General features: G+C 46.9%; 5 protein-coding genes across 9 annotated transcripts; all 5 read right to left on the minus strand.

The window, feature by feature from the left end:
- Positions 1-1413: 1413 nt before the first annotated feature.
- Stk40 (serine/threonine kinase 40) lies at positions 1414-43731 on the minus strand. The gene is made up of 11 exons (XM_048350910.1): positions 43546-43731; positions 21319-21438; positions 18624-18709; positions 18174-18317; positions 15405-15632; positions 14686-14738; positions 8361-8476; positions 6296-6440; positions 6066-6185; positions 5634-5718; positions 1414-3668 (listed from the first exon to the last, which is right to left on the minus strand). Exons 2-11 carry the CDS (start codon positions 21428-21430, stop codon positions 3450-3452), a joined length of 1308 nt encoding a protein of 435 aa, XP_048206867.1. The 5' UTR covers positions 21431-21438; positions 43546-43731; the 3' UTR covers positions 1414-3449.
- Positions 41170-91742, minus strand: Oscp1 (organic solute carrier partner 1). 2 transcript variants are annotated; one of them, XM_048350913.1, is made up of 13 exons: positions 91513-91742; positions 86152-86181; positions 80973-81127; positions 78584-78751; positions 77884-77964; positions 71060-71163; positions 69357-69485; positions 68541-68610; positions 66954-67093; positions 65317-65380; positions 64446-64607; positions 45100-45109; positions 41170-41184 (listed from the first exon to the last, which is right to left on the minus strand). In XM_048350913.1, the coding sequence occupies exons 1-11, from the start codon at positions 91622-91624 to the stop codon at positions 64491-64493; spliced, it is 1170 nt and encodes a 389-aa protein (XP_048206870.1). In that variant the 5' UTR covers positions 91625-91742; the 3' UTR covers positions 41170-41184; positions 45100-45109; positions 64446-64490. The 2 variants fall into 2 exon arrangements, with proteins under 2 accessions (XP_048206870.1, XP_048206871.1); XM_048350914.1 differs by lacking the exon at positions 86152-86181 and having other exon boundaries at positions 91513-91735.
- Positions 51756-54433, minus strand: Lsm10 (LSM10, U7 small nuclear RNA associated). Of its 3 annotated transcripts, none has more exons than XM_048350917.1 (3): positions 54270-54433; positions 52582-52587; positions 51756-52237 (listed from the first exon to the last, which is right to left on the minus strand). In XM_048350917.1, exon 3 carries the CDS (start codon positions 52222-52224, stop codon positions 51853-51855), a length of 372 nt encoding a protein of 123 aa, XP_048206874.1. In that variant the 5' UTR covers positions 52225-52237; positions 52582-52587; positions 54270-54433; the 3' UTR covers positions 51756-51852. The 3 variants fall into 3 exon arrangements, with proteins under 3 accessions (XP_048206874.1, XP_048206873.1, XP_048206872.1); XM_048350916.1 differs by lacking the exon at positions 52582-52587 and adding an exon at positions 53621-53719 and having other exon boundaries at positions 51756-52248; XM_048350915.1 differs by lacking the exon at positions 52582-52587 and having other exon boundaries at positions 51756-52248.
- A 7420-nt stretch (positions 91743-99162) lies between the features above and the next one.
- On the minus strand, positions 99163-106348 carry Mrps15 (mitochondrial ribosomal protein S15). Of its 2 annotated transcripts, XM_048350911.1 has the most exons (8): positions 106117-106347; positions 105823-105867; positions 105634-105709; positions 104739-104787; positions 104182-104266; positions 101160-101218; positions 99465-99656; positions 99163-99315 (listed from the first exon to the last, which is right to left on the minus strand). In XM_048350911.1, exons 1-8 carry the CDS (start codon positions 106232-106234, stop codon positions 99205-99207), a joined length of 735 nt encoding a protein of 244 aa, XP_048206868.1. In that variant the 5' UTR covers positions 106235-106347; the 3' UTR covers positions 99163-99204. The 2 variants fall into 2 exon arrangements, with proteins under 2 accessions (XP_048206868.1, XP_048206869.1); XM_048350912.1 differs by lacking the exon at positions 105823-105867 and having other exon boundaries at positions 106117-106348.
- A 3044-nt stretch (positions 106349-109392) lies between these two features.
- On the minus strand, positions 109393-123352 carry Csf3r (colony stimulating factor 3 receptor). Its single transcript, XM_048350909.1, has 16 exons — positions 123310-123352; positions 120632-120715; positions 118198-118500; positions 116410-116533; positions 116054-116241; positions 114960-115129; positions 114711-114864; positions 114548-114630; positions 113881-114094; positions 112653-112832; positions 112191-112292; positions 111264-111410; positions 111001-111141; positions 110591-110684; positions 110310-110391; positions 109393-109941 (listed from the first exon to the last, which is right to left on the minus strand). The coding sequence occupies exons 2-16, from the start codon at positions 120693-120695 to the stop codon at positions 109465-109467; spliced, it is 2523 nt and encodes an 840-aa protein (XP_048206866.1). The 5' UTR covers positions 120696-120715; positions 123310-123352; the 3' UTR covers positions 109393-109464.
- Between the last annotated feature and the right edge of the window lie 16966 nt (positions 123353-140318).

The raw sequence follows: 140318 nt of genomic DNA on the forward strand, positions 1-140318 counted from the left end.
CAGCCAGAGCTCCAGTCAGAAGTGGTCAGATTAAAGACAGGACTGGAGATGACAGGGAAGAACACGAGAGAGGCAGACACAAGGCTGACTTGGCTTCCAGGACTCCATGTCCTCACTTCCTTTCCCAGGGACAGCTCCCTGGGGGTCCTGGAGTCTCTCCCTCAGGACACTGGAGACCAGGATGGGCCAGGGGGATGGAAGCTTCTCAGCCCTTACCTGCTGTGACAGCTCAGGAGCACAGATTGCTGTTGATCACAGTTACGAGCGCACACACCCCCTTTTCTGGTATTTTCCCTCACTTTCCTTTAATTCCAGAGTTCCCAATAAAAGCTTATGAAGGATGAGTGGTGCTGGTGCAGATCAATAATACACCAGGGAGTCCTGAGCGCCAGGCCACTTTGAAGGGAAATGGTCCCTGTCACCTGGAACGTGCCACTTGCCGCACCTGGAGGAGCCAAGGCTGGCTGGGTGGAGGCCTGATGCAGGGCAGCGGCTGGCAGGAATGGGCTGGGGAAAGGTGCCTTCTGGCAGTGTGCTCAGGGCAGACAAGGTATGTGCCAGATGTGCTGCCCAGACCACCTGGCTGCTGTGGGGCTTGGGGGTAGAAGTAGGCCCAGGGTCCAGGGCTGGGGGCCTGCAGGGAACAGGGAATTGAGGTGCTCTTCCATGGGAGGAGAGCTGCACTCTCTTTCATTTGCTTACCTGCAAAGGGACTTTTGCCAGCTTGTTTTGTTTTTACCCTCCCCACCCCCCTATTATTGGGCATGAGGGGAAGGGGAAGGGGAAGGGGCAGCTTGACAGCTAAGGAAGCACAATCTGCAGTCTAAATTTAGGTGATGGAAAGAAGGAAGGAAGGAAGGCACCCCCTCAGCTTCCCATGGAGGGGAAGGCAGTCCAGGAAATAGCCGGGCTTGGCCTCTCCTCACCCCAGGTCCTTGGCCGGCATGAGAGCAGAGCAGCCTATTGTTAGGGTCCACACTCTGGGGGGTTTGCTGGGAGAAGCACCACTCTCTGGGGCTGGGAATATGGCCTAGTGGTAGAGTGCTTGCCTCCCATACATGAAGCCCTGGGTTCAATTCCCCAGCACCACATATATAGAAAACGGCCAGAAGTGGCGCTGTGGCTCAAGTGGCAGAGTGCTAGCCTTGAGCAAAAAGAAGCCAGGGACAGTGCTCAGGCCCTGAGTTCAAGCCCCAGGACTGGTAAAAAGAAAAAACAAAGAGAAGCACCGCTCTCCAGATGCGGCAGTTGTGGGACCCTTCTGCTTGCCCTGGCCGTGCTGGGCTGACTGGATCCCGGGGTTTAGGACCTGCAGGCAGGAGGTGGGAACATCCGGTGGCTGCCGGAGCGGGGTGGGCGAGGGCGGCTGGGCTGAGGCACCTAAGCAGAGCAAGAACCGCACACGGTGGACCATTGTGGCTCCAGATCAGGAAGTTTTATTGCTGACATGCAGGAAGAGTCCTCATGTAGTACAAAAATACGTCTTTATACAAACTTTTTGTGACTTTTTCCGTTTTGTTTTGTTTCTTTACAACAGGACTTCTCTCAGTGTGTGACACCAGTGAGGGCAGACCTGACCTCCTCTCCTTGGCTTCGCCGAAGGCCGCCAGAGCCAGCGCTGGCTTGGGAGGAGCCGGGCTGCTGACAGGCTCTGCAGACCTGAGGGTATTGCTTTGAAAAGGAGGAGAAAGACCACAAGTGGAACGCAGGCCCAAGGAGCCCAGCAGGCTGTGGGCCAGGGCTCTGTCCAGGTGGCCCTGGCTAGGCCTCATAGCCTCACCAGAGGGCAGTCTCAGGGCCAGGAGCCCATGCTGACTGCACTTCTGCTCCCTTAGGAGACTTTCATCAAATAAATACAGAAGAGAGGCCTCCCCGCCCCTGGCTCTCAAGAGGCTGGACAGCTGGGCTAGAGGCAGAGCCGGTGCTTAGGGAGGAAGTGCTGGGCTCAGGAGGGCTCCCACAGACCCACTGAGGCAGAGGCACAAGGCGCCCAAGTGCCGGATTGGGGACAAGGGGACGGAGGGGCGTGGGCAGCCCTGCTACTGCTGGCAAGAGGTGGCCCCATTTTTTCCAGATGGGGAAACTGAGGCACAAGGAAGTTTGGGAACTTGCCCAAGGTCACTCACAGTGAGTCAGCTTTTGGGGAGGGGGGAGAATGAAAGGAGACAGCTCACACTCTAGAAACAGTCACCTCCTTGCCGGGAAGCAAGAATGGGCAGGAAGGGCCTTGGGCTACCTGGAGGGGACACTGGCCTCTTTGAGGGTACATGAGGAGGAGGAGGGGCCTCTGGACGTGGGTCTTTGCTTGGCACTGGGCTGGGCGGAGTCCAGTGAGGGGTGGGAAGAGGTGGTCATTCTGGTGAGAACAGCAGTTCTGGCAAGACGGGCATCCACTTCAAAATCTCGGCTCAAAAGGGCAGCAGGGCTGTTCTCGATCCAGGCAGGGCAGGCCCCCAATTGTTACAGTTGTCCCCCCAAGTCTCTGACCCCCATGGAGACCCCTGGCAAGGGTCTGCTAGAGGAGACACCACATGTGTGCTGGGGTGGGGGCGGCAGGGGACATGCCCATGGCGGGTCCTCTGAACACAGGGTGGGGAAGCAGGAGAGCAGCCAGCCCCAGAGCACTGCCGCCCAGCCCACCACCGCTCCCTTCCCAGCGTGTCTACTATGTGGGGACCACATGCACCTGGGTGCCACGGGAAGGCTGGAGAGGGAAGCAGGGCTTCCATAGGCAGCACCTCGGAGAAGCTACTGAGACAGAGAAAGGAGGAAGTCTAGAAAGGTCTCCCATCACCGGAAACAGAGGGCCGGGCAGGCTGGGCCAGCAAAGGGGCTCCTCTGTGCCTGGGGGTGAGGAGGGAGCCCACATGGACCCCTGCTATCCAGTCAGGCTGGGAATGGGGGGGAGGGGAGTTAGCCCCAGCCTGAGCCACCTAGAGATGGGAGAGAAGTTGATTTCAGTAAAAAAATAAATATATTTGGATTCGGCATAAGATGAGGTGAAGGTGTTCCAGAGCTTGGGCCAAGGGTGGCGTCAGAAGCACGGACCATGGGAGGGAGGCCTGGAGGGCGTTCACTGGGAAGCCAGCAGCGAGCTGCTCCTTGAGCTTATTTGGACTGTGGGGGACAGTGCCCCGGAGCCAGGGCCTAGGTGGGTAGGTGGGCTCCCTCCTCCTCCTGTCACTTAGTCCAGAGACAGCATGGTTAAAGAGACAGAGGTAGATTAAAATGTCATGATTAAAAGCAGATTAGTTATCTACGCTTCTCAGATTAAAAAACCAAACAATCAAGCAATCATCCCAAAAGATAGCTTTGTGGTACCTCTGCTGACTCGAGTGACCTAGGCTGTCCCTGCCCTGCCCCACGGCAGCGTGGGAGAGTCCAGCGCTCGTGGGGCCGAGCCCTGAACGCTGGGCCTGGGGCTGGGGCAGGTGCTCTGGCTGCAGCCGCTATTTCCGCAGGTAGCGCTGTGCCAGGATGGCTGTGTCCAAGGAGGTCATGGGCTGCGCGTCGTGGCCCAGCCGTCGCACCGGTGGCACGCTGCCGAACTGCCGCTTGGGCACCCAGCTCCGGGCCTCGTGTATGGAGCTCTTCTCCTCGGCCAGCAGCAGCTGCTGCCGCATGTAGTTCTCAAACTCGTACTGGGAGCACTCTTCCGTCACTTTTGCCTGTAAGGCCGAGGGTGGGGATGAAGACAACAGCAGAGGGTGAGGGAAACCTGGCTCTGAGCCTGGCCCCCTCAGTACCACACGCTGTGATCTGTGTGGCTAGGTACTGAGTGGTCCATGAAGGCTTCAACCAGCCAACAGGCCCTGGCCTTGCTGACTAAAGCACCGACCCAGGAGGAGCAGGGCCAGGGGCCTTAGTACCTGGGTAATCCCATTTCTTTATCTCAGCCCCACCCACGAGCCCCTGCTGAGCCCCGTAGCCCACAGGTAGATGGTGATAGAATCAGTAGTGGTAGGTCTCTATACTAAAGAGTCAGGGCTCAGTTCTACTTCTGAGCTGTGCACCTTTGGGTAAATCATTTTGCCTCTCTGAACCTTCAGTTCCTCATTTATAAACTGGGGAAAAGGATGTAGGCCTCATGGAAATGGTTTTAAGAAGTGGGGACTGGGGGGGGCTGGGGATATGGCCTAGTGGCAAGAGTGCTTGCCTCGTATACATGAGGCCCTAGGTTCGATTCCCCAGCACCATATATACAGAAAATGGCCAGAAGTGGCGCTGTGGCTAAAGTGGCAGAGTGCTAGCCTTGAGCAAGAAGCAGCCAGGGACAGTGCTCAGGCCCTGAGTCCAAGCCCCAGGACTGGTCAAAAAAAAAGGAAGTGGGGACTGGGTTAGAAGAGAGTGATAAAAGGGGGATCAGGATAGAGTTGATCGGAATACATTGTAGATAAGTGTGGGATGTCCCAATAATCGCTCCCCCCCACATCCAACTAATGTATGCTAATTTAAAAAAAAGATACATAGCTGGGCATTGGTGGTTCACACATATAATCCTAGCTATTCAAGAGGCAGAGATCTGAGGATCATGGGTTTGAAGCCAGCCTCGGCAGAAAGTTTGAGAGACGCTTATCTCCAATAAACCACCAAAAAGCCAGAAGTGGAGCTATGGCTGAAGTGGTATAGTGACAGCCTTGCATGAAAATATTCAAAGTTCAGGGGCTAGGGATATAGCCTAGTGGCAAGAGTGCTTGCCTCGTATACATGAGGCCCTGGGTTTGATTCCTCAGCACCACATATACAGAAAATGGCCAGAAGTGGCGCTGTGGCTCAAGTGGTAGAGTGCTAGCCTTGAGCAAGAAGAAGCCAGGGACAGTGCTCAGGCCCTGAGTCCAAGCCCCAGGACTGGCAAAAAAAAAAAAAAGAAAATATTCAAAGTTCAAAGACAGTGTCCAGGCCCTGAATTCAAGCCCCAGGACTAGTGCGCGTGTGCACGCACGCACGCATGCACACACACACACACACACACACACAGAGAATGAACGTAGGTCATATAAGCCGTAGGGAGGACTGAGGCTCTGTCTACAAGTGCCACCAATGACTATTTTAGCAGCTCGGCAGCCTGGCGACGGTGGAAGTTGGGGTGGAACTGGAGCTCTTTCTTTTCAAGGGTGGGAGGCTCTGCTATGGTCCCACATACTGCTGCTCCTTCTAACTACTGTTTGCCTAAAGCTCCAAGAGTGAGAGTCCTTTCACATCAGGCCTGGTGGCCTTCCCAGGAGCCTTCCCTCCAGGGGGCGCCCTGGAACCACCTGCCAACTCAGGTTTCTGTCCACCCAGGCCCAGCACTTTCTCCAGTGCAGTGATTGGAGGGAAAACAGGGATAAATGAATCATACAAAAAATGAAAAAGCAGGAGGAGTGAGAGGACCTAGTGAGTCAGAGGGGCAGAGAAAAGTGACTTTGGCAGGAAGAAGAAGCTGAGAGAGCCATACAAAGCCTCTGCAGCAGAGGGCCTCAAAGGAACTGGCCCCTGCCTCAGCCGCCCATCACAGGCTGTAGGGCCTCTGGCCGGGCTGCACACAGGCAGGATGCAGGCGGCTTCCACTCCTCCTCAGGGCTGAGGAAGAAGGCCCGGGAGGCCCAGTGCCACCAGGGGGCTGGCAGCCTGTTCCCCCCTCCCCGCCTTACCTCCTGGGAGCTGTCTGCATTGCTCATTTGGTCGTCGATGTCAGGAACCACTTGCAAAGGCCCACTTAGAGACGACAGGGACTGCCTGCAGGGTAGGTAGACAGGTCAGCCCCAAAGAGGCCAGCCCCCCCACCCAACTCCAGACTAAGCTGCCCAGGGAAGCCCCTGGTTTTGGGTCCAGCCAGCTATCTTTTGCCTAACATGACTGACTCCTACAGGTCTCTGAATTATCCAGTGTAGGGAGAAATTCTTTTTGTTGGGGACTTTGTGGAGAACCGGGTGAGGCAGTCCTACCTGCAGCTAGCAGGGAGGGGCATGGGGGACACAGCCTGCACTGGGCCTGCCCCCTCTCAGCCCTGCCCTGGGAAACCTGGACACCTGCCTCTGCTCTTCTGGCCTAGGTGAGTTCATGGCCCTGTGCTCACCACTTACCACGAGGCAATGATGGCACTGAGGGCCTCCAGGACATCAGCAGCAGCCAGGCGTTGCTGGGGATCGAGAACCAGTAGTTTCCGGATGAGACACACGGTGTTCTCAGAGACCCGCCCATCCCTGGCCAGGGAGAAGAAGAGGTAGAAGGCTCAGCAAGGGCCTGAGGCTAGCCTCCCCAGGACTCTGGGACCTCTTTGTGCTGTCCCCTCACCCAGAATTTAGAGACTCACTCAGGGATGGTGTACTCAGCAGCCTTGATCTTACGGAAGAGCTCCTGCGGGATGCTGTCGTAGAAGGGGAACTGGCCATAGAGCATGGTGAAGAGTACCACACCCAGAGCCCACATGTCACTTGGCTTGCCCCTGTATGGCCGGCCTAGGGACAGAGGATGCACATACTCAATGGAAGGACTTGCTCTCGGATGCTCCTGCTGTGGGCCTACTGCTTCAGTTAGGCAGCTCCATCATGGGCCTGTCCACCCAACACCTCACCCAGATCCCCTTGGCTCCCCCTTCCTTGGTATCCTTCTCTCCTTCCCAGGAGATCCAGCTCCCTGGGATGGCTCACTAGGATGTACAGTGACTGGCTGTGCATAGCCTGTCTACCAGCCCTGCTCTGTACATTGGCCAGTGTGCCTCTCCAAACTGCAAGACCTGGAGAGGGGAGGAGCCTGGGTCTGCAGTTCTCGCTCCCAGCAGGCCAGCTTACAGAACAGGGGTCCAGTTACATTTGTGAAACTGGCTGTGGAGAAGGCAGTCACTCCCATCCCCATCCCTTTCCCTGTCTTCCCTGGTTCCTTCACAACACAGATTACCACCAGCTAGGGCCGCCTTTCCTCTGCTGCTCCCTAGAAGCCCTGCTAGAAGGCAAGTTCTCCGCCTGCAGAGCCTCAGGGCCCGTGGTGAACTCAGAAATTCAGGCATTTGTCGCTAGCTTCTCTGTGCTACAGTTTCTTTATCTGTGCTATACTATGAATGTTCCTACCAAAGCTCACTAAAATTTCACTCCCTTGAGACTAGGTCAGTAAGCTCCCGGGTTACAAAACCTGTGTCTGTTACAAACTTGTCGGGCTCTGGCTTTGTCCCTGTATGACCCCTCTTGCCATGTGATGTGGCGTGTGACCTCAGGGAGTTTCCAACAGCAAGGACTGAGGAAGGCCTTACCAGATGTGGTCCCTTGACCAGAGATCAGCCTCTAGAAGTGTGAGCTGAATAAACCTTTATTCTTCCTTCTGTCCTACAGTGCTTCAGTCCATTTTCTGTTGTTGTAACTGAATGCTAGAGACTAGGTGTTTTGCAAAGAACAAAGGCTTAAGCCAAGTGCCAGTGGCTCACGCCTGTAATCCTGGCTATTCAGGAGTCTGAGGTCTAAGGATCATGGTTTGAAGCCAGCCCAAGCAGGAAAGTCCTTGATACTCTTTTTTTTTTTGGCCAGTCCTAGGCCGTGAACTCAGGGCCTGAGCACTGTCCCTGGCTTCTTTTTGCTCAAGGCTAGCACTCTGCCACTTGAGCCACAGCGCCGCTTCTGGCCATTTTCTGCATATGTGGTGCTGAGGAATCGAACCCAGGGCCTCATGTATACGAGGCAAGCACTCTTGCCACTAGGCCATATTCCCAGCCCCCTTGATACTCTTATCTCCAATTAACCAGAAAAAAAAAGAAAAAAGAAAAAAGCCAGAAGAAGAGCTGTGGCTCAAGTGGTAGAAGTGGTAGAGTGTTAACCCTGAGCAAAAAAGCTCAGGGATAGGGCCCAGGCCCTCAGTTCAAGGCCAACGACCAGCACAATAAAACCCACAACACATCCACAAAAACTGAACCTTATATATTTTTATATTTTACATAATTCCTAGTTCTTTTTTTTTTTTTTTTTTTTGCCAGTCCTTGGGCTTCAACTCCTTGCCTGAGTACTATCCCTGAGCTGACTTTCTTTTGCTCAAGGCTAGCACTCTACCACTTGAGCTACAGCACCACTTCCGGCTTTTTCTGTTTATGTGGTACTGAGGAATCGAACCCAGGATTTCACGCATGTTAGGCAAGCACTCTACAGCTAAGCCACATTCCCAGCCCCATAATTCTTAGTTCTTAAGAATGTAGATCAAACGCTATTTCCTGGGAAAATCCTACATGGATTTTCTATGCCTTCTTGGAAATCCTTCCTTTCCTGTACTAGCTCTAACTTCATGCATTATTTTACCAAGGTATCTTGCTTCTCTACTAAACCAAAGCCTTTGCCCAAGGAGGTATTGGTTGGGCCATTGTGAAGTCCTAGCACCCTAACCAGGGCGTCCACACATACCACTGAGCACATCGGGGCTAATGTAGGCTGGGCTCCCCCTCTGGTCCTTTAGCAGGTCCCCCTCGCTCACAAGGTGCTTTCCAAGGCAGAAGTTGGTGATGGTTATCCGATGGGTCCTAGGAAGGGAGGCAGAGTGTAAACTGACCTAACAGTCCACAGCTGGGAACGCCAGGTGAGAGCCAGGCACCCTGCTGGGCCAGCCCCCCATCTTGAACAAACACAGCTGGGCAGGCTTATCCCCACACATGGGTCCAGGAATGTGACCCATATCCCCTTTGGCTGCCTGCTGAGCACCCAACAGAGCATCTAGCTCCTTTCAATCCAGTTGGGCCTGTAGGGGCTTCCCCTGAACCTGTTGCTCTGGCTGAGTCTCAGGTGTAGCTCGGGCCCAGAACATGATATTCTAGATTGGGAGTGATGGAGAAATGTAGCCTGACTCCCCCATTCACACGTGTTGGAGAAGTCCAGCAGAAGTGAAGGATCTTAGCCTTCTTCCTGCTGTAAGGCCTCCCTGCAGAGTGAACCTGCTATACCTCCTTCTCACCCAGTCCCACAGCTGTGCAGAGGAGGAAACTGAGTGCAGCCACTCGTCTCTGGTGGAGTATGGAAGCTAGTCCCATACTTTATTCTCCACTACTGATTGCACTGCCCATCCATTGTGGGCTCCAAGGTCTCTCCAAGGGGCCCAGGCCCTGGCATCCAATTAGCTCTGCACAGAGCTGAGAACAAGAAGCCTGCGTCATCCCAGCTAGCAGGAGTTATCACAGTGCACCCTAGAGCAATAGTACACCCTAACACAATCTCTCTAAAACCTCAGTACGAGGGAGGTCCTGGCATGGGAAAGATGGGGGGATTTTTCTGGGCAACTTTTTGGATAGTGCTCTCTATGTTAGAAGGAAGAAGAACATTTGCAAACAGGAGCAAACCAAATCTTGGCCTTCTTCCCACTTCTTGGCAGGGAATGTGAGGATAGATGCAGGGCAGCTGGGCAGCAATGAACTCAACTGCTGGGGGACAGAGCACCAATGGCCCCCTCTTCAGAGCGATGGTTCCCAGGTCCCCAGGAATTGTACAGCTAGAGATGGGGCTACTGAGAAGGGAAGTTCACTCCAGGGAAGAAATCAACATGAGCTGGTGAGGTCATATGGATGGCAAGGTTGGATTAACAGGGATTTAAAGTCAGCCTTTCCTCTTTTCAGAAAGTGCTGGGTTTGGCCTGGGGCCTCATGCACAGAACGCATCTCTCTGCAGAGGGAGTACACCTGCTTTGTCAGGAGGACATACACGGTGGGTGAAGCCTGGCCACACAGGTACTGTTTGGAGTATGGCAGGCTGGGGCCACGCTGCCCTCCAGCACCTTCACCTGGAGGCCACCCCACCGAGTCCCAGGAATGAATTAGACCATGTGCTCAGCAACGCTGCTGTATTCCTAATTTCTGGGATTTTCTGTGATGATTTGTTTTTTGTTTTTGTTTTTTGGTGCTAGGAACGAACCCTGGCAAGCGCTTATCCACCGCAGTTCATTCCCTATTCCATTCCCAACAATATTTGCCCCCGATAGGATGGCCAGATACTGTGTGGCCTCTTGGGATTCCTCATCTGAAGCAGCAGGGCCTGGCTGGGAGCTGCTTAACGTGGAGCCAGGAGAGGAATGTGATCATCACAGGCAGAAGGGGCGAGCACAGAAGATCATTCAGTCAAGCTGGGCCCAGACTCCAGGGGGCCCTTGGCACAGCAGGGGTACTCCTAAACGCTTTGGGAGAACTGAATTCATACAAACACAGAGCTAGCTTGAGTACTCATCGTACTTCTTTCCTCTTTTGCCAATTCTCCTTTTCATGACCAGTTCAGCTCATAGCAAGAGGGAGTCGACTGTTTCCATTCACCCCTCCTAACAGCCTTTGAGGGGAGATTTTTCTCACTGCCCCATTCAGAAGGTACAACTAAGGCACAGAAGTCACATGGCTAGTGAGCGATGGAATAGGATTCAAGCCCAGGTCAGGTCCAGCCCCTTTTGGACCTCAGAGCTGACAATGCCAGCCCCAACTCTTTCCTTTCATTCCATCCAGGCTGATTCATGCCGTGTCCTGTGCTTCATTTTCTGTCCTGACCTAGAAAACCAGATTCCCCCTCCCCAAGAGGCTGTGGGGCAGGCAGTAGTGGGCTCAGCCTTTCCAAGAAGTCTCCAGAGAGGGCCCTTACACCACAGCTGGAGGTAGGGGTTGTGCCATTCAGGGGACTTCTTAGCTGGCCGTGCTGGCCCGTGCCAGCCAGCAGGACATGGCGGCTGGGGGGAGGGAAGCGACACAGATCTCAGGGCATGTCTTTCTAAAGTGAAGTCTCAGGTGGGGAAAGGATCTGCTCAGAGGCGCAGGGTGTGGGGCTAAGGGTGGATTTCCCCAGCAGCTGCGTCTGAGGGGCTGAGAGCCCTTCAGCGATCAAGGGGAATTCTGCTGGCAAAGGGCTTGGTGCAAAACAAAGGTCAGGCGGTCTTCTGTGTTCTCAACAGAAAAGTGTGCTGCGGGAGTCCCACGGGTGCCCTATACAAAGCTGCCCCGTGGCCTGTGGGGCAGTTAAGAGCCAGAGTCAGGCAAAAGGTCTCAGCAAGGGTCACACGGGTCACGCGCACAGGGAAGCAGGCTGCTCTAGTCCCCACACCCCATGTCACTGTGCTGGACGCTGGCCTGCTCAGGCGTCTGGTCCGGACAGGTCCTAAGGAGCACAAACGCAGTCTCCAATGCTCACAAAACCGGAAGGTGGACAGTCCAGGGGAGGGGACTCATTCCTAGGGCCTAGTCCTGGGTTTTCTACATTCTTGCCTTATGAATCTTGGTAAAGTTCAGTTTCTTCATCTGTGAGACAGGCAAAGTACCAGTGCCTGACTCTCAGGATGGGGCTGGTTCTGCCAAGGTAACAAGATGGCCCAGGGAGGGCACTCAGCCTGCCGCTCACACAAAGCAAGCTGCCAGTGCCCTCTCCTCTTCTACTGGCACACCCAGCAGAGGTTTCCAGTGAGGAGCCCAGGAGAAACGTGGCGGCTGGGAGCACCGGTGCTGGGGAGGTGGGCTTCAACTCAACCCTGCCAGCAGGACTTCCAACCCTCTGTGCAGCAGCTGCTCAGCCCTGGGGCTGCCTAGTCTTCCGTGGGAAGCAACAGGGTCAGAGCCGAGACCTCCTGAAGCTTGGCAGAGCTCCTCTTCCCTGCCACTGCCGCCCACACCAGCTGGGTGGCACACAGCTCCCCGGGAGTTCCAGACCCCCCGGCTGGTTCTGAGGGGAGAGTGAGGGCAGTGAGGGCGGAGGGGCCTGTGCGTCAGCAGGGGCAGCTCCGAGTGAGTCACACTCCAGCTATGGCCTCTGGGCTACCACAGTGTTCTCCTTTTCTAGGAACTGGTATGCAACAAGCCTGCCTAAAAGGAAGGAGGAAAGAGGAGGAGCCCACAGCCAGCTTCACTTAACCCCAAAAGAGGACTTCAGATTTCAGCCCTGGCTGCCTCACAGACACTCCTCCTTGTCCCCCTTCTTAGGGGCGCACAGCCCAGCTAGTCTGCCTGCCTCTGGCTGGCTCCATCATCTCCGGCAGGGTGGGTAGGAAAGAGCTGGAGATCTTCCAGGTCAGCCCCTGACTATAGGAGGGGGAAGGTAAGGCTTTAGAGGGAGACATGAGGGGTGGAAGTGTGGCTCAACTGGCAGAGTGAAAGTATCAGGTAATGAGTTTAAGTCTTGGTCTCAGACAAAAAAAAGGAGACATATGATGATGACACCCTTGGCACATGGCGGCGGCGGCGGCGGGGCTCCTGGTTCCATATTCTCATGCCCCCTACTGAGATCCTGCCTTCATTTTCCTTTTGTTGTGAGACTGGCACTCAAACTCTGTACCTAACGCTTTGCTCATTGGCTGGCGCTCTACCAACTGAGCTATGCCTTAAACCTGAGCACCTGCCTTCAAATGGAAGGTTTCAGAACCTCTGTCTGCTCTGAGACCCAGAGAAGTCCGTCTTCACATGAAGGAAAAGTCTGAGAGAGGTACTGATGCTCTGTAGTCGGAGCAGTGTGGCTTCAGCTACACTGGTGGCTCTGAGGCACAACCTTCTGACTGCACCCCAACCAGCATCAAAAACAGCTAGTGGGCAGACGCCCTGACTGCATGCGTCCCTGACAACGCTTGGGATGCTCATGTAGAGCCCAAAAGAGGCTGCTATGGAGGGCTTGGGCTCTCTAGCCCAACTGGAGAAAATATAGATGCTGCAGTCGGATGCACTTAGTTGCTCAAAAAAAAAAAAAAATTACTTTGTCTCTCTTGGTTCCCCCCCCCCTTTCTCCCTACCCCTCCTTTCTTCTTCCTTCCCTCCTCCCCCTTCTCTTCCCTCTTCTTTGCTTTTGTCTTTTCAGGCAGGGGTGTCTCAATCTGTAGTCCAGGCTGACTTGGAACTTGCTATACAGCCCGGGCTGATCTCAATCTCCCAGAATTTCTGCCTTAGCCTCCCTAGTGCTGGGACCACAGATGTGCACTAACACTCTCAGCTGCTCTAAGACAATATGCTCTCCACAGCTGAGGGCTGAAGTAGCAAGTACTAACAGCTACTTTCCCTTTGAATTCAGAGGAAGGGCTGGGGGAGCCCCTGGGCCCTCACCAGCAACAGGCCTCATTTCCTGAGGGCAGCGAACACTAGGTCCTCCTGTCTCCTGTCTCTCAGCTCATCTCAGCACAAGAGGTGTTCTTAGGATGGGCTGACTCCTGCGAGGCACTTTTGCATCGACTTATCCGAGTCTCAGGCCCATTTTTTCAGGTAGGGTCATCTCTTCCTCCACAGATGAGCATTGTGCAAAGAAGTGCTGGTGCCACAGTCGATAAATTCACAGTGAGTGAATTTAGTGAGTTCAGTAAGTGAACTCTCATCATCTCTAGGACAAGAGGCACTGCTGGGATGTGAGCCAAGTCTGACCCCCACATCCTGCTCTTTCCTCTTCTCTAACTCACTCAGCCAGATGGGGTTCAAGCAGCTCTGGAATTTCCTGTTTCCTTCCCTCCTCCCTGCAGAGCATGAAAGGGTAAGGATCTCATCTCTTTACTGTTTCAGGCTGGCACATCTTTACTTGTTTATCCTTTGTAGATTTGACTCAGCTGGCAGAGTCTGCTCTGAATGCTGTCCTCAATGGGATACCTGTATTCTTGTCAGTTCTGTCATATGGCAAGCCCCATGGGGCAGGGGCTGTAGCCTAGAGAAGGGTTTATAGCCCCAGAACTAGGGGAAGGTGATGGGAAAGTGAGGCCAGCTTGGTCACTGAATACACAGCACGCTCTAACAGTGTTTTGGACTCAAGCCCTCAGTACTCCCCCACCTTCCCCCAGCTTCCTTTCTTGGACCACTGAGGCTTCTGATACTTTACAGGGATAGCGGGCTCAGGACACTCTCCTGGGCTAGTCTCTTCACATCACGGAACAAATCACTACTAGGCCACTTCTGTTGTGAACCTGTGCTGCCTGCCATCTGTAAGCCTTCCAGATTACCTGGAGGTAAGGGGTAAGGGAAGAGGCTTAGAAGGGCAGGGGAAGGAACCCTGTGTTTCTAAGACTGTGATGACCCATAGAACAGTACTTCTTCCTATTACTCCTGAGCCCCTGAACGGCTGGTCTTCCTCTACTCCTGTCCCAGATTACTCCCAAGAGCCTGTGCCCTATATGTCAGGATGAGTGATGGCGAGCTCCTTGAGGATGCTGGAGAGTGGCATATAGATCCTCTCCAAGCTCCAGAAATGCTCTCCCTGACACTTCAAATGCTGGCTGCTGACTACTCACAGGTAAGTCCTAAGTCCCTTTCTAGGAAGCCTATGTGGCCAAAAGTAGCTGTCTAGCCCAAGGCCATGTCCACTGAAGGATTCCGGCTCCCATGATTTCTCACCAAGGCCCTGCCATGTCATCCTTGTAGTTCAGCTTCTCTCTCAGCCAAGTTGCCTCCTTCTCCACAGCCCTGCCCACTCAGCACCCCCAGCTCACAGCCCATGATCTGTTCTCTGAGGAGCCCAACCTGCAGCAAGGCCCAATCTTGCTCTCTTTAATCCATTTGTCCATTGTTATAGTCATTTGATGAGCACCCACTATAGCCAGGGAGCCTACTCAAATTCCTTTCCACAGCCGCTTTTATGGCTCTAAACTCCCAGTCTCAGAAAGCACCATATTCCTATGCAGCAACAGACGAATGCCAGCATCTGCCCCGAGCTCTGGATTTTGGAAGGCGGGGCTGCTTTGAGTCAGAATCTGCAAGGGGATTCAATCTCCTCCAACCCCCAAGGACACAGCACAGAAGAAGAAACAGAATCTTACCTTTTATTGAGCACCATGTTCCCAAGTTTCAGGTCTCTGTGCACAATGTTTTTCTGAAAACCAATGGGCAGATGGTTTGCACCACAAGAGTGAGGTAAGGCAAAAAAGACAGCAATACCCTGCGACACAACTCTTAGGCCTCACTAAATGGGTGTCTGGAGGGATAAGGTGTGCCCCCTCCTGGGCTCTTTCCTCCACTCCTTCTCACCTCAGGGCAGCAGCTAATGGGGAGCCTCTTCTCCCTTTCCTCTCCCTCTTCTCTCTCCATGGACTATCCCTTAGAAAGGAACCAACTGTCATCCTGGGACTATAGGTCAGAGATAAAATGCTGTTTCCTGTCACTAAGAAACCAGGCTCAGGCTTTCCTGTGCCTGACCTTGGGGATGTGACACCTTCATTCTACAAGGCTACAGCTACTGGGTAGGCACCTTGTAGCTATCCTGGAGCTGGGGACTGATGAGGAATTACTTGGTGGGGCTCTGCTGGACTGCCCCGAGGGCCCTCTCCAGAACCACCTCAGGGGCCTGAAGCACTGTGCCCACCTGGAGCACCTGCTGTTCACCAGCTTTCCACTGGACAGAGCTGCCTTATGTAAGCAGCAGCAGGAAAGGTGGCTTTCTGTGGCATGTGCGGCCCTCCTGGCTTCCCAGGCAGAGTACAAAGGAGCCACAGTGCTAGGAAGACCGGGGGAGGGGGGGGGAGAGGGGGCAGGGCCTCACCTGGTGCAGGGCCTCCACCACCCGGACTACATCATAGAAGATGACCACGGTCTCCCGCTCGCTGAGCCTCTTCTCCTTGATGACATAGTGCTGCAGGTTGATCAGGTCGGCAGTCTTATCACTGAAGTCGTGCGCACAGAGGCAGTCTAAGACAAGGCAGATGCGTTTCTTCATCTTTTTAACCATTCGACTGGATTCTGTGTCCTCAACAACTTCACAAGTGCGGTCCTGGGAGACAAGGAGAACCAAGGCTTGGTTGTGGACCTAGTAGGCCAAAGCCAAGGGTGTGAGACTCTCCTCTGGAAGTGGTTACTCAAACCAATGAGAGCCTAAAGCAAGCCTGGAGGCCTGGGTCGCTCACGGAGCTCAGTACTGCTCAGCTGCCACATGCCAAGTGCATCTCAGGTGAAGGTCTATGCCTTGATCATACTGCAAAGGACTTGGGCCAGGCTGGGGATTTAAAGCCAACTGGCCCTTTTAGCCCACTTTGCTTCAGAAGCAGCAAAACCAGGGCTCAGGGGCAATTTCTCTCCACAGAACTCTTAGATTCCAGCTATTACCAATGTCTTTCCTGTCTAATGTCAATGGTGGAAGTTACAAAGAGGTCAATTCTAGAAGATCACACAGTATTCTTTGTGTGTAAGACAGCAGCTTTCCTCTTGGAAAGCTAAGGGTATGGTTGTGGCCTTAAATGACTGGGTTTGTTTAGTTCCACCACATCTCAACTGTGGGTGATGTGGCAGTTTGCATACCCTTTCCAAGACTCTGGCTCTATAATTTTATGTTGTTGTTGGTCATGGGGCTTGAATCTGGGCCTAGGCACTGTTCCTGAGCTCTTTCACTCAAGGCTACTGCTCTACCACTTTGAGCCATAGCTCCACTTCCAGCTTTTTGGTGATTAACTGTAGATAAGAGGGTCATGTACTACTGCCTGGGCTGGCTTCCAACCATGAGCCTCAGATCTCAATCCTCTAAGTAACTAGGATTACAGGCATGAGCCACCAGTACCTGGCTCCCGGTTCTTAATCTATAAGAGAGAGCTAGAGCTGGTGCTGGTTTGAACCCAGGGCTTCATGCTTGTAGGCAGGTGCTGTAGTATGGAGCCACACCTCCAGCCCTTTTTTGCACTATTTATTATTTTTCCTGTGGTACTAGAGTTTTAAGTCAGGATTTCATGCTTGGTAAGCAGGGACTCTACCATTTGGAGCCACTTTGCCGGTCTGTACTGTTCCTGTCTGAGTACATGCCTGGATGAGATTCACCTATTTTAGGCTTCCTGTTATAGCTGGGAAAATTCTGCCTGTGCTGACTTGAACTTCAATTCTCTTTATCTCAATTTCTATGATCTAGTTGGGATGACAGGTATAAAACACCACAGCAGCTATTAGATGAGAAGGGGTCTTGAAATATGCCTCTGCTGGTGCTGGCCTCAAATCACAGTCTTCCTGATCTCAGCTTCCCAAGTAGCTAGAAATACAGGGATACAGGTGTGAGCTACTGGTGCCTGTGGCTTTTTTTTTTCTTCCCCTTTTCTGGTGCTGATCCTGGGGCTTGAACTCAGAGCCTGAGAACAGTCCCTGAGCTTTTTTACTCGAGGCTAGTGATCTATCACTTGAGCCACAGTTCCACTTCTAGCTTTTTTTTTTGGGGGGGGGGTAGTTAATTGGAGATAAGATCCTCACAGAATTTCCTGTCTAGGCTAGCTTCAAACTGTAATCCTCAGATCTCAGCATCCTGAGTAGCTAGGATCATGGGTGTGAGCCATCAGCACCCGGCTAGAAACACTTTTTTTTTTTTTGCCAGTCCTGGGGCTTAAACTCGGGGCCCTGAGCACTGTCCCTGGCTTCTTTTTGCTCAAGGTTAGCACTCTACCCTTGAGCCACAGCGCCATTTCCAACTTTTTCTATATATATGGTGCTGAGGAATCAAACCCAGGGCTTTATGCATGCTAGGCAAACACTACACTAGGCCACATTCCCAGCCCCTTGACTTCCTTCTTGTTTAAGGGAAACATTTAAATTTTTGGAGTTGCTGCTAATTGAAAACTAAGAATAAGACCTTGAGAGGGTGTGAATGTGCGCACGGGAGGCATTTTCCATTTATTTCATGGCAGGAAATCCAGCTAATAGGAGTTCTTATTGCTTGGAACAGTGATGAGTGTGTATCACACTGTGTGGTGCTTTCCACGCTCACTCATCTTGCAAACTGCCCAAGAGGCAGGCGCTGCTCTCATTACCCCATTATACACATTTCAGATTGATGACCTGAAATGACTTATTTGAAGCCATACAACAGCAGCTCAAGGACATCTGAGGTACAAACTGAAATGCCTAGGCAGGCAAAAGGACTTCAGGACCAAAAACAACAGTGGTGATTGATCTAAAGGTGGTCCAATTCTTCCTCATTGCCCTCTTCTCCCCTCCAGCCTAGTCAATTCCTGACAAGAAACTCTTTAAATAACTTCCTGCTTTCCTTCTTTTTCCCTGAAAACAAAACAAACAACAAAACCCCCAGCACTTCAAAGAAAGCCTGGCCACAGTTAAGATGTCAGCCATGTGGGATGTGGGTTCCTGCTAGGCCAAGATCATCACCACAGGGGCACTGCAGCAGCTAAACATGGCCCCAGTCTGAACTCTAATGGATCTTGCCCAGGGTCTTCAGCCAGATGGGCAGTGACGCCAGGCCTCACATGCCAAGAACTGTTCCGAATGGATATGGCCCCCAAATGGGTCAGCTGGGGTTGGAAGGAGAGGAGGACAGGCTACTCACCTGGAAAAGCCCGTGGTGGTGGACCACGCCATCTTGTGTGTGCAGCAGGGAGAGCAGAGAGTACTCGGTGTGCAGGAGCATCTTGCCCTGCCTCTCCTCTTGGCTCTCTATGCCTTGCTCGCCTCTCTCCTCAAGGGTAAGGATCTTTAGGGAAGCACAAAGAGAAAAGAAAAGGGGAAACCCCTTCTACATGACAGAACAGTTGGAGCAAGGGAAGTATGTTCACTTCTTACCACGAGACAGTGAAACACTTTTCATGATGCAATCACATTTCTATTTAGGCACAGATAAAGCAGGATTTGTTCTGCATGAGATTGTAAACTTGATAGCTTTGCAGGAAGAAGACACATTCACTCACAGTGATGCAGGTATAAAGGCAGAGAGTGGGGAGGAGCAGCTGCCAGGAGAGGCCTTGGGTCCCAAGGGATCCCTACCCCATCCCTTGCTTACCTTCAGCTGATAGAAGTCATCTGTGCCATCTTTCCTGGCCAAACACTGCACAATGCTCGGCACTGGTGAGTTGCCCAGACGGGGACCTAAAGCAGAGAGGGCCGCTGGCTTACTTTTCAGGAGCCCTGGCTGTCACAGCCCTATGTTACCACATGGTCTTCTGACTACGTCTTCTCTTTAAGAGGGTACTAGAGTTCATGCCCACTGGACTTCACCAACCAAGTTTCTTGGTGGAGTATTCTCACAGCCTCACTTCCCAAAAATGGTAGATCTGCCTGAGATGCACCTGGCTTTAGTTGGTCCATTCCTCAAAAGGAGGTTTGTGAGTGTGTGCATCAGTCCTGGGACTTAAACTCAGAGCCTAGCCACTGTCCCTGACCTTTTTTGCTCAAGGTTAGTACTCAGCCATTTCCTGCCCTGGCTAGCTTTTATCTGAAATCCTTAGATCTCAGCCTCCCTAGTAGCTAGGATTATAGGCGTGAGCCATCAGCACCCAGCAAATAAGGAGGTGTTTTTTGTTTTTATTTTTTGCCAGTCCTAGGGCTTGAACTCAGGGCCTGAGCACTGTCCCTGAGCTTTTGTGCCCAAGGCTAGCACTCTACCACTTGAACCACAGAGCCACTTCCAGCTTTTTGTTTTTGCTTTTCTTTTTGGGTGGGGGCAGTCCTGGGGCTTTAACTCAGGGCCTGAGCACTGTCCCTGGCTTCTTTTTGCTCAAGGCCAGCACTCTACCTCTTGAGCCACACAGCACCACTTCTGGCTTTTTCTATGTATATGAGGCACTCTACCACTAGGCCATATTCCTAGCCCCATTTCCAGCTTTTTCTGTTTATGTGGTGCTGAGGAATCAAACCTAGACAAGCACTCCACCATTAAACCACATTCCCAGGCCAAGGAGTTGCTTTTGACTCTGGGTGCTGCTGGACCTTCTGGAGCCCATCTGTGAGATAAGAGATCCCAGGGTGACACTGTCCCTCTGACTCAGCCACTCTGGCACCCCTAGGGATCAATGCAGAACACTACAGCTTTAATAGGCTTTCCTGGAGATTCTGACAGCACTGCCTGGCTTCAGCTCTTGGACCACAGTGCTCACTGTCCTGTGACAGCACCCGCCTATGCTCTTGGAGCACAGGTCAGATGGCGTCACAGCACTGCTGCTGTGAGAAAAGCTCAGCAGTTCTCCACTGCTCTCCACATACAACCCAAACTCTATCGGGATTTGGCCTCCAAGGCCTTGCATGGTTTCTTCCTGCCTGCCCTGCTCTGTCCTTTCTCCTGCCATGCTCTAGGAGGCTCCTCCTGCTTTCCCTCCCCTTCTATGCACTTGCTGTTCCTCCTGCCTTTCACATGGCTGCTCCTTCTCAAGCTTGGTATCTGCCAATGTTACTTCTTCACACGGGCCTTTCTTGGCTGCCCTTCTCTATCTATAGGCCCTTCGCACCCAGTAGCACCAGTACTGATCTTCCCTCACGCTCTCCCTTTCTCTCTCTGCTTCTGTCTCTCTTTTTCCTTTTGGTGGTGGTAGAGTTCGTATTTAGGGTTTTGTACTTGCTATGACTTGGTTTAGTTAATTTTCAGATGGGGTCTTAGGTTTTCTTTTTCTTTTTTTTTGGCCAGTCCTGGGGCTTAGACTCAGGGCCTGAGCACTGTCCCTGGCTTCTTTTTTGCTCAAGGCTAGCACTCTGCCACTTGAGCCTCAGCGCCACTTCTGGCCATTTTCTGTATATGTGGTGCTGGGGACTCGAACCCAGGGCCTCATGTGTATGAGGCAGGCACTCTTGCCACTAGGCCATATCCCCAGCCCAGGTTTTCTTTTTCTTATCTGGGCTAGCCTAGATTGAATCCTCCTACTTATACCTCCCATACAACTGTAATTGCAGGGGTGAACCATTATGCCAGGCTTTTTTTTTAAATTAAGATGGGGTCTTACTAACTTTTTGCCTGGGCTGGTTGTCTCTACCTCCTGAATAGAAGAAAATCCAGGTGTGAGTCATTGACCTAGCTCAGTGATTGTCTTCTATTTACTCTTTCTTTTCCCAACAGAAAAATACGTTAAGTTCCATGAGGGCAGAGACTTAACTATTTTTATCACTTGCTGCATCACTGGCAACAGCCCCGGCCTGGTGAATAGTAGGCACCATTATTAGCTATTTGTTGAGTGCCTGATGCTGAAACAATCTTACAAAGCTGAAGTCACACCCAGTCTTTGATGCAGATCTGGGGTGCACCCCGATTTGCAACCCTGGCCATAAGCAGCCTGTGAAATCCTGTAGAAAGCCCAGTGTTGCAGGAGTTCTGTGCCTATTTTGTAAAAAGTTTGGGGGCTGCAACATAAAAAAGCCCTGTGAAGTTAACTATGCTATATGGGATGGTCAGATAGCGCCTTAGATGAAGGGTCTTGGGTTCTAACGCAACTTGTGTTTCCTGTGGGCACAAGGCCATTCTTGGGGCTCACATGTGAACCTCTGAGGGAAGAGACAGTTGATTCTCTGCTGAGACTCATGTAAGGATCTTCTACTGTACACTCCACTTTCAAGTGAAAGTGAAGCATGGGAAGCATGGGTCTGGGGTTGGTCAGGAACCCAAAAACTGCAGGTGGGCACCCCACAATGATGTTTTCAGGTCAGATCATGGAAAGCCCTCCTGCTGGCCCTTGCCCCCAGCACACCCACTCCCCTGCCAGCGAGAGGCTTACCAAGGATGAACGGTCCGGCCCTCTTTGCATTGCTTCCAGAAATCCCGCTCCCGAGAGCCTTCGCCCTGGCAGACGTTTCCCCAGCTCCTCTGTCTGATGCTCTCCGCTTCATTCTCAGCTCTAGACAAGACAGAAGAGATCCCCTCTGAGTAGGTCAGTGACTCCTCGGCACTAGCCAAGTCTTCAAGTCTCTGACGTGTGGATGCACCACGTAACTGCTGTTGTTCCCACTGATGCCACCCCATCTTTCCCACTCTGAGGAGCACCCAAGGTTCCCAGTGACAAAGAACAGCCAGCTAGGGAACAATAAAACAGAGGGGAGGAAACTGGGCTTTGTGTAGATGCTAAAGCCAAGCCTCTGCAGAGACAGAGAAGGCAGCCTGTCCTCGGCCTGAAGCAGCTGTTCCCAAAGTGAGGCCTTCCCACTCCAATCATCCATAGCCAAAGGGCCACGGCTCCCTGGGAAAAACTTGCGTTACTCCTGGGGCTCAGGCATTTTGCTGTGAAGTGTGAGGACACCACCCTGAGAAATCCTCCTTTAGGGTCAAAGAGAGATTTACTCTTTCTCCTTTTCTCACTAAAAGTTTTTATTTTATTTTTTTATTTTTTGTCTGTCGTGGGGCTTGAACTCAGGGCCTGGGAACTGTCCATGAGCCCTTTTTGCTCAAGGCTGGTGTTGTACCAGCCACAGGGTCCCTTCCAGTTTCCTGGGGGTTAATTGGAGGTAAGAATCTCATGGACTTTCCTGCCCAGGCTGGCTTCGAACAGCAATCCTCAGATGTTAGACTCCTAGCTAGCATTACAGATGTGAGCCACCAGAGCCTAGTGAGATCCTGTCTTTTAAAACAAATTACCCCCCCCACCCCAATCTACCACTGGAGATAGCCGGGCACTAATTTTCCTAACAATCCTTATCTCTTCTAGGGTCCCAATGAATGGCAGACACAGGAGTCAGATTCTGAAGTCCTCTCTCTCTCTCTCTCATCTTAAGACTTGAACTCAGGGCCTGGATGCTGTCCCTGAACTTTTGTGCTTAAGGCTAGCTCATTACTGCTTGAGCCACAGCTCCATTTCCAGCTTTTTGGTGGTTAGTTGGAGATAAAGAGTTTCATGGACATTTCCTGCCCAGGCTGGCTGTGTGTTTATATGCTTAATGCCTATCACCACCACCATTAGAAAAACTCCCTTTTATATAGTGCATTCCTTTTTTTTTGGGGGGGGCAGTCCTGGGGCTTGGACTCAGGGCCTGAGCACTGTCCCTGGCTTCTTTTTGCTCAAGGTTAGCACTCTGCCACTTGAGCCACAGTGCCACTTCTGGCCGTTTTCTGTATATGTGGTACTGAGGAATCAAACCCAGGGCTTCATGTATAGGAGGCAAGCACTCTTGCCACTACACCATATCCCCAGCCCTAGTGCATTCCTTACTATGTACATGCATATATAGATATATGAGCCACTGCATTTTTGTTCCTGGCCTAGCAGATATTCTATGAATAGAACGAATAGATGTCATCATTCCAGTTGGTGATGATTTTTGTGTGTGTGTGTGTGTGTGTGTGTGTATGCTGGTACTGGGGCTTGAACTCAGGGTTTGAGTGCTATCCCTGAGCTCAAAGCTAGCACTCTACCCTTTGAGCATTTGAGCCACAGGTCTACTTCCAGCTTTTTTAGAGTCTCATGGACTTCCCTGCTCTGCCTGGGCTGGTTTTGAATTTTGATTTTCAGATCTCAGCCTTTTGAGTAGCTAGGTGCACAACTTGTGATGGTTCTTATCAGGGCTGGGAGCCCAGAGCTGCATGCGGCCCAGTGGGGACTTCTGACCTTGCTTTCCATTTTCCCTGGGGCCTGGGCCTCCTCTTTGTCTCCTATTCCCTAGAGAGCACTTGGAGGTACGTCACATCTGTGTATACACTGCCTATGTGCCTACACACAGTCTAGACGACAGTTTGCAGGGAGCAGCTGCAGCCCAGACAATGAGTGGGCTCAGCCTGACCCTACCTACCCCACTCAGGATTTGACTCAAGCGCATGGTGTGGGAACTGCTCCAAGACGTAGGCAGACAGAAGGATGGGAACAGATGGCCAGGGAGAGAAAAGGACGCTGGCAGGGAAGAGCAAGCTAGTCTATCTCGCTTCTTGAACATCCGCTCATGCTACCCAGAGTTGACTGCAGCAAAGAAAGCAGTGGGGAAGAGGCCTGGCTGCCTGGAAGGTGTGGTGGCAGGGCTCAATGAGGAGAGAGAGTGAAGCTCCAAGGTTCAGACCTCCCGGCCCTGACCACAACTGTCCTGTGTCCCCCTTCGGAGACATATCTGCAAGTAGTCCACAAATGCTCTCACAGGAGAGGGTCCTGGCTTCACAGAGAAACCTACGATGATGCAGCTGTGGTTCCTCTGGCCTCAGGAGGACGTGGGGCCCAGATTCCTCCTTAGGCTGGGTGAAAGGGTCTTCACCCAGCCTGGCTCAGGTACGGCTATATTGCCTGGTGTTTCCTGAGCCAAATGCTCACCTTCCCAGGAATTCAAGCTTAGCGCCTCGAAATGATGAACAGTTCTGTGTTCTCTCCTCACAAGTCAGCATAGTTCCCTTAGAATCTCAACAGGAAGTTCGGTGAAGCAACAATGGGGGTGGGGTGTCTAGGAAGGAGGCACTGAGAAAGATTGTAGCCCGACAGCTGCACATGAAGGCTGCAGCTGTGCTGGCAATTCTGAAAGTAGGAGATTCTGTGGGCTTTGCCTAGCCTGAGGAGAGTCATGGGCCTCAACATGAGAGGGCCTCAGCTCTGGGACAGTTACCCTAGCAAGTCTGGACAGGGGTATCTGAACCTACACTGTCAATTTGGGGCTTCAAGTCACCTCTGCCAGGAGAAGCACAGGGTTCTAAGGCTCAAGATGCCTGGAATCCACCGAGACATAGTACAGGAGAGTTGGGTAGATAGAGTCAGGTTGGACACTAATGGCAAGGCAAGGTTCAGCTTTGTGGACATATCTCCAGAAAGAGGAAGGCTGCAAGAACAGGCAATATTGAGCTAAGGAACAGCTCAGTCTGTCTACCAAGTACAAGCCAAGCGAAGCCTGGCAAGGTGTGGAGGGGTCCTGCTACTCGCAACCAGAACCCAGGATCCTGAGCCCACAGAGCCAGCACAAGAAAGAGGCTATGGCAAGGGCTGTAGCTGGACAGAGGCTTTGCATTCAACTTCAGCCTTTTTTTAGTTTTGTTTTGTTTTAAGGCAAGGACTCCCTATGTAGCCCAGGCCTTGAACTCTCAATCATCCTGCTTCTTGCAGCAACCTTTGAGTTTCTGGAGAGATGGGTAACAAAAAGTACAGGGATAGGCTGGGAATGTGGCTTAGTGTAGAATGTTTGCTTAGCATGCATGAAGCCCTAGGTTCGATTCCAAAGTACGACAAAAACAGAAAAAGCTGGAAATGCTGCTGTGGTGGTAGAGTGCTAGCCTTGAGCAAAAGAAGCTCAGTGCCCAGGCCCTGAGTTCAACTGCAAGATTAGCAAAAAATAAAAGTACAGGGACAGTCCTTTGCATCCCCCATCTCCCAAGGCAGGGGAAGAAACTGTGGTCCTGGTCCTGTGAAGTACTTGCTGGGTCAGCCTGTGTTTGTGTGCATGTGTGTAGACAGCAGCTGGGAGCCATGTTTTGTCAGTGGTTGCCAATGACCACTAGGAGCCAAAGGGCTATGTCTGCTCTGCAGGTTCAGGCTGAGGCAACAGCGTCACTGTTCAACTTGTCCCTGCCAGCATTGTACTCCCAACTTCCACATTCCTGAATGTCAAGAAAAAAATCTGTAAGGGAGGGGTGACATTGTCCAAAAAGAAGTGTATTCATGACCTGACTTGTGAAATGGTAATCCTTCTTTACACCACCCTTAAAATAACAATAAAAAATGAAATTTGTTAAGAATCAATAAGTTGTTTGAGGGGCTGGGGATATGGCCTAGTGGCAAGAGTGTTTGCCTCCTATACATGAAGCCCTGTGTTCAATTCCTCAACACCACATATATAGAAAACGGCCAGAAGTGGCGCTGTGGCTCAAGTGGCAGAGTACTAGCCTTGAGCAAAAAGAAGCCAGGGACAGTGCTCAAGCCCTGAGTTCAAGCCCCACAACTGGCCAAAAAAATAAAATAAAATAAAATAATAAAAAATAAAAAAATAGTTAAAGGACCGTGGTTTGAAGCTAGCCCAGGCAGAAAAGTACACAAGATTCTGTCTCCAAAACAGCAAGGAAAATGCTAGACTGGAGGTATGGCTCAAGTGGTAGAATGCCATGTATACGAAAGCCAAGTGGGAGTACAAAGCCCTGAGTTCAAGCCACAATACCCACACGGTAAATAAATAAATAGCAAATTGAGTTCTATGGCCCTTCATTTTTCTTTCTGCCTTCTGGCATCAGCTACTGAAGGCAGAGACTCCCCACCTCTAGCTATCCTTAGCACCTGGGAGCGAGCACAGAACTCCCATCCATCCCTGGCCTCAATCTTATTTTCCATGTACTGGTGAGGGGTCTGGGTGTCCAGACCTACTCCAGGTCCTCTGAGTGAGGAACAAGTCTCTGCTTCAAGGCACTGAGAGTACCATGGTTACAACCATGTCTCAGTCTCTTTCACCCCACAACAGAGAGGACACCTCCATGTGCCATTCAGAATGAAATGGTCTGAGGCTCCATGTCTCATGACTGGTCCGGTCGCCCTGAGGCTTCAAGAAGCACCCTTGTGGCTATATAATCCTTTCTGGTTAGGAGACAAGGGTTTTAGATTAAGCTAAGCCTGGATTCACAGCCCACTGAGGCACCATCACCTGGCAGTGACAAGCTCTTGGGTAAGGTCTTTATATTTACAGAGAATAACCTACTTCCTACTTTTGAGGTTGTTGTAAAGATTAAGTGAGCTAACTCACACAAAAGGTTTAGCAGAGAACCTGTTTAGTAAAAGCATTTGATAAGCTATGCTATTGTTACCTTAAATTCAGTAGCTTTGACTTTCTCTAGTTCCAGGAGGTATGAGGTGGGGGAGCTGGTGAGAGCAGAAGGGTAACTATACTGAAGGCTCGAGGGCCTTGGACCTGGCTGTCTGCTGCCTGAGTGAGACAAACCCGAGTGGCCTAATGGCTAGCTTAACAGCCACGCTCCATCCAGTGAGGGAAGAGCGAGTGCATGCAAGCTGAGCTGCTGAGGAGCTGGAGGAGTGCTGGGCAGAGCACTGCCCATGCAGAGGGCTGACTGAGTATATCGGTGTGTGGATCAGCAGGCATACTTTCTCTGCAGAGTAGAGGGAGCAGAGGCCCTCTAACTGTGTAAGCCAAAGCTGGCATACCAGCTGGTTACTCTCTACTTGGGCACCATAAGAGGCAGTGCAGGATGATGGTGAGTCCATCCTGAGTAGCTCCACTGTTGGGGTAAAATGTGGAGTTTATGGAAGAATCTGGAATTCAGACGTGGTACCTCTGGTTCATGACATCTTGGAACAGGATTGGGGGAAGAGGGCAAAGCACGTGTACTGTAAAATTTTTGCTACAGAAGGATATAAATTCTGGGTCTGTGCATTTGCTAAAACTATTGAACAGCACAGTTAAAACATCTGTGATGTATACCTCTACTGAAAAAAAAAAAGCAGGGCTGGGAATATGGCCCAGTGGTAGTGCGCTTGCCTCGTATACATGAAACCCTGGGTTCAATTCCTCAGCACCACATATATAGAAAAGCCAGAAGTGGCGCTTTGGCTCAAGTGGTGGAGTGCTAGCCTTGAGCAAAAAGAAGCCAGAGACAGTGCTCAGGACCTGAGTTCAAGCCCCCAGGACTGGCCAATTAAAAAAAAAAAAAAAGCAAGCTGCAACCTGAACCATGTGATGAGAGTTAATATCACATCCTGCACGTCCTGGTGTGGTGCTCTTAACAAAGATACATGCCCCCCATTCTCCATTCCACGCCCCCCACCCCGGCCCTGGGAACAATATACAAACGGAACTTGATTATATGACTTTAGATCCTTTAAACAAAATGAGCCCATATACTTTAAAAACATCAAAGAGAGTTAAAGAAGAGCTGAAGGACTGTTCTAGATTGAGGCAGTCTGAGGACACATGCCAAGTAAACGCAAGGAATATCCTAGAGAAAAAAAAGTTTGAATGTTCTTGTTCCTAGGTGATATATGTTCAAATCAAATTTAGAGGTGAAAGGTTATGATGCCTATCATTTACTCTCAGGTCCTTAAAGGCAGAGGGGAAAGTCCAATTGCCAGAATAACACCCAAGACTTGATTCATAGGTTCAAAAGTGCTTGTGCTAGTCAGGTGTCAGTGGCTTACACCTGTAATCCTCATTATTCAGGGGACTGAGATCTGAGGATTGTGGTTCAAAGCCAACCAAGGCAGAAAAGTCTGTGAGAATCCTATTTCCAATTAACCACCAAAAAGCTGAAAATGGAGCTGTGGCTCAATGTGGTAGAGCACTAGCCTTGAGCACGAAAGCTCAGGGATAACACCCAGGCCCTGAGCTCAAGGACTAAACACAAGCACAAAACACAAACAAATGAAGCAAACAAAGTGCTTGCCTTTGGGTGCAAGGTGGCAGAACCTGACTGAATACTCCTCAGGCATAGTCATGACAAGAGTTTAGTCTTAAACTAAACAGCCAAGGAATGGGGAAAGAGGCCTCCATGCAGTCTTTGGGTCTGCCACCTGGTGGCGCCCTTCTGCAGTGCAACCTCAAAGGGTTTTTCTGCATCAGGAGAAGGGCACTGGGGCACTACTATACTCTAGGCTGCTACCTGGGTAATAAATGGTCTTGACAGATACCAGCCAACTGAAGCATTTCTGTCTGCCATGGAGGTCCTCTAAGGCTCCTAGTTTTCAAGAAGAAACCCAAGCTCCTTGGTGAGCCTGCCAAAGCCAGGCTATCTTGGCCACCTCTGTGTCCTCATATGAACACTAAGTGTAGCCACACCAAATGATTCATGAGACCTTGATTGTGCCATAAATGCTCCTTCCTTGCCTTGCTCTGAGTTTTGCTGGCTGGTGTTTCTCTCAATCTTCACCCAAGTGTCACTGTGAGTGACAGGTCTTCAAGGAAGACGACTTGACAGAGCTAGCTGTTCCTCCTCTAGCTTCTAGAGCATCCAAGCATACTTTTCTCCCTTCCCACTGGGTTGTGACCATTGGTTTATCTGTCTGAATCTCCCTTCCCAGGATGTGGCCTGTGAGAGCAAGTGCAATTCATCTCCACTAGCCTGCACCCACCCACGGTTTGGGACCGTTAATCATCTAGAAGGCTTCTAGATGTTGGGTAAGGAAGAGAAAGTTATGGACAAAGAGGCACAAAACGGGCTGGGGATATAGCCTAGTGGCAAGAGTGCCTGCCTCGGATACACGAGGCCCTAGGTTCGATTCCCCAGCACCACATATACAGAAAACGGCCAGAAGCGGCGCTGTGGCTCAAGTGGCAGAGTGCTAGCCTTGAGCCGGAAGAAGCCAGGGACAGTGCTCAGGCCCTGAGTCCAAGGCCCAGGACTGGCCAAAAAAAAAAAAAAAAGAGGCACAAAACATGGTTTGCAGACAAATTCTGCCTAACTGGAGGCCATGGGGAGTTATGGTGCCAGTAGGAAGCCCAGCTGGTCAGAGTAGGTTCTAGCTCAAGACAAAACATAGTCTGTCATAGCTGCAAGCAGGGGCTATCCTGATGTTAAGTGATTTGGTCAGGAAAAATCCTATGTCAAGCTAGGTGCAGCAAACTATGTCTGCGACCTCAATACTTAGGAGACTGAGAAAGGAGGATCACAAATCCAAGATGAGCCTGCTCTACCTAGAAAGTCTGAGGCCAGCCTATACCAGTGAGATCTTGTCTCAAAACTCCAAAGTCCTGTATTAGAAAAGTATGGAGCAGGACCACATCTAAGGTAGCTGAGGGCTTAGGGCTGTGCTTAGTCAATGATCGTTGCTGGACAGTCTGAGGAACCAAACCCATTCACAGCATGTGGTGCCTTGGCAGAAACCCTCTCTGTGGAAAGGACAGACCAACCCTTGATGCACCCAGCACAAAGATCCGCCTTCTTGATGCAGGTGACAGCCTAGCCTACTTTTCACACCAGCAGTTCCTCCAGGCCACTGTAGCTCTGTGGTAGGAAGGTCTTTCTGCTGGCAGAAAAATTCCCACCGGCCTCACTTTTCACTTCTCTGGAATACAGATCCCACTCTGCATTTAGCTGACTCCTAGAATGATAGGATGAGACTTGAAGTAAGCAAGGTGAATCTGAATGTGTGAGACAACTAAGAGAACCTGTATAGATCACTCTCTTAAAAGTCGACTGCCAGATTCCTGGGTGGCTCCCTGCATGCCTCTCTGGATGGGAATTTCAGACAGAATCCACGTGGGAAGCCCACATTCTCAAGTTAACTATCACAATTTTTGTACATGGCTTTATAAAGCACGTGCTTTACATACATAACTATACCTCTCCCCAACACATACATAAAAACAACACTTGCTAGAAAAAAAAGCTAATGAGATTCAGAGATACAGAAGCCTGCTTAAATACCTAAGTAGCTGTTACAAGGATGTGAACACAGGTTTTCCAGTGCTGAATCTATATGTTCACAGTGCTTCCTTAACCATCCTGGTTCCACGTGAGGTCTTCATGGTTACTTAGGAACACTGAACACAGAAAGGGCAGCACCCTCTAGACTTTCTACAATCAATCATCTTCCTGGGACTTGGGAGCTGCCAAGCCAGAGAACTGCAAGTGAGCAGGAAGTGAGACCTCTGGAGAAAAGAGCTGAGTTAGAGGAATGGTTACCATGATTTCCTCTCCACCTGCCAGCAGCAAGCACCTTTCCACTCTAGAAGCTACCTCCACAATAACTCACTATTCACATGTAGGGCCACTAACTTACCTATTCTCCATCCACAGTCACCTCGGAAAACCAAGAAAAATGTGTAGCCCACAAAACCAAGGGTTTCAAACCATGGACCATTACTCAGTGACAGTTGGGAGAGCAAGACCAACATGCAACGATGTAAACCTGGATTTAAGTTTTAGCTTCTGCCACTCACTTGCTTTGTGACCCTAGACATCTACCCTTCATGGCCCTGATTTCATCATCTATAAGACAAGGATGGTAACACTCCCTCCTTCAGGGAAGGGTTGAAGGATCAGATGTGATCCTGTGGCTTGATGTCTTGAAGTCGGCAGACAAAAGGTGAATGTCCCCTGGCATGTGCCATGATCTCCACAGTGGTGACTCTCCCCAAGCACATTCCTTTTTAGGTTTCATTTGATGGGTATGTACCTCCTACTTGCTAGAGACCATTCTTGGGGTTTCCTAGATTCTCTCTTTAATCTGCACAACTGTCCTTTCATCTCATTGTGTTGCTAAGAAACCAAAGCCTGGAGAGCAGGGGTTCCCTGTTCTCTTCCACTCCTGCTAGGCTGGCTACAGTGAGGCCAGTTTCAGGGCTTTTTCAATGACGTTGAATAAGGCTGAATGAAGAGCGATTTTCCTTGTGCTCAGGATGGATGCTAGGGGGTGGGGAGGCAGGCGGATGAAGAGGAGGATTAGTAATCCTTTGACTTCATCCAGGGCTCCTGATGACAAAGACTCATGCCTGTGCAGTCATCTGTTCCCAGAGTGATGGTTTTGTTCATTTTTTAAGTGCAGGATATATCAGAAATACCTAACATCTCATCATTCCCTAAATGTTCTGTTCTGTTGCCCGGGGGCGGGGTAACTAGTAAGCAGCCTGCTTTTACCAGAGTCCTCTCAGCACACAGAGTAAGCCCCACCCAGTGAAGCAGCACTGCTCAGGGGCCTGTGGGAGAATACCTGCAGCAGCCAGAGAGGAAATGACTCAGCCAGTGGAAGTAGGAGGGGAGCTCAGAGAATGCCTGCAACCTCCCACCCCCGCCCCAGTGTATCCACATCTGATCATCCTTTGTGGCTGCCTTTCCTCAGAGGACCAGGGAGCCCTCATTGCCCCTGCAGTCGGGGGATCTAGCTATGGAGGCAAAGCTTACTTACAGATTATCCCCACACAAGGAAACTGTGTAATCCCTTATATCCCTCTTCACCGCATTGTCCTGAGAAAGTCTCCATTGAAAACCTGGAAGAGTGCTGGGAAATATGGCCTAGTGGCAAGAGTGCTTGCCTCCTATACATGAAGCCCTGGGTTTGATTCCCCAGCACCACATATACAGAAAATGGCCAGAAGTGGCACTGTGGCTCAAGTGGCAGAGTGTTAGCCTTGAGCAAAAAGAAGCCAGGAACAGTGCTCAGGCCCTGAGTCCAAGGCCCGGGACTGGCAAAAAAAAAAAAAAAAGCCTGGAAGATAAAGATCCCTGACCAAGAGAATGTGTCTAAGGCAATTTTGGAAGAAAAGCCTTAGACAGGACTCTCATAAATAGCCTGAGAGCCAGCCCCTGCGGATACTGAAGCAAGTTGGCTGCTCCTGGGGGCGGAGGGCTTCACCAGCAATCACTCTGAGAGCCACCAGAACAGGATACTGGGTAATGTTGCTAACCCTGCCACCAGGCTCACCCTTCCTCCCTGCCTCCGGAAGCAGCTGATGTGACAACAAATAATCTGTCACTATGTGTGGGTGTCAGAGGAGGAAGGGCCAGATTTAATAGCTCTTTCTCAGACTGCTAGTCTGGTATCCCCCATTCACAGAAGCAATTTGGGGAAGTAGCCAAGCACACTGGCTTGGGAGACTTGGCTTTGCAGAGAGGGCCCTCTGCTACGTACATGGATCCTGGAGCAAGTCATTGACAGCTTTTCTCTGCCATGTCAACCTGCTCTGGCTCACAAGGGCTGGAAGAGAAGCCTGCAGCAAAGGAGATCTGGCATGAGCTTATGACTCAGGGGCTCCTCAGCTCAAAACATCAGTTGTTGCTTTGTGTGATGACTCAGCCCAGAACAAGGCCTGACATGGGGTCCCATGTGGAGTTCATCTTGCCGCCTACCATAGCCTCAATCAGACCAGGAGAAAGCAGCAGGAGACCAAAGAAGAAAGGGAGGGTTAAGCCTGAGAGCACTGCTTGGTCTACTGCACGCCTTGGACAGCTCTCTGCTCAGTCTCCTCTTCTGCTCTTCTGACCACTGAAGGAAGCCAGCATGTAGTAGGCACTAAGCATTCTCTGAGCCCAGGTTTCCCAAGTGACATAGGAAAGCCCAGGCTGGGCGCAGGTGCATGCAATCCTCTCTTTAAACTGTTTTCAACAGCAAAGATCACTATGATCAACCTGAAGGAAAGGCAATTTGGACGCTCAGGTGCATACAATCCTCTCTTTAAACTGTTTTCAACAGCAAAGATCACTATGATCAACCTGAAAGGCAATTTGGACTAGGGCCAACAAGCTGCCTTTCTTTAACTGAAAACTAAATTAAGTTTCCAAAGTTTGTAAACAATAGAGTTCACTGTTTGAAGTTTATAAAGTGTTGATGGCTGAGGCTACTGAGAGGCCAAAGGCTTCTTGGTTTGAAGACAGAGGCAGGTGGGCAGACTCTGCCCTTAGAGTAGTCCTCCACCAGCCATTAAGGTGGGTAGGCCCAGGAGAGGACCTCATCTACCTCGAGTCACAGAGAGGCCAAGTGGGCTGATCTCAAGCACATTCATCATGTTTGCCTGAATTTCAGGCACAGGTTTGGAGCCATGCAGAAAACATGCACAAAGCCACAGCCCAAATGAAAATGTAAATTTCTCAGGCCGTAAAATTCCATAGTACTGGGGGCTTACTAACCACATATATGCCAAAAAGTACACAAAGTGTCTCAGTGGGAACACATGTAGCAGCAAAAGGCAAAACCACAAAAATCAGAATACCTGTATGCCCTAGACAGGAAATAATTGAAATGTCCACCAGGAAAGAACTGTGCCATCTAGACAATCGATCACTAGACATTCTTTACAGCTAAGCCCATACTTGCTGAGGAAGATGTCATCTATGATACATTATCCCTCTCAAGAAGGGGGAAGGCGGGCTGGGAATATGGCCTAGTGGCAAGAGTGCTTGCCTCCTACACATGGAAGCTCTCGGTTCGATTCCCCAGCACCACATATATGGAAAACGGCCAGAAGGGGCGCTGTGGCTCAGGTGGCAGAGTGCTAGCCTTGAGCGGGAAGAAGCCAGGGAAGGTGCTCAGGCCCTGAGTCCAAGGCCCAGGACTGGCTAAAAAAAAAAAAAAGGGGGAAGGCCTGGGAATGTGGCTCAGTGGTAGACTGCTTGCCTAGCATGCATGAAGCCCTGGGTTCAATTCCTCAGTACTACATAAACAGAAAAGGCTGGAAGTGGCGCTGTAGCTCAAATAGTAGAATGCTACCCTTGAGCAAAAGAAGCTCAGGGACAGCGCCCAGGCCTTGAGTCCCAAACTCCAGGACTGGCTTAAAAAAAAAAAAAAAAAGACATTTTCTCTGAATCCATTACAATCGTTAAGCAGTAATAGAATAGAATCTGGGAGGGTATGGCATGGTCACAGATGTGAGCTAAGTGCCCCAGATGTTTAAAACTCTGTGCTAACACAAGAGTGTACCAAAAGGCTGAGGGTGAAAGGGTCAAGGTCAGCACTCCTGGTAAGCTTCAGCTCTCCCAGGCAGCTTATGAACATACCTGTAGAGAATTTCCTATATGCTACTTGGAATCCTAGGAACAGAAAGCTGTCTTAGGATGCTGCTTTGGGGCTATTCACAGAGTGCTAAGCAAAGACATCACCTGAACCTCATCAGAGCTGGGCCCAGGCCCTGACTATGTGCCAGGCACTAGGCTAAACATGCTATAGACAATAATATTTCACGTTTAAATCCTCCTTTCTACCTTAGGCACAGGAATGTTTATGCTCATTTTGCAGAGCAGAAAACTGAGGCTAGAATGACTTGTTCAAGACCACTCAGCCAGTAACAGAGCTGGGCTCTGAAGCCAGGTCTGATTTGAGCTGAGATGCTTAACTGCTGGGAAACATAGTTATAAGCCCTTACCTACTATTCACAGGGCAAGATGGGGAGGAACTTGTCTGCAGGCAGGAGAGACTGGGTTAGCCTTGTGAACCTTTTTACATATAATTCCAGGAGCCTAAGAATCTATGTGGATTTGGATTCCCTAGGCCGGAGTTGGCTAGGCCTGGGAAGGGAATGGGATAGACCCTGTCTTAACTGGCTCAGTCTCAGTGGGCAAGATACTGAAGTCCTCTGAGCCTGGCTGTGCTGCTTTGTAAAATAGAAATGAGCCCTATTTTCTTGGAGTCAACAACTCAGCAAAGGACCTGACACCAGTGGGGATCTGTCAGGTGTTTTTTTTTGTTTGTTTGTTTGTTTTGCTATTTTCTTTCCTTTTTGTTTGTGAGAAAGCACCTACAGAAGTCAAGAGACAGCACACTAAGAAACCCAGTCCAAATCTGGTAATGCAGGGAGCATAAAACTTACTACTAAACTAGTAGTAAGATTCTTCTACACACAGACATACACACCAACACACAAGACTTACTGACACACACATACATGGGTGAATGAAATGAATATGGTCAAAGTAGTTTTACATGCATGTATGAAAATAAAACAAAGCTATTCAGGAGGGTAAGATCTGAGGATTGTGGTTTGAAGCCAACCTGAGCAGAAAAGCCCACAAAATTCTTTTTTTTTTTTTTTTTGCCAGTCCTGGGCTTGGACTCAGGGCCTGAGCACTGTCCCTGGCTTCCTTTTGCTCAAGGCTAGCACTCTGCCACTTGAGCCACAGCGCCACTTCTGGTCGTTTTCTGTATATGTGGTGCTGGGGAATCGAACCCAGGGCCTCATGTATACGAGGCAAGCTCTCTTGCCACTAGGCCATATCCCCAGCCCCCCACAAAATTCTTATCTCCAATTAACTAGGGAAAAAAAGCCAGAAGAGGAGGTGTGGCTCAAGTGGTAGAGCACCACCTGCCTTGAGAAAAAAAAAAAAAGTCAAGTGAGTATGTGAGGCCTTGAGTTCAAGCCATAGTATAGGCATATGTGCTGTCCCCCAACACAAACACGTCAGAAGGAAAGAAAGAAGGAAAGGAAAGGAAAGGAAAGGAAAGGAAAGGAAAGGAAAGGAAAGGAAAGGAAAGGAAAGGAAAGAAGGAAGGAAGGAAGGAAAGAAGGAAGGATTGATTCAGAAATTCTTTTGGTGTGCATGTTGTGTATATGTGTTGTTAGGTGGTTCTGAGCTCCCCCAGAGTGTTGGCTTGCTAGGCAGGGACCCTAAGACTGAGCCACTTAACGCTTTTTTGCTCTGATTATTATTATTCTTAATCAGTCCTGGGACTTGAACTTAGGATCTAGGCACTGTCCCTGAGCTTTTTCACTCAAGGATAGCATTCTACCTCTATGAGCCACAGCCCCACTTCCTGTTTTTTTGTGTGGTTAAATTGGAGTTAAGAGTCTCATGAACTTTCTTGCCTGGACTGGCTTTTAACCTCAATCTTCAGATCCCAGCCTCTTAAGCAGCTAGGATTACAGGTGTGAGCCACCAGTGCCCAGCTTAATTATTATTATTTTGTGTGTGCCAGTACTGGGGCTTGAACTCAGGGCCTGGACACTATCCCTGAGCTTTTTGTACCACTGGATCCATGGCTCCACTTCCAGCAGTTTTGGTAGTTAATTGGAAATAAGAGTCTCACAGGCTTTCCTGTCTGGGCTGGCTTCAAACCACAATCTTCACAGATCTCAGCCTCCTGAGTAGCTTGGATTACAGATGTGAGCCACTGGTGGCCTGGCTCACTGATTATTTTTGAGATAGGGTCTTGCTTCTTGAGTCCAGGGCATGCACCTGGACTATGATCTGCCTGTTTCACACTTCCAGTTATAGTTGAGATGACAGATGACACATATGCCACACCTAGTTTCTTCTGTTGTGATAAGAGCACCATGGACTCTTCTGCCGGGACTGTCCTAGAATTGCAGTCCTCTGCATCTCAGGCTTCCAAGTAACTAGAATTACAGAGTGAGCCACTGGCAATCAGGCAGAGATTTTTTTTAAAAAGAGACTCTTCAGGAATGGGAATGTGGCCTAGTGGTAGAGTGCTTGCCTCGCATACATGAAGCCCTGGATCAAATTCCTCAGCACCACATATATAGAAAAAGCCAGAAGTGGCACTGCGGCTCAAGTGGCAGAGTGCTAGCCTTGAGCAAAAAGTAAGCCAGAGACAAGTGCTCAGGCCCTGAATCCAAGCCCCAGCACTGGCAAAAAGAAAAGGAAAGAAAAGTCTCTTCAATGCAGCAAAGAGTCTTCTAGGAATATATCCTACAGATACCTAAGGCAGTATATGAATTCAGCTTTGGGGAACAAAAAGACAGAAAATAACCTATGTTTAGCATCAGCAGAGAGCTTGTTCAGTTACATTCAAGATGCAGGCAAAAATAACCCAGACAAACGTGCATATGCCACAGAAGAACCAGCTCTAAATTTAAAAAAGTAAGTATGTCAAACAAGTTAAGTATGTCAAAGCAAGCATTAACTTTGCCATTCTTGGCTCTGGATTACAGAACCTGGGAAGATATTGGGGGAGGCGGGGGGGGGGGGGCTGTGGGCCAAAGGCCAACTTCTAGACAGACTCACCTGAGCAGGTGGAGGAGAAAAATGCTCCTGTTTCAGGTAATTTTCCTGTACTCTTTCTTTACATCACAAAAAAGCAGGCGATGGGAGTATCTCTCAAATTCCAAATGGCCTGTCTGAAGCACTGTCCATAGCCCACTCCTTTCCACAGCCCAGTGTGACTGAGGGACAGCTCTCGGATCCCTCAGAACTCAGGGGGAGAAGGGGACCAGGGTTGCTGCTTCTTTCTTCTTTCAGCTCTGAGAGCTAGGTGGCCTCCAGTAGACACTGCTCCTTCCTGAGAAGTAGGGCTACATTTGCTGACCTGGCATCAAGCAATAAATCCAATCTTAAAGCCTCTTTCTATGTAGGAGCTCCAGGGAAAGCTATCTTCCTGGGGGCGGGGAGTGGGAGCTGCTATTCAGGACCCTATTCAGGCTATAGCTTGGGGGAATATCAGGGATGCTATGGGCACATGGAGGGGCTGCACTAGTTTCTAGAACTTAAGTTCATTTCCCTCCTCCAACTGGACAGAGGAAAGGAAGCTGCTCTTTTCCCTCCCTGGTGCTGATATAGGCAAAACCAGAGGGGGACCTGTACCAAAGCTGGAGAGGGTTCCTTAAATCTTGGCACTCTATCCTCTCCCTTGTGGGTGAGTTCAGGAATTACTGAATGGAGCTGGAAGATTCTATGAACTGTTATCTACTCCCTGAGCCACTTTATGTCTGTGCTGTCATTCTGTCATCCAAACCAAGAACCACAGGGCCACCTGACATGTCCTCCCTCGACCATCACTTCTAAACACTTCCAGAGTCTAGTTGATTTCCCTCGTCTCTGACTGCTGCCCTTCTGCCCCATCTTCACTGTTTCTGCCCTGATCTAAAACACTACAGTTTTTGCTGTGATTACTGGACAGACTCACTTTCCCCACTCCATCCTCCACCCACAAGAAAGAAGGCTCTGCAGAAGGTGCAGGTCAAACTGTTCCTTCCACACCAGACATCCATCACTAACAGATGCAAAATGCTTTTTTTTTTTTTTTGCGGGGGGGGGAGGGGGGAAGCACAGTCCTGAGGCTTGAACTCAAGGCCTGGGCACAGTTTTTAGCTCTTTTTGCCCAGGGCTAGTGTTCTACTACTTGAACCACAGCTCTACTAGCTTTCTTTTAATTGGAGATAAGTCTCATAGACTTTCTTGCCTGGGTTGGCTTTGAACCATGATCCTTAGAGCTCAGCCTTCTGGTTAGCTAGGATTATAGGCAAGAGCCACCAGCACCTGGCAGGATGCAAAGTTTAAGTATCTTGCATGATACATGCCTACCTCTCCAATGTGTCCTGCAGCCAGGTCCCTTTACTCTCTATGCTGGAACCCCTGTGACACACACCTGCACTTGTGCTACACTGTTCCCACCTGTACCTCCAGAAGACACTCATGCCTCCAGGTCCAATTCAAATTCAAAGGGCTCCCCAAAGTTCTCCTCAGTCTCCTCCTCCTCATCATCCCTAGGTGAGTCACTCCTACTCATACAATCCCCGCTACATGCTGCCCAGACTTCAGGGAGACACTCATCAAGCTCTGTGCAAGAGTCTATGGATTAGGTGCCTGCCTCCTGGCTGGACCACAACCAGCTCCTGGGCAGGGTCTTAGTTCCATCTTTTTCCTCCCATCCCAGTACCCAACACATGCCAGCAATACATGGGAGTTCATGTGTGCTCTTAGGGTTCTAGATTGAGACACCACAAACATAAATTATGTGATGCTTCCTGAAGACAACAAAACCAGGCTAGGGTCCCTGGTAGGAAACTCAAACATAAGAAACTCTATGAGGGGGCTGGGGATATGGCCTAGTGGCAAGAGTGCCTGCCTCATATACATGAGGCCCTGGGTTCGATTCCCCAGCACCACATATACAGAAAATGGCCAGAAGTGGCGCTGTGGCTCAAGTGGCAGAGTGCTAGCCTTGAGCAAAAAGAAGCCAGGGACAGTGCTCAGGCCCTGAGTCCAAGCCCCAGGACTGGCCAAAAAAAAAAAAAAAGAAACTCTATGAGGCAAGCACTTTTGCCACTAGGCCATATTCCCAACTCCGCATAAGAAACTCTAAATAACACTTTCTCCTGTGTATATTTTAAAATTATATATATATATATATATGGAGAGAAAGAGATAGAGAGAGAGAGAGAGAGTTATTTTTGCCGATCATGAGGCTTGAACTCAGGGCCTAGGCGCTGTCCCTGAGCCTCTTTGTGCTCAAGGCTAGCACATTAACACTTAAGCTACAGAGCCACTTTTGGCTTTTTTTGTGTTGTTTATTGAAGATTAAGAGTCTCATCAACTTTCCTGCCCTGGCTGACTTCAAACTGTAATCCTGAGGTCTTAGCCCCCTGAGTAGCTAGGATTACAGGTGTGAGCCACTGGCACCCAGATTGATATTCTTTTTCTCTGTAGCCCTAATTCTATTTTTTTAATGGTCCTTTTAGAAAGGGGACTGAAATAATGAAAAAAGAAATCAGAGGGCTGGGACTATGGCCTAGTGGCAAGAGTGCTTGACTCGTACACATGAAGCCCTGGGTTCGATTCCTCAGCACCACATATATAGAAAATGGCCAGAAGTGGCGCTGTGGCTCAAGTGGCAGAGTGCTAGCCTTGAGCAAAAAGAAGCCGGGGGGGGGGGGGGGGGGGCTGGGGATATAGCCTAGTGGCAAGAGTGCCTGCCTCGGTATACCCGAGGCCCTAGGTTCGATTCCCCAGCACCACATATACAGAAAACGGCCAGAAGCGGCGCTGTGGCTCAAGTGGCAGAGTGCTAGCCTTGAGCGGGAAGAAGCCAGGGACAGTGCTCAGGCCCTGAGTCCAAGGCCCAGAACTGGCCAAAAAAAAAGAAGAAGAAGAAGCCAGCCCCGAGTCCAAGCCCCAGGAGTGGCAAAAAAAAAAAAGAAATCAAAGCAAATGAGAGACATGTTCTCTTCCTGGCAGTGTGATGCAATCCTATCTGCTCAGAGCTAGAATGAACTCTAGCACAGGTGATGTAGGATACTTTGCCTACATTGGAGCAAATTACAAAGCTTCAAGTCACTGTGGAAGACAAGAATAAAAGGAACACCAGTATTTGGGTGGAGTAAATGTCCTATCACAGCAAAGGAAGACTACATTGCAATTGAAGAATCACACAGTGTGTGTTATGGATAGCCAAGAATAGAGCAGCTATGTGGCCAGGTTGAAGAACAGGAAGCTTTGACCACCTCAAGTCAACATGAGACATCATCAGTACTCCTTAAACCATCACTTGGGTTCTAATGATATTGTTGACAGGTGACAGAAAAAAAGAACCATTGTTTTATTCCTGTTACTACAACTCTGTTCTCTTTCCACACTCCCAGATTGGTGTTGTCAAAGAAAACGGCATAAATATCAAGTCATGGAAATGGGTTCAAAAAATCAACTACAGAACCAGGAGAAAAAAAAAAAAGGTCCTTTTATCCAGGTGCCAGTAGCTCCTACCTAATCAGGAGGCTGAGACCTGAGGACTGAGGTTTGAAGCCAGACCATGCAGACAAATCTGACTTGCTCTTATCTCTAATTAACCAACAAAAAGCCAGAAGTAAAGGTATGGCGAGTGCTAGAGTGCCAGTCTTGGGCAAAAAAGCTAAGAAACGGGCTGGGGATAAGGCCTAGTGGCAAGAGTGCTTGCCTCGTATACATGAGGCCCTGGGTTCAATTCCCCAGCACCACATATACAGAAAATGGCCAGAAGTGGCGCTGTGGCTCAAGTGGCAGAGTGCTAGCTAGCCTTGAGCGGGAAGAAGCCAGGGACAGTGCTCAGGCCCTGAGCCCAAGGACCAGGACTGGCCAAAAAATAAAAAAAAAATTAAAAAAATTTAAAAAAAAGAAAGCTAAGAAACAATGCCAAAGTTTAAGCCCCAGTAATGCACATAGACACACACACACACAGACACACACACACACACACACACACACACACACACACACACTCTAGCTGAATTATTGGCATTGCTCCTATATAGATTGGGTAAACTCCTTATAGATTTCCTTTCCAGAAACAAAACAAAAGAAATTCTGGGCTCTTGTGTTTTTGTTTTTTGTGGGTGGGGGTAGGGCTTGAACTCAGAGCCTGTGTACTGTCCCTGTGCTTTCTCTCTTACGGCTAGCACTCTACCACTTTGACCCATAGTGCCACTTTTTCTGGTGGTAAACTGGAGATAAGAGTCTCATGAACTTTCCTACTCCAGCTGATTTCAGTGATCCTCAGATCTCAGCTTCCTTAGTAGCCAGGATTATAGATGTGAACCACTGGTGCCTAGCTGCTCTTATGATCTTATAAGACAATTCTAACAGCTCAATGAATGTTCTAGTTCCCATGACCTGCTTCCACTAATTTGCATGACTTCTTTCCAATAATCTATAATAAAAACTAACACTTCTCAAGCATTTACTGTTTGAGTCTCCATTTATATTCAGTGAATACTAATTACTTACTCAGCAAGTTCTCAATGAATCCCCATAACTGCTCTACTAGAGAAGTACTCCTATTGCCTCCATTTTATAATCGAGAAAGCTAAGTATGGAGAATAAGTAGCCCCTAGTGACTAGCACAGCTGGGATTAGAACTCAGATCTGTCTGAGAGCTAAGCCAAATAAGCTCTTAGCTTCTACAGCTTACTGCCTCTCCCAAAGGTCAAATTAAAGGCACAGTATGACACTCCTTATCACTAGCTGGCTTTCTGAGAGGGCAGCCCCACCTCCCTGGCTGCTTAGGTGACCTGCAATCCCAAGAAGAGAAAGGAAAGGCTCACATGCCAGGCCCATGTGCACTGGTTACACCTGTCATTTCTCAGCAGAGATCTATTACCCGGATACCAACTCTCCTTTCAGAAACCTGCAGTTGTCTACAAATTCTCCAGCCATTTATCCTTCCTCCCTCTTCCTTTACTAGGACTCCAGGGACCTCAATCTAAAACAGGGACCCAATTATGCCACATCTTGGCTTAAAAGGTGAAAAGCTTCTCATTGTCCTGGGCATAAAGTCCCAGATCCATTAATGTGCTATTCTCTAGTCAACTATTGCTTCACCTTGCACCACACCAGTACACTGAACAATCTGAGGTTCCTAGAATAAAAAACATGCTTCTCTCTCTCTTACTCTCTCTTCCTTTCATTGTCATCTAACCCAGTCTCTCCTTCTACAAGTACCACATCCTATAACCCAAGTTGAGCTAGCAGTGACTGAGCTATGGCTTCCTCTGCTGGGCTTTCTGATGCCACCAGCTTTTTGAGATCACATTTCAACTATTTGTTTACAGGCCAGTCTCTTCTTAACTAGACCATGAGCTCCTTGAAATAGGAATAGCTAATGTTCTCCTTTGTGCAATTAGTATATGCTAATAAAAATAAAGTAATTGAACTGTTAAGTGGAGGACATGATTCTATGTGTTTTGCATGTGTTTGTTAACTTTTCAACCTCAACCCCATAGTAATTTTGTATCACCCCCCTATTTTGCAGATGAGGACACCAAGGCTCAGACAGCTTCATAACTAGAAAGATGTCCAGCCAGAATTTGAACTTGAGAAGTCTGGCTCCAAAGCACACTCTTAATGTCTATACCATAATGACAATATTATATACACAACTTGATTTTTCCAGGCAAGGACCTGTTGTTACGTGGGGAATGAATGAATCAATCAATCAATGGGGACTACCTAGAGTCTAGTCTAATCCACACACACTTGCATAGCAGGGCCACTAAGGAAAGCTGTTTACAAGTACGATTTCTCTGGGTCCTACAATTACTTATTCTGCTCTTCCTTATCTCATGCAAAACTACTCAGCAAAGAGGGACAGGCTCCAGCCCAGCATGACTGCCTTCTTCCCCTCTGGTTCTCAAAGCCAAGCAAAGCCAACCGGTTTCCTCCAGTGACTTAAAACAGAGCAAAGTCTACCCTGCCACAGAAGGTGGCTGTCACCTCTTCCTTCCGCCAACCAAAAGACAACAAACTTGGGGAGTAGTGGGAGGGGGGAGTGTGGACGGGAGGGGTGGACAACGCCATCGGGCATCCAAAGCACCTATCTCCGGGCCGAAGGTGGGCCCAAGTGGCGTGGGAATGGGCGGGCCTGACCGGCAGGCAGGTGAAACACTGACCACAGCAAGCTTTCGCTTTGGAGAAGACCGGCCAAACACGGATCTGGCAAGCAGGTAGCTCTGACTCGTACCTGAACGCCGCCCAGGATGTGAAAAGTCTCCAGCAGCGGTGGTACCGGTGCCAACGGGTGAGGACTACAGGAGGAAGGAGCCCGGCTTGGCCCTCCCTGGGGACGCGTCCTAACTTTCAAGTCTCTCTCGGGATCGGAGGGGTGGGTGGCAGGGAGAGGTGGAGAGCGCCGAAAACCTGACTGGGTTCAAACGCCTGGGTGGGTTGACTTAGCGCCTGAGTGGATCCGAGCAAAGCTGGCAGTGCCCAGCCTTCCCGGGGCTGCGACGGGGACCGAGGCTGCCGCCCCCGGCCCCGGGGAAGGCAGACCCCGACAGAGAAGGGAGCATCGGCTGTGGCCATTTCTCTCACGCCCAGATGGCTCCGGTCAATTAGTCAGGTCCCACCGCCACGGCCACCCAGGCCCAACCCCCCAACACGCAGCCACTACCCGGCACCCCGCTCCGGGACCCCCCTGCCTCACCTTCCCCGGGTGGTCAGCGCTGCTCGCCCATAGTCCGCAGCCCGGAGCCGGGGGGCTGCTCGGCGCTCCGTCCCGGGGGCCGGGGCCGGGCCGGGGGCGTGGGAGCCGCTCACCGCCGTCTCCCAGTGTCGCCGCCCGAGCCGCCGCCGCCGCCGCCGCCGCCTCCCTCCATGGCTGCGGCGCCGCCACCTGACAACGGAAGTGACGTACGGTCCCGTCCCGCCCAGACCACGCCCCCTCCCGGGCTCGCCCCCTAGCTTGAGTCAATGGAACTCGGGTTGGGACGCCATCTCGACCACGGGCGGAAGGCTTCAGGGAGGAGACCAAGACCAGATTGAGGATTGGTTCAGGGTGGACTCTGGGTCGCTTCTGGTGAAGTGATTGGAGAATGAGACTCTAGGGGGCGGTATCTACCGCTAACCTATGTCAGCGGTGAGGCTGGAACAGAGGCACCGCCTCGCCCGGACTCCGCAGAGCCCCGTGGGCCCTACGCTTGCCCTGACAGGGTTGGCCAGGATGCTAGATCGGTTTATCAGAAAAGCAATCCTTACTTGACCCTCATGCATCAGCTTTCTGGAACTCAATGCGGAAAGCACTGCAGTTGGGCCCTGTAAAAGACAAGGATTCCTGTCGCAACGCTCACAGTTCATTTTCCTTGAGGCCCCTTAGTGTCAACCTGAAGGTCCTGGAGTCTGGGACCAGGAAGGTTGACAGTGATGAGTTCTCACGAACGATGCCAGCCATCTAACTTCACCCCGTCCCTCCCGGTACAGTTTCAGTCTCATTCTCCTCCTCCTCCGGCAACCACGCCCTCCATGAATCAGCTTCTTGCTCCAGCCGATGAGCCCTTTAAAGGGATTGCATCAGGCTGGTGACTCACTGGGGCTTTGAGAGTTTGACTTCCCTCCCCTGGCAAGCAGAAACAGCCTGAAAGACTCAGTGGCAGCAGCACTGGCAGCCATGGCCCCCACTCCTTTGTCTCAGAGAAGTGAGCAGGGGTGCTTCTGCTTGTGACTTTAATTTAGATCTTTCCAGCTGTCCCCTGGGTCACTCTATGTGTAGGCTCACGTGTCAAAGCCTGTGTGTACTGCTGAGGTTCCCTAAATGTGTGTGGCCAGCCATTTAACCAGTAGGTGTATTTGCCTTGTTCACACAGGAAGTACTGGACATGAGGGCTGGTCTGAATACGGTCTGGCTGGCCAGCCTGTGTCCAGTTCTTTGTCTCTGTGAATGCCTGGTACCCACTGAGCTGCTGAGAGGGCTGAAAAACAACACTAATCAGAGCACCTCCCACTCGTGTACCACCTACTGAGTTAAGCTCTTTAGAGATATAAGCATTTGGCCTCTGTTTTACATGAGAGGTAGCTAGAGCTCTGAGAAAGGAGGTAACCTGTCCAAAGATACACATCCAATAATGGCAGGGCTGAGATTTGAGCTAAATCTGGTGGATTCCAAAAGACTAGAATTTGAATCCCTGCAAATTCCCTAATCCTCCTAGCTATCCAAATAGAGATAACACTTGGTAAGGTCTCTGTGAGGGCTCAGTGAGTTTTGCAAACAGCTTCTAACTGGACCCAGCAAGTGATCTATCTCACTCATGTCAGTGGCAGAGCCTCAGTGAAGTATATGCTCAAAACAGGCCTAGTGAAGTCAGGCCCCAGCCCACCATGCTCCTTTCTCTGACAAGGGAAAAGCCTAGGGATTCCGGAAACCCTGACTCTTGCAAGAGTGAGTTTTGGGTTTTCCAGAGCTCTAATTATCAGCTAGATGACTCACTCAGTGCTGACACCACCATTCCCATCCCCTGGAGACTCTTGGCTGATTCAAAATATAGAATTGTAACAAAGGGGAGGAGAAGGAAAAGAACTGAGGAGAGAGGTAATGAATAGAAACTAAAAGTGCCAGCCAGAAGAGAAGAAAATCTGTCACCAAGACACCAACATGAAGGATCGCTGGGACACATATACACTGTGACATTCTCCTGCTGGCTCTCCAACTCTGGCTCTCCAATTCAGGCTCACTGGCAGATGGTGCTGACATAGCAAAGTGACACCTGTCACAACAGTGGGACATGGTGGCTTGAAGAGGTATATAGTCACATTTCTACCTAACACAGAAGGAGGGAGGAGGCCTCACCCCCAGGGGCTTCTTGATGCTTTGAACTTATCCTCCTTAATGGCTGATTTTTGGCCTAGATATGGCATTTTTTGAGTGTGGCTAGGTATGATCACTGCAGAGGCAACTGACACCTTACTCATCATCAGTAATGACATCAAGAGCCCTGGGAAACAGAATTGTATCACAGGGCTGGGATGTAGCTCAGTGGCAAAGCACTTGCCTAGCAAGTGCAACATCCTGGGTTTGATCCTCAGTACCAAAAAAGAAAAGACACACACACACACACACACACACACACACACACACACACACACACGAATTGTATCACAGTTAAGATCATAGAAAGCCAGGTGGTAGTGGCTTATTCTTATAACCCTAGCTATTAAGGAGGCTGAGATATGAGGATAGAGGTTTGAAGTTAGCCCAAGCAGAAAAGCCTGTGAGACTCTTATCTCTAATCAATCAACAAAAGACTAGAAGTGGAGGTGACCTTGAGTGAGAAAGCCAAGCTAGTGACGAGCCTGCGCTGATGGCTCATGCTTGTAATCCTAACTACTCAGGAGGCTAAGATCTGAGGATCATGGCTCAAAGCCAGCCTATCTTATCTCCAATTAGCCATCAGAAAACCAGAGCCCCAGCAAAAACAGATCATGGAGTTTGGAGCTAGGCAGACCTAAGTTCAAATCTACACTCTGTTGTTCACATTTAGCTTCTGTGAGCTTGCTTGAACTCCTGTAAAATGGAGCTGTTAGCTTACGGGGTTGTTATCATGATGCAGGAAGATTACTTTCATCCCACGAAGACTGATGGAGTGTTATGATAGCATTTCTAGTATCATAGCTGTGCCCTGTGGTGTATAAAGAAATCCTGGCACAGGGCATGGAACAGATAGAAACCATTTGTAGTGACCATTATATGTTGCTCATCTCAGCTCTTTGCCTCTAAATAACCATGAAAGCTAAGGAGAGTCCTCTTTCCTCAAGAAACAGTAAAATGATGGAGTTGGACTGGGTCAGTGGGCTTAAAACCTCCCACCTTAAAGTCTTTTTCAGTATTTTCCTCCACATAGGCCTTGTAATTGGGAAATTGTATCTGTATATAGCACATCACTCATCATAGCCATTATAGCTTATGATCAGGAACAGCAGACTGGGTGACCACCCAGAGCATAATTTCACCCCAGAGCAGACTAAACCAGTTTCGTCATACTTCAGCTATGTGCTGTTTCTCTGGGCCCTTCTACAACATTCAAAGAACTGCTATTGCCCCTGTAGACCCTCAGGCCAGGTATGCCAGAGCAGAACTCACAGAAATGGCTTAAGTCCATCCAATGCAGCATGCTGAGAGCAGGGCATGCTATCTCCATGGGGGGAGTTGACCTGTAAGCTGCATGTCCACTGGGCTTTCTCCAGTGCTTCCCTGGCAGTCTCTTCCCCCATGCAAGCAAGAGACTCTTGAACTATTATTTCCAGGAAGAGACAGCATTACTCTCAAAACTCCTTGGGTTCTGTCATTAGCTGGGCTGCACATCAGCTGAAGCTGCAGAAAGGGTAGATGTGGGCTTAAGCCAAGGCCATGGTAATCCAGACATGGGTGGTACAATAATATCTGAAACTATGACTTCCATCTTCTCCTTGGTGTTCCTGGGTCCCTCCCTTATGCACTTAGGTTACTGTGCATTTGTTGCTCCAGGAAATGAAGGGTACAACAGAATGAAACAGAATGAATGCAGAATCCATTTTTAGGTTCTGGATTCCAAAAGCCCAGCCTGCATGGAGGAATGGAAAGCATTTCTGTGTAGAAACAAATTTAGAAAACTGTGGACTGGGGGGATGTGGGAACCTAACGCTGGAATGGAAAGAGGGTCCCCTTCCTGAAGCTTCTCCAGGGCTGGGGAGGTTAGCTGGTTCTCAGGGGTTGCTAAGGGACAAATGCTGGCTTTTCCCCAGGTGCGGCATCAGGGAGGTAACAAAATCCGCTTGAGAAATGCAGTTGAGAAGCTGTGGGCTGCATTTGGCCAAATTGGGCCTAACCCAACAACTTTTTGGGTCTAACAGTCTGAAGAGAACAGGAAAGCAGGAACCTAATTAACTTGGCTTCTGCCATGGGCCACAGTGACATATAAAGGGGCCTTTTACTCAGGGGTTAAGTAAGCAACTTTCTAGGGCTGATGCCCAAAGAACAGACAAAATGAGAACCTGTTAGTGGATGCCAGAGTGACGGGATGACCACCAGCCCCTCATTGGCTTTGGCACTTAGAAATAAGATTCCCCAGAATCCAGATATCTTCTGAGGAAAATGATGAGAACTCTGAAGCATCTGCAATTAAGTTCTGCCACTATGGCTGGGTTGGGAAAACAGGAAGTAAAGTAACTAAAAGAAAATCCAAGGGCTGGGAATATGGCCTAGTGGTAAAGTGCTCGCCTCATATACATGAAGCCCTGGGTTCGATTCCTCAGCACCACATATGTAGAAAATGGCCAGAAGTGGCGCTGTGGCTCAAGTGGTAGAGTGCTAGCCTTGAGCAAAAAGAAGCCAGGGACAGCGCTCAGGCCCTGAGTTCAAGCTCCAGGATTGGCAGAAAAAAACAAAACACAAACAACACAAAACAAGAAAATCCAAGCTGGGCATCGGTGCCTCAGGCCTGTAATCCTAGCTAATCAGGAGGTTGAGATCTGAGGACTGCAGTTTGAAGCCTGCCAGAATAGAAACATCCCTGTGAAACTCTTTATCTCCATTTAACCACTCAAAAACTGGAAGTGGTGCTGTGGTTCTAAGTGGTAGGGCACAGGCCCCAGGTTCAATTTCCAGCATACCTCCTCTCCCTAAGAAGATAGAGAAGACAGGGAAAGAGAAAGATGAACTAATATTACTAAAAATATATTGCACCTATGGGGAGAGGGAGAAAGAAAGAGAGTGACAGACACTGGTGATTCATGCCTGTAATTGTAGCTACTCAAGAGGCTGAGATCTGAGGATCTTTGTTCAAAGACAGCCAGGGCAGGAAGTTCTATGAGACTTATCTCCAATTAATCACCAAAAAGCTGAAGGTGGAGCTGTGGTGAGAGAGAGACTGTAACCAGTTATACTGACCAAAGGCCTGTAATCATGTGGCCCATCACCCATTTCTCCACCTCACCTGGCTCTCAGTAGACAACAGTGTTTTATCCACTCCCAGCCTAGCTTTGCCACTTAGTGCTATGCACTAACACTTCCTTCTGCTTTCCCTTGGCCCTTTAAGTGGCAGGCATCTTCTCAGTTAATTTCACTTCCTCAGACTACTTTCCAAAATAAAATTAGCTCCATTACTGTTTATTTCCTTCACAGTTTCAGTACATATTTTTCTTTCTTGGTTTATTATATCTTCCTCAGTAGAATATTGGGGGAAGGGGCGAGATTCTTCTTTTGGGACAGGGGTTGGTCTTGGGGCTTGAACTCTGGGCCTGAGTGCTGTCCCTGGACTCTTCAGCTCAAGGCTAGCATTCTACCACTTGAGCCACAGTGCCACTTCTGGTATTCTGGTGATTAATTGGAGATAAGAGTCTCACAGACTTCCCTGCCTGGGCTGACTTTGAACTGCAATCTTTGGATCTCAGCCTCCTAAGTAGCTAGGATTACAAGCGTGAGCCACCAGTGCCCAGGTTGGGGGGGGCAAGATTCTTATCACGATATTCCTTTAGTTGGTACCATTGTGTCTTACCATGCATAGTGGGTGCTAAACTTCCTGTGGGAAGGAGGTCATAGGCTGGTAAACCCTGGGCTTTCTCAGCCTTTACCTGGGCCCCGATAGCATTTTGCAGCAATCCTGGACCAGGCCACAAGAGACCCACTTTCTTGGGGTTTGCAGGCATTGCTGTGCTCTCCTCTTGGGGCTTGGCTTGAGTCATAGCAGAGCTTGACTCCTTTCCTTCCCAGAATTCTGCTCAGAAAGGACAGAAGGCCCAGCAGGGAAGGTAGATGACACTGAGGAAACACATCCTGAGCCTTTGTCCTCTGCAAACCACACAAGCCTGATGCTTCTTACACTGGTCCTACTGAGGCTGTAGAAATCCCTGGCACACACACTAAATAAAGCCTCTTCTATTCCTACCCTGCTCCCTATCCCTAGCATGAGTTCCCCTCAAGCTTGGAAGCTCCTCTAAACTAATGTTCTCCCATGAAGTGATGCTCACATTTGGAAGGTGAGCATATCACCAGGAAGGCTGCTGTGGTTAACTCCCCACCAGCTCATCTCTCCTCCTGCTTTCTGAGGGTCTGTTGACATTTCCACAGCAAGGATTTCTCTACTGGGACTGCCCTTAGTTTCTCTTATACAGTGGTTAGCGTGTGGTGTTTGTTGGTCCCTTGAAATCTAGCTTTCGGAAGGGCTGCTCATGGAAACTCATGGGATGTGGTTTTCTTCTAGCTGGGACCCTCTGTTCTCCCTGAACTGAAGGGCAATTATTATACAGTGTGTAGAAGAATCATAGCAGGCAGGTGGCTTATAATGCAGATACCTGGGTGACAGATTCTGGTTCAAGTCTGAGATCAGGAGCCAGGAAGGAGCATTCCTTGTATACATTCTGTTTCAATGATCCATGAACAACACTTTGACAAACACTGGGCTAACACAGGAAGGCAGTGACCTTGGCCTGCTGGTGTCAAATGGATAATCCTCTCTCAAATCTCATGAAATGCAAGAGCTTTAGGTTCAGTAGGCTGGCCAATTCAAAATGCAGGCATGGCTCTTCTCAAACTGGATTTTATCTTAGTTTTTTCTGGACCCTCTAGACTAGGAGCTCCTTGTAGGCAAGTTCAAATCTTATTTGGCGTGTGTGCAACAGAAAGCCCAGGGCTGTTATTCTGTGACTGTTTTGAACATAAACTCTGAGTCCAAAAGGCAGTTACTTTTACTGAGGTGGTTGTCTGCCTGTGGCAGGTTTAGAATAGAGGGCAACTTCAATCAAGACTTGGTTTCTAACTCTAAAGACCCAACCATTCTGAGAACTGAGGACTGATTTCCTGCTATTTTTGTTGTTGTTGGTTGTGGGCTCGAACTCAGGGTCTGAGTGCTGTTCTTGAGCTCTTTTGCTCTAGGCTAGCTCTCTACTACTTTGATCACTTTAAGCTACAGTGCCACTTCCAGTTTTCTAGTGGTTAATTGGGGATAGAGTCTCACAGACTTTCCTGGGCTGGCTTTGAACTGTGATCCTTGGATCTCAGCCTCTTGAGTAGTGAGGATTATAGGAGTGACAACCAGGAGGATTATAGGAGTGACAACCAGCGCTCTGCTTAATTTCTTGCTATTAACTGAACTCACACACCTGAGGGGAGGGCCTGGGATACTCCACCCTCTCTGCTTCCAGAAACAGCAATGAGATTTATAGCCTCTTCACCAGCATGTGAAGAAAAAGGCCCTTTTCCATCTGACCACACTGAAATAGTACTAGGACAGGTCTCATTTTCTTATGTGTTTCCCAGAATCATCAGGAAAACTTAAAAGTTCTAGTGTCTGGGCTGTACTCCACATCAACTGAATCTGACCCTGAGGGTAGACAGAACAGGTGATTGCATTGTGCAGCCAGGTTTGAGCCTACTAATCAGGACTGACTGGAAGCCCAGCACACATTAGGGACAACACTGAGGCATGGATTTGTTAGCATCCAAATTTGGTTTTATGAGATGAACACAATTCCAAAAGTTAAAAAACCACTTGACACAGGTCCTAATTCAGTAAATCACAGATTCCAATGCAAATGATCAAAAAAGGGGGATTGTCAACTACCCCAAGGCCATAGGCAGACAGATAGGATTCTGAGTCCCAGGTGAGCCTGGGAGGTGGAACCCTATGAAAGGCAGCTGTGAAAGATGGCATCTGTTAGACACCAGGCTCCAGGTAGAGAGGGATGGCAGGGATCTGGCTCAGAATACAGGTGGACCCTGAGTTGGTGGTGGAGCTTGCTAGGGGGATAGCCTCACTTACGTGTTATTTTTTGTTTTTCAGCTATGGAGCTTGAACTCTGGACCTGGGCGCTGTCCCTGAGCTCTTTTGCTCAAGGCTAGTACTCTACTACTTGAGCCACAGAGCCACTTCCAGTTTTTAAGTGGTTATTTGGAGATAAGAGCCTTACAGGGACTTTTCTGCTTGGGCTGGCTTCAAACCGCAATCCTCAGATCTCAGCCTCCTGAGTAGCCAACCGGCAACCAGCTTCACTTAAGTTTTTTTGAGGGAAATTCTTGCCGGCCTTGGCCTTTGCCACCAAAGTTGCGCACACGATGGATGATCTGTAGCTGATGCTCAATGGTCGCGGTGATGTTGACGTCATCTGGGATATGAACGTACCGCACATTGCGGCCTGTCACAAAAAGGTCATCCAGCTCAACCTGATGTCCCCAACGGTCTGTGTAGGTGACCCTGGCCAGTCGGATGTTCATAAAAGCATCAACATTATCAATGCGTCCACGGGCCACACTCTCATCCCGCAGGTCCACAGTGGTTACTTGGCCCTGCAGGCCCTGCAGCAGGATGATCAGGCTGTTTTCTGAGATGGTCCGCTCTTTCAATGAGTGGCTCAGCGCCATTCTGCCACACGGACTGGATGCTTGCTATGGATAGGAACACACAGACGGGAATTGTTGCAGGCTCTGGAGTACATTGCCAGCTCACCTCCACCAGGTACTCAGAAATACCCAGTACAGGCACCCCAAACATGACCGTCTCCCCAGTTTTTTTTCTCTTTTTTTATTTCCTTTTTTTTCCCCTTTCCAGTGCTAGGAATTGAAGCCAGGACTTTACATGTTAGGCCAGTGCTCCACCACTCAGCTATATCACCATTCCTTTACATGATCTTGCTAAGTTCATTAGGATGGCCTCAAATTTGCTTAACCTCTTGCTCTAGTCTCCCAAGTAGCTGGGATTATAGGCCTGCACCATCATACCAGTCACTTCCCCACTTTTTTTTTTTTGCCAGTCCTGAGGCTTGAACTCAGGCTCCGGGCATTGTCCCTGGCTTCTTTTTGCTCAAGGCTAGCACCCTGACACTTCTGGCCATTTTCTATATATGTGGTGCTGAGGAATTGAACCCAGGGCTTCATGTATACAAGGCAAGCACTCTTGCCACTAGGCCATATTCCCAGCCTTACTTCCCCACTTTTTGCATCTTTGGACACATGTCTACACTGTTCTTTTTTTAAAATCGTAGCTACTGAGGAGGCTGAGACTTGAAGGATCATGGATTGAATTCAGCCCAAGCAGAAAAATCTGTGAGACTGTCTCCAACTGACCAGCTGTGCTGGATTGGAGGCGTGGCTCAAGTGGTAGAGCATCAACTGTAAGAAAGCTGAGTGAGAGCTTGAGGACCTGAATTCAAGGACAAGAGGTTAGAGGAGGGCAGGCCAGGGGAGAGATGAGAGAGGCATAGATGAGAGAGAAAGAAAGCGAGTGTAAGTGAAAGAGAGCTTGCTTACCATGCTCAAGGTCCAGGGATTTTATCCTCAGCACCAAATAAATAAGTATTAAATACCTCTTTGGGAAATTTAATGAGACACTATTTCTCAAATGCTACTGTGCATCATAATCACCTGGAGGGCTTGTTAAATCACAGACTGCTAAGCCCTAGTCCCAATTCCTGACTCAATGAGTCTGAGTTGGGGGCCTAAGAACGTACATATCTAGTAAGTTCCCTCAAGAGGGTGATGGCCAGAGGCCCATCTTCAGAGATATCGCCTGAAGTTGTCATGTATGTAGAAATTTGGGTAACTGAAAAAAAAAAAAGGAAGCATATAAAGTGCATAGGCTTTGAAGGTGGAGAAAATGAAACCTAGGTTAGAATCCCTACTCCCTCCTATTTCTGTAAATGTGTTTCCACATTTATTCAAATATAGACTCAATAAGGCCACCGGAATCTCATTACATTGCAGATTTGTTTTTAACATATTAATACTGAATTAATAAAACCTTTTCTTGCCCATCACTTACTTTCAGAGACGGTAGAGCTTCCCTTCCGTAGTTCAACAAACATCTCCACCAAGGCTGCTTTAGTGACTACTACTAATGAGGGAGGTTGGGAGCTGGGGCCTTGTGAGGATCTAAAGACTCCTACACAACCTTCAGCCTGAGAATGCAATCAAGCAAGAGCTGGGTTTGCCACTGTGAATGCAAAGCACAGTCCCTGGGAGCTGGTTATGGTGGCACACACCTGTAACCACAACACTTGGGAGGCAGAAGTAGGAGGATGGAAACTGCGACCAACTTGGGCTGCATGGCGAGATGCTGTCTCAAAACGAAAGAGTACGAGCGGAGAGGCCGAGAGAGACAAGAGAAACTGAGAGAGAAAAAGCAAGGCAAAGCAGACTCTGGACCTGGAGTCAGGCCTGGGCACCAGGGCGGGATCTGCCACTGTCCTAGAGGGAGGACTGGGGCCAACAAGTAGGGATCCGGCTGATTACAATATGGGTAAACTGAGGATGCTGAGGCCGCCTAACGCGCAGAGAAACGAGTTGAAAGACAAACTACTCAGGGCATAGGGGTGGGTAAAAGTCACCACCCGTGCGCCCCCATCCCGGGCTCCCCTCCCGCCTCCTCTCCCCGGCCGGGGCTCCCCGCACTCCGCCCGCCCGCGACCCACCGCGCAGAATTCCTTCCGCCTTCCGGTCCGGGGTGGCCGCCGAAACCCGCCAACGCCTAGCAGGATGGCTTCTCGCCGCCCCCGCGCGGAGAAGCCATGGCAACCGCGGCCCGCGTGCGTCTTTAATACCAAGTGCGAGAGAGCGCAGCCCGCGTCGCAGCGGAACTGGCTGTAGACTACAATCCCAGGAGGCCCCGCGCCGCGGGCTCGCCGTCCAGACTACAACTCCCAGGAGTCCCCGCGCCGCCAGATTCCCGCCGCACCTCCGTTGTAGTCGTTGGAACTAAGGGGGATGATGGTTAGCGTCCTCGCTGAGGGGGTCGCCCGGGGTCAGCTACTTTCCCAGGCCCTAGTTGTACACCTCTAATGGCTCCCTGAGCTGATGTCGCCGCGGGGGAGAGAGAAAATAACTCGAAAAGTTTTAGAATTAACCTTGTTCATCTAAGATGCCGCGAGGGGATAGCCAGGGTTGGCCTGAGAAGGGGACGCTTCCAGCCTGGCGGGAGCTGGGCCGGGAACATGGCTATCAGAGGGAACAGATTGTGCCAAGGGCCTGGTGGGAATGACCTTGACAGTTTGGGGGAACGGAAAGGCCAGTGAGAGCGGGGAGAAGGAGTCAAGAGGTCAGAGAAAGCGGGTGCCACAGCAATGTAGGGCTTTGCAAGCCAAGGTAAGGATTTCATGGTTAGGAGAGTAGGCTTGGTTACCAGTGTTATACGTTCACGCTTGCCATTTGCTGTGTAACTTTAGGCGAGCGAATTGTCCTCTCCAGGTCTGTCTTTCCTCATCCAGAATTGCAGATGATAGGCTTCTAGAGAGAACAATGTACATAGCGTTGGAGAAGCTGTATATGTCCTCTTAGCTTCAATTTACTTGCTAGGAAAACAAAAGATGTTTGTCTCAGAAAATTGTTGAGTTTTGAGTGGCCTGGTAACACAGAAGTGGCTTTTGGAGGGGAGGGCCGGGGAGCGCCTTGTTATTGTAGCCCAGGCTGGCCTTAAACTTGAGGTTTTCTTACTTCAGCCTTCCTAGTGCTGGGATCACATGTTCTGCTCACAGGAGCAGCTTAACGATCTGAGTCATAGACTTTTCCATCTTACCCAGGACCCTTGCCATTCTTCCAGTGACCACAGCTGGTCCCAGCCCAAAAATAAAATTGTCTTTCTCTTCTGCACCAATTAATATTCTCTTCCCTTCCTCTCAAGGGAAGCTTTCCCTAGTGTGATCTCTGTTCCAACTAGTTTCTGTGTGAGACTGAATTTCCTTCATTTCAGCCAAAACAACCAGAAATTGGGGTGGTGATGCGCAACTAACCCCAGGAGAAAGATGTAGGAGGATATCCATTTCCAGGCCAACCTGGTCTACATAGCCTATCTCAAAACAAAGCAAAACAAAAACCTCTCTCAAACATTTAGAAGCAGGTAGGAAAATCCAGTTGTCTTCTGTTATGATTGACATTAACAGGTCTTGCAATATAAAACAAGTGTTTTGTTTTGGAATTGTGTGTGTATGAATGTATGTATGCATGCACACACGTGTGTGCACGTTAGTCCTGGAGTTTGAAGTCAATGCCTGGGTACTATCTCTGAGCTTTTTTTGTCCACTTGAGTCACAGCTCCTCTACTGGCTTTTTGGTGGTCCATTGGAGATAAGAGTCTCACAGACTTTCCTGCCCCAGCTGGCTTTGAATCACAGTCCTCAGCTCCCAGCCTCCTGAGTAGCTAGGATTATAGGTGTGAGCCACTGGCTCCTGGCACTTCTCTGATAGGTTTGAGGAGACCAATACCACAAGATCACCACTGGTAAGAGGAACCAGAGGCAGGTCCACAAAGGGAAGTCCTCCATGTGGAAATGTCCTCAGGCCCTCAGCAAGTAGAGGGAGGTGTAATGGGGTCCCTCCAAGGAAGGGGACCACAATGTAATGGGGTCCAAGGGTGGGGGGACTCCCCCATGCCTCCAAGAGTCCACCACTCAGAGACAGTCTCAAGTAAAAAGACAGATTTATTGGGGAAATAAAAAGTATACTGAACGGCAAGGGTCACCTTCCAGATTCAGGAGCCAGGACTGCGCCCTGGGCCATGCTCGGGGTTGGGTTATAAAGGCAAACACCACATAGTCAAGCCTGCCACACACAGGTGGCCAATGAGGTTACAACACTTACACAGCCTGCCAGGACACACGCAGGTGGCCAATGGAGTTACAGTCTGCCTCATGGCAACTGTTTGAAGTAACCTATCATTTTAGTTAGCCTTGGTGCACAGATTTGGCAGGGCTCACATGATGCACTCAGATGGTCAAGCAGTTTACACAATCTTATCACAGCCAAGGGGAACTTCTCTGGATAGGGTGGGGGAGATCTTAGTGAAGATGGAGTCCACTTCTGCTCTCTTTAACTAATCTGAGATGGAGTCAGTCTGACATCCCTCAACAGCTAATGATAGCGCTGGCCAGATCTGACCTCCATATTACAGGAGGGATGATGTTAGTGGTCAGTTTCCACAGCAGCCTCCCTTGCGACCTTTCCCATGTGGTCTCCCAGATTTTTCCTAACTTAAGGAGGGCTCAAGCTGGGGAGGCGGCCTAGAGGTAGAGGAAAGGGCTAGTTTTGAGGCTGCAATAATTTTCCAGGACTTACTTCCACTCCCTTAGGCCTGTGAAGGAACCATCAGGCTTATGTGGGTTGCTGAGGAAAAAGGCTCTTTAAGCATGTGGGGAAACCTGACATTCTGTGAATTTTAATGTAAGGTGAGGCTCTAGATGATTTAAGTCCAGATATTATCTTTGATCTTTGTCAGCTGTCATTTGTGTTTATGACCTGAACTTAAGCATTGTCAAACTTTAAATCTGAAGCAAGTGACACAACCCAGCAGGTCTGTTTGGGCTCTTTCCCAGTATCTGTGTCACCTTGAACTAGTGTCACCCTGGTGCTGATGTGCTTTGTCACTGCCCACTCTTCCTGGGTTCCTTCTTGGTTGTTTTCTGATGATTCTTCAATTTTTAAAAATTTTTTTTTTGCCAGTCCTGGGCCTTGGACTCAGGGCCTGAGCACCATCCCTGGCTTCTTCCCACTCAAGGCTAGCACTCTGCCACCTGAGCCACAGCGCCCCTTCTGGCCGTTTTCCATATATGTGGTGCTGGGGAATCGAACCGAGAGCTTCATGTGTAGGAGGCAAGCACTCTTGCCACTAGGCCATATTCCCAGCCCTGATTCTTCAATTTTTATGACAACTCATTGAGTTGCCTTATGTCTTCTCAAGAAATTTTGTGAGCATTGATTTCATGTTAGTCCACACTTTGACTAGTATGAGATCCACTTATACTGAATTCATTTCAAGCGTCTTGGGTCTTTCTGCTTCCTTCTAGATGAGCTCTAGTTGCTAGAGGATTGCCACAGAATCCTAAGAGGGTAGCTTCTCCAGGTCACCTGTTTTAATTTACCTCTGCTCAAGTCTCCACTACAACATCCTATCAGTGCTCCTGCCCTCTGTCTGAAGGACTCCAGTGACTCTGCAGCTCATTTCTATGCCAGCTGAGCTACTTCATGGTAAGGAAGTTTTGGGAAACAACCTATTGCTTCTAGTTCATGGTGTGTGTGTATGTGTTCTGGTGTGTGGCTTGAACTCAAGGCTCCATGCTCTTTCTCAGCATTACAGGTGGTGCTCTACCACGTGAGCCACATTTCCAGTCTAGCTTTTTTGCTGATTAAATTGGAATGGGCTTTTCTACCAGGGCTAGCTTCAAGAATCTGTCTTCCAAGTCTCAGCCTCCTGAATAGTTAAGATTACAGGCATGATTCACCAGCACGCAGCTGCTTCTAGTTTTTTTCTATGGAAATCTGTTCCATTTTTTTTAAATCTTGACTTTAAAAAATTTCTTCACACCCTGTTATTCTTTTGAGACAAGGTCTTGCTTTGTAACCCAGGCTGGTCTCAAAAAAAAATCCAAATCTGCCTGACTTATCCTTAGAGCACTAGGTATGTGCCACCATACCCAGCCATTTTGACATTTTTATAAAAAAAATTTCATCAATTGCTGGGAATATGGCCTAGTGGCAAGAGTGCTTGCCTCGTATACATGAAGCCCTGCGTTCGATTCCCCAGCACCACATATATAGAAAATGGCCAGAAGTGGCGCTGTGGCTCAAGTGGCAGAGTGCTAGCCTTGAGCAAAAAGAAGCCAGGGACAGTGCTCAGGCCCTGAGTCCAAGCCCCAGGACTGGCAAAAAAAAGAAAAGAAAAGAAAAGAAAAATTTCATCAATTTTTTGGTATTGAGATAGAAGCCAGGGTCTCATGCTGGCTTTAACATGTGTTGTACCATTGAGCCCCACCCCCAACCCCCTTTTTTGCAAGTCTTGAAGCTTGAACTCAGGGCCTGGGCACTCTCCCTAAGCTTTTTGTGCTTAAGGCTAGTGCTCTACTACTTGAGCCACAGCTCCACTTCTGGCAGTTGATTGGAAGTAAGATTCTAACACACTTTCCTGCCTGGGCTGGCTTTAAACCAGGATTCTTTCTCAGCCTCCTGAGTAGCTAGGATTACAGGTGTGAGTCAATGGTGCCCTGCTCCAATCCCCTTTTAGACACCCCTTTTTTTTTTTTTTGCCAGTCCTAGGTCTTGAACTCAGAGCCTCAGCACTGTCCCTGACTTCTTTTTGCTCAAGGCTAGCACTCTACCTCATGAGCCACAGGACCACTTTCGGCTTTTTCTGTTTATGCAGTGCTGAGGAATTGAACCCAGAGTTTCATGCATGCTAGGCAAGCACTCTACTGCTAAGTCACATTCTCAGCCCCTAGACACTTTTTTTTTTCCCAGTCCTGGGGCTTGAACTCAGGGTCTGAGCACTGTCCCTGGCTTCTGAGTGGTAGAATGCTTGCCTAACATGCATGAAGCCCTGGGTTCAATTCCTCAGCACTACATAAACAGAAAAAGCCAGAAGTGGCACTGTGGCTCAAGTGGTAGAGTGCTAGCCTTGAGAAAAAAAGAGGCTTAGGGACAGTGCCCAGGCCCTGAGTTCAGGCGCCAGGACTGGAAAAAATAAAAGCCTATCCAGAATTCTACCATATAGAGTAAGTAGTCCTTCACTAGAAGGCACTGAAGGGGAGCATGGTCAGAAAGTCAAATGCTTAGAGCCAAGAGAGCCAGTGGTTGAGAATTTTTGGAAGAGGAAAGTGTTGAACAGAGCCCAAAACTTTAGAAAGCCAGTGGAATATGGAGTATGTTTGATCAGTGGTGAAAACTGAGAGGTGAGAGAAGGCAGGCAGGTATGGGACAGGTTAGCTGGGTACTGATGAGGAGCAGGTGAGCAGTCAGAGCAGTTAAGATGGAAAGAACTGCCCTGGAAAAACAGAGGCTGAAAGGCAGTAGAGTGGTTTGTAAAGAAAGAGACCCTCTCAGTATATAGTAACAACTATTCTACACACATCTTTGGTAGAAAGTGCTACAGGGCTGAGGTGGAGAGGAGAGGGAGGGAGGACACACAAGTATTATCTGTTTTCTCTTTGTAATCTCAGCTGAGTGGTCTTTAGGATATCTAGAGAATGTGGGTCAAGTGTCCTTCACTGTTACCATACTTTCCCAGAAAGCATGCAGGCTGGAGCCTACTGCATGGAGGGAAGGGCACAGTGATCTGAGTTGGCTGTGCACGTGTGGGCTCCGTTCACATCCTCCCCATCAGTTTCATGCTGCTCTGGGAAACTAACAGAGAAGGTAATGTTATTTGTGTCAGCAGAAGCACCACTGGCCAGAGATAAAATGAATCAGAATGTATGTGAGCATGGTTGTGGCATGGGGAGGGGAGAAGGTGGGAGAAAAATGGAGGGGGTAACAAGTTTGACAAGAAATGTGCTCTCTACCTTATGTATGTACCTTAACAATAAAATTAAATAAAAAGGATGTGGCACTGTGGCTCAAGTGGTAGAGTGCTGGCCTTGAACTGAAGAGTTAGTTCAGGGACAGCACCCAGGCCAAGTTCATGCCTCATGGCTGACAAACAACAACAACAAAAAATTAAATTAAAAAAAAAAAGAATTCACAATTTCTGTTGGCCCTGGGAATGCAGCTTGGCAGTCTCAACTGAAAAGGGATGAATTACCATCAGGAAATTTGGTCACATAGAATCTCAAGCTAGTCCCTTCCTGTAACTTCCTCTACTGTTAGTGCTTAGGGATTTAGCTGTTGATAAGTTATCTAGGGCACAGCCGGGAACCAGTGGTTCACACTTGCAATCTTTTTTACTCAAGAGGCTGAGATCTGAGGAACGCAGTTTTCGAAGCCAGTTCAAGCAGGAAAGTCCATGAGACTCTAATTAACCACCAAAAAAACTGGTCAAGGACAGTGTCTGGGCCCTGAGTTTAAGCCCCAAGGCCGGTAAAAAAAAGAAAACAACAAACAACAACAAAAACAAAACAACAAAAAGCTGGAAGTAGAACTGTGAGTCAAATGGTAGAGTGCCAGCCTTGAGTGAAAAAGCTAAAGAACAGCACATAGACCTTGAATTCAAAGCCCCAGTACTGGAACACACACAAACAAACACACACACACACACACACACACACACACACACACACACGTAAGAGCTAGGTAAAGATTGTGGGGCTGGGGATATGGCCTAGTGGCGAGAGAGAGCCTGCCTCGTATACATGAGGCCCTGGGTTCGATCCCCCAGCACCACATATACAGAAAACGGCCAGAAGTGGCGCTGTGGCTCAAGTGGCAGAGTAACTGTTAGCCTTGAGCAAAAAGGAAGCCAGGGACAGTGCTCAGGCCCTGAGTCCAAGGCCCAGGACTGGCTAAAAAAAAAAAAAAAAGATTGTGTTAGTGTGATGATCACACATATATTCTAAACTTTGCATTTCTGTGTGTTTTTTTTAATCATCTCTGATGGCTTGAACACTGTTGTCAACCAGAATGACAACACAGATGGCTACAAAGTAGACTTGTATATGATTGGCATGATCGGCACACAGCTGGGTGTCTGGTTGTCATGCAGAAGTCTGTTTCTTTCCTCCTGGGATTTACATCTAAGATAAAAGTGAGTGTTATCCCCATTAAAAAAAGTTAAAATATTACCATGTAGCTCAAGATGGCCTTGAACTAACAATTCTCCTGTCTCCTTTTTTTTTTGGTCATAGGGCTGGAACTCAGGGCTTGGACACTGTTCCTGAGCTCTTTTTGCTCAGGGATAATGCTGTACCACTTTGAGCCACAGCTCCACTTCCAGTTTTCTGGTGGTTAATTGGAGATAAGAGTCTCATGGACTTTCTTGCCCTGGCTGGCTTTGAACTGTGATTCTCAAATCTCAGCCTCCTGAGTGGCTAGGATTACAGGTGTGAACCACTAGTGTGCTGTGTGTCTCCACTTCTTGAGTGCAGAGATTACAGGTGTGGCTATCACACCTAACTGGAGTTATACCTTTAAAACTGATTACGGGGCTGGGAATATGGCCTAGTGGCAAAGTACTTGCCTTGTATACATGCAGCCTTGGGTTCGATTCCTCAGCACCACATCTATAGAAAAAGCCAGAAGTGGCACTGTGGCTCAAGTGGTAGAGTGCTAGCCTTGAGCAAAAAGAAGCCAGGGACAGTGCAAGCCCTGAGTTCAAGCCCCAGGACTGGCAAAAGACAAAACAAAACAAAAGTGATTACTTCTGTGGACCACATGGAATGGCTTTCCCTTTAGAATTGTTGCCTCTCTTTTTCTTCCTCTTTCACTCTTTTTTTTTTTTTTTATGACTGCTTTCTCCTGGGAGCCAGGAGACTCTCCTTGGTTTTTCCATAGTTGCCTCACATGCCCTCTAGGGCCTCTAAGAATAAGAGTGTGTGAGAACTGTGTGCAACTTAGTTGGGAAGAGGTTATGGGAAGCTAGAAGAGAGTGGACATACCCTAAGTAGACAAGGTGGGGGGTTTGGGAGCAGGAATGGAACCAGAGCATAGTGTCTTCACCTTCCCCTGAAGTATTGTATGAGATCTTTGTACCTTGGGCCTGATTATAAATGAATATGTGCAAGTTGTTAGCACTTAGTCCACATTTTAGACAGAACTGTCCTTCCTTCCTTCCCTCCTTCCTCCCTTCCTCTCCCTCCTTCCTTGTCTTTCTCTCTTCCGCCCTCCCTCCCTCTCTTCCTTTTCTTTCTGTGCTGCAGACTAAACTCAGGACTCATACATGCTTGGCAGGTACTCTACCACTGATCCACATAACCAGTCCCCATTATTTTTTTTCACTGCCTCCTCCCAGCTCCACTGCCATTTCTGAATGCTTTTCACCACCATGCAAATAAACTTGTTTTTCTTAATATTTGTCCAAGTCTAGAGACATGAAATTCAGATTGCCTCATCACAGAGCTGCCTCACCAGAGATCTGTATCTTGTTTATTTACCAAGAGGGCAACATTCTGGGATAGGAGGGAGGAGTATGCTGCTTCTAGGCAACTTGTGGCCCACCTCCAATGCCCTAGGACCTACTGTGAGCCACAGTGAACTTTGTGTTTGTGACAATGTGGAGAGAGCCAGACTCAGGACAGAACCTTCCCCTTCACTTGTCACCCAGTTGGGCTCCCAGCTGGTGGCCAGATTGCCTCTGAGACTAAATAGAAGGCAAACTTCTCCCATGAGGACTGTTTTAGTTGAGAGGAGTGTCTTCATAGATAAGACAGTGTAACTTTAATATTTTGTGCGGACCCTGGGTCTTGAACTCAAAGCCTGGGCCTCTTTTGCTCAAGGCTAGCACTCTGTCACTTGAGCCACAGCTCCGCTTGTGGCTTCTTTGGTGATTAATTGGAGATAAACACTCTCCTACTTTCCTGCCTGGGCTGGCTTCAAACTGAGATCCTTGGATCTCAGCCTCCTGAGTAGCTAGGATTACAGGTGTGAGTCATCAGTGCCTAGCAAGTGTAACTTTATTGGCTGGGAAGCCATTTTAGTTTAGCTGGTGACTTACCAAACTATATATCCTGGGGCGGCTTAGGAGCAGCTTCTCTGCTCTCACATCCTAGAATTGTCACATCCTCTACTATCCTTGATCTTCTATGTAGTTCTTCTGAAGAACTGAGTGGACCCTCCCCTCTGGGATGGTGGCTGGCCTCAATCCTCCTGGGAGGTGCCCTTTGGTTGTGGGCTGCTACTCTTTCCTGAGATACTGGAGACTGCTCTGGGCCTGGGACACTATTTCACATGGAACTGAACTGATACATTGAAGGGAAAGAAAGTGGAATACCACATGCACCTCCTGTGTACTCAAAGTAAGGCCAAGCTTGGTGACTGAGGGGAAAGCTAAGCAGACAGATATCAGGCATATCAGGCTAGTGTCTTTAGAAGGCAAGCTCAGTAAGTGGCAGAGGCAGACTCTGGAAGTAAGGAGACTATACGATGCTGGAAAGCAAATATCCTCTTGGCACATATCTTCAAATGGGATAAATGTTTATATATGGATGGTTGGAGAGAAGTTTGGAGAAGTACAGACCTCTATTTGTCCTACTAGCTAAAGGTGTTTTGTCATGTCCTGGCTTTATTCTGCCAGGAAGAGTAATATTCTGAAGACTTTTTTTTTTTTTTTTGCCAGTCCTAGGCTTGGACTCAGGGACTGAGCACTGTTCCTGGCTTCTTTTTGCTCAAGGCTAGCACTCTGCCACTTGAGCCACAGCACCACTTCTGGCCATTTTCTATATATGTGGTGCTGGGGAATCGAACCCAGGGCTTCATGTATACGAGGCAAGCACTCTTGCCACTAGGCCATATCCCCAGCTCCTAAAAAATTCTTGACTTCATTTTTTTAAAATAGAGACTCACTGTATAGTCCACACTGGCCTCGAAATCAAGCTTGAGCCTCCTGAGTGCTAGGATTATGATGTGTTCCATAATGCCTACCTATATTTGATATTCTGTTATGGCTCATAGGCATTCTGTGAGATGTAGGTCTTTAGGGGAAAGCTGATGTGGTAAACATGAAATGATTGTAGCAGTAGCCTCTTACTGACTCAGGCTCAGTGTCTGGTCAAGGATGTTTTACAGTTACCACATAATTAGGAATAAATAGGAAAGGTCTGGTTTAACAGCCAGGATATATTTTGCTGAAAATCCATATACGTGTGTGTCTTCAGGAGAGGGTGTTTTCTGAGTCAGCCTTGCAGTTTGTCATGACATCATCAGGGACTTAGAGGTACCAGCCTCAATCAGTGGGAGACTCTGGGCCTTCTGGGGAGGTGGGAGGCTGTGTCTGATCAGTGCAACTATAACTCGTCCATCATAGCGAGCAGGTCATCTCCTTTGTTGGTTCTCTGCTTTGGCTGCTCTGGGATCTCAAACTCTCCCATAATCCGTGCCAGCTCTTCCTTCTGTTGCTGGTCCTTTTAGAGAAGCAAGAGAGAAGAGGATATATTAACAGGTTGCTTTTGGGGGCAGTAGGTATTTAATGTGCATGTGCGTGTGTGCGTGCGTGTGTGTGTGTGTGTGTGTGTGTGTGTGTGTTGACATTGATGCTCTCTTTGCTTTTTTGCTTACAAATCATGCTCTATCTACCACTTGGGCCATATCTCCAGACCAGATTTTCTTTTTTGCTTGTAAACTAGAGATAAGAGACTTGGGGCTGGAAATATGACTTAGCGGTAGAGTGCTTGCCTTGCATGCATGAAGCCCTGGGTTTGATTCCTCAGCACCCATAAACAGAAAAAGCTGGAAGTGGCACTGTGGCTCAAGAGGTAGAGTGCTAGCCTTGAGCAAAAAGAAGCCATGGACAGTGCTCAGGCCCTGAGTCTAAGCCCCAGGACTTAAAAAAAAAAAAAAAGACTCTCAGACTTTTCTGCCTGGGCTGGCTTTGAAACACGAGCCTCAATCTTAGCCTCCTGAATGGTTTGGATGAAAGGCATAAGCCACTGGTGCCTGGCTGGTATTTAATTTTTGTCTTACCACTGGTATGCATTTCAGTTGCTAACCCTTTTGTCAGATAATAGAGTATAGTAATAATCCATTAGAAAAGGAGAAGGTCTTTGCAGGCCAAGGTTACTGCTATAAGATGAGGGAAATAGGATTGGATCCTTTGAAATCCCCTGTACATACCTGTGTAGCTTGTATGTTGATGACTTCATAGGTTAACTCTTCCGGTCTAGATAGTGCTGCATGTCTAGATGAGAAATGGGCCCAGGTTAGGGTTTTTTCCTGGCTAGCATTGCCAACTACCTTTTGGTAACTTGGCAACAATATTCCCTGTCCCATCTTCTTTTCCCTTCACCTTTCCTCCCCATCTCCACTGAATATTTTGTGGATTCTGAAGACAGGTGTTAGGTCTTAGAGTACTTTTTTGTTTCCCCAGCATTAAACATAGCTCCTGCCACAAACAAATAAATGAGAGAAGTTACTTCAATGAAGGCTGCCTCCACCTCAAATATTTGGTTGGTAGGGGGATTATTGATGTTGGGTGAGGCTGTCTAATCCTAAAGAAATCAAGTCCCACTTTTCCTCTGCTTTTTCTTTTCTGTTATTTGTGTTGTTGTTGGTTATGGGGCTTGAATTCAGGGCATGGGCTCTGTCCATAATATTTTCTTTGCTAAAGGCTAGCACTCCACCACTTCAAGCCACATCTTCACTTCTGATTTTCAGATGGTTAATTGGAGGTAAGAGTATCATGGGCTTTCATGCTTGGGCTAGCTTCAAACTGTGATCCTCAGATCTCAGCCTCCTGAGAAGCTAGGATTACAGGCATGAGCCACTATTGCCGGGATATTTATTTATTTATTTAGTGGTGCTGGAGATTAGACCCAGGGTCTTGCACATGGTAGCTAAGAGCTCTGCTACTGAGATACATTCCCAGATCTCTGTTATTTTAGCAAACAGATAAGTCTATGTGCATGACCATTTTGGATTCTAATATTTTTTGTTCAGGCTGTGTTGTGCTAAGTAGAATATTAGAACTCTTTCTGAATAACTCCAGGAGAGTCATACCATTTTGTAGCATTTGAAGGTCATTGAATTTGTTGGTATTTCATTTGTAATCTTTATATATGTATGTATAGACATTAGTTTGGTGTGTGTGTGTGTGTGTGTGTGTGTGTGTGTGTGTGGTACTAGGGCTTGAACTTGGGGTCTTTTACTCACTCAGCTTTTTTGCTCACAGCGGGTGCACTACCTCTTGAGCTACACTTTCAGCTCTGGCTTTTTGCTGGTTAATTGAAGATAAGTATATCTCAGATTTGTCTGCTCCAAACCAGGATCCTCAGATCTCAACCTCCTGATTAGTGAGGGCCTCATCTCTGGGTCAAGCTTTTTTGTTATCACTGGCACTCTACCACTTGAGCCACTCTAGCTATGCACTGGTTTGTGGTATTGTTTTGTTTGTTTCTTATCATACTTAGGGGTGTGTGTGTGTGTGTATGTGTGTGTGCGTGCGCGCGTGTGTGTATTTGAACTGGGGCTTGAACTCAGGGTCTAGGCACTGTCTCTGCATTTTTTTTTTTTTTTTTTGCTCAAAGCTAGTGTTCTACTACTTGAGCCATAGCTCTACATCCAGCTTTTTTTCTGGTTAATTAGAGATAAGTGTCTTATGAACTTTACTGTCTAGGCTAGCTTCAAACCATAATCCTCAGATCTCAGAATCCCGAGTAGTCAGGGTTATAGGCATTAGCTGTTGGTGCTTAGCTCCATACACTTAGGTTTTCTTTAAGAAAAATCTATTTTTAAAGAACAGGCTTAAAACATACTCCTCCTCTTCATCAGTAGTAAAGAGATTCAACCGGAATCCTGGTTCAGGGCCACTGGCTTTCTTAATTTCCATTCCTCCTAATAGCCTGGCCAAGAAGTTTAGTTCTTCTTTAGCAAGAGGGTTTGGAGCAATGCTTTCCTGTAGAAACAATTGCATAATTTGTAGCCACACGAAGGTGATCACATTTCCCGCTTAGGCCCTGGAGACCCAGAGAGGTATCATAAAATAATTCAAACAACAACTTGTTTAAATTATTTTTGGGTCCAACCAAAGTGTAGAAAGCAGGCTTAACCAAAAGTAAAATAACCCATGTTAGCAACAGAGGAGATCTAGAAGGAGGAAAACCAGAGATTTTTATACTTTCAAGATGAGTGGAGAGCTCTAGGGACCCACACTTCTGGGAGTACCTTCCCCCTCTGAGGAGTGAAGAACTCTGCTTCTTCAATCCAGTTTTCTCACCACTGGAAGCTTTTGGAGGAGCTCCCACATTGCCTTCTTGTGGCAACATACAGGAATGCACCCTTCAGACCATTCTCTCCTTTCACTGTCCTACACTTCAGCCTTTGCCTTTCCTTCCCACTTGGCGCCCAACTCTCACTAATCCATCGCTGTCACTTATCTATAATGCAGATATTTTTTTCCTTCTTCCTTGCTCGAAGTAAGCCCTTATGCACCTTGTATAAAGAACAAACTCAAGTTGTTTAGGGACTTTCCCTAATGGGCTCCAATGCTACTTGCCAGTTACGTCTAGCTATATGGAGACATGCTGCCCCCTGCTTCCCCCAGAGACAGTGCTCTTTTGCCCCCTGTGCCTTCACTCATCCTGTCACCTTGTCTACCTGCCCATTTCCCCTGTAGAGCCCCACTTCCATGTCACCTCCTCTGAGAAGACTTTTTGGTTCTTCTTGACCCCTGCCTCCACTCCATTGGACAGAACATACATTGTTCTGGTACAGAACACCCAGTGAACTTATCTTCCACTTCACCACCACAACTTATTTCCAACTTTGTCTATCCTAGGGTGCTACAAGTACTTTCAGGATAGAACCACATCTATGCCAGCTTTGTGTCCTTGGGTCCAAGCTTACTAAAGCAGTTTGAGAAATGTTTGCTTAATAACTGGCTATTCCTTGATTCATCTTATAGCTCACGTGTACCTACTGAAAATTTAAAGATGAACAAAATTCCATTTCAAATTTAGCTACCACATTGTGCTATATTTGGAAGTATTGACAATGCACATTTTAACTATCAGCACACACTCAAGTGCTAGATTCAATAACTCTGGACCTAATGGCATTGGTGTAATGCTATTTCCCATGTCCTGGTATGTGGTTCCTGTTTAATTAATGGTGGTGAACCAGGCCTAAAATTACCTAATTAGTCAGATCACTGGAAGGCTCCATGAAAAGCTATAATTAAAAACCTGTGTACTTGTAAAGCTGAATGGAGACTGGAGAAGATTGCAAACAATGAGGACAATGTAGGCTAGCTTTGAGATCTACAGAGTTCCCTCCTCTTCCCCATGCAGATGTTTGTACCTAGGGAGAAGTAGGGAGGGTAAAGGAGGGCAGCAGAAGCTCACTTGTGTCTGTGAGTTTAAGTTCTTTGATGCTCCAGACATATGGGTTTCCACAGGCCGATTCATGCTGTACCTAGTGTTGACAGAAAATGGTGACATTATCCAGCTCCTTTTCACTGACTTCTAACTTGCAAATATAGTTCATAAGTTTATTTTGAGACAATTAATGGCATCTAGAAAGGTACTGTGAGGACAAACTACAACTGAATGTCAGCCATTCATTTAATTCACTGAAAGGACATGAAGGCTGCAAGTTTCTAGAAACTCCCATTGAACAGAGGCTTTGGCTACTTCTCATCCATGGGTACTTACAATGAATATGTATTCAGTCTCTTGAGTTGTCCTATGTTTGGAGTTCTTGAGTACCCTTTGGAAATGTCAGGGCTGTGCATGAATTTTATCTGGCAGACCTAACTCCTGTCAGCCGGGACTTTCAAAGCAGAAGTCTCTCGGGCTGGGGATATAGCCTAGTGGCAAGAGTGGCCAAAAAAAAAAAAAAAAAGCAGAAGTCTCTCTCTCTCTCTCTCTCTCTCTCTCTCTCTCCCTCTCTCTCTCTCTGCCAGTCTTGGGGCTTGGACTCAGGGCCTCAGCACTGTCCCTGGCTTCTTTTTACTCAAGGCTAGCACTCTACCACTTGAGCCATAGCACCACTTCTGTTTTTTTCTGTTTATGTGGTGCTGTGGAATCGAACCCAGGGCTTCGTGCATGCTAGGCAAGCACTCTACCACTAAGCCACATTCCCAGCCTCACAAGTCTCATTTTTAAATGAAACGATCTCCCTTGCACTTGAGTTCATTCAGTCAGGGAGAATTTGCTTACATGTTAGTTCCAAGTTTCAAGACTCGGTCTCCATGAAGTTCAAAAGAGCCTTCTTTGGATGCAGGAACATAGTTTCCACCATGCTTGAATTCTATCTTCTTGACTTCTTCACCTTTGTTGTTGAACATTCTATAGTATAAAGACATACATGGGGCTGGGAATATGGCCTAATGGCAAGAGTGCTTGACTCATATACATGAAGCCCTGGGTTTGATTCCTCAGCACCACATATATAGAAAAGGCCAGAAGAGGTACTGTGGCTCAAGTGGCAGAGTGCTAGCCTTGAGCAGAGAAGCCAGGGACAGTGCTCAGGCCCTGAGTCCAAGGCCCACGACTAGCAAAAAAAAGAAGAAGACATACATGATGGATTGTTTGCTAAGTGTCCTAATTCTTTGTACATGATAGAACAAAAAGGGTATGCATGGGCTGGGGATATAGCCTAGTGGCAAGAGTGCCTGCCTCGGATACACGAGGCCCTAGGTTCGATTCCCCAGCACCACATATACAGAAAACGGCCAGAAGCGGCGCTGTGGCTCAAGTGGCAGAGTGGTAGCCTTGAGCGGGAAGAAGCCAGGGACAGTGCTCAGGCCCTGAGTCCAAGGCCCAGGACTGGCAAAAAAAAAAAAAAAAAAAAAAGGGTATGCATGTACTCTTTAAAGAAAAAGTTGCTGTGGCTGGGAATATGGCCTAGTGGCAAGAGTGCTTGCCTCATATACATGAAGCCCTGGGTTCTATTCCTCTGCACCACATATATAGAAAAAGCCAGAAGTGGCTCTGTGGCTCAAGTGGTAGAGTGCTAGCCTTGAGCAAAAAGAAGCCAGGGACAGTGCTCAGGCCCTGAGTTCAAGCCTCAGGGCTGGCAAAAAAAAAAAAAGAAAGAAAAAGTTGCTGATTATGGTAACACTACAGAAATAGTAATGGTCATTGAATATCTATATGAATATGCTGTGTATGTGTGTTTGTGTATATATGTTTATTTATTGCAGGTATTGGCCTGGGAGCTGTTCTTTTTTTTTTTTTTTTGGCCAGTCCTGGGCTTGGACTCAGGGCCTGAGCACTGTCCCTGGCTTCTTTTTGCTCAAGGCTAGCACTCTACCACTTGAGCCACAGCGCCACTTCTGGCCGTTTTCTGTATATGTGGTGCTGGGGAATCGAACCCAGGGCTTCATGTATACAAGGCAAGCACTCTTGCCACTAGGCCATATTCCCAGCCCTGGGAGCTGTTCTGTAACCATTTTGCTCAAGGCTAGCATTCCACCACTTGAACAACAGCTCCACTTTTGGCTTTTTGGTAGTTAGTTGGAGATAAGAGTCTCACACGTTTTCCTGACTGGGCTGGCTTCAATCCGCAATCCTCAGATCTCAGGTTCATGAGTAGGATTACAGGTGTGAGCCACTGGTGCCCGGACTGTGCAAGCATTTTGGAGCACTTATTTGTCTTGTTTATCCTCACAAAATCATTTAACAGATGAGGAAATTAATCCTGGAGAACTGAGTTCAGGCTTGCTTCAAATTCCTCTGCTAAGTGGCAAAGCTGGGATCAGATCCTAACCTCCACAGCTGAGCTTTCCTGATCAAAGGATAAGCGAGCAGAACCTAAGTGGCTCCATGGTGCTGTGTAGTTCTCCATGTTCTATGTAGTGGCCCTAAGTCTGTCTTCCTAGACCCTCAGCACTGATGGGAAATTATTGTGGAAAACTCACCTGATGAGTCCAGGAACTTGAGTTCCCCAGGGAACAGGCCCGGACACTGGCAACACAAAACGCCCATTAGAATTCTGAACCTTGTCCTTTAAAAATGTGGATACCTGGAAGGAATATGCTTAGTATCATTTTTTCTGGGTATATTCTGAGGATGAAAAGCATGTCGTGGCTTTGGAATGCTGCTCAGTTTGTAACACTAAGAAAGAAGAACACATCAAAACCAATATGTAGTCATGGTGGTTTTTACAAACAAGATTACATCTGAGCTTCAGAAGCAAACTTTTAAGGCAAGTAGTATATCCCCATTTAAAGATGAGGTAGTTGAGGTTACGATAAAGTGAATTTCCCAACAGGAAAAACAAGAGGCAGGGCTAGAATTCAAAACCAAGACAGACCTACTCTTTGGTCCCTGTTAACTTTCCATGCAGCTATGACCTGTGCTAGAAGAACCATATTGCCATTTTATTGATGAAGAATCAGTGGCTCAGAGAGAAGTTGAAAGGCACTCATAATGGGCATAGCTCAAGACTCACTCTTATGTTTCTGGCTCTGGATCTTGAGCTGTTAATTCCATGCTGGCCTGGTGAGAAGTGTGGGGCTAGAGCAGGTGGCTCCAGAGAGCATTAGTCTCTTACATGATTAAAAAGACATTAAGCCCATTGCCACCCAGTGGCTTCTGCATTTGATACTAAGCTTTTGGCCATTCACAGTGTAAATCCAAATAGAAATTATAGCACTCAGCCAGGAGCTGGTGGCTCACGCCTGTAATCCTAGCTACCTAGGAGGTATGATCCGAGGATCGAGGTTGAAAGCCAGCCTGGGCAGGAAAGTGCATGAGATCCTTGTCTCCAATTTATCACCAAGAAGCTGGAAGTGGAGCTGTGGCTCAAGTGACAGGGCGCTAGTTTTGAGCAAAAAAGCTCAGGATGCAAACATCCAGGTTGAGTTCAAGCCCTAGGACTGTCGCACGTGCTCACACAGACAAACAGACACAAAGAAACTGTAGCACTTAAGTAATCTTAGTCTTAACTTCCTCATCTGTAAAATACAGAGAAACTCTAAAAATTCTTCCAATTTCTGCAAAAAATTCTTGATATTAGTAATATCAAGAATAAATGTATGTTACTTGATCAAAGTATTATATACATATGTAAATATCACAATGAAATCCCTTTATGCTAATAAAAAAGAACAGAAAGAAAAAAATAGAAAAAAAAGAATAAGCAGTGAAAATACCAAGAGGTAGGAGTTTGTTAGTTGGCCATTGGGCACTGATGTCAGACTGGGCTCCTTGGCTCTGGTTTTTTTTCCTTTTTGGGGGTTGAACTCAGGCCTGCATATGCTAAGCATGTGCTGTATACCACTGAACTATACCCCTCAACCCTGGCTCTAGTTTTTACAATTTTCTTTTATTTCCCTTTTTTTGTCAGTCATGAAGCTTGAACTCAGGATGTGGGCATTGTCCCTGAGCCACCAGCATCCAGCTTGCATCGATTTTCCTTTTGGTAAATTTGGTAATAATAATGCCTACTGTAAAAAAAACAAAAAAAAACCCCACAAAAAATGCCTACTGTATGAGTTAGTATGACAATTAAATCAGATAATGTATAAAATCAGGACCTAGGAATGTAGCTCGGAATGTTCACCTAGAATGCATGTAGCCCTGGGTTTGATCTCTAGCATCAAGAAAAAAGAAAAACTAGAGTGGGCATGTAATAAAATGCTCAATAAATGGTAGTTGATGCTTTTATCATAGTCTGCTTGAAGGGCTGGGATTTAGCTCAGTGGCGACATGCTTGTTTAGTATGTATGAGGTCCTGAGTTCAATCCCCAACAACATACACCCCTCCCCCCACAGTCTACTTGGATACTTGAACCAGACAGGACATGAAAAAGCTGGATATGTTACATAACACCTACCTATGAGTTCACTGATGAGCTTGAGTGCAGGCTGGGGGACATTTTGTGATCAAAGGGATGCTAGTTTAGTAAAATGGACAAAGAAGTCTTGGAAGGAAAGTGAGTATATATGCGTTTGACCCTTTGTTTGCCTAACTCTAATAAGATAGAGTATGGGAACTCTGAAATGTACAGACTTAGGTCATGTGTTTGACCTGAGATTCTGCCTTATATCTGGACAGGACAATGTGGTCAGTCTTCTGCTGGAATCAGTCATCGGTCTGACTTTCCAGTGCCTTTTCCTCTCTCAAGCCTTTCATTTCCCAGGTAACCTCATCTATTCCCACCTCCGGTGCTCACCTTGTGCTAATGGCTCACACATCTCAAGCTACACTTAGTCTCTTTCCATGGGTGTCTGCCCCATCTTTCCTACTGCCCTTTAGACATGTCCATCTGTTGGAGCCACAGTACACAGAGAATTTGTCCAGGAAAAGGCTCATCTTTGTCTTCTTCACCCAGCTCCTGCTCTGAGGACCCCAGTCTCAGTGGATATTACTACTAGGCAATCAAGTCTGCACTTTGAGCTCCCTATGTCTTCACTTGCCAAGACCTGTCAATCTAGTGAGCATTCTTTGTCCCTACCTCTTACTCTTTCTCCCAATTCCTGCAGCCTATTGCACATTTCATCATCTCTGCTAGAACTGATCTCTGCCTGCCTTCTCATCTGCTTTTAGTTCACTCTCCATTTTATTGTGTAAGACCCTTTTGAGTTCTCATCTAACCATGTCCTGTTTCAAATCTTTCACAGCTCCCTGCTGCCTGCCAGATCATGTCTCTGCAGCCGCTTTCCTGCATCCTGTGTTCCCCATACTCAGATATCTTCTCTCCCCAGACAGTCCTCCCCTTGGGTTCTCAGGGGTCTGGTGAATTTTTATTTTTTGTGCTGGTTCTGGGGCATCAATTTAGGGCTTCCTGCTTACTTAGCTTTTTTTTTTTTTCTCTCAAGACTGGTGCTCTACCACTTGAGCCACACCTCAACTTCCAGCCTTTTGATGCTTAATTGGTAATAAGAATTTCTCAGTCTCCTGAGTAGGTAGAATTGCAGGCAGGAGCCAATGGTGTTGTCTTGGGTACAACTGACCATACTCTACTTTATGCCCTCTCTTTATATTCTCCTATCTCAGAATAAACACCAATGAGCCTCTATTGCATTTACCCTGTTGTCTAATGATTTTCTGTGGTGGGAGGAAATGAAGGTTTCTGTGTGGGGGGCTGCCTTGCTGGATGGGACATCTTCATGAGTCATCTTTCTCAGGGTGATGGCAGGACACTGGTAGCCATGGAGAGAGTGGTCAGGGATTTAGATACTCAGTAAACACTGGTGCACAATGAACATCAACATGGATTTTTTTTTTTTTTCCGTCCTGGGGCTTGGACTCAGGGCTTGAGCACTGTCTCTGGCTGGCTTTTTGCTCAAGGCTAGCACTCTACCACTTGAGCCACAGTGCCACTTCCGGCTTTTTCTATATATGTAGTGCTGAGGAATAGAACCCAGGGCTTCATGTATGCTAGGCAAGCACTCTACCTGCTAGGCCATATTCCCAGCCCTTCAACATGGATTCTGACAGTGTCATGATTGATGGTTGACCTTGCAGGAGGAGGGGTGAGGTTCTGAGGGTGTGAGAAGACTGACCTGAAAGTGAGGGGAAGCTGACTGAATGCTCACCATGCTTCTTACAGCCTGCCTGTAGTATAGTCTCACTCTAGGTCCTGGTATACAAGTCAGGGAGGATGACCAGCCTTCTCCAAACAAAGGTCAGCAGACCTCTGCTCTATGCTGATGATTCCCATTGAATCTCTGAGCTCCAGGTTTGCCTATTTAGCTATCTCTCTCTCTCTCTCTCTTTTTTTTTTTTTTGCCAGTCCTGGGCCTTGAACTCAGGGCCTGAGCACTGTCCCTGGCTTCTCTTTGCTCAAGGTTGGCACTCTGCCACTTGAGCCACAACGCCACTTCTGGCCATTTTCTATATATGTGGTGCTGGGGAATCGAACCCAGGGCTTCATGTATATGAGTCAAGCACTCTTGCCACTAGGCCATATTCCCGGCCTCCTATTTAGCTATCTCTTTGACACTGTCATTTGGATGGCTTATAAGTAAATCAAGTTAAATCTGTTAATTTTTGTATCTTAAGTATATGTCCTATCAGTCTTTCCTGAACTCAATAAACGGTGTTATTAGTTGTTGAGGTAAAAAACATAGTAGTTGCTTTTAATTTTTCATTTTTGTATTCCCCATATTCAATTTCCTAATACGTCTTTGGCATCACCTTGAAGGGGGAATATCCTGAATGTGAGTACTTCTCTCTAACTCCCCTGCCAACCCTGAAGCCAAGCTCTCCGGCTTTTGATGTAGATTTCTGTAGCAGTTTTCTAATTGCTATCCTCTTTCTAACTTTTGCTCCATATAGTTCATGTCCAAAATGTAAATCAAGGTCTGTTACCACTTACCTTCGAAGACTCTATCTTTTTGCTCTTAGAATAAGCTCCTTTCTTGGGCTGACAGCTAAGTAGTCAAGTAAATATCAGTTTATTTTTGATTGACCTCTGTTCTGATTGGTTAGTATCCATGTTATACAGATGTTACCTTTATTCTGAGTATAATTTCTGGTGTAGGCAATATGCTCCACTCACATGGGCCTTTTCTTTAACCAAGGAACACATCATACTTTTTCCTACCTATGGAGTCTGACCTTGCTGTAACTTCAACTTAGATGTACTTCCCTGAGATTTTTGTTAGTCATGCTCTCAGAAGGGCTGTCCTTGATTGTATCATTTGAAGATGTCCTGTCCAAAGCACAAATGAATAAATATTTAAAACTCAATTTCTTGGCCATATCAAGTGCTCAATGTCAGGTGCTGGGGGCTCATGTCTATCATCCTAGCTACCCAGGAGGCTGAGATCTGAGGATCATGGTTTGTAGCCAGCATAGGCAGACTCTTATCTCTAGTTAATCAGCAAAAAGCCAGAACAAGTTATTGTCTGGACACGTGATTTCTATTTCTTGTGACAAACATTTGGATGTTTTATTGCCTGTTCACTTAGAAATTAAAGATAAATGCATCTTGTGGCTTAAAACATTTAATGATTTTGATACAGAATTGTTATTAGTCCAGTCTTCATTAAAATACATTTTATCTTGTCAAAATGAGAAATCAATATGGTTCTTTGTATTACTATAACCCATAAAAAATGCCCACTACTTTTGGAATTTCCAGTATTTAACACTGATTTTTAAATTTGTTGCAAACTTAATCTTATGTACTTTTGAAAATTTTATTCCATGACTACTAGAGAGCTTAACTTATATTGATGTTATTGCTCCATCCATAGCAAATACAGGCAAATTTATGAGCATTAAAAAAAATGGGTATTATAATTGAAATCTTTTTGTGTTCTTGAGCCCGTGGAAGGGAAATAAAATCAGGCACTATATTTTTCTTCTTCTTCTGTTAGGTGACTGTGTTATTTATGCACAGGTTCACAAGTGGGTATAATGACAAGTCTCTCTAACTACTATGACCAGTTTCTTTCATGTCTTTCCCAAAGCACCCTATACCATATGCATGAATGTTGTATATGCTACTCCATTTAATCCTCCCAACAAAGTAAATTAAATATTGTAATTTCTATTTTTTCAGGTAACAAAATAAGGCTCAATAGAAGTAATTTGCCCAAAGTCACAGCCATATGTTTGGCTTTAGACACAATGACTGTCTAACTGCCTTGGTTATTTTGCAGAATCCTACCATTTTTCCCATGCCAGTTTGTTAAATTATTGGATAGAATCAGAGTCCTGTCCAAGATAAGCAAGCCTGAATTTAGACGCTCTGAAATGTGTTTTTAATAAGGTGTTGAATTGCCTAGTCATGGTAGGAGAAAAGAGAGTAATTTGGAGGCATAATGAGCAAGAAGTATGTGAAGCTAGGCTGGGGCTGTTGCCCAGTGATGGAGGGCTTTGCATAGCCTAAGCCCTAGCAAATGAATGAATGAATGAATAAGCAAGCCATGTGCTGGTGGCTCATAGACCCTAGCTTCTCAGGAGGCTGAGATCTGAAGGATCATGGTTCAAAGCCAGCTCAGACAAAAAAGTATGAGACTCAATCTCTAAAATAACCAGCAAAAAGCCAGGCTTGAATCATGGCTTAAGTGGGAGAATCCTAGCAGAGCAATTAAGCCTAGTAAATGGGAGGCCTTGAGTTCAAACTCTGGTACCACAAGAAAATAAAAAGAACGGAAAAGACAAAGGAGAGAGAAGTATTTGAACCCTAGCTAGGCTAGAGGCAGCAGGAATGGAGGGGGAGGGTGTGGCTGTGGAAGGAGGCTCTACATGCCTTGGATGAAGATCAGGGAAGGGGAATAAAAAAATGGCACTGGTTCTGAGCACTTAAGTGAGTGAGGGGAAGGCGGTGCCCTCAGAAGAAACAAGAAAATGAGGCAGCACTTCAACTGTGGGGATTAGAGTACACAGCCATGGAGGTGGAGGCCCTGGTGGGCATCTTGCTGGGATTTCAGCAAGTAGGTGGAGCTGTGTCTCTGGGGGTGGGAGGAGCCAGGGAGGCAAGGGCAGAGTAGAGGTTAGTCAGATGTCACAGGCATAGAAGTTGGTAGCCAAAGCAGGGAGGAAAGAGATTCCTCAAGAGCAGAGGATAGGTGGAGGCAGAGACATAACTGTATTTCAAAGAAACCCATAATGTAACTGCAAAGGATTGGCGCCATCATTGTCTCCTGAGTGCTTATTATCATGGATTCAAACCATGTCAGACATTACCAAGTAGGCAAACCAAGTTGCCTGCCCTGATGACCCCTGTGTCCCCAGGTCAGCAATTGCTGGGGGCAGAGGGGACTTGGTTGCTTGCTCACTTACCCGAATATGCAGGTCTTGGAAGAAGATGAGGAGTGTCTGTCGGATCAGCTGGAACTCCCCAGCCGAGAGAGCCCCGTATGTCTGCCAAAGGCAAGCCAGAAAGAAACACTTAACTTTCTCAGGGAGAGAGCAGTATGAACACGCAGGGTCAGGATGCTCAGGGATGGAAGCCAGACCAGCAAGGAGGAGTGGAAATGGGATTGTCAACACACATCCTCCCCATTAGAGGGAGAAATGTTATGGGGTTTGAGTGAGGGGATTCTGCATCCCTCCAAGAGCCCACCACTCAGAGACAGTCTCAAGCAAAAAGATGGATTTATTGGGGAAGCAAAAAGCAAACTGACTGGCCAGGGATGCAGCACAGGCTCGGGAGCTGCGCTGTGGAGTGTTGGGTGCACTTTGAATTTCCTATTCTCCACAGACAGAGAAGCTATTCTCTAAGATTAAGCAGATACCTACTACCAGTTCCCTTTCAGAAGTCAGGAGGAAAAGAACATGGCTTTATATCTCTGCATTGTAGTTATGAAGGTAGAAGCTGAGGGCCTGAGAATGCCTGTAGTTGGCTTTTAGAATTTTCTGGGAGAGTGGCAGCCTTTGCCACTGCTCACTCTTTTCTCCCTGTCCTAGAACCTACCTGCTCTAACAGTGCAATGAGAATAAGTGTTGGGGCTGAGAGGCAGTAAACTGGTGATGCTCTTACATCTATCAGCTGCCGTAAAGTCTCATCCACTTGATGCAGGATAGCTGGGGAGTCTTGGATGAATCCTTTGATGGCATCTAAATGATTGAAAGTGACCAGCAGCACATCCTTGGGACGGGAGCACAGCAATACTTGGTATTTGAAAGCCATGGTCATCAGGTCGTAGAGCTGTCAATCCATATACAAAGTTAGTGGGATCATAAGAGTAGATGTCAGAACTGCAAGCAACGACTCAGCAAGCATTTACTGATAATCACCTCTGGACCCATCCGGTGACCTGAGAGGAAGGGCATGTTGTTAGTAAAAAAGCTAGAATAGGAGAAAACCAGGATTTCTGGTCATCTCATAGGGTGTACTGCTGAAACCATATATAACATTGGCAGCTGGGCATATTCTGTGGGCACGGGATTTGGAGGAGGAATACCTGAATTCAAGGATTCCATTACTGGTGACTTTCTATACGGCCCTGGCTCACACTTGTAATCCTAGCTACTCAGGAGGCTGAGATCTGAGGATCATAGTTCAAAGCCAGCCCGTGCAAGAAAGTCTGTGAGATTCTTTCTTCCAATTAACAACCAGAAAACTGGAAGTGGCACTGTGGCTCAAGTGGTAGAGTGCTAGCCTTGAGCTGAAGAGAGCTCAGGGACTGCACCCGGGCCCAGAGTTCAAGCTCCATGACCAACAAAACAAACAAAATACCCCCCAAACAACAAAAAACATACTGATGCATAGGAAAAAAATGGAACACCTTGAAAAGGAATAATAATTATTTTTTAAGTTAACCAAAGTATATATGCTTGATTAGGATTTCATTAGTTTCCTCTTATTTGTGCTCTAGACACTATCCAGGACATCACATCACATTTAATCCTTGTGTTTTCTGAGTCTCTTCTTGGCTGTGAGGTTTTCTCTGACTTGCCTTAATTTTGGTGACTTTGACAGTTTTGAATATGGATCAGATATTTGGTAGTGTGACAATACCTTTGGTGTTTTTCTCATGCTTAGATAGGTAATAGGTTTGGGAGAGGAGTGAATCTGTTTCCTCCTCCTTCCCATGCTATCTTTGGAAGGAAGTCAAACAATGACTTAACAAATGAGAGTTAACAAGTGGAGCTTCACTTTTCTTTTCCTGGTGATAGAGTATCTACATAAATTATTCTGAATCTTTCTGAATAGATTTGTCTATTCTCTGCTTTTCATTTGTGTGGAATTAGTATTTAAAAACCAGATTGTCCTAGCCTGGCACTGGTGGCTTATGCCTCTAATCCTAGCTACTCAGGAGGATGAGTGAGATCTGAGGATCATGTTTCAAAGCCAGCCAGTCAGGAAAGTCTGTGAGAATCTTTATCTCCAGTAAACTACTCAGAAAAAGCTGGAAGTAGCCCTGTGGCTCAAGTGATAGAGCACTAGCCTTGAGCAAAAGAAGCTTAGGGACAGTGCCCAGGCCCTGAGTCTAAGCCCCAGGACCAGTGTGCACACCCACACCTCCCCTCCTCCCACCAATCAGACTGCCCTAATTATTAATTTCCTAAAGAAATAGGCATGTTCACATTATAAGTCAAGATCGAGCATTTCAGAATTTGCTTAAAAAAAAAAAAGCCTAGTTTCCTCACTGCAGAGCTGAGATTTATGGCAAATAAGTTAGATTTAAAGTTGTTTTTATTTATTTATTTAGTAAGTTGTGGGGCTTGAACTCCGGGCCTAGGCGCTGTCTTTGAGCTTCTTTATGTTCAAGGCTAGTGCTCTATCACTTGAGCCACAGTGCCACTTCCAGTTTTTGAGTAGTTAATTGGAGACAGGAGTCTCATGGAGACTTTTCTACCCCAGCTGGCTTTAAACTGTGATCCTCAGATCTCAGCCTCCTAAGTAGCTAGGATTACAGGTGTGAGCAACCAGTGCCTGGCAATTTTTTTTAACGATTAAGATTTTTAATGCATATTCATTGTGTATATTAATAGGTTTCACAGTGACATTTCCGTACATGTAAAAATCAGGCTTGGATTATATCCACCCTCCCCAACTACCTTTTCTTCCCCCAACTACCCTTTCTTCCCCTCTCCCTTCCTCTTCCCCCTCAAATTGAAGTTTTAGGGACTAGTCAGCCCCCTACTTAGTCTTGTATTGGGTGGTATTTGTTCCCTGGCTCATAAATGCTGGCATGAAAAGCAGGATTCTCTTTGGGCAGGTGGGATGGCATAAGGTATAATAGAGGGGTCGATGAAGATGACTTCCAAGCTTCTTCCCAATTCAAAAACTCAACTGCTGCTAAGATTTAGAAGTATTTATTTCTTGCAATGTATCATTGCTTAGGTCATCTTATCTGATCCCAGTCTAGGTTCATCCAGAAAGGTACAAGAAATACAGCTAAGATGACCTTATCCATGCTTACCTTATCCATGCTGGCCTGGTTCAGTCTCATAATGGAAGCATGAGCCAGACGGTCATAAATAGTCCTCAGGGCCTTCTTGGAGTAAAGCTCTTGGGGTTTGAACAATTCCTCCATAAACTTTCTATTGAACATGGTTGAAATGATGTCATTCAGAACTGTAGAGACAAGAGAGAGTCTAGCTGAGTGAGGAAGGTGCAGGAGGAGGAAGCCTTATTTAGAAGTGTTCTCTGGGTATGAATTAGGGAGCTGGGCATGGACAGAGTTGGGGTGCTATGTGTCTGGTGAGATTGGCTCCCTGGGGACAAAGCAGAAGTGTCCCTTTAGGAAGCAGGATTGCTTTGTGACACCATTTCAGGAAAATATCCATGTTGACAATGTTCAAGAAGGCTGTGCTTCAGAGGTGACAGACCACTTCCACAGCATTATCTCCCTTAACTCATTCCTTCCCTCATTTTTTCTTAAGATTCTTACAAGAATTTTAGATTATGGCATTGCCTTAAAATAAGAAACAGCACACACTTGTTTTAAAAAAAGAAAACCTACACATTTTTACTTAATACTCAATTTCATAAAAGTGGGACAAGTGATAATTGACTGGAGAAACATTTTATGAAAATAGAAACTGGTTAGAGATTAAAGCATTTTTAATGTTTCTATGAGATGTGTTTCAGATAGCACTATTTTAGGATGTCTGAATTTCTACATCTGATCTATAGTATTGATTTTACACTGTAGTAATATTGCTGTTTAATGAAAATTTATACCTGGTGTGAATAAATTAGTATAAAAACCAACATGCATATAATTTTAGGTCTTCATTTAGGTATTTTGTACTACTCAATTATCACTAGTAAAGGGCCAGTAAAACCCGTGGATATGAGAAATAGGAACAGGTATGCTTGGCTTTAAATGATTCTTGTGGGGGCTGGGGATATGGCCTAGTGGCAAGAGTGCCTGCCTCATATACATGAGGCCCTGGGTTCGATTCCCCAGCACCACATATACAGAAAATGGCCAGAAGTGGCGCTGTGGCTCAAGTGGCAGAGTGCTAGCCTTGAGCAAAAAGAAGCCAGGGACAGTGCTCAGGCCCTGAGTTCACAGCCTAGGACTGACCAAAAAAAAAAAAAAAAAAAAAAAAATGATTCTTGTGTATGTCTATATACTGGTACTAGGGCTTGAACTTAGGGCCTCACACTCCTGTTTAGTTCAAGGCTGGTACTCTATCACTTGAGCCACAGCTTCACTTGAGGCATTTTGCTGGTTAACTGGAGATGAAAGTTTCAAGGATTTGTGTGCTCAAACTAGCGTTGAACCATAATCTTCAGATCAGTCTCCTGAGTAGCTAGGATTACAGGTGTGAGCCATCAGTGCCTGGTTAGATTATTCTTTTTTTTTTTTTTGGCCAGTCCTGGGGCTTGGACTCAGGGCCTGAGCACTGTCCCTGGCTTCTTCCCGCTCAAGGCTAGCACTCTTCCACTTGAGCCACAGCGCCACTTCTGGCCATTTTCTGTATATGTGGTGCTGGGGAATCGAACCCAGGGCCTCATGTATAGGAGGCAAGCACTCTTGCCACTAGGCCACATCCCCAGCCCCTAGATTATTCTTAATCTAGGTGTTTTGGCTTAAAGGTGACATATACTAATTAAAATCTGAAAGAAAAGTAGTATTTAAAATAATTTTATATAAAATCAGCTAGTAAATATGAGTGATTATTCCTGAAAGACCTAAACTCCTCCTTTTGCTGAACTCAGGACATACCAAGTGATTGGCTGTAGCCATGTATCTTTAGGGAGTTAAGGCAATATAGAGTAGGAAGTCACTCTCTACCTATAAGTAATCAACAAAGTGCTGAAGGCTCAGCAACAGCCTTATTATTTTTTTTTCTTAGTGGCACCAGAATTTGAACTCAGGGCCTTACTTGCTTGGGTTGCTTGCTTTGTTGGAACTCTACCACTTAAGCCATGTTCTAGTCCAACTTGCATATGTGTGTGTGTGTGTGTGTGTGTGTGTGTGTGTGTGTGCTGGTACTGGGGCCTGAACCCGGAGAGGGGTCAAATTCTCACTCACCTTTTTCACTCATGGCTGGCATCCTACCACTTAAGTCCAGTTCTAGCTGGGGAATAGGGAAGCTGAGGACTGGTTATACTTAAATCTTAAAAGATACTGCTTTACATTAAAAAAAAGGAAATATTGTTAACCACATAAGAAAATCTCTGTGCAGAAATTGACTAATGTAACCCAAACATTTGTTGTTTCAATATGATCTCCCAAAATAAATAAAATAAATATGAAATAAATGAAATAAGAAGATATTAGCTGGGCGCCAGTGGCTCACACCTGTAATCCTAGCTACTCAGGAGGCTGAGATCTGAGGATCATGGTTCAAAGCCAGCCTGGGCAGGAAAGTCTGTGAGACTCTTATCTCCAATAAACCACTCAGAAAACCAGAAGTGGTGCTGTGGCTCAAGTGGTAGAGCACTAGCCTTGAGCTGAAGAGCTCAGGTACAGAGCCCAGGCCCAGAGTTAAAGCCCCATGACTGATCCAAACAACAACAACAACAACAAAGATTGCTTTTAGAGAGAGGGAAGAAGATACATCCTCCTCCTCCTAACCCAAAGAACTGAATGTGACTCCTTACAGAAGTGCTGAACTTGTCCTTGACCTTTGGAGTTTCCTCTAGACTCCATCCTGTTCCTCTATATTTCATCCCATTTGAGATTCAGTGAGGAAGAACTAGATCCATTGCTAACATGAGCCTCTTCACATCTGACCATTTCTACCCACCACACTCACCTTTACAGTGCACTAACACTCTCCCCATGAGGACAGTGTAGACACACAGACCCCTTCTGGGTCCGCCTCAAGCCTGGCCTTTATCCTTGATCAACAAGCAATGACCTATAATAGACTGGGTGTTCTTTTTATCCTTCATTCTTTCTTTTTCTTTTAAAGCCATAGCCTACATATAAAATGTGGAATTTGCAAAGAAACAGGCACAACTGAAAAGCCACACAATTCCTCAAAGGAGGGCATGGGAGGAGTTTTCCACAGACCAAGAGCTGAGTCATTTCGCTAGGGTCTTTGAGCCCTTGCCAGGTTAGGAACACAGCTTAACCCCATATAAATTGGTTCGAAAAGGAAGAAAACCCAAAGGTGATTGTTAGCTCCACAGCAAAGCAAAAAGCAAATGAAGCCTTTCTCCTGGGACATGAAGAAACTATCACCATGGTTCCCATAACAGACCTGCAGAAGGCTCACCTGCTGGGAGCAGAAGATGGCAGGTCTACCTCTGGGGGCAGAGCAGTGTGCACATACACCACCAAAGAGAAAACACAAGTTTTACAGTTGGGTTGTGGAACCCAGGAATCCTACCTCACATTGAATTTTTCAGACTCATGTTAACACATTTTCTTCTCACCACTGGTTCACCTAGGCAAACCTGCTATGTGTACTAGATACTGAGGTAAACACCATAGGCACACAGAGAAAGGAGATGATACATCTTTGCTTCAGAGAGAGCCTATGTCAGTCACATTTACACCTGAGCAGTTTAAGGATCTTAGTTAGATTCTTAGTCTGCCCCATAGTTAGTTTTTGGCACTTAAAGGAGCTTCACATCCTTTTCCTGAGCCAAATTTCATCAGGAAGAGGCTAAGGTTGAGGAGGGAAGGGATTTTTCATAAGTAGCTAAGAAAGACTGCTACTACTGGGCTCTCAAACTCCAGTGATTCAATTGTGTATATGAAATGTTCAAGAGTCACACTTCACACCTGAAATTCTGCCACCTGAAATTTCAGGATGGGCCAAAAATTGCTCAAGAGAGGTGTCAAAAGATGGTTGTGAAATATAATACAAGTATCAAGCACTGTAGTTGGGCTTCTCTTTGAGCTAATCTGATGAAATAATTATCCTGATGAAAGCAATCCAATTTTTATCAATTACCTCTGCTCTAAATCACTTGTTTATTGGAACATGCAATGTGGAGCCAAGGTTAAGACAGAGAAGCTAGGGAACCCTACTGGATAGTCAACCATATTTCAAATCTTGCCTATGTTCCAGGTTATAGGTTCAGAACTTTACACACACCATCTTTTTTTTTTTTTTTTTTTGGCCACTCCTGGGGCTTGGACTTAGGGCCTGAGCACTGTCTCTGGCTTACTTTTTGCTCAAGGCTAGCACTCTACCACTTGAGCCACAGCGCCACCTCTGGCCCTTTCTATATATGTGGTGCTGAGGAATCAAACCCAGGGCTTCATGTATATAAGGCAAGCACTCTTGCCACTAGGCCATATTCCCAGCCCCTACACACACCATCTTACTTAAACTCCAAGTTGAAATTGTTACTGTCATTCTATCAAGGAAGAAAATGGACTCTTAAGAGAGTTTTAAATCCCAGGTCACTCAGATGGTAGATCTGAAATTCATTTTGATGTCTGTGCTGCTAAGTGTTATATATGTCACCTCCCCAGCATATTTGGTGTGATGAGAGTCTTTAAAATATGGAGGACAGTTGATAGGTGCAAGCCACACCCAAATGTCAAATGATGGAAGGTGAATGTGACATATAAAGACTGAGAAAAGCAAAGGTGTTTTTTTTTTTCCTCCTGGGAAGTCAAGAACCTTTTCAAGTTTGTTGCTATTTGTAGGTAAGAGGTAAACTTAACACTTACCAAGATGAGGCCATCCTGCATGCATGATCTCATGCTTTCTGCCCACAATCCTGCAGCCATGCAGCCACATGCTTCCATTATTCTCCACTGCTCAACAGGTGTCTCTGTGCTAAGGTGAAGGGCTTGTGTATGTGTAAAGGTCACTCACGTTGAAGCAGTTCTTTGGCAAATACAATTCTTTGGTAGTTTTAGGACTCCCAGATAGGACAACCTGCCTAGGAGTGGAGCTACTGCCTTTGTTGTTCCTGTAAAGCTTGGAACTAGAAAGAAAGGTTCCTTAGATGCAATTGGCCCTTTTGTTAAAGTGAGTTTTATCTTACATAATGGGTTTGCCTCTTTGAAGTCAAAGATCCTAATGTTCTCCTAATGTCTCAACTAAAGAAAAACTCATGCCTGTGTTCCTACTTAGAAATACTTAGAGTGGTTCTACTTTAAGCCCCACTGATAGTGGACTAGGTGAACTATTTGTGGATGCAGACTGAATACATGCAGTCTAGAGATAGCATACCTCGTTTTCTGTCCACCTCTGTCCATTCATCTACATGAAGCACATAAAAAGAAAACATCAGTTCATGAAGCAAGAATACATTATTTTCATGGAGGCTTTACAAATACTAATTCTAATTATCTGGCTTATGAAACTTTATTTTTTCACGCATGTGTCTCAGGTGAATACTTTACATTTGAAACTTTATAGAAGTTTGTTTTAAAAACTGGATAAATAGCAAGTTCCAAAAAAGACTATGTCTTTGGGAGGGACTGGCGAGAATGCTGCAAGGGTGACATCACTAAGATGCATTGTATTCATAAACATCACTAAGATGCATCGTATTCATAAACAGTGTTGTTAAGTGGAAACACTTTGTACAATTATTTAAAGATGGAAAAAAAGACTAGGTCTCATTAGAGTAGCCTAGCTAACTTGGGGATCATCATGGAAGGTTCCAGAAGTCATGCTTCCCAACACTACAAGAACACTCTTCATGCCAGGATCCAATGGCTTATGATTTTAATCCTAAGCTACTCAGGAAGCTGAAATCTAAGAATCACGGTTCAAAGCCAGCCCAGGAAGGAAAGCCTATGAGACTCTTATCTCCATTTAACCAACAAAAAAGCTGGAAGTAGAGGTTGGCTCAAATGGCAGAGTACTACCCTTGAGCACACAAGCTCAAGGACAGCACTCAGCTCAAGTTCAAGCCCCAGGACCAGCAACACACACACACACACACACACACACACACACACACACACACATCATTCAAAGGCTTTTAACACTACACTTCCAAGGAAGAATATTTCCCATGTTTTAATTTGAAAATTTTGTTAATGTATGCTTTTCCTTGCTAGAATATAATTGGAAATGTTCAAATCAGAAAACTTGAAATGTGAATCAAGGGAAAATTATGCCACTATTTGTTTCCATTAAAAATATGGCCTTATGTTCTCATTTGCGTTTTCATTCTTTTTTTTTTTTTTTTGCCAGTCCTGGGGCTTGGACTCAGGGCCTGAGCACTGTCCCTGGCTTCTTTTTGCTCAAGGCTAGCACTCTACCACTTGAGCCACAGCTCTACTTCTGACCTTTTCTGTTTATGTGGTGCTGAGGAATCGAACCCAGGGCTTCATGGATGCTAGGCAAGCACTTCTACCTCTAAGCCATATTACCAGCTCCCATGTCTTTAATCTTTGTTGCATTTATAACCAGGGTGGTCTAGTGTGATAGGCTTGGGACTGTTTGATGAAGGGTCTTTGATTATTTTGAAGGTGTGTTTGGTAACAGTGATGCAGAAAGGGGTTCATCCCCCCTCCCCTCTCTCTCTTGCCAGTCCTGGGGCTTGAACTCAGGGCTTGAGCACTGTCCCTGGCTTCCTTTTGCTCAAGGCTAGAACTCTATTTTTTGAGCCACAGTGCCACTTCCAGCTTTTTCTGTATATGTGGTGCTGAGATCGAACCAAGGGCTCCATGCATGCTAGGCAAGCACTCTACCACTGGCCCGCATTCCCAGCCCCTCATCTTCTCTTGGACAGTGACTTTACTGTGCACTGAATGGAACTTGCAAGTTTAAGTGGGGAGTACCAGGTACTCCAAATGTCAAGGAGTCTCCCTACCAGCAGAGGCCACTGGAGTGCTGCAGGCACCCACCGCTTTCTTCCTAAAGAGTCAGGCAGTCACCACACTGGTTTTTATTAATTCTCCAGATGACTTTGTGACAATTCCTCTTTATATTTTAAGTGGGAGGCAGGCACAAGGGTATCCAGAGTAAAATGCCATTTTTTTTTTTGCTCACTGTGACACTGTAATGTGCATGTCTCAAAAAATCACTTCATGGCCCCAGGCCCATTTCCTTTTCTATAAAATGATGAATATAATAAGCAAAAGGTAACAGGATCTAACTGTGAGTGCTTTTAAGAGGACAGGAGTGAGGCAAAGGTAGCTTTTGTTGTCTTTCTGTTGCTTAAATTGTGGGACAACATTCAATATGCAATGCTCACAAAAGTTACCCCATAAAGAGTGCACTTCCCTTCTGTTACATGTTAAACTGAAGCTGCATGCAGGGGGTGGGGTGGGGGGAGGGCAGGGCAGGGACTGCAACATCTGTGTGGCCTTGTGGGAACAGGGATGGCCTCTTGGGAGACCAATTAATCATGTAAGAGAATGAAAACATCTAGAAGATATACTGTGTTCATCCAAAGCTTCTATAAGGACTAGTTTACCATGTCTGATGTTCTGTCACAGTAGTTCTGGCTCCCTCTCCTGCAGCCATACTAACTTAGAAACAGTGGAACAGTCAAGGCTTTCCCAGCTTTTGTAATCCTATGTGTTCTATCTTGCTTTATCTTCAACTCCCTATCAGCTAACTACTTTCTGCTTATTTGTCATAAAATCAGTGGGTATATTAGATCTTGTTTCCCCACCCCCAAGACCTCCCTCTTGCCCTGATCTTAAAAAGCCCCACAAAAATCTGATACATTCTCCCCACTCCCAGGATGAGAATGTGCCCCAGCATACTGGTTAGGAGCATGGCCTGATGCCCAAGGTCTTTCAAATCCTCTCCTTTTCCTCTCACTAGCTCTGTAACCCTGGGCAAAGCAGCTTTTGTCCTTCCATCTGAAAAATGGGGATAGATAATATTACCTATGTGATACAACAGTGTGGGGATCAAAGTGTCTATGATACATGGTAAGTGTTTCATTTTAAAGTTGTTTATTATTGTTATTAGGAAGATAGGTCCTAGTTTTAGAATCCATTACTGGACTAGGGTGATTAGTAGAGCTCTACTGCTAGTGAGTGCACAGAGAGCTGGATCAGCTTCTTAACACGGTGTGACATCAGCCAATAACTGTGGAATGAATGTGTGAATGTGAGTAACTAAATATGTCAGAAGCTCTCTAAAACAATACAGTAAAACCAGAAAGGCTGTAGCTTTTCTTAGGTTTGTTTAAAAAGTTTGTTTTTGCAGGTCCTGGGGCTTGAACTCAGGGCCTGGGTGCTGTCCCTGTGCCTCTTAGTGCTCAAGGCTAGGGCTCAAACCACAGTGCCTCTTCCAGCTTTTTCTGAGTAGTTTATTGGAGATCTCAGCCTCTTGAGTGGCTAGGGTTACAGGCATGATCCACTGGCACTTGGCATAAAAAATATTTTGCATGTAACTTTATTAGTGGACCAGTGTATATCAATTATACAAAAATAAAGGGTTTCATTGAAGATAACTATAATAATGAAAAACTATAATAAAGAAACTATAACTATAATAAAGAAAAATTATAACGATGGTTTCTTAAAGTTTCCCTAATATTCAAAGAGTCTTCTGTAGACTTATTTTTGCTGGTCCTGTGGCTTGAACTCAAGGCCTGGGTACTGTCCTAAGCCTCTTTGTGTTCAAGGCTAGCTGTACCACTTGAGCCACAGCATCACTTCTGGCTTTTTCTGAGTAGTTTAGTGGAGATAGAATCTCATGAACTTTCATGCCTTGGCTGGCTTCAAACAGCGATCCTCAAATCTCAGCCTCCTGAATAGCTGTGATTATGGGTGTGAGCCACCAGAACCTGGCCCTAGACCTCTTCTTGAATGCCAAACACCTGCCACTCATTGTGTTAAGCATGTTAAATGCACTGCTCATTCAAACTTTACAACTTTGCTTTTAGGTATACATGTTATTACCATTCTTTGGCGAAACAGACAAACAGACATTACATCCTAAGGTCATACAAACAGTTAAATGGCACAACTTGGATGGGACACAGATCTTATGACTCTAGAGAGTATACTCTTAATTACTAGTTTACACCTGTGTCTCCCAAGATATAGAGAACCCTAGCCTGTCACACTGCCATTAGCCTGAACGAAATCAGATCATATAAGCGCCAAGGAAAACAGAACTCTCTGAAGGAAGAAGTAACAACACCACACAAATCTGCCAATTTAGATGCTCAGTTCAAAAATTTATGGAATTCTGGTTTATCTTGTATTCCAGTGAAAACGAGGTGCTAGGGCATGAAGATGAATAAAGTAATAAAGTGAGGGGATTGTTTCAGTACCACATGGCCAAGTGATAAGGTAAAGAGAAGCATAGAAAGCTTCAGGAGTACAGGTGCTATAAGATACAGGCAGGTACTATACTCAGGGGGAGACCTCTTGAGCTGAATATGCAAGTGGAAGGGGAAGAATGGAGGAATGGCTCTTACAAGGGAGGAAACATAAAGGACATGATTTAGAGCTCTGCAAACAGTTTGGTATTATTAGGATAGCAAAGTGGGAGACAGGTACTGGTAAGAGATAATTCTGAGAAAGGCCTGAAAATGACCTGCACAAGGACATGGCCCACATCTGGACAAACACAGGAGACTAACCAAGTGTCTTAGCAAGGGATGTATGGACAGGTCACCTTAGACGGCCTGCTGGCAGCAATGGTTAGAATGAATGGCCCAGTCTTTCTGTTTCGTAGGAAATTCTCATTTATGTATGAACTTGGACACAATCACACATGTACAATAGTTAATAATGTATATGCTTAACATCAATTGCACATACAGAGAAGGTTGGAGGGAACAAATCAGTGGCTATGCCAATTGCCTTTATATCAACTTTTCCTCCTCTATCTTGGAAATACAGTATGTCCTTCATACTTAGACCCAGGTAATTTGGCAAAAGCAGTTATTTGCTGAGAAGGAAGGAAAAGAGTGGTGGTGTTTCGAGTGGTCATTTTGTGGGAATTACATATGCTGTGTGTGCAAGGGAACCAGATTTTGCAATTTAGAAGCGCTCCTATGATATTTTCACAATTCCCTTCTAATTCTTGCAAAAGGAAAGTTTAAAAAAAAACACAAAAAACTCTCCAGCTGTGTAGGAGGATATTCGGTACAGGAATGGAGAATCAGAAGCTGTTCCACGTGGGTAAAGGATGCTTGGAGTAGCAAAGGGTATGTTGCTAAGTGGTACGCAGCTGGGATCCCACTTTTGGAAGGAACTGGTTTTCAAAAGAGATTGGGAAATAATTTCTCCCATTTGAAGAGATGGGGAAATTGGGCGATCAGATTCTCTAGCTATAGCCAGTAGGGTGCTAAGTGCTTCTGCTGGGAAAGGACCTTGTGGGGAAAATTTGACTCTAGAGGCGCTTCAACTAAACTGCACGGGAACTGCCTCATGCGAGGAAGGCCCCCCTCCCCCCACCCCCCAGCTCTGAGTGAAATGCAGAGGTGGTGTTGGTGTGGCTGTTGGGTGTTCGGCCGGGCAGCAGTGAGGGGGCCGGGCGGGGTAAGGGTTGGAGCGGGGGTGGGGGGACGCTGTGAGGGAGAGGGTCTGGCTATAGGTATGAGGGCGGCGAGGGCGGGGCTGAAGGGTGCAGATCTGGCTGTGAGGGCCAAAGTCCTCTCACCTTTGCGGGCCTTGTCTCCGGGGATGTTCTGGGCCCGCAGCCGCTGGTCCAGGACGTAAAGCATCTCCCCGCCGAGGTTCAAGAAGAGCAGCGGTAACGTCCTCACCGACATGGTGCTGGGAGCCAGCCGGGCAAGTAAAGCGCCCTCCCTATAGGAAGCCTGCGGCCGGGAGTCCCCACCGCGTCCCCCTAGCCGGTTGCTAGGGCAACGCCGCAATGGTAAAGGCGAGCCAATCAGGGAGACGTTTGGTAGGAGGTGCCTTGAGGGCCCGATGCTCATTGGGCTAGTCGGAAGAGCCAGTCTCAGGGGGTTGGTCCGCGGCCGTCTGGGAGGGGTTTTGAGTCGCGCCGCTTTGCCGTTCCGCGGGAGGCTGGAGAAGCCACCCGGGTAGGGTCTGCTGCGGGATTCACAACCAGCCCCGAGCTCTGGCTCCGGCACCGAAGCCTTTCATCCGCCTGGCCCTCTAGTTCGTGAGCCAGGCAGCCCCGGCAAAGCCGGGGAGCCAACTCAGGTCAGACGGACCTTGATAGGACTCCCTCCCTAATCCTCCCCGTTCCCGGGCTGTGATCTTGGGCAGGTTTGTGAACCTGGGCCACTTCTCTGTGAAATGGACGCCACGTTCACCTTACTGGGTTGCTCTGATTAATCAGATCGAGAAAGCATTTGGTAAATAACAAGCAACCATTCAGTTAAATAGGGGATGGAAGGGGTGCCCTTTAATCTTTGGCATCTTAAAGCAGAGATGGGATTTTTTTTTTTTTTCTGCCAAGGGTCTTTTCGATATAAAACATCATTCCTGGGCCATGTAAAATTAGTCACCTAAAAATTGGCCTGCTATATTTGGTCAAATATTAACCAATCCCCTGTATGATGGCTTAGAACTACTTTTTTTTGGTGAGGCATGTGTTTGATGTTGATACACTCAACTGCTTGTCTAGTTTTCCGTTGGTCATTCTGGACTCTTTATGATAGTTTTGAAAAGAACTGCTTGCAGCAGTAAGTTGTTTGGGGGCACAGATGCATATTTTCCTTCATGTCTCCTCAAAGTGAGAATTTAATCATTGCTTATGTAACGTTTTCAGAGTAATAGCACTAGGAAGTTGTACCTAGCTTTCAGCTCATAATAGCCCTCCCTGCAGCTGAATGATTTCAGGTTGTAGGTTATCAGGCACTTTTGCCTGGCTTGTTGTGATAACATACTTTGCTAAAGAACATTGATTTTTATCGAGTTACATTTGGCCTTTCAATTCCCTGAGTTTAGTATGTTTTGAGTTCTAGTGATACTCCAGATTACCTTTTTTTTTCTTCCCATTGCTGCTAACACATGGCCACAAATGAGGCACACAGGTTTGACTTGAACATCAACCCCCCCCCAAAAAAAAAAATCACTTGTCCATTTCTCTTGAAAAGCTGACATTCAGCATCTGCGTCAACTTTTCTTTGAGGTTGATCATGTGTAGAATATTGTAACACTTAAGTTTTAATACATATTCAATATGTGTGTCACCAGTGACATGATCATTTTGCTTTGAAGTTCTAATCCTGCATCTTGGAATTGGAACATATTTTGTTTGTGTCATTGGCTCTTGAGGTCTTTTTCTATGTACTGTAATTTCCTTAATTTTCATTCAGTGAATGTGTGGCCAAAGGTTGGATTAGAGTTATTGTCTGTGTTGACAGGTTGATGCATTGCTGTCAGTATTCAGTGGCAAGGTCATCAACCTTGTGAAGAATTCATTCATTGGATCTTGTCTTATCATCACCAGTTGTTAATACTTTTGAAACTTGTACACTACTAGCCTGCCTTGCACTGACTGTCCTCTGAGTCACCACAATGCAGGCAGATAGGCTATGGGCAACCAAAGGGAAGCATATGAATGATTCACTTAATTTTTGTGTGTGTGTGCTAGTCCTGGAGCTTGAAATCAGGGCCCTGAGCACTGTCCATGAGCTTTTTTGCTCAAGGCTAGAGCTCTACCACTTGAGTCACAGCTTCACTTCCAGCTTTTTTGGTGATTAATTGGAGATAAGAGTTTCACAGAATTTCTTTTTGGACTGGCTGGCTCCCAACTGTGATCCTCAGATCTCAGCCTCCTAAGTAGCTAGGGTTACAGGTGTGGGCCACTGATGCCTGGCATACACTAAATGTAAATTTATGTTGCTCCTAGACTATTGAATTTCTAGTCTCACCTGAGATTGCCTTGTAGGGCCAGGCCAACTGGTTTCATGGCTTTATATGGCCCATGGGCTAGATATTCCCCACAAGTAAAGTGTACTTGAAACAATATCTTCAACAGACTCCATTACACAAAGCTGGCTTAATCCTGATCATCAGGACTTGGAAAGCCCTCCTATGCTCTTAAGCAGGCCTCCTATCATTTCTTTCCTTTGTTGGCAGTGAACCCTTTCTTTCTTCACCTCCATCATGAGTTCCTGCATCACCTTTTGGCCATCTTTGCATAATTTATTTGCATTTTGACTTCGATGAACAAATATTCTTGTAGATTTTAATACATTTTTTTTTCATTCTGGTCCTAGGCTTCAGTTCAGAGCCTGAGTGCTGTCCCTGAACTTTTTTGCTCAAGGCTATGCTCTACCACTTGAGCCACAGCTCCAGTTCCAGCTTTTTGCTGGTTACTTGGAGGTAAGTCTGAAGGCTTGAATCTTGGCTCCTGAATCACCCTGGACCTGTTAAGTATCAGTCACCCAATTCTCACAGTTCACTTTTATCACAGTTATCCTATAGTTTTCTTTTCTTTTTGTTATGTTCCTCTACTCTGCTGCACTGACCACTAGGCAAAATTTCTGAAGATACTACTTTTAATATGTCACATCCCTTTAGTGACTTCCTGCTTTCTGACAGACCACAATCTAGATGTCTTAGCACGTACTTGAAACTCTATCTAATATTAGCCTTTCTAAAGTATTCTTATAGATCACCCTTAATCCCCCCTCCAGCTGCCCACTTTGTGGGCAATGTTCCCACATCCTCTCCTTAACAACCATGCCACTGGAAAGTCTCATCTTGACACATGCCAAGCTCAAGTTCTTCAGGCATTAACATCCTTCATCCACATTTCTCCATGGTTTGCTTTTCTTTCTCTTACTAGCCAAACTCTTTGAAATCTTTTACACCAATATTCTTGAGTTTCTTTAGCATCCTTATTCCCATCTTACTGCACTTGTGGTTAAGTTCCCTCCACCCCACTAAAACAGCTTCACCATGATATTTTTTTTCCTGTAGGTTGTGGGGCTTGAACTCAGGTCATGGGTGCTGTCCTTGGACTTTATCACTATGAATACTTTTTTAATCCTTAATACATCTCAGCATTAGAAGTATATATTTACTGAGAGCTGCCAGGGGTTTTAGATCTGCTTATTTTGCCTGGTTTGTGCACTGTGATAAAGGACAGGAAGGTAATAAGTAGTACCATTTCCTTGTGCCAGGCCTTCAGACATTTATATAACCTGCTGCTCCTAAAGCATTTGAGTTTGGAGTGATATAGACTCCTCCCTTAGCATCTTAGACACTTTGGTCCCTTGGAAGTGTAATGAGCACTTTGGAGTCAAGAGAACTGGCTTTTCAAAAGTGTAATTAGCACTTTGGAGTCAAGCGAACTGACTGATACTAACAGGTCCAGGGAGATTCAGAAGCCAAGATTCAAGCCTTCAGTCTATCTTAGCTGGAGGAAAAGATGACTGGTAGGTTTTAGAAGTATTGGAATCTACTGGGCACTAGTGGCTTGTGCCAGTAATCCTAGCTACTAAGAGGCTGAGATCTGAGGATTGCAGTTCAAGGCCAACCTGGGCAGTTAAAGTCCATGAGACACTTACCTCCAATTAACCAGCAAAAAGCTGGAACTGGAGCTGAGACTCAAGTGGTAGAGCATAGCCTTGAGCAAAAAAGTTCAGGGACAGCACCCAGGCTCTGAACTGAAGCCTAGGACCAGAATGAAAAGGTCTGTCTAATCAGATATGTGAATTTGGGCAAATTATCTAACCTCTCTGAGTTTTTCAGTCCTCTCATGGTCAACTGAGGATAGTCAGCGAATGTGGAGAATGAAGGTGGCTTTAACTATTGGGTAAGATAATGTGCCTAAGGCAGTACTTAGATGGTGCGTTTCTTGCAAGGTACGGTCTAACCCACTAATATGTTTCTAGTCCCAGGGTTGGTGCCTAGCCCTGTAGCACAAGACCTGGAAGTTTGATGCCTATTTTTTTTTTTTTTGCCAGTCCTGGGCCTTGGACTCAGGGCCTGAGCACTGTCCCCGGCTTCCTTTTGCTCAAGGCTAGCACTCTGCCACTTGAGCCACAGCGCCACTTCTAGCCCTTTTCTGTATATGTGGTGCTGGGGAATCGAACCCAGGGCCTCATGTATATGAGGCAAGCTCTCTTGCCACTAGGCTATATCCCCAGCCCCAAGTTTGATGCCTAGTGAGGGCGTCTTCCTTATAAGGATCTTCCCTACTATTCCTGTAAGTGATATCTGCTGGTTCATCTTCTCTGGGCCTCTGTCTCACTTCTGATTCTGCAGAGCCCTAGGCTCCATTCTATCCTCACACCTAAACTCAGCTTCACGTTTATGGAACATCCCCTTTCCCTGGCAGTTTCACTCACACCTATGGCATCAATCATACGACTCCCAAGGCCCTCTGGGCCAAAGCTCCTTACTGAGGTTCATATCTAAACTTCTGTGAACAATACAAATTTTTCTTTCTGGCTTTCTCCCATGGTTTTGCTTTCTATATTCAAAGTGTCCCTAATGCTCCAATGTATAGTGGACTGAACATGCCCCAACCACCCATTCATATGCTGGAGCCCTGACTCCAGTGGGGCTATCTTCTTTTGTTCTTTCATTATTATTTTATTGTTATTATAAAGGTGATGTGCAGAGGAGTTTCCATTTTATTTATTTATTTTTGCCAGTCCTGGGCCTTGGACTCAGGGCCTGTGCACGGTCCCTGGCTTCTTTTTGCTCAAGGATAGCACTCTGCCACTTGAGCCACAGCACCACTTCTGGCCACTTTCTATATACATAGGGCTTCAGGTATAAGAGGCAAGCACTCTTGCCACTAGGCCATATTCCGAGCGTGGAGTTTCCATCTTATAAGCCAGGTAATGAGTACATTTCTTTTTGGATAATGTTATCCTTTAGTCCCTCTCATTTTTTTTCCTCCCGTCCCCACCCACAAGTTTTATAGTGTCTACCAAATTCTGCTGCTGTATTTGTTCATCCTTTGTCCTATTTCTGTGCCTCTTTACTCCTCTTCCCCCAAGACAGATCAACAAGACAAAAAGAAAAAACTTCATTTCCACTTCCTGGAGTTTATTTTGACAAATAGTATATGGCACAAAGGCATTGTACCTTTGTGTTTTTCCCTTAGGAGTTTCCTCCTTTGGTTTCACTGGGTGAATGCCTAGAGTCCTATATAATTTATCATGTCTCCGTGTATTTTAAACCTAGCTTCGGCATGAGAGAAAACATATTCTGTTGTCTCTCTGAACTTTGCTTACCTCACTTAATATGATTTGTTCTATGTCCATCTATTTCCTTGCAAATTACATAATACTATTCTTTCTAATGGCTGTATAAAATTCTACTGTGTATGGGTACCACATTGTTTGGAGATCTACTCACCTATTGTAGGGCATCTAGGCTGTTTTCACAACTTTGGCTATTGTGAAAGTGCAGCAATAAATGTGGATGTGTAAAAATCTTTACAGTATTCTGGCTTATGATGTTCTGGGTAGATGTCCAGGAATGTTATGGCTGGGTTGTAGGGAAGATCTATGTTTAGTTCTTTTGAGAAACCTCCAGACCGCTGTCTAGAGTGGTTGTACTAGTTTACATTCCCACCAACAGTGCAGTAGGGTTCCTTTCTGCCACATCCCCAGGAGCATTTGTTGCTAAGTGGGGCTGTCTTGATGGCATTAGTGGACTTTGGTGAGTTTTACCTCTTTCCCTCCAAGTGCAGACACCAAGGAGAAGCCATGTGAAAGACATATAAGATGGTCTCTGCAAGGGAGGAAGAGAGCTCTCTCCAGAAACAGAATCAGCCAGCACCTAGATGTTCATTTTGGACATTACAGCCTCTAGAATGGAGTTAAAAAAAATTTCTCTTTAGTGCTGAGGGTGGAACCCAGAGCCTTACACATGCTGAGCTAGTGCTCTGAGTCATGCCCCAAGCTCAGTTCAGTTGGTTCCTGCTGTAGCCTAAGCAGTATACACCTTAGATGACTCTGTATCACCAGGCGACTGCCTACCTTTCTGACCTTATCTCTTCTGCTCTTTATTTTGCTTGCTTAGTTTTAGATAGGTGTCTTCTGTGGATTCTTCAGACATACCTAGTATGCTTAGGTGGATTTTATATGGGAATATCTGTAACACCTGGAACTTATAAGCAGTTCTTATATATTTTCACAGGGATAGGACTTGGACTTTGTTTGAACTTAGGGTTTGGCTCAACTTTTGCTCATGGCTGATGCCATAAGCCATGCCTCCACTTCTTCCTTTTTGCTGGTTTATTGGAGGTAAGTCTCAGATTTCAATCTGTTTGTCTGGGCTGGCTTCAGATCCATGAATCTCAGATCTAAGCCACCTGAGTAGCTTAGTAAGGCCACAGGCACCTGCTACTTATTTGAAAATAGATTCTCAATGTGAACACCAAACACTCTTATCTCCAAAAACGTTATTACTAATTTTTGCTGGTCCTGGGGCTCGAACTCCAGGCCTGAACACTGTCCCTGGCTTCCTTTTGTTCAAGGCTAGCACTCTGCCACTTCCGGCTTTTTCTGTTTATTTGGTGCTGAGGAATCAAACCCAGGGCTTCATGCATGCTAGGCAAGTACTTTGCTGCTAAGTCACATTCCCAGCCCCCCAGAAATGGTTATTCTGATCACTGTTCCCAGTTCCCTTCCACATAGCTTCTGCCTAACCACCTAAATAGACAAACTTTTATCACTACTCCTGGGTGTTAAAACTTTTAACTGGGTTGGGAATATGGCTTAGTGGTAGAGTGCTTGCCTAGCATGCATGAGCTGGGTTCGATCCTCAGTACCACATAACCAGAAAAAGCCAGAAGTGGTGCTGTGGCTCAAGTGGCAGAGTGCTAGCTCTCACACCAAAAAGCAACATCAACAACAACAACAACAACAAAAAACTTTTAACTGCCTCTCCTTCCCCTAGAGATCAGTGTGCAAGCTCTTCCGCCTAGCACATAATGTATTACACATCTACTGCAGCTTCCAGGTTCAGACTTTTACTTCTCCCTGAATATGGCATGTGCCTCTAGACTTCTTTGCCTTTGTACTTGCAATTCCTTCTGCCTGGATGCTATCCCTCCCTTTGCCCAGTGAATTTCTATTCATCCTTTAAAACTCTGTTCAGAAGGCAGCTCGTACAGCTGGTCTTTCTACCAAGCCAGCAACTCTTCCACCATGCTGCAGTGCTCAGCCTTGCCTCCACTGGAACACATGCCATCCTGATGACAGGTGGTGGGGTGGATGACTGACTGTTCAGTGGGGTAAGGGCAGACTTTGTGTTCCAGAAAATTCTGAAATCCCAAGGCTGAACAAATCAATTCCTCCCTTTCTTTCAATCCAAAAAGAACACCATTGTTTCTCTTATCACTCTGCAAGGCAGACAAAAGTAATTGGAACAGACTTTATTGGTTTTCGCTGAGTGTCTCTGGTCAGATTTTGGAAGGGCTCACTGGGATCCCCTGGTTTTGTTTTGCGGCTGCTGCTGCTGCAGCTTTTAAGGCCTTTTGTTGCTTCTTCAGCTTTTGCTTCTCCTGGAAAACCTGGAGTTTGAAAGGGAACACCTTATTAGAGCAGGCTGGTGGAAACCTGTCTCCCCCCAGCCCTTTTCCCAGAGGTCAGTGGCCTGTGATCCTCCCTAGTGTTATTGATGCTCCTTCCAACCATTCCCTCCACCCATGTGGTCTCATACCCGAATGCACAGAGCCTTTTTGGTCAGGAGGCGGCGATGGGCTTTACGGAGGTACAGAGGGGTAAGGGTGTATTCAATCCCCAGCTCCTTGCATGTCTTCTCAAAGACATCATAGTTGGTCTTACGGAGGTTTGTGAGCAACTTTTTCCTCTTGTTAGTGCTCATCTGAAGATAGCGCTTTTGGGCTTTGTCCTGTATTTTAATAGAGTGTGTATTTCAATATTCCTTGTCCTGCATTTTAATAGTCTGTATTTTACTGATGCTGTTTACAGTAAAAAGGATGTTTATTTTTTTCATTTCATTAAAACCTTATGAAAATTGTAGTGTAATTCTAAGGGTGGTATTGTCATTCTTCACATTTTACAGATGGGAAAATAAAGCTTCAAAGACATTATCTGAGTCACAAAAACTCCTTAAAACTGTGGGTGCTGAGATGGAGCTTGAAACTGGGTCTCACGTCTGACTCCTAGTCTAATGATCTTTTCTTATCCCACCCACAGCTTAGCAAACTTGTCAGCTGGGGCTGAGAGGAGGGGGAGGGGGCCTGGGGGGTCTGTGCTGGATGCTGCTCTATGAGGGACCGCTGCATTGAGGCTGTGGTTCCATATTTAAGTGAACCAAACTGTGATCTCCAAGATACATGATCAACCATTTTAGGGGAACTCTGAGGTGCCAGGCATGATATGGGATCAGTGTATATTCATTACCATGTATTTATTAAACATAACCACAAGTACTTAATTATAGTAGTTCTGTGCCAAATGTTCTGGAGATGTGACATAATGGTTAAGAATATGGGTATGTAGCTGTGTGCCAATGGCTCACGCCTGTAATCCTAACTACTCAGGAGGCCGAGATCTGAGGATCACAGTTCAAAGCCAACCTGTGAGGGAAAAGTCTGTGAGACTCTTATCTCCAGATAACCCCCAGAAAACTGGAAGTGGCGCTTTGGCTAAAGTGGTAGAGTGCTAGCCTTGAGCTGAAGTACTCAGGGACAGTGCCTAGGCCCAGAGTTCAAGCCCTATATACACATGAGTATTATGGGGCTGGGTGTAGAAAAGAAAAAGGCCCTGGGTCTAATCCCAGGACCGAAAAAGGAAACAGAATATGGGTCTTGTGCCAAGATTGCCTCATTTCAAATCTTAGCAATCACTTCTAGCAATATGTTGAGAAGTAACTTCACTGCACAACTAGATTGGTCCTCTCAAAGCTGGGTAAGAAACAGGTGTTACATGAGATGGTGCATGTAAAGCACTTAGCATGGGTCTATAGACTGTCTATGCAATGGGCTTTTATTATTTCATGTAATCCTTGCAATTCTGTGGGCAGGTTCTCTTACAATTCCTACCTTACAGTCTGAAGAACTAAGACTAAAGCCTATAACTTCCCCAAAGTCACACAGGTTGTTAAATTGAAGTAGCAGAGCTGGGTTTTGAACAGGGCAATCTGACTCCATTTATGCAGTCAATAAATATTTGTTAAGCACCCAATATGTATCAGTGACTGTGCTCTGAAGTTTGTGTTCTTAGCCACTGATGTCAGCTAGCAGAGCCCTGGCAGACCTATGGCTCCTGTAGAGGTGGGAGGGCATTGTTTTTCTCCACTGCAGTTGAAGAGCAGGCACTCAGAGACCTATTTCTAACTCATCTGCCTTAGACTGCTACTGTTTAGCTGTGAGTGATACCCAGGGTTTACCTGTCGGTGTTTCTGCATGTGTTCTTCCAAACTGTGAATCCTGACCGTCAAGGAGACAACTGAAACCAAAAACCACAGAGGATGAGAGCTGGGCCCAGAGGAAGAAAGGGCCCAGGCCTGCATTATGTTTTAAAGAATTTAAAGAAAACACAATCACCGTTACTCTTACATAGCTCTGTATAAATCACAAAGCACCTTGTATTTTAAGATCTCAAAAGACTGGATTATCTTCCTTTGGAAATCAAAGTCTAAGGGATATTTCTTGATGTTAAATAATATCTAAAACAAATAGCATTTTTAAAAAAATGCCAGTTGCAGGGCTTGAACTCAGGCCCTGGGTACTGTTCTTGAGCTTTTTTACTTAAGGCGCTCTACCACTTGAGCCACAGCTCCATGTCTGGCCTTTTGGGTGCTTAATTAAAGATTAAGAGTTGGGGCTGGGAATATAGCCTAGTGGCAAGAGTGCTTGCCTCATATACATGAAGCCCTGGGTTCTATTCCTCAGTACCACATATACAGAAAATGGCCAGAAGTGGTGCTGTGGCTCAAGTGGCAGAGTTGCTAGCCTTGAGCAAAATAAGAAGCGGTGCTGTAGCTCAAGTGGCAGAGTTGCTAGCCTTGAGCAAAATAAGAAGCCACCAGGGACAGTGCTCAGGCCCTGAGTTCAAGGCCCAGGACTGGCAAAAAAAAAAAAAAAAAAGATTAAATAAGGGTGTTTTCTTTTTTGTTGTTGTTTGTTTTTGCCAGTCCTGGGCCTTGGACTCAGGGCCTGAGGACTGTCCCTGGCTTCTTTTTGCTCAAGGCTAGCACTCTGCCACTTGAGTCACAGCGCCACTTCTGGCCATTTTCTGTATATGTGGTGCTGGGGAATCGAACCCAGGGCTTCAAGTATACAAGGCAAGCGCTCTTGCCACTAGGTCATATCCCCAGCCCAAAATAAGAGTCTTATGGGTGGTTGGGAATATGGGCCTAGTGGCAAGAGTGCTTGCCTCGTATACATGAAGCCCTGGGTTCGATTCCCCAGCACCACGTATATAGAAAACGGCCATATAGAAAACGGTATATAGAAAAGTGGCACTGTGGCTCAAGTAGTAGAGTGCTAGCCTTGAGCAAAAAGAAGCCAGGGACAATGCTCAGGCCCTGAATCCAAGCCCCAGGACTTGCAAAACAAACAAACAAAATGAAACAAACAAAAAGAGTCTTATGGACTTTCCTGCCTGGGCTGCCTTGTAACTGTGATCCTGGGCCTCTTGAGTAGCTAGGATTACAGAAGTGAGCCACCAGTGCCTGGTACAAATACCTTTTATTTTGGTCAGTAGTGGGGCTTGAACTCTGGGCCTGGGCACTATCCCTGAGCTCTTCAGCTCAAGGCTAGCACTCTACCACATGAGCCACAGTGCCACTTCTGGTGGTTAATTGGAGATAGGAGTCTCTGGTCTGGCTTTGAACTGTGATCCTCAGATCTCAGCCTACTGAATAGCTAGGATTACAGGTGTGAGCCACTGGTGCCTGGCCAAATACCATTCTTAATGGTAACACTTAACTCTTCCATGCATTCTTATTACATTGAGGAATTAGACTACCATACTAATTATTATGGTTAATGATTCAATACTGTACTAGAGGCCCTAGCCAATGCAGTAAGATAAGATCCCAAATTTGTTAAGGGTCTACACCTTTCCCTCTCCTCTGCTAGCTGCTTTCACTAATAAGTTTTCAGAATTCTCAGCTCCCACTGTCTTCTATAGCCTTGGGAGCATTTGTCCTTCATGTTTCCATTTATTTGATTCCTACCTGTGTTGCTGAGATTGGTCAAAGCAACAATTGGCCCCAAGAGGGCACGGCCCCAGTAGGCCCTTGGCAGCACACAGTTCTGGAAGCACTGCAGTAAGAGTAGTGGGAGTCATGGCTCCTGCACACCCCCTGCTGCAAAGTGGAGAGACTGATATGGGCTTCAGTTCCTGGGGCTACTATAGAGCAGGCAGTATGACAGAAGGAACTGGCCTTCAGGAATCGGGGTGAGGGGCAGCACCAAACTTGTGGTTAAAGAGAACATAAACTGTCACCTTGCCACTGTCTTGGCAAATATCCTGGGACAAATCAATAGTGATAAGCAGAAATAGGTGAGGTGAGATACATAGCCCTTCTGTGGTTAAGATGGTCCCAACCTGGCTAGAGTTTAAGCCAGGCTGCAGGGAGCTGAAACTCATCTTTTCAGAAAGGACTAGGAAAATCAATAGAGAGCCTGGTGAGGTGGTAGACACCAATAAGCTCAGCACCTGGGAGGCTAAGGCGGAAGGATCTTAAGTTTGAAGCCAGCCTGGACTATAGAATGAGCTGCTGCTTCAAAAAAGAAAAGAAGCATGGCCTTTCCAATGGAGTCAGTAGTTACTAAGAACTCTGCCAGAGGGGAGAAATAAAACAGGAAGCAAGAGGAGGCAGAGACTGTAATGGAGGCTGATGGCAGGGGGAAGAAACATGCAGGCCCACCTAGGTGCATCATGCTTTCAGCTCATGGTTCATGTGATAGCTACTTCATTGCTCTTGGAGTCAGTGAAGATAAACTGCACCCAAAGCAAGGGGCAGGTGGTGGGGTTTCCACTAATATTTAGTAAAGACTATTTCCAGTTCCAGCTTGAAACCAAAGTAAGAACTTATGCCTTTGGGAATGTTACACATATCTGTATGCCCAGATGTTTCTCTAGATGTTAACAGTCTTACTGTTATTATCATAGACCACGATTTTTAGTTTCCAAGGTATGTTTACATCCTCAAGCTTCTCACTATCTGCCATGAAGTCATAGTACCTCTGTCATGCCTCTGATCTCTCATTTGCAGATTAGACAGCAGATGCTCCAGAGAGGATGGGTGACAGTATCACAGGGTCTAGGATCTGGAGTTCAGGTCCTTGATGTCTCTCCCTTTCCTTTACTACAGTTAAGTGTACTTGCAGACTAGGCAAGAACTCTTGTACCACTGAACAGATGTTTCCCCACATCCCCCCAAGGAACTCCTGACCAACCTTGAGCCTCCAGGGATCTGGTGTTCTCAAGGTTTGCCTCAATCTTCTCCATCAACTGTTCTTGCTTGACTTTTAGCTTCTCTTTCTGTTGAAGAGAAAGATCAAGAATATCTGTATGATCTGCCACCCCCTAAGAACGTTCCTGGTCAAAAGGCCATGGGTGCATTTACTGCATACACGTTCATAAGGTTCAGGGCTGGGACTTTACTGTGCTTACCATGGTTTTGGCCAGCCACATGGCTACTCATCTCTAGGTGAGCCTAAGACAGAGGCCACCAATAAGAGATGCTTATTGGATGAATGTCTCCAAAGTTTACTCATTCATGCACACTTCTTTATTGAGCACCACCTAATACTTGTCAGATGTTTAAGTACAATCAAGAAGCAAAACTCTCTCTGCTCTTATGGGCTAAGTCTAGGGGTACTGACACAAGTGGACACAAAATAACAGTGGGGGTAAGCATATTAGAGAAGCATGGGATGTAGGGTGCTCACCACAGTGGGAGTAAGTCCCAGGAGAGAGGGCTGAGTGAGGTCTTGACATAGGTATCACTCACCTTGTTGGCCATTTCCAAAGACAAGACTCTCCTCACAACATCATCAACCCTGTTGAACAACCACAGCAATAACAGGTAAGTATGAAAGAAGATGGGAAAAGGGAAGAAATGCAATTTTCATTTTAGTTTAAAAAGCAAGTGCGGGGCCCTGATGGCTCACGCCTGTAATCCTAGCTACTCAGGAGGCTGAGCTCTGAGGATCACAGTTCAAAACCAGACCAGTCAGGGAAGTCCATGAGACTCTTTATCTCCAATTACCCACCAGAAAACCAGAAGTAGCACTGTGTCTCAAAGTGGTAGAGCATGTTCCTTGAGCAGAAGAGCTCAGGAGCAGCACCCAGGCCGCGAGTTCAAGTCCCACAACAGACATAAAGGATTCCCCTTTTTAGCTGGAATATGGTTTTGTCTGTCTTGAGATACTTCAAGCCAAACTTAACAGTGGCCAAAATTGGGGGGGCAGCCCTGCAGAACAAGGGCTGAGCAGGGAGATCTTGGCTTTGGTGTCTGTCAGCCCATGATTTAAACCCCAGCTCTGCCCCTTAGGAAATGCAGGACATGGGGCAGCTTAATAATAATCTATTAAATAGGGGCACTATTCTTTCGTGGAAGAAACACATGAAAGGTTTCTACACAGAACAATGAGGCATCTTAACTCCTGGGTATCTGGTGGTACAAAGTCTTCATTCAGAGTACAAATGCAAGCAAGAAATACAGCTCAGTGAGTGCCATATGCCCTTGATGCCCACCATGATACCCACACTCTAGTCCCTGTAGCTCCCTGCCTCATCTATAATCGAGCTTCAAATACAGCGGGTATCCTCTCAAAGCTACTCCTTCTCCACTTGTCTAGCATCCCCCAGGTACCCCTGCCCTGAAGTCATTTCTCCCGGCTTACTTGTCAATTCCAGGGACGTTCTGGTAGTCTTTGAGCAGCGTGGAAAGAGGTGGGTCACCATCCTGGTTGGGCTGGACTGTGAAACAAGTACGGATGAGGGGCACCCAGGGTGAACTCTCCCTGTTAGTTCTCCCACACGGTCCGGCCACCGCCACCGCCACCCCCGTGGCCACCCCCAAGGCCTCTTACTTGGCTTCTGGACGGCGTGTCCGCGGGTAGCCTGCAGGAGATGGCCTGGGCAGGCCGGGGGGGGGGGGCGACATCCATTTCCTTAAGTCCTAGGGCTGGGATTGCCCCGAGCCTTCCTCCATCGCCTGGCACTCAGGTCCTGTCCCCCTCCCCACCTCTCTCCCACCTCTCTCCCACCTCTCCCCCACCCCAGGTCACTACCTCGGGTCCTTCCCAGGGCCTGCACCCCCCCCCGCCATCTCCGCCCGTCCCCTTCCCTTCACCTCCTTCGAACCCCACGTCCCAGCTCCTCACTTGGAGGCTGCAGGCCCCACTGGGCTGAGGGGAGCCTGGCGCTCGCCTTGCCTGGCAGCCCGAAGCCCGAGGCATGGGTTCGAACCGAACTCAGAGCCCTCCACGCCGCCCTGAGCATGGCGCCTTCCTGATCCCCACGGGAGCCCGCGCCACGGGCCACCGATCCCGTCACGGTAGGGACCGGGTCACACGGGCGCCGCCATGACGGCTCAGGCTCGACCAATCGAGGCCGCTGTGCAACCAGGGCAGCCGAGGACCGAGCGGAGGGATTGGTGGGCGGGACTCGAAGGTCGCAAGGAATCGTGGGGTTGAGAGGTTGGGCTCGCGATCGCGATCGGCCGGGTCGGCGGCAGTAGTGCGGTGCGTTGGTGCTGTGCGTTGCTAGGTGAACTGAAAAAAAAAAAAAAATGCTTTTTTTCCTTTTCTCCTGGGCGTACTCAGCGCCCTCCTGTTTTCCTAACCTTAGGCCTTAGTTGTTTAGGGGCTTCCGTAGGCCTGGCCCCTTGGTCTCCACAAACTAGCCAGTATTCTCTCTTTGGCCTCCTAAAATCGCGCCGCCGGCATCCCAATCTAGTTCTCATCTCCAGAAAATTAACGGAGCCACACGTCTGCGCGGCGAAAGAGTAAGCCTTCAGTCACTCAAGGCTGTGATCGTTGTGGGACGAGGGACACCGTGTCAAGAAAAAAAAAATGCAAATAAGAAGTAGGAAACACGGTCTGGGAATGTGGTTTAGCGGGTAGCGTGCTTGCCTGGCATGCACGATTCCTCAGCACCACATACACGGAAGAAGCCGGAAGTGGCGCCGTGGCTCAGGAGGTAGGGTAGCTACCCTTGAGCAAAAAGAAGCCAGGGACAGTGCTCAGGCCCTGAGTCAAAGCCCCGGGATTGGCGAGAGAGAGAAAAAAAGAAATAGGAAACACATTTTGTTTAATATCTGCTGCAAAGACCCTTCTCCTTCTGGCTTTTCTTAGAGCATTTACTTTAGAAAACTTGTAATTGGGAATCCTTTCTCTTTCAAGATGTGTGGAAATCTCCATACAAGCCAAGTTAAACCTTTTGACAGTTTCATAACCCAGGTATATTTTTCCTCAAGGACTTGAGAGAATCATCTTTTTGAAATGTAATGGTTATATTCACTGTGGGTGGCATGGTATTTGTACCTGTACATTGTGTACAGCCTGTTGTTACTCCTGACAGTCATTATCTTTATCCTCTGTGAAGATTTTCTTCTGTGGCTTGTGGGAGACTTAACGGCCCTATACTTTATGGACTTGTATGGCCTCCTCAGAGCATTGAGCATTCAGCTCAGCTGTTTACAAGTGTCCAGTCTATCTACCCCACTGAAAGTTTTGTGAGGTCAAAGCCTGTAGCTCTCTTCAATATATTCCTACCTGAGGAACTAGTATGTAATGGCGTCTCAATATTTGTCAAGTACAAAATATTCTAGAAATAAACTTTTCTGAATATTAAAAAAAAAGAAATGTAATGGTTAGAGATTGTGATGTCACAACTTTCTGTTTAGTTAGAGGGACCTCCAACTTAAAATGATGCCTAGCTCTAAGTTGCAGACCTTTCTATGATAAATAGATGAGAAGTTAATTTTCACTTTGGATAAAGGCTGTTTTCAAGTGCAGATGGCTGCCCCATTTATCAGGTGAGTTAAGGGTAGAGTTACATATGACAAAATGGTACTGTCAAATCCTCTTCATTGAACCTGGTTACTTTTTTTGTTTGTTTTGTTTTTGTTGCCAGTCCTGGGGCGTGGACCTGAGCACTGTCCCTGGCTTCTTTTTGCTCAAGGCTAGCACTCTACCTCTTGAGCCACAGCGCCACTTCTGGCTTTTTTCTACATATGTGGTGCTGAGGAATCGAACTCAGGGCTGCATGTATATGAGGCGAGCACTTTGCCACTAGGCCATATTTCCAGCCCTGAACCTAGTTACTTTTTATCTTGAGAAAATATGAACTGTACTACTTGGCTATGTAAAAGAGTCGAATTTCTTTCCTCTCTGAATTTTTTTTTTCTGGGCCTGGCGCTTGAACTCAGGGCCTGGTTGCTGTCCTTGAGCCTCTTTGTGCTCAAGGCTAGCTCTCTACCACTTGAGCCATAGCACCACTTCTGGCTTTTTCAGGTTATGTGGTGCTGAGGAACCAAACCCAGGGCTTTGTGCATGCTTTTCTCAGTGGTTTATTGGAGGTAAGAGTCTCACAGGACTTTTCTGCCCCAGCTGGCTTTGAATCCCTATCCTCAGATCTCACCCATGTGAGTAGCTAAGATTACAGGTGTGAGCCATTAGCACCCAGCAGCAATCTCTTTAGTAGATCTCTTGCTATGCATATCACATTTTGAGTTAATGCTTATTGAACAGTAAAACTTTTTCTTATGCTTTTACAGGGTTTTTGGGCTAGCAGAGATATTTCACTCTGGTACCGGGTCTCAAAACCAGGATCTCACAAATACTAGGCAAACATTCAGTCACTGAGCTATATCCCCAGTCCTGAGATATTATTTTTTATTGTATTTCCCAGTAAGGAGTCTTTTTTTTGGGGGGGGGGGCAGGTCTCACTTTGTAGCCCAAGCCAGTCTTGAACTTCAGATTCTCCTGATTGCTGGAATTACAGGCATGTATGACCACACCAGACAGGGTTCTTTCAGAGGGCTGTTGACCATGTTCCATAGCTCTCTATGACTCCTTGTATGTTAGCCCAGTAGGGCCCTGACAGTGTTTGGTCTCCACCAGAATGGGAACTGTCTTTGAGAGTTGGCTGAGCATGTCCTTTTTGAATCCTACAGGGCCTAGATGCTAGGTGAAAGCTGGATGAAGGAGGAAAGGATTCTGAGAAGTAGCTCCCTGACTGCTGGAAGCCAAAAAGAAGGACCTATTATCAGGCATACTCAAGACTTTTCTCTTCTCTCTTTCCCTCCTTCATCCCTCCCTCCTTCTCTGCAGACCAAGTTAGTCTGAAACTCAAGGTCCTCCTGCCTCAGCCTCCTGTGTTGGCATTACAGGGGTGCACCATTATACCCAGAAAGAGTTTCTACAAATAACAACAAAAACTCAAAAGTCAAGAAACAATTTAAGAATCTGAAAAACAGGGGAAAAAAACCCCCACAAAAGGCAAGAAGATGGGCTGGATGGAACATTATCTGGCTCTTGAAGTAGAGGGTAGCTTGTGAGGCCCAGCAAATGGAGTTAAGGTGAAGGAGAGATGCGGAAGGCCAGGAATAGGGAGAGACTGGGATCCTTTTTGCTTTTCCTCGGGGGGCTGGTAAGTTTTTTTTTTAAGTGATGGGTTTACTTTCCTTTAGATGGAGGCAGGCCCAGGTGAAGAGACCCCAGAAAACCCTAGAAGGCTCCCAGTCCCTCCACACCATAGACCCGAAGCCCCTGCAAGAGAGGAAAGTCAAGCAATGGCCCAAAGACACAGTCATCATCCTGGCTTGAGAGTGTGGCCATGGGGGTCTCCAGGGGACTGTTCTGAAACCAGACATTCTCATAGGACTTAGGACTGGGGGTGAGGCCCCCCAAAAGGGGCTGAGTAGAGTCACAGCGGATGTAGTGCCCTGGTCGTGGGCTGGTTGGGCTGCCTAGCACCTGCCCATAAAAGACCTGGTCATTGGTGCCAGACTCGGGCTGCTGTGGGGTAGATGTTGCTCTTGGGCCCCCCTGGAGTATGTAGGCCTGGACCGTGGTGGGGAGGCCACAGGTTTCTGAGCTGTCACTGGACTCCCAGGACCCCAGCTTCTTCTCCTCCTCCAGCACAGTAATCTTGGTGATGGGTGGCATTCCTGAGTCCCAAAGGCTGGGCAGTGGGACGGTCTCCTGGACACAAGGACAGGAAATGAAGGCATGATTCATTTCAGATATCTAACTCAGACGCTATACTTTCTTACTCAAGGTAATTATGGGGATGTTCCTGTACTGTGTGGTAGAATATAAAGAGTTGCCCCTGCAAAATACTCAATCTTCCCAGACCCACATGGTGACCCCTTCCCACCACATAGTGAAGTGACTGAGGCTTTGAGATGGTTGAGTTGCTGTTTAAACTGAATCCAGGTCTGCACCACTCCTACAGGGGGCGAGTCTTGCTCATAGTGATCCAAAGCCCTTCTTCTTCCAAAGAGTGTCCCTTCACTTTGAGCCTGAAGCCAACAGCCCCAGCCACATTCCCTCTCCCTCCATGTGCTTACCTCTGCCATGGCTTTGGGTATCCAGGAGCCCAGGCTGCTATGGGCTGGGTCTGGCACACTTGGCCAGAGCAGATTCTTCCTGCTGGAGAAAGGAGAAGGTAAAAGCTGGGTCAGGTATATCCTTCCAGCCTTCCTTTATCTCCAGCAGCTGAAGAGAGGATGAAGTGGGGGATGTGGAGGGAGCAGGGGGAGGCTGGAAGGGACTCAGATTTCCACCCCTCCTCTACTCACCAGCTGGCAGTGCCCTGTGGGTGAGAGCCAGTTCTCTCAAAAGGACTTACCTGTGGCTGCACCGTAACCAGGCAGCCACACAGAGGCAGATGAACAAAGCCAGGAAGCCAAACAGGCCCAGCAAGATGTACAGCTCTAATTCCCCTAGGGTGATGGAAAAGAAAGCCAGAAGAGTTCAGTGTGCATGTGGAAGAGATGAGCTGTTCTGCAAATTAGGATCTGTGGGTGTGTTTGGGTCTTCTCCTTCAGGCTGGAATCCATGGGTGAGGCTGAATCTCTTCCCCAGACTGAGATCCAGGGGTGGGGCTGGCCTAGGTTGGGGGATCCATGAGTAGGGCAGGTGCCCGCCCTCTGATGAGGGGATCCATGGGCATGTTCCCATCGTCTCTCAAAATCAAAATCCCCATAGCCATTGAAAGGACAATCCCCATAGCCATCCCCACTAGAGCTCTTCCCTTACCTGAGGCCAAGGTCATCAGAGTATGGCTTGTACTGTTTTTGGCTCCAGCCTGGCTGCTGGCCATGAGATGGATGCGATACTGACTGGCAGGCTCCAGGCCATGCAGGACAAAACTGTTGGAGGAGGTGTTCAGGGTGGTGTCTGGCGGGGAGGGTAGGGGGATATGCGGTCAACTTAGGCTGGGGTGCTGAGCCCCTTAGAGGGCTACTAAGCACACTGCTCCCAAATCTCCTGTAGCTGTGAGGAGCTGAGGATAGACTCACGGGAGGACTGGTTCTTAGTGTTGGTCCAGAAGATGGTATAATTGGTAAGGGGGCTTTTCCCTGGCTCAGGGGGCATGGGCACCCACTCCAGCTTGGCCCAGGTCTTGCCAATATTCTTTATATTCAGCTCCGGGGCATAGGAAGGGCCTGTGGAAAGAGAAAAGTGGAAGGACTGGAAAAAACAGGACAGAGCAAAGCAGAGAGCCTTGTGGGTTCAAGAGTTCAAGGCAAGATCTGTCCAAGACATCTTTCCAAAGGTTTCCTTTTAGTTGTTTGTTTGAGACTTATCCTAGTCTAGGCTTGGGATCATGGGTTAATGTGATTACAAATATGTACCATGCCTGCCTTTCTAGTTTTTTTTTCAAAATTTTTTTTTTCTTTTGCCAGTCCTGGGCCTTGGATTCAGGGCCTGAGCACTGTCCCTGGCTTCTTTTTGCTCAAGGCTAGCACTCTGCCACTTGAGCCACAGCGCCACTTCTGGCCATTTTCTATATATGTGGTGCTGGGGAATTGAACCCAGGGCCTCATGTATAGGGGGCAAGCACTCTTGCCACTAGGCCATATCCCCAGCCCTTCAGCTGTAATTTCTACCAGGCTTGACTTTTGTTTGATTTATTATCTGATTCCTGCTGTTCACTCTCTGAACTTAGGCCAGGGCTTCTGTCCAATGTCTTTCAGATGTGGCACCTGATTATTGTTGAGGCCACCAATTGAATTTTACAAGACATGCTCCCTAAATTCCCTCAGACTCATTGCCCCAATTTCTGTTCAGCTGCAGGGGTCATTGTAAACCAGAGGTACTCTTAGGGTTGGGAGCCAGAAGTAGGTGAGAAAGGGAAATGTTCCCCCATATTCCTGACTCTTCAGGCCCTGGCAGGCCCTGTTAGAGGGGGGAGGACTCTGGAAATGGTCTGGTGGCTGACAAACCTGTCTCTTTGGAATAGGCATAGACATTCTGGGGGGGTCCCACGGTGCCTGGATAAAGAGGAGACACAGTGATCTTGTAGAGCTGAAAGGGCCTGATGTTCTCTGTAGAGAGAAGAGAGGATAGGCGCTCTGATTGAGGGGAACCTTTGCTGATGATCAGGGCAAAGCTCAGATCTCTGGTCAGAGCTAATTGCTGCAATCTATTCTTTAGATCATTTGATGGGAGTTAGGAAGGAAGTGAAGAGAGAGTTAGAGGGTGACAGGGTTAGGACTGAAGAGAGAATCAGAGTAGACTGCAAGAAGATCTTCCCTGTTGTGAGGTTGTTAGATGAGAAGGAGTTTAAAGAAAGATTGGGGATTCTGTCTCCAGGGAAGCTCAGGCTTCATCTTGCTACAAGCATGGCCTCTTCAGTTTCCCCTCCCATGCCTGGCCCCTTGCCCTGCCTTCCAGCTCTGGCTCACCCTGCAGCAGTATCTCTGTGATGCTCCCATTGTGTTCCATCTTCCAAGTCTTATTGCTGCCATTGGGGCCCAAGCCCCACTCAATCACATAGCCCTGAGGCTGAGGGCTGGGGTGCTCCCAGCCCACTGAGAGGCTATAAGGGTCTAGGGGTATGACATGGAGTCCAGTCAGGGGTGGGCCTGGAGACAGAATGGGAAACAAGGGAATAAAGGTGAAAATAATGCAGACCCCCAAGCCAGAAGCCAAGGTACCAATCTTGGCTTTGAGCCAACATTTGAATCTGTTTCCACATCTGTAAAGGAAAAGTTCCAAGTATGTGGGGTCTTGGTGCAAAGAAACTGAGATGGACATGGAATAAGCCTAACATTGCATCCACCACAGTGGGACACTTGATCATCCTGGGAACAAACTTTAGACACTTCCTGGTATGTTCTAGGCAGAGTCCTTGATATGTGTCAATTCCCCAGGTCACTAACATGGAGGTATGCCATCTTTGTCTCCATGGTATTGAGCACAATGAGAGACACGTAGATGTTTAGTAGTTTAGCAAAGTTTTAGAGCTTGTAAGTGTGAATCTTAGGAATTACTGTGTGTTCATGCTTGCACATGTATGTACAGATACCACCAGCAGCTTTACCTGGCTCTGGCTAATGATAGTAATAGTTGGTGCTGAAGGATATGGTGCTTTGTGTTTATGGCACTTTAAGTTGCATTGTAATTGTTTGCCTTTACTGGAGAGAGAGAGAGAGAGAGAGAGAGAGAGAGAGAGAGAGAGAGAGAGAGAGAGAGAGAGAGAGACTGTGTGTGTGTGTGTGTGTGTGTGTGTGTGTGTGTGTGTGTGTCTCAATGCTGGGGTTTGAACTGAGTACCTGGCACTGTACTTTAGCTTTTTGGTTCCAGACTGGTGCTCTACCAATTGAGCCACAGCTCCACTTCCAGCTCTTTTTGGCAGTTAACTAGAGACACACGTCTCATGGACTTTTCTCCTCTGGTTGGCTTCTAACTGTGATCCTCAGATCTCAACCACCTAAGTAGGTGATATTCCAGACATGAGCTACTGGCACCCAGCCCTTTACTAGATCTTGAGTAGACAGAAGTGGGGGAGGGAAGTCCCTTGCCCAGATTATTCTGTTAGTATGTGATTGGACTCCACTTTAACCCAGGTGGTCTAGCCTTGGAATTTACCTGTTAACCCCTCTTCTCTTCTGGCTACCAGTCTTCTTTTACCTTTGCTCTCCACGAAGACCACTGGGGTAGGTTGAGAGGTCCCCACTGCGTTGTAGGCCACAAGGGTCACCTCTTGGGCTCCGGAGGGCAAGGAAAAGGTACAGCTGAGCTCTGTGGTGTTGCAGAGGGACAGGACTAGTTCTGGCTGGCCTGAGGGGCTCAAGGAGAGTAGGTACCCTTGGATCCGCCCACAGTCTTCCTTCAGGGGTGTTGGCTGTGGCAGGTAAGAAGGAAAATGGTAAGAGGTTGGTCTAGCTCCTTGTAAGTAGAGGGAGTGCTGGTCTTAGGAATGGAGTTCCTGATCCAGAGCCAGATATCTCCCCTCCCTCATCCCTTCCCTCCTTCCCTACCTCCCTTTTTCCCTTCCTCCCTTTCTCCTTTCCTCCTTCTGGCCCTTTTCTACTTTCTTTGTTCCCTATTGCCAGCTTTGAGGAAGGAAAGAAAGAGGAACCCAGTCCATGCACACAGCATTGAACAGATCCTTGGAGCACAAGTGAGTCCTGCATTGCAGCCTCTTTAGGTCACCACTCAGTTTCCTAGACACATGTAAATCACATGTAAATACGCCCAAGCCCCTCCCCCTGGCTTATGGGAATCCTGAGCCCCAGCTATGGGGAGGTATAGGGGAGGAAGTATCTGGTAAAAGCATAGCCTTTGATGAAATCACCTTCCAGAAGAGCTGTCCACCCACTGCTGTAGGGTCCATCTGTCTCTGCCACCGCCACCATGTGTCCAGTCTGACAGCTGGAGCTGTGGATAGAGTGATGGAGTATGAGAAGTCTTGTTTTGGAGGGTGCTAGGGACTGGACTGGCTCTTGTCACCTACTCACCACATTCTGTGGTTCTCAGCTCCAGAATGGGGCTCCAGCTGCTCCAGTAGCCAGGCAGAGGTGAGCGGATGCAGCGCATTTGCAAGGCATAGGCCGTGGCTGGAAGGAGCCCACAGAGCTCATACTGGTGGGTCCTGGAGGGCAGGGGAGCCACCTGACCAGGAGTGGGGGCATAAGTCTGAGCCCGGATCTCTGGGTCCTTTCAGGGTTGGCTCACACTCAACCTCCTCCTTGATCCCCTTGCCTCACCTGTGCCCAGCTGGCTCCGCCCTGCTGTGGCCGATGGCGAAGCTCACACTTCTGGTCCATGTATATGCTTGGTTTCCATGGCTCCCACCCCAACCAGAGGCAGTATGGCTGGAGTGCAGTCGCCTGAGGACTGGGGTCCAGGGCCCACAGTGTGGGGGGCTCCATTTTCACTGCCAGGAGTAGGATTGTCAAACCTCTCCCCACCCCACCCCAGAAGGCTCTGCCTCAGTGCTTACTTTCCTCCCTGTGTGTGAATCCATTTCCCTTCCCAGGTCTCCATCTGTGCTTTCTGTCTTGTCTCTTCATCTTTGTTCATGTGCCCACATTCTGTCTCTGTGTTTGTGTCTGTTTTTCTCTAAGTCTCTGTTTCATGCTCCTTACCCAGGACCTTGGCACTTGTTGTTATCTCTTCTTACAACACTTTTTTTCCTCAGGCATCCAGTGACTTACTCCCTTAGTTCCTCCAAAGATCTACTTGATTGTCACCTTTTTAGTTGCCTGACATTCTATTTTATTTATTTTCCCTGCCAGACATAACATTCTAAGCTAGGACTTTTTGACATTTTTCTTTCCCACATTCACCTTCAGGATTTCAAGTAGAGCCTCATGCACAGTGAACACTTTAAGAAATTAGCTAAGGGGGCTAGGCATATGGCCTAGTGGTAGAGTGTTTGCTTCCTATACATGAAGCCCTGGGTTTTATTCCTCAGCACCACATATATAGAAAAAGCCAGGAGTGGTGCTGTGGCTCAAGTGGTAGAGTGCTAGCCTTGAGCAAAAAGAAGCTCAGGGACAGTGCTCAGGTCGTGAGTTCAAACCCCAGGACTGGCAGACACACACACACACACACACACACACACACACACACACACACACAGCTGAAAGAATAAATGAGCTTGTTTTCCCAGCCTCTGTGTCCCCGTCCTTGTCTTCAGCAGTACCCTCTCTGTCTCTGTCTCTCTTCCCTGCTTCTCTTCTAGGACTTCCAGTGTCTCCTTGTTTATTGCTGGGAATGTATCTCCTCTGTGTCTCTCTGCATCTACCCACATTGGGGATCATTCCCCTTCCCTCCCCCTGCACCCAGTGTCACCTACCAACATCCATAGGATCAAGGCACAGCTGTGGGGACTCGCGGACCCCCAATGCATTCTCTGCCCGCACCCAGATGACCATATTCTGGTACAAGAGCAGCTGTTTTCGGGGGATGGAGCAGTAGCTGTGTCCTTTCTCAGGCACGCAATCTAAGATGGAGTTCTCCTGCGTCTGACAGTCGCCCCGGCTCCTGCCAAAAGGCCAGTCTTGGGTGCCAAGCAGAGGAAGAAATCGAGACTCTCTTCTCCTCTCTTTTCTCTCTCCATCTTTGTCTCTGGCTCCACACCTCTACATTCCTCCTTATGCCCCACCCCAGGACCCAAAGGAAGGGGTCTAGGGGTCAGGGTCCTTAACTCACTTGAAGCTCTTTAGGATGAAGGTGGTAGGCAGGTAGGTGTTGGGTCCTGGCTCCCACTGGCAGGTGAGGCTGTTGGTGGTGAGATTCATGAGGCAGGACAGATTGGAGGGTATGGCTGGAGGGTCTATATGTGGAGGGGGAAAAATGTGAGACACTCAGAAAGCTCCCACCTGCACAAATGGCTTTACTTGCAGGTTCTGGGCTGGTGCCTCTTGGGTCACCTTGTCGGTCTTCATGCAGTGTGACCCTGGAGGGGCAGCCTCGGAAGAAGCCAGGTTACAGGAGGAACAGAGCAAGCATCATAGACCCCCATCTACCTCTGTCCTCCCACTCCTGTCCCTTTTGCCTGAATGGGTCCTCTAGGTTTTCATTCTGGTTCTGCCATTCATTAGCCACATCATCTTGAAGTTGCTCAGTTGCTCTGTGCCTCAGTTTCCTCTCTATAGAGTGGAGGTAATGGCAACACCTCTGTCTCCTAAGTTATTGTAAGGACCGTATAACCTCTTATACATAACAATGTCCTGACAATGCTGGCAGGCAGCAGGTGTTATCTGCTACCATTACTGATCTTTTCTTTTCTTTTTCCCAACACTAGGGGTTGAACTCAGGGCCTAGAGAGCTTGGTTAGGGAAGTACTCTACAACGTAAGCCATGCTTCCAGTCTGGATTATTTTTCAGGTAGGTTTCTTTGGTTTGGTTTGGTTTTTTGCCAGTCCTGGGGCTTGAACTCAGGGCCTGAGCACTGTCTCTGGCTTCTTTTTGCTCAAGGCTAGCACTCTGCCACTTGAGCCACAGTGCCACTTCTGGCCTTTTCTGTATATGTGGTGCTGAGGAATTGAACCCAGGGCTTTATGTATATGAGGCGAGCACTTTACCACTAGGCCATATTCCCAGCACCTCAGGTAGGTTTCTTTTGCCCAGGTTGCCCTTGGGCTTGAATCCTCCTACTTCTGCCTTCCACATAACTGAGATTACAGGTGTGTGTCACCATACTAAGCCTATTACTTTGTGTGCATGCATGTGTGTATATATATGTTTGTGTATGTATGTGTGAGTGGTCTTGAGATTTTGAAATCAGGGACTCATGCTTGCTAGGCAGGTACTCTACCGCTGAGCCCTATCTCCAGACTTTTTTTTAAATTTTGCACTGGTTATTTTGAGATAGGGTCTCACTTTTTGCCATGCCCAAGTCTGAATTACAATCTACCTTTTATGCTTCTTGTTATAGTGGGTCCATCATGCCCAGCTTCTTCCCTAAGATGGTATCTTGTATACTTTTTTTGCTTGGACTGCCTAGCACCTCAATCCTCCCAATCTCAGCCTCCCTAGTAGCTCACATTATAGGTGTGGACCACCAGTGCCCAGCATTATTAATGATTCTTAGACAAGAACTTCGGTCTTTGCTTTTTCCTTATGTGTCAGCTTGGCGCAAACTGCATCTTGCTCAGTTTGCAAGGAAAGCTGAGACTGAGGTGGGAGGAGCTGGGGGCCAGTCCAGCTGGTAGGAGCTGGCCTCCAGGGAGGAGCTAAGCAGCAACCCAGAGGAATGGTTTTCAAACTGGTGTTAGAGCCACACTGCCAGAGGGACATCTTGGCTCTCTCCAGTCTTAGCATGTGACCTTACCCTCCCAGAATGTTCAGTTTCCTCATCTGTAAAATGAGGCTATCCCCTGATCACATGTCCATAAAGTGTGAACCCAGCAAGAGCTCAGTAGGCACTACTCTTCCTGGTGTTGGAAGGAGGGTGTCGGAGGCAGAAGGAATGGATAGCCAGCTGGGAAAACTTACAGCCTGCCTGCAGCTCTGCTTGGTCCAGGATCTGTGGGTGGTTGCCCCATAGTGCACGGCAGAAAAGAAAGGCCTGGGTGTGGTTGAGGTAGGGAAGGGTGATGGTAGATTCCCAGGTTCCATCGGGCAGGCGCTGCTGCCTCTGCCCAGACAGCTCCAGCTTATCTCCCAGTCTCCATAGAATCTGTGGCTCTGGGTCCAGAAAGCTGCAGTTCTGGCTGATGGTGCAGGAGGCAGTGACAGGATCTCCCAGGCGGACAATAGGGGCCGAAATATTGATTTTCCCACATTTATCCTGTAGGCCTGTAGGTGGGGTGAGGAGGGTGCTCATTGAAGGACTCATGTGTTGGGCAGATCTGGGTTGGGTCTTAGCTTTGTCCTAGTCTTAAAGCCCTAATCTGCCTCCTCTCCATGAAAGCAAGAAGCTATCTGGAGTGAGACAGACGTAGCAATTTGCCTATTAATGTTTATTTTCAACATGGGCTTTCAACAACCCCTGGTCTGTAGGATGTTCCCCTTCCCATGGTATATATGCTCCCAGCAGTGTGCCCTCACCAAAGTAATTGAAGAGACATGACAATCTGTTCTTTCAGGCCAGCTCTAGTTCTTCACCAGAGACTGCCGTTTTTCTCACGCCCTTTACCCGAAGATGGTGAAAGCAACGATTAGGGTGATAAGAACCGCACAGCCACAGCAATCTGTGGTTTTTAAATTTAAACTTCAGATCTGATTATATAATCCCCACTTGATCACAGCACGTCAAAGGTACATTATTGCCCAGAAAGGCAATTGTGGTGTGCCTGACATTACAATTAGACTGTCTAGGTTTAAATCCTGAAAGCCAGCCCAGGCCAAAAAAAAAAAAAAAAAATTCACAAGACCCCATCCCAACTGATAAGCTGGGCCTGGTGGCTCATATCTGTCATTCTAGCTACAAAGAAAGTGTAAATAGGAGATTGTGGTCTAGGTCAGCCTGGGTGAACATGAAATACCCTAACTCCAGAAATAAAGCAAAAAGAGGGGGCTGGGAATATGGCCTAGTGGCAAGAGTACCTGCATTATATACATGAAGCCCTGGGTTCAATTCCCCAGCACCACATATATAGAAAACAGCCAGAAGTGGCGCTGTGGCTCAAGTGGCAGAGTGCTAGCCTTGAGTAAAAAGAAGCCAGGGACAGTGCTCAGGCCCTGAGTCCAAGGCCCAGGACTGGCAAAAAAAAACACAAACAAAAAACAAACAAACAAACAAGATTTGAGGATCCAGGTTCAAAGCCAGCCTGAGCAGTAAAATGAAAAAGAAAAAAAAAAAAAAGCTCAAGGACAGTGCCCAGGCCCTGAGTTCAAGCCCCAGGCCAGCACCAAACCAAACCAAAAAAAAAAAAAGAGATGAGGATATGGTTCTAGTAGAGTCACCTACTTAGAAATTGTGAGGCCCTGTTTTATATTCATATAATATATGTATTCTATATGTACATATAAGTACACACATATGTATATATACACATAGTTTAATGTGTGTGCACGCGCGTGTACATGGACCTGTCCTGGGCCTTCAACTCAAGGTTTGGGCGCTGTCCCTGAGCTTTTTGGCTCAAGGCTAGCTATCTACCACTTGAGCCACAGCTCCACTTCCAGCTTTTTTGCTGTTCAATTATAGATAAGAGATGAGTCTCAAGGACTTTTCCTGCTCAGGCTGGCTTCAAATCCCTGTCCCCAGATCTCAGCCTCCTGAGTAGCTATGATTGCAGCATGGGCCATCAGCATTCGGCTTAAAGATATTATTTTTTTATTTTTTTATTTTTGGCCAGTCCTGGGCCTTGGACTCAGGGCCTGAGCACTGTCCCTGGCTTCTTCCCTCTCAAGGCTAGCACTCTGCCACTTGAGCCACAGCGCCGCTTCTGGCCGTTTTCTGTATATGTGGTGCTGGGGAATCGAACCTAGGGCCTCGTGTATCCGAGGCAGGCACTCTTGCCACTAGGCTATATCCCCAGCCCTAAAGATATTTTTAAAGGAATAAAAACAAAAAAACAACAGAGGGTGTATGTGGCCGGAAAGGTCTAAATTTCACTATCAGACTTACTGACCTCATCTAACCTGACCTCAGCTTGCCTAGCCCTAGAGATGGGGAGCCTCTTCAAGACAGAGCCATGGAATGAACTTTCTCCCCGTGGATTCCTTTTCTGCCCACCAAGACTCCTCCCGACAGCCAGGCAGAGATTTGTAGATAGGACCTCCCTTTCTCCCCATCCTGTCAGTATTTCTCTGGTGGTGGGTGGGGGACCAGCAGCCCCACTTGAGGCTCAGTCTTGAGCCTCTTGGGATTCTCTGGGAAGCTCAGAGCCATGTGGCTATGCAGGGGAAGGGTTCCTTCTGTATGCACCCCCCCCTCGCCCCCACCATCTCTCCTAGTGACTCCTCACTGTCCCGCACTCACTTCCAGGGAGCAGCAGGATGATCACAGCAGCTCTGGCCAGGCCACAGGATCCCAGTCCTGCCATGGTGTCAACTTGGTGCTTATCTGGAGGCAGATGGAGGTGGTTAAGGTAACGTGGCTTTGGAATCAAAGCTGCCCATAATCTTTGCTCTGCTACAGTGCAGCTCCTGCCAGGTTACTTGGCCTGTCTTTGCAAAATGAAGGCAAGAGTGGCCCATACCACATAGGGCTTTGGAAAGGAGGCACAAAATGATACAGTCAGAGGGCTTTGTTCTGTGCACAGCATCGTTATTATGTCTGCCTGCCAGGAACGGAGCAGGGAAAGGAGCCATGAGGGACAGTGTGCTCTCCTTCAGGGTACCTGGTGACTTGGAGCCCATAGGTCACCTTTGTGCCAATCAGAAAAAATGCATTCCCCTTCTAGACTAAGTAAGACCTGACAGCTGGAAAATGGGCTGAATTTCAGCCTTTCTGGGGTGATTTTTTGTTTTGTTTTTGTTGCCAGTCCTGGGGCGTGGACTCAGCACTAGCACTCTGCCACTTGAGCCACAGCGCCACTTCTGGCCATTTTCTGTATATGTGGTGCTGGGGAATTGAACCCAGGGCTTCATGTATACGTGGCAAGCACTCTTTGCCACTAGGCCATATCCCCAGCCCCCATTTTTTCTTTTTAATTGTTATTATAAAGGTGATGTACAAAGGGGTTACAGTTATATAAGTCAGGTAATGAGTACACTTCTTTTTAGGCATCACCCCTTCCCTCACTCTCTTCCAGTTTTTCCCTCTCATTTCCACCCACATGATAAAGAGTTCATTTTCTTTTCTTCCCCCAGTTCTTGGGGCTTGATCTCAGGGCTTGGGCACTGCCCCTGAGCTTCTTTTTGCTCAAGGCTAGCACTTTACCACTTGAGCAACAGTGCCACTTCCGGCTCTTTCTGTTTATGTGGCGCTGAGGAATAAAACCCAGGGTTTCATGCATGCTAGGCAAGCACTCACTCTACCACCAAGCCACATTCCCAGCCATGTATAGTTCATTTTCAACATAGTGTCTACCAAGTACAATTGCTGCATTTGTTCATACTTTGTCCCTCCATTTCTGGGCCCTCCTCATACTCTCCTAAAGACAGATAAATGAACAAACAAGACAAAAAGAAAAGCAAACAAAAAGAGCAACAAAGATAAAAACCTTGTTTCCATTTCCTGGAGTTCATTTTGATAAATATTATTTTATATGATCAGAGGCACACAAAGCAGTTTACCTTTGTGTGTGTTCCTCTCCTAAGAGCATGCTCCTGGACTCAGTAAGGATCAGCTGGAGGCCCTTGCCTGTGCCCAATGAGGTTCTGCCTTCTCCTTTTTCACTGTTTGTATCTAGCGTGGGCAACCAGACCTGACAGGTCCAGGCATTTTTCCTTAGTTTCCTGGGGGCTGTGGTGTCTAGCTGTTCTCTAGGGATTGCGTATGAAAAGAAGTTGGGAACCCAGCTCCATCATTTACCTACCTTGTGACCTTGGTCAAGCTATTTCACCTTTTTGGGCCTTAGTTTCCCCATCTGTGAAAAAAGAATAACAGTAGCTTCTTGGGGTTGTTGTACTGGCAAAAATGAGACAATTGCCATAAAAGCCATTTGAGCCATGCAGGGATGGAGCAAGTGCTCAGTAGCCATGGCTAGCACATCCTCCTCCCCCAAGCCATAAAGCAGGCTGTAGCTCATGGAGCCCATGACCTAGGGGGAACCATGACCTCTCCTTCAAGGCTGTTACCTTGCTTTTGTCTATGTAGCACTGCATAGTCCCCAGAGCCTCCTTTCTCTAGTTCCTTGGCCCTAAGCCCTTCCCTGTCACTCTAGCCACTTGTCTAGCTCTGCAGCTGTTCTGCCCCTCAGTGACCCAGCAGACCCAGCACCACCTGCCATGGCTGCCATCGTACCATTCTTTCTGCTTTTCTCTCCCTTCCTATTGCACCCAGCTTCCCTCCTGAGCTCCTTTCTCTTGTACCCTCTTGAAATTCTTTTTCTAGGAAGCGGTGGGGAGAGAGGGGAGGATATAAACCAGTGTCTAGGGTTTCCTAATCATGGCAGAGAGAGGCAAAGAGAGAGAGAGAGAGAGAGAGAGAGAGAGAGAGAGAGAGAGAGAGAGAGAGAGATCTTCAGAGATCTTCACAAATGGCATTGGCCTGGGGCAGGGGAGATGTGGAGAGACAGGCAGAAGAAAAAAGCTGGAGTCACGAGTGATGACTGAGAGAGGCTAAGGCCCATGGAGGCTGACTAAGAAACCATCTGGTACCAAGCATTTCAGGTGAAGAGACCAAGGGAGCCAGGAGAGCCAGAGAGGAGGCCCAGAGGGGCTGAGAAGGAAAGAGAGAAAGGAGAGCAGATGGAGACAGGGAGAGATGGCTGACTCCCACAGGCCTGCACACAGGTTCTGAGACAGAAGCATGGAGCAGGAAGAAGTCAGTAGCCATCCCCAGGGCCCTGCTCTGGATCCCCCAAAGAGATATTTGCCTTCCCCAGAGAAATTCCATCCTAGGCTCCCCGTTCCCAGAGACCACCCTAGAGGCAGGGTCTGGCCCAGGCCTAGGCTCTCAGACATTGCCTTTGGAAAAGCTGAGAGTGGTCCTGGGACTCCAGGTCTCCATGAAAGGCAGGATTCAGTCCTTTCTGGGCATCCTCTACTTACCCCAGGACCAGGGTGGTGCGGGGCACCCGGCCTCCCTGCTGTCTTCTCTCTCCTCTGAGGGGCAAGTTCCTTCTCTCAGTCGTTAATGACAGGCAGGGAACTGGGATTGCGACACCTCCCAGGCCTCCCAGCCTCCCCTGCGCCCTCACTCTTGCAGGCACCCGCAGCCCTTTCCTCCCAGGAAGGGGCCTGAGAGAAACTGAAGAGCCCGATGCCTTCCTGCCTCGGGGGTCTTAAAGAGCTGGGGATGTGGCAACGATGGTCCTCTTGCCAGTCTCCGGATTTCCTGAGCTTGAAGCCTTGGGTCTGGGCCGGGCCAGGCCCCCAGGAGGCTGAGTGCCATCCTGGTTCCCCCAGTCCTGAGGAAAGTGTCACTGAGAAGGCCCCTGCTGCCCCCAGCCTCTGTTTCCACACCGGCCTAAGGGACCCTTGAAATTTGTGTTTTATAACTCAACACTCACTGCTCCTTTCTGCTTCTCAGTTACCACAGCCACAGGCCAGACAGAGGAACTTTGGGGATGAGACAAGATATGCAAATAAGGCCTAGGGTATTCATAGGTTCACCCTAAATTAGCAGTACATGCACACCATGTTTTGGTTACACTGTTCTCTAGCTGAGTACATTTTATGTCTTTGATTGTCTGTGGCTGACTCCTCTGTGGCGGTTTATAGATGCTCTCTTAGGATAGTTCAGGCTGATCAGAGTTTATGTATTTATGACCCAATAAAGGCAAGGTACCTATAGACTGGCCCTGTGCAAGCACTCAGGTGCATGCTTGTGGATGTGTACTATGGTGTCCTGGGCTACTGGGTTCTGGTGGGATGCGGCAGACCTTGGCTGAAGCTCTGGGTCCACATCTGAGTACTTGGTCACCTGCTGCTTCAAGGGATCTCAGGAAATCCCACTTGCTGATTTTTCCAAGCCACTCTGCTTTCATTGTTTCTTGAACTTGTTAGAATGTCTGCAGCCTTAGGTCTTTTGTACTTGTTGCTTCTTTGGCCTGGACTTCTTTTCCTGAAATAGCAACATGACATCACCCTCTTCCCTCCAGAATCCTGGATACTTGGGGATTCGTAGTTAAGTTCAACTGGTTTATATATTTTCGTGAAAATACCTTGGAAAATGTAAAGACCCTTTATGTCAACAACAGCCAGATGCAGCTAGTCCTCCTTTCTTTCCAGAGCCATTACAATCACTCTCACTTTCCATCTAGTCTTGTGGCCATTCAACTTTGTTCCCCACCATCTACTATTCCTGCAGCAGTTGGTGAGATACTGAATAAACAGAAGGCAGATCAAGTCCCGCTCTGCTCCAAACCTTCAACTCACTCAGAGTCAAAGTCAAAGCCCTTTTGGTGGTCTGTAGAGCACTCTTTACCTGCCTGAGCCCTTTCCCCTATTCTCTTCCCTTGCTGGTCTCTTCAAGCTGCTGTTTGTCTTGTTCATCAGCCTCCTGCATCAGATTCTTTGTTCTTGCTGTTTCTTTGGCCTGGACTCCTTTCCTCCAAATAGCTACAGGGTGTCAACTCTCTTCCCTTCTCCAGCTCTTTGTTCAAATGTCAGACTTTTTCCCTTCCCTTCCCCTCCCCTCCTTTTCCCTCCCTTCTTTCCTTTCCTCCCCTTTTCTCCCTTCCCCTCCCCTCCCCCTCTGTTTCTTTCTGTCTCTCTTTTTTTCCCGCTTTTTGTTTTCCCTCCTTCCTTTCTCTTTTTTCTTTTCTTTCTTGCTAGTCTTGGGGTCTGAACTCAGGGCACTGTCCCTGAGCTTTTTCTTTTGCTCAAGTCTAGCAGCTTTTTGGTGATTAGTTGGAGATAAGTGTCCCACGACTTTCCTGCCTGGTCTTTGAGCAGGGATACTCAGATCTTAGCCTCTTGAGTAGCTAGGATAACAGGCATGAGCCATTGGCACTCTGCTTTATGTCAGCCTTTTCTGAGCATCCTCTGAAAAATTTGTGCCTTCTCCTAGTTATCTCTTTCGTCTATATCCCATTTCACCCTTAGATAGCAGCTGTCTCCACTTCTCTAGCGGAATGGAAAGTCCATGACAGCAATGACCTTTGGTCTTTCTGTTCAAAACTTTAGCCCCAGTGTCTACAACCTGCCCGTCAATACATGGTTGAATGAGTGATGAATTTCCACCCCCTCAGTTGTCAAATCTGTTCCCATCCCTGTGTGCCTCATCTTGGTGAATTAGCCACAATCACCTCCTCTCCCAAGTCACTTACCCTGAGGGGCCCAGGGGTCCTCCCTTCCATTTCTTCCTCCACATGCCCACACCAACCAGTTCTTCCTAGAGGCAAGGGCCTTTGCCCATCAGGCAGAAGAGGATTAAATGAGCTATCAGAAATGCAGGGCTACTCCAGGTGTGGTGATGCTCACCTGTGATCCCAGTACCTGGCAGGTAAAGGCAGGAGGATCAAGATCACCTTGGATTATATATTGAGATCCTGTCTTATAAGATGAAACCACCAAACCAGACAAAACAAACAAAATACCCCCAAGCCCAATGAAACAAAACAGTGTAGTGCCTTACATGAACTAGCTCAATTCAACAATTTCCTTTCTGTACACTTTACTACATCAGGGCAAGATTATTTCTGATTGGTGCGCCATTCTCTTTTGAGGATCTGAACCAGGAAATGGAGCTGCAGCAGCTGAAATGAAAATTAGATTTAAGGAAATGAAAGTTAAATTTAAGGAAGAACTTCCCTTAGAGGAGAAACATTAAGAGTATAGAGCAGTTAAGAGCATGGGCTGAGGAGTCAGATTGCTTGGTTTTGTTACCTATGTTTTAACTACTCTGAACCTCGGTTTTGTCATCTTCCAAGTGTGGATCTTGTGCCAGGCACTGGTGGCTCACACCTGTAATCCTAGTTCCTTGAGAGGCTGAGATAGGGGAGATGGTGACTTGAGGCCAGCCTGGGCAAAAAAGGTTTGCAAGACCCCTTCTCTACCATAGCTGGGTGCGGTGGTGTGTGATTGCTCTCCTGGCTTTGTGAGAAGTATAAAAATAGGCAGATAGATGTCCAGGCACATACCTTGGTACGGTTCAAGAATCTATTTAAAAAATTACCAGTGCAGGGCTGGGGATATGGCCTAGTGGCAAGAGTGCTTGCCTCCTATACATGAGGCCCTGGGTTCAATTCCCCAGCACCACATATACAGAAAATGGCCAGAAGGGGCGCTGTGGCTCAAGTGGCAGAGTGCTAGCCTTGAGCAAAAAGGAAGCCAGGGACAGTGCTCAGGCCCTGAGTCCAAGCCCCAGGACTGGCCAAAAAAAAAAAAAAAAAAAAAAAAAAAAAAAAAAAAAAATTACCAGTGCAATTCATTTTAGGAGTGATTTTCAGGATTGATTACTTAAACAATAGGAATTCATAGCTTCTTATTGTTTGCAGTGAGAAACTATTGCCAATGTTTTACTGCCTTCTTAAGATTGCATTGTATAGTTTTATAAAACTGATACAATCCTAGGAAACAGAAATTTTCCTAATCTGGGCACTGGTGGCTCAAACCTGTAATATTAGCTACTCAGGAGGCTGAGATCCAAGGATTGCAGTTCAAAGCCAGCCTGGGCAGGAAAGTCTGTAAGACTCTTATGGTGCTGAGGCTCAAAGTGGTAGATCACTAGCCTTGAGCGAAAAAGCTCAGGGATAGCACCCAAGCCCTGAGTTCTAGCCCCACACTGACAAAAAAAAATTTCTGGATGTTTAGTAGATAAGTTCTTGGAATGTTCCTCTTATGTATGAGACTCATTGAACAATTAGAACTACACCTACCAACATGGTTGTGATTTAATATCATGAGTAATTTAATATTAAACTCATTAGCAGAAAAGCATATACAATGTTAGACATTTGAGGTTATAATTAGATTGACTCCCTTCTGTGACACAGCTTCTAAACTTGAAGACTATTGTCAAATTTTGTTTAATTCTAAATCTTATGTCTTATAAGTTGCCACCACTTATGGTTTTAACTGATAATGGTAATGTCCTTTGTCATCTGTGCTATTTTTATTTGTTTTGTTTTTTGCCAGTCCTGGAGCTTGAACTAGGGCCTAAGCACTGTCCCTGGCTTCTTTTTGCTCAAGGCTAGTAACCACATAAGCCACAGCGCCACTTCCGGCTTTTTCTATATATGTGGTGCTGAGGGCTTCATGTATACAAGGTGAGCACTTTACCACTAGGTCATATTCCCAGCCTTGTTATTTTTATTTGAATAAAATAAATAATACTCAAAAATTACAAATGAGCCTTAAAATGTACATCTAAAATATTTACTCTGCCAAGGATACCTTTAGGATTTTTTGAGTCTGAAAATAAAAATCAAATTTATTTCTTAAAATCCGCAGCCCGAATCTCATCCTTGTATTGGGCCCGCTTTACTGCCTTTCTCTAGTACTTCTCTTACCTTTAAAGCTGTCACACTCATCTACACTGGAGGCACATTTACTCTGCCTAATTCATCCATCAGGGTTAGGGCTCTGTCTCTTCCTTTCCTTTCCTTTGAACAACATTTTAATTTATGGGGAAATTGATCAAGATGTTAAGCAAAGACTGTATTAAGGATCCTGTGATATGAAAATGTACTCTAACTGTTGTGGCTTCCTTTCTGACTGAAGTGCCTTCCAGGGAATCCTGTCGTAGGATTTTCAGATGTGTTTATTTTGTGTGGGAGAAATACTCTGGTGCTTTATAACATGCAGTTAACCTGCTTTTTAAGGATAGCATACAAATGTAACGCTGCTGAGGGAAGTAGAGTCAAATGTGTTGATTCTCAGTTGTGAGAAGGTGGATAGCTGGCCCTCCATAGTGGGCCAATAATTTGTTAATAAAAAATTGCCAGGGATTCAAGTAACTGATAAAAAGTGGTATATTATATGCTGATCTAAATTGTGTTACCATCTTTGTCTCTTATGGACCAATGTTTTCTTATGTTTTAAAGGATGCTTATGGGAGGTGGGGGAAAAATGAGGGAGGAGGTAACAAGTTGAACAAGAAATGTACTCACTGCCTTGCATATGAATCTGTAACCCCTCTGTACTATACTTTGACAATAAAGAAAAAAGTTGAAAAAAAATAAAGGATGCTTATAAAATTCTTTTTTTTTTTTTTTTTTGCCAGTCCTGGGCCTTGGACTCAGGGCCTGAGCACTGTCCCTGGCTTCTTCCCGCTCAAGGCTAGCACTCTGCCGCTTGAGCCACAGCACCGCTTCTGGCGGTTTTCTGTATATGTGGTGCTGGGGAATCGAACCTAGGGCCTCGTGTATCCGAGGCAGGCACTCTTTGCCACTAGGCCATATCCCCAGCCCCCCTTATAAAATTCTTCTTTTTTTTTTTTTTTTTTTTTTTTTTTTTGGCCAGTCCTGGGCCTTGGACTCAGGGCCTGAGCACTGTCCCTGGCTTCCCGCTCAAGGCTAGCACTCTGCCACTTGAGCCACAGTGCCGCTTCTGGCCGTTTTCTGTATATGTGGTGCTGGGGAATCGAACCCAGGGCCTCGTGAATCCGAGGCAGGCACTCTTGCCACTAGGCCATATCCCCAGCCCCTTATAAAATTCTTGACAATTAAAAAAAAATCAACAACAGTGCAACAAGGGCTGGAGGCATAGCTCAGCCATACTTGCCTGGTAAGAGTTAGGCCCTGAGTTCAAATCCCAGCACTGCCAAAAAGCCGGGGACAGTGGTGGGAAGAAATAATGGAAATCATGATACTTGTTTCATAGGAATCCTAAGAGAAATCAGTAAAATGTGAGGCCAGTGGAACAGAGCTAGGTACACTTAGCGCTCATTTCGGTGAGCTGAAACTGACAAGGAAAATGAGAGGTCTTGTGTCTACCAGCACTAGGTATCCACTCTGTGGATACTTCCTCCTCAGACTTTCCTTCCCTGCCCCCTCCTCCATCTGACAGGCCTCTGTGGGTCACCTCCCCCAACCGGGGAGCTCTTGTCAGGAAACCTTATTCTCAGCAGCACCTCAGAGGTGCAGTTCCAGAAGAGTGGGCCCAGTGTGAGTGTCGGGAAATACAGGCCATGCCTCTTTGCCAGTACTGGAATACAGCAGTTGGCTGAGATTGTGCAAACAGGTCATTGTGCAAACACATCCTCGTATGTGACCTTGATTGTGTAAACAGGTGTTTACTAGAGATTGCTGTGTTTGGACTGCCCACTTACAAAAACATTTGAGCTGTTGACTCAGAAATTAGCAGTGTCTGGATGCTCATTCTGTATTGAATATACTTGCAACCTCAGCCTCCCAGCCTTTGCTCAGGCTGATCCCTCTAACAGGAGCCCTCCCTGGCTCTTCTTTATCCAGGTGGAAATTTCACCCTTTTTTCTTTCTAGGCTCAGAGAAAATGCCACCAAATCTTCCTTCCTCATCTTCCTCCTTTTGGACCTTCAGGGCATTTGGCCCATTTTTAATGTCCTGGTCATGATTGACCTTTGGCCTTCTAGGTTGTTAGCATCTCAAGTTTGACTTTTTCCTTATTCATCTCTGAAAGTTTTGGAAACAGGTCTGGAAAGGGAGAGTGCCTGCCTGTGCCACACAGCTGGCTTGAGGCTGAGCAGGGCTGTAAGTCAGATCATAAACAACACCTCTCTTTCACCCCATCCACCTCTGACCATAGATCTTGGCTCAAATCCTGAGGTTGGCAGGGTTAGAACCTGAAGGATGAGTGAGGTATGTGGAGGATGGAAGGGTATGCAGTGAACAGCAAGAGCAAAGGCCTGGGGGTGGAGTAGGCGGAAGGCCTATGTGCCCATCAGAGAGGTAGGAGGGGCTCACATGGACCTGGGATTGGTGGTGATGGGGAAGGCTTGCATTCTAGACCAGAGATAGCTTTACTCTTAAGACCTTGAGCAAGTACCTTACAGCCCGGCCTTTCAGGTCCTTGTCTGCCCTTGAAATTCCACAGACACCCCAAACCCAAATATGCAGCCCACTGAGCTCCTCTGTATGTTCTCCTTAAACCCTGTCTTTTTGTCCCAGTTAGGTCACTCATCTGAAGTCCTGTCATCTCTTTGGCCTAACATCTGGCCCAGCATTCCTTCCCCTAGGCTCTGCCCCATTCTCTTATCTGATGATGGCTATGACTTCCTGCTGGTATCCTGCCTTTTGTTTTGTTTTGTTTTTTGCCAGTCCTGGGGCTTGAACTCAGGACCTGAGCACTGTCCCTGGCTTCTTTTTGCTCAAGGCTAGCACTCTACCACTTGAGCCACAGCATCCCTTCTGGCATTTTTCTATATATGTGGTGCTGAGGAATCGAACCCAGGGCTTTATGTATATAAGGTGAGCACTAGGCCATATTCCCAGCCCCAGTATCCTGCCTTTGTTGGTGAGTTACTAGCCTTGCTACACTCAGCCTGGGAGGATTAAAAAATATTTTTTAAATTGTAAAAGTGATGTACAGAGAGGTTACAGTTACATAAGTCAGGTAATGAGTACATTTACTTTGGAATATTCTCTCCCAGTTTTTCCCCTCTTGTCTCCCTCCCCCCAAGTTGTATAGTTAACTTCCAACATAGTGTCTAGTGAGGATCACTACTGAACTGATTTAGCCTTTGTGGGGGGACTTTTTTGAAACCACAGTGAGTCACCAACCATCTACTGGTTGAAAACCATCTACTGGTTATTCACTACCCTTGGGATAAAGTTCTAGATCTTTCTCATAATCTTGAGGCCCTTCAAAACTAAGCTCCTGGGTCTCCCCATCCTATGGCCTCAGCTCTGGATTCTGCCTTTCCCATTTTTCACTTCCTGGCGTTTAGGTTCCAGTGATGCTGGCTGCTATCACTGTCAGGCTGTTTTAACAAAGCTCCATACCTCTTCCCATATCATTCCCTCTGCTTGGAATGCCTTTCCCATAATTCTGTCTGTTGAAATCCCTTTCATGCTTCCAAATCCAGCTGGAATGTCAACTTCAAGCTCCCCAGGTATCCTTTGCTCCCTGGGCTCCGAGGAGCTCCATGAAGGTAGGGATAGCTCTATGACTATGGTAGCCAGCATAGGGCCTAGCATGGAGTACATGCCTTTGAAAGAGGCCCATATAGTTTGAATGTTGGACTGGGTGGTCTTCAGTGTGGAGCGCCCCCAGTGGGCTTGCAGTTACCTACCTGGAGCTATGGAGTAGTCTCTTTCACCTATGACAGCTACTACTGCATTGTTTTGCTTCCCTGATGCTCAAATTGGCAGGGCTTTCTGCTTTTGATTGGAGCCTCAAAATGAGAAATAATTAATTACTACCTAATTGATGCTGAATGCTTGTAAGTGGGTTGCAGGGCTCCAGGCTGGGTAGAGGTTGGGCTGACTGCCCAGGTGCTCTCTTGGGGAAGGAAGCAGAATTCTAGCTCAGAGTGGATAAAAGGGAAGCCCTCCTCACCAGTTTCTTCTTGTTCCCCTTTCCTATGGGCTGCTTGCCCAGGGGGTCTTATCTCTGTTCTCCTTGCCTGGCCTGCCACAGGGTTGCTGGGGAGGTACTTGGTCCTTGTGGTAGGTGTGGGGCTTATCTTGGCTTTAGGAACTCTATTCCTCTGTAACCTGTGGCTAGTGATGGGGCAGGGACAGCCAGATAAAGGAATGAGCCCCTGGTCCAGCCAGGTCTGTCCCATCACAGGTTTCTTTGGAAGAGGAAGTTAGGGCCATTTGTGCAGAGACTGAGTTCCCTTCTCCAGGCATCCAGCATGGGGGGGGGAGGGGGCGGGAGAGCAGGTAGAAGGGCAATCACATGGCCTTTTTTTTTTTTTTTTTACTAACAATCTTTCCAGGAGAGCTGAACAACAACAGTATCTCATGCTTGTTATCCCAGCTACTCAGAAGACTATGATCTGAGGGTCGAGGTTTGGAGACAAATCTGACTCATCTCCAATTAACCAGCAAAAAGCTGAAAGTGGAGGCGTGGCTCATGTGGTAGAGTGCTAGCTATGATTGAAAAAGTTGAGAAGCTCACACACCTTCCTAGGGAGAATGGTGAGAAGTCAAATGACCTGTTTAAGGCTAGAGAGAAGTGAAGGCCTCCCAGAATGTCTGTGATCAGTACCTGGGGTCTGCAGTCTCTCTGCTTCCAGGGTCTGACCTGGATCCAAGAGGGAGCAGAGTTTCCCAGAAATACTCACTTTCTTTGTTCCATGTTCTCGGCCCCTGCAGTCTGGACCTAGAGACACAAGCCAGGCTACTGCCCACAGATGAGCCTTTGGGTGAGGAAGCATCAGGAGCAGAAGAATGGTGGCTTTTGTAACCTCCTGTGGTTATAGTGCTCTTATAAGTGGTCTAGACTGCTGGGCCAAGTCCAGAATTGTTATCTGTCAATGTCTCTGGCTGGCCTCCTAGGCTGTTTTTCTGTGTATCTTGAGATGCCCAGTTCATTCAGTTCTTTCATTTACTTATTTGCCCATTCATATGCTCCACTTTCTCATGTTTCTTCCCTCCCTCCCTCCCTCCCTTTCTTTTTTTTTTTTTTTTTTTGCCAGTTGTGGAGCTTGAACTCAGGGCCTGAGCATTGTTTCTGGCTTACTTATTGCTCAAGGCTAGCACTCTAAAACTTGAGCCACAGCACCACTTCTGGCTTTTTCCATATATGTGGTGCTGAACAATCGAACCCAGGGCTTCATGTATGCTAGGCAAGCACTTTACCACTAGGCCATATTCCTAGCACCCTCCCCCCGCCTCTTATATTGAGGCTTGAACTTAGGGCTTTGTGCTTGCTAGGCTGATGCTCTGTCTCTTGAGCCATGCCTTCAGCCATGCTTTTTGCTGGTTATTTTGGAGATGGAATGTAGCAAACTTTTCTGCCCAGGCTGACCTTGAACTGCAACCCTCTAGATATCAGTCTCCTCAACAACTAAGATTACAGGAGTGAGGGGCTAGGAATATGGCCTAATGGTAAAGTACTTGCCTCCTATACATGAAGCCTGGGTTTGATTCCTCAGTATATAGAAAAGGCCAGAATTGGTGCTGTGGCTCAAGAGGCAGAGTGCTGGCCTTGAGCAAAAAGAAGCCAGGGACAGTGCTCAGGCCCTGAGTTCGAGCCCCAGGACTGGCAAAAAAAAAAAGATTACAGCAGTGAGCCACCAGCATATGGCTCTATTTATCTTTCCACTCTTTCACGCATCCATCCATATCTGTCTATCCATCTATCTATCAAAGCTCCTTTACAAAAAAAGTTTGCCAACTTGTGGGCAAAACAAATGTGGTATTGGAAATGCCCTGGGAATCTGCTCTGTGTGATATGAAGGCCCCTGGCCACCTGTGGCTGGCTAGCACTTTTGAAAGGGTAGCTAGTGTGTGACTGAAGAACTGAACTTTACATTTCACTTAACTTTAATGCACTTAAATTTAAATCAGAAATCTCCACATGTAGTCAGTAGCTGCAAACCACCATTTGGTGGCTTTTCTTTCCATGTTCTTCACAATAACCTGATACAGAGAAGTTCTAATTCTAATGTCACTAAATTTATAAATATTTTCCTTGTGATTGATGCTTTCTATATTGTTGGACGAAGCCTTTCCTATTCCGAGATCAGAAAGACATTTTCTTCTAATAGTTGTTTGCTGTGCTGGTACTGGAGCTTGAACTCAAGGCCTGAGCACTGCCTCTTAGTTTTTTTGCTCAAGGCTGGTACTCTACTACTTGAGCCAGAGCTTCAGTTCTGGCTTTTTGGTGGCTAATTGGAGATAAGTCTCATGGACTTTCCTTTATCAGCTTCGAATGTTGATCCTCTGATCATAGTCTCTTGAGTGGTAGGAGTATAGTGTGAGCCAGCGTGAGCCACTAGCTGCATCCACCTTGCTTCCAATAGTTTAAAATTTTTGTTTTTCTTACTTAAGTCTCTAATCCACCAGGAGTTGATACCATGTAGGGTTCAGGGAAAGGTCCCAGCATTATTTTCTTCCTGGCTTTCCACTTACTGAATTCCTCCCCTTTCCCCAGTGATGGGCAGTGTTGCTTCTGCTCATGCCACATCAGATTCCCACATATTTGTGGTTCATTTGCAGGCTCTCCATTCTGTTCCCATGGAGTCTGTTTGACCATCCCTGCATTGTACGGTTCTTTCCCAATCTCTAACCTTTCTATGTCTTGCTATCTGGTAGGGAAATTGCTTTGCCTTATTTTGTGAGATCCCGAGTTCATACCCCAGTACTACCATAAAACCAGCTCTTTCCCAAAAATAGCCCCAAATTTGCTTGGCACATATAATGTTAGTCACTAGATGTCTAGTGATCTACTTTTCTAATTTAGTTTTTGGTATAGAAGGAGTTAAATTTCTTGTATTGTCTATAGCACAAAGCCAATTAGTCAGCTTTCCTTATCCTGACACAAAGGGCTCCAGTTTTCTCAATCCAACTCACCAACAATTGCTAGGTATGTATTATTTCTCTATTCAAGTGTCTCCTTATTTACACAAGTGACTTCCATACTTTTTTTTTTTTGGTGCCCATCCTGGGGCTTGAACTTAGGGACTGAACGATGTCCCTGAGCTTTTCTGCTCAAGGCTATCATTTACCAATTGAGTCACAGCTCCACTTCTAGCTTTTTTGTTGGCTAATGGGGGATAAGAGTCTCATGGACTTTCCTGCCTGGGATGACTTTGAACCATGATCCTCAGATTTCAGCTTCCTGAGTAGCTAGGATTACAGATGTGAGCCACCAGCACCTGACTGTATAATCTTGATTGCAGTAGTAAATAGTATTAAAAATGTTTGAGAGCACATATATATCATATCATGCTAGTATATATATCATACTAGTATTCATTTTTCTTTTTAATCAAACTTTATATTGCTTGAACTTTTTGTCATTATTGTATTATCACCCCCCAAGAAAAGATAATTAATAACAATATATTACACATTTCAAAATGGCTAAGAGAATAAACATCAAATGTTCTTACCATAAAACATGGTAATTATTTGGGTGATGGTTCTGTTAATTAGCTTTATAGTAGTCACAAATTTATAGTCCATAAATGCATGCAATTATAAATAGTTTGCAACAAAATAAAAAGATTAAGGAAGGAAACAATAACATCATTTCCTCAGTGAGTTTGTTAATGTGATGTATATACTCATGGATTTATTGTGTGTGTGTGTGTGTGTGTGTGTGTGTGTGTGTGTGTGTGTGTGTGTGTGTACATAAGAATCTCAAGGACTTTCCTGTCCAGGCTGGCTTTGAATCTCCATCCTCAAATCTCAGCCTCATGAGTAGCAAGGATTACAGCCACAAACCACCAGCATCCAGCTATGGGTTTGTATTATTAAGACAGCCCTGCAGTTGTAGGACAGATATACCCAACTTGCCCACATTATCTTACCATTTCTATTGACTGCTGCTTCAGATTGTTATTGCTTTGTTTAGCACTTTTGTGTCTATGCTCTCAAATGAAATCAGCTTGTAATTTTCCTTCCCTGCATGTTAGCTTTTGGAATGAAGGTTATGCTGTCCTCATGAGCCAGGCCGAGCTGTTCTCCTTCTTTTCTGTTCTTATGAGGCCATGTAATTTGCAGTGGAGCAATCCACAGTATTACTTTCTATCATTCTAATCTCTTCTGGATCTGTAAATGCATCCTTTTTCTATTTTTAATAACATTTTTTTGGTGACATCTCTGATTTTTGATCAATCTTGCCAGAGGTTTGTCTTTTTATTAGTCCCCCCCCCCCCCGCAAGAAACCAATTTTTTACTGTTGATTTTTTTTTCCTGCTTCTTTGCTTTGACTTAAAATTCTACTCTCTTAGAAATTACTTCTTTGGGTTTGTTCTTTTTTTTTTTTTTCTGCCAGTCCAGGCGCTTGAACTCAGGGCCTGGGCACTGTCCCTGAGCTTCTTTTTGGTCATGGCTAGCACACCACCATTTGAGCCACAGCACCACTTCTGGCTTCTTCTGCTTATGTGATACTGAGGAATTGAACCCAGGACTTCATGCATGCTAGGCAAGCACTCTACCACTAAGCCACATTCCCAGTCCCCCAAAGGTTTAGTCTTTTTTTGAAAAATAAATTTGTGTCAAGTGCTGGCAGCTTATGCCTGTAATCCAAGCTACTCGAAGCTGAGATCTGAGGTTTGTGGTTGAAAGCCAGCCCAGGCAGGAAAGTCCGTGAAACACTTATCTCTAGTTAACCACCAGAAAACCAGAAGTGGCACTGTGGCTTCAGTAGTAGAGTGCCATCCTTGAGCTGAAGAGCTCAGAGACAGTGCCCAGGCTGAGTTCAAGCCCCATGATTAATTTAAAAAAAAAAAGTAACTTCTTAAATTGAGGGCATGTGTTATTGATTTTTTGGCCAGACTTTCAACACTCTATTTTGTTAGGAGTGCTACTTTGGTTCCATCTAAGTTTTAAATTTATGTTTAATTGATGTAACAATTTTGTACATTTATGGGTTCAGTATGATGCTTTCATGTGTGCATAAATGTGATAAAATCAGGGTAATTAACATATTTATTGACACTAAATTCTGTGTGTGTGTGTGTGTGTGTGTGTGTGCGCGTATTCAGAACATCCAAAAATTTACCCTTCTGATTATTTGGAATAAACAATACATTGTTAATGTTACCCACTGTATTGTATATATATATATATATATTTTTTTTTTTTTACCCATTAGCATCTTTTCTCTATCTCACTCCTTTGGATCCTTACCAGTCCCCTGAGGATCATCTTTTTCTTTTTTTCACTTGAACAAGATTGGGCTTTGTAGCCCAGGATGGCCTTGATCTTGTGATCCTCCTACCTCACATTCTCAAGTGCTGGGATTCAGAATTCTTTTTGAAGGGTCCCATTTTTATTTATTTATTTTTATTAATTTGCTTTATTGTTATTATAGAGGTGATGTACAGAGAGATTACAATTACATGAGTCAGGTAATGAATACATTTCCTTTCATACAGGGTCTTCTGTTCCCTCATTCCCTCCCTCACATTTCCACCCACCCGAGTTGTATAGTTCACTTTCATTAATGTCCAATGAGCTATACTGCTGCAATTTTTCCCCTCAAGTTCTGTCCCCTCCCCAACCCTTCCAATGAGGTACTTTTGAATATACCACAATAAGGTAAAGAAGACAGACTCATCAAAAACTAAACACTAAAAAAAAAATGAGAAAGAGGTCTTATTTCTGTATCTTAGAATTTGTTCATTATGTGTGTTATTTTATATAAATATGAACAGGCACTTAGGAATTGCACCTTTGTATTTCTCTCCTAAAAGGATCCTCTTTGGTCTCACTGTATGTGAGTATCTAGAATCGGTATATTTATCACATCCCAGTGCATTTTTTATCTAATTTCGGCATATCAGAGAGAACATGCACTATTTGTGTCTCTGAACTTGACTTACCTCACTTAACATGATTTGTTCTAGTTTCATCCATTTCCCTGCAGATGACATTATTTTATTCTTTCTAATGGCTGTGTAAAATTCCATTGTGTAGCGGTACCACATTTTTTGGGTCCATTCATCTGGGCTGTTTCTGTATCTTGAGTATTGTGAATAGTGTTGGGATGAACATGGATGTGCAGGTGTCCTTGTCATATCTTGGCTCATGATGTTCAGGGTAGATGCCCAGGAGTGGTATGGGTGGGTTGTAGGGAAGTTCTATGTTTAGTTCTTTTTTTTTTTTTTTTTTGGCCAGTCCTGGGCCTTGGACTCAGGGCTCGAGCACCGTCCCTGGCTTCTTCCTGCTCAAGGCTAGCACTCTGCCACTTGAGCCACAGCGCCGCTTCTGGCCGTTTTCTGTATATGTGGTGCTGGGGAATCGAACCTAGGGCCTCGTGTATCCGAGGCAGGCACTCTTGCCACTAGGCTATATCCCCAGCCCCTGTTTAGTTCTTTTTTTTTTTAAATTAAATTTTATTGACAAGTTGTTGTGCAAAGGGGGTACAGTTACATAATAAGGTAGTGAATAGATTTCTTGTGATATCTTACACCCTCATTTTTCTTTCCCTTCCCTAGATCAGGTAGGCATATATACAATATCCAGTGTACCAAAATCATATACAGTAACCACGTAGGGTACGCCAAAGGCTATGTTTAGTTTTTTGAGGAACCTCCAGACTGCTATCCAGAGTGGTTTTACTAGTTTACATTCCCAGCAACACTTACACTAGTTTACATTCCCCACATCCTCACCAACATTTGTTGTTGTTCAAAGTCATAAGGTTGGCCAATCTCAGATGGAATCCCAGAGTTGTTTTGATTTGCATTTCCTTTATGGCCAGGGATAATGAACATTTCCTCATGTGTTTCTTTGCCATTCTTACCTCTTCTGAGTGGCCTCTCCTTAGCTCCCTTGCCCATTTAGTGATTGGTTTATTTGCTTTGGGAGGGGTTAACTTCTTGAGCTCCTTGTATATATTGGACATTAAGCCTTTGTTCATATAGTAAAGATCTTTTCCCAGTTTGTTGGATATCTTTCTAGCTTAGTAACTATGTTCTTATCTGGGCAGAAACTTTTTAATTTTGATGTAGTCCCACTTGTCAAGTCTCTTTCCTATCTGTTGTGCCCTTGGCATTCTACTCAAGAAGTTTCTACCTATATCTATAAGGTCTGATGTTTCTCCTACTCTCTCCTGCAGTAATTTCAAAGTTTTGTGTCTGGTGTTGAGGTATTTGATCCACTTTGAATTGATATTAGTGCATGGTGACAAACAGGCATCTACTTTTAGTTTTCTGCATATGGATGCCCAATTTTCCCAACACCAATTATTGAAGAATCTATTCCCCCCCACCCCCACTGTCAAATATCAGATAACTGTAAGTGTATGGCTTTATTCCTGGGTCTTCTAATTGATTCCATTGATCTTTAGGTCTATTTTTGTGCCAGTACCAAGTTGTTTTTGTTATTATGGCTCTGTAGTAGATAGAGTTTGAGGTTGGATATTGTGATACTACCTGCATTCCTTTTTTTTTTTGCCTAGAATTGCTTTGGCTATTCTAAGTCTTTTGCTGTTCCATATGAATTTTTGGATTATTTTCTCTATCTTGGTAAAGAACATTGTTGGGATTTTGAGAACATTGCATTGAATTTGTATATCATTTTTGGAAGTATGGCCATTTTCACAATATTGTTTCTACCTATCTATGAACATAGAAGGTTTTTCCATTTTCTGGTGTCCTCTGATTTCTTTCTTCAGATTTTTTACAGTTTTCACTATGAAGACCTTTTACAAGTCTTTGGGTAGGTTAATTCCTAGGTTCTTTTTTTTTTTTTTCTTTTGAGGCTGTTGCCAGTGAAATTGTCCTCATGATTCCACTTTCATCTTGTACATTGTTGGCATACAGAAAGGCTACTGATTATTGTGGATTAATTATGTATCCTGCTACTTTGCCAAAGTGGTTGATCAGCTCTAGGAGCTTGGGGATGGAGTTTTTTGGGTATAAGATCATGTCATCTGCAAATAAAGGTAGTTTGATTTCTTCTTTCCCTATGTGGGGGTTCAGAATTTTTAAGTGTATTGTGACTATTGATGTATTTTGAATTATTTTTGTTATAAACACACAAGCACACATATTTGATTTGTTAATTTCCTTATTGTATTCTCTATTCCCACTTTATTGATTTTGGAATGCACATGTCAATTATTATTATTATTATTATTATTATTATTATTATGTGGCACTGGTGTTGAACTTAGGGCCTCACATTTGCTAGGCAGGCTCTCTAACACTTGAGCCATACATGCCTCCAGTCCTTTTTGTTCCTCTGTGTGTGTGTGTGTGTGTGTGTGTGTGTACACGTGCTAGTTCTGGGGCTTGAGCACAGGGCCTAGCTGCTGTCCCTGAGCTTTTGTGCTCAAGTCTAGCACTCTACCACTTGAGCCTAGCTCTTTCCAGCTTTTTGGTGGTTTATTAGAGAAAAGAGTCTTACAGACTTTCTTGCCCATGCTGGCTTTGAACTGGGATCGTGATTTTTGCTTAGGCAAACTGGACAAAGATCTTCCTTTAGTATTTAAGCCTTCTGATAGCTGCAATGACAGATGTATACCACCATACCCAGCTACTTTCTGTTGAGATGGAGGTCTTGTGA

The sequence above is a fragment of the Perognathus longimembris genome, chromosome 7, assembly GCF_023159225.1.
Source record: "Perognathus longimembris pacificus isolate PPM17 chromosome 7, ASM2315922v1, whole genome shotgun sequence".
Lineage (NCBI taxonomy): Eukaryota > Metazoa > Chordata > Mammalia > Rodentia > Heteromyidae > Perognathus > Perognathus longimembris.

Excerpts from the sequence above, each read along its gene's own strand:
- Lsm10 (XM_048350915.1), bottom strand. The coding sequence starts at position 52,224 with ATGGCGCTGAGCCACTCATTGAAAGAGCGGACCATCTCAGAAAACAGC.
- Stk40 (XM_048350910.1), bottom strand. The coding sequence starts at position 21,430 with ATGAAGCGGAGAGCATCAGACAGAGGAGCTGGGGAAACGTCTGCCAGG. Across the intron at positions 18,318-18,623 it reads ATGACTTCTATCAGCTGAAG|ATCCTTACCCTTGAGGAGAG; the intron begins GTAAGCAAGGGA and ends GCTTCCCTAAAG. Across the intron at positions 14,739-15,404 it reads TGGTGGAGGCCCTGCACCAG|AAAAACATTGTGCACAGAGA; the intron begins GTGAGGCCCTGC and ends ATTGGTTTTCAG.
- Mrps15 (XM_048350911.1), bottom strand. The coding sequence starts at position 106,234 with ATGCTCAGGGCGGCGTGGAGGGCTCTGAGTTCGGTTCGAACCCATGCC. Across the intron at positions 105,868-106,116 it reads GTGGGGCCTGCAGCCTCCAA|GCCATCTCCTGCAGGCTACC; the intron begins GTGAGGAGCTGG and ends CGGCCTGCCCAG. Across the intron at positions 99,316-99,464 it reads AAAAGGCTCTGTGCATTCGG|GTTTTCCAGGAGAAGCAAAA; the intron begins GTATGAGACCAC and ends TTCAAACTCCAG.
- Oscp1 (XM_048350913.1), bottom strand. The coding sequence starts at position 91,624 with ATGTCGGTGAGGACGTTACCGCTGCTCTTCTTGAACCTCGGCGGGGAG. Across the intron at positions 71,164-77,883 it reads TCCAAGACCTGCATATTCGG|GTATCCACATTTTTAAAGGA; the intron begins GTAAGTGAGCAA and ends TATTCCTTCCAG. Across the intron at positions 67,094-68,540 it reads ACTTAAACTCACAGACACAA|GAAAGCATTGCTCCAAACCC; the intron begins GTGAGCTTCTGC and ends TTGTTTCTACAG.
- Csf3r (XM_048350909.1), bottom strand. The coding sequence starts at position 120,695 with ATGGCAGGACTGGGATCCTGTGGCCTGGCCAGAGCTGCTGTGATCATC. Across the intron at positions 111,142-111,263 it reads CACTAAGAACCAGTCCTCCC|ACACCACCCTGAACACCTCC; the intron begins GTGAGTCTATCC and ends CCTCCCCGCCAG. Across the intron at positions 110,392-110,590 it reads TGGTTACGGTGCAGCCACAG|CAGGAAGAATCTGCTCTGGC; the intron begins GTAAGTCCTTTT and ends TCCTTTCTCCAG.